The sequence below is a fragment of the Phascolarctos cinereus genome, unplaced genomic scaffold, assembly GCF_003287225.1.
Source record: "Phascolarctos cinereus isolate Bilbo 61053 unplaced genomic scaffold, phaCin_HiC Scaffold_2;HRSCAF=192, whole genome shotgun sequence".
In the NCBI taxonomy this organism is placed as follows: Eukaryota; Metazoa; Chordata; class Mammalia; order Diprotodontia; family Phascolarctidae; genus Phascolarctos; species Phascolarctos cinereus.
Genome location: NW_027555625.1, coordinates 52,142,464 through 52,286,642, shown reverse-complemented (window position 1 = coordinate 52,286,642; position 144,179 = coordinate 52,142,464). Strand labels below are relative to the sequence as shown.

Here is a 144,179-nt window from a genome sequence, read left to right as displayed (position 1 = left end):
GGTCCATAAGGGAGTTCACTAGGACCAGGGTCCGGTAAGGCATCCATAGGACAGCAAAGAGGACCACCACAACAACCAGCATCTTGGTGACCTGTGAGGAGAACAGTGTAGCCAATAACTCATCTGCTGGAAATGCCAAGTTCAACCATACCCAAATGGCATTACAATGAAGTGCCTGGATACTTTACCTCCCATTTGGTATGATCAATAATAATAAATTATTAAAAATTAATATAATTATGATTTCTTATTGATAATAAAAGATGGCATTTATATAGCACTTAATGGTTACAAAGGACTTTACCAGAACTTTAGACTCCATGACCTGGGGCTTTTGGCTCTGATACATAAACTTTCAGCCTTATTTTGCTTGTATCCAGGCCTCCAGGCCACTTTTTGGCAATGTCCAGAATGTGCTGCCTCTGTCTTTGTACATTATTCCCATCTCATCCCCACCCCCACCCCCATGGAAACCTTGGATTCTGCCTGTTGGACACCACAAGGAATCAGGCTTCCAGGCTATTTCTCTGACATCTCTCGCCCATGCTATTCCCTTTTCCAGCCCCTTTCCTACTCTTATTATCTTCTACTAAAATATAAGCTCTTTGAGGGCTAGCACTGTCTTGCTTTGCTAGTATTTTTGTAGCCCCAGCATTTAACACAAATGACTGGCACTTGGTGTTTAATAAATACTTTATCTCTAATCTGTCTACATACATATAGACATACAATATCTCACTGAATATTCACAAAATCCTATGGTATTGTGTTAAGAAAGTTTCTAGCTCAACTTTATCTGCATGGGTGGGGAACCTGAAATCTTAAGGCCACAGGTTCCCCACCCCTAATTCAAGGGCCTGCAAAATCAAGCTAAGATATCAAACTACAGTCTTAGTGTTAACGAGTTAGTTTGCAAATTCCAGCTTGAGATATCAGCTAGCTTTATGCTTATTGGCTAGTTTCCTGTTTCACCTGATGCAGAGGTTCTCTTTCTGATGTCTGTTCTTTGATTTATAATCATTACCTTATCTTTGTGCCTTCTGTAAAATTCCATTGTACCAGTCCTGTCTTTGTAACCAAAACCTGTATAATGTAGCTTAAAACTGCTACTCGGGGCTCACTGATTTTTGTACACAGTGAGTCTACGCTCTCAGCATAATAAACCAGCTTTCCTAATAGCTCTGCATCATTGGTGATATAGTTGACAGCTGTACCTATCAACAGATCCTTATACAATTTTTGTCTTAATACGTGTAATGTAATTTTTAATCATCTCCATTTTAAAAACAAGGAAATTGAGGCTCAGAAAGGTGACATGTTTTGCCTACTGTCATCTAGCTAATAAATATCACCCTCAGGTCATCAGAGAGCTTTCTTCTATGACGCACCACCGCTCTTCTCCCCAATCTACACCTCCCTTCCACCCCGACCAACTCTGGAGATTTGGAGGTAGAGCCCGCACATAGGGCAGGGAAACTGACAGGGGAATCGGTAGTCAGTCAACAGCCAACAAACATTTATTAAACACTTACTGAGTGCCAGATACTGATAAATGTGGTGATGCAAAGATAGGAAAAAAGACAATCTTTGCTCACAAGGAGCTTATATTCTAAGAGGGAGACAACCCACAAACAACTGTGTAAGATAAATACAGTGTAGATGGAGGGTAAGCTCATAAGGATTAGTGTAGGAACAAGGAAGGGGTGCCTGAAAGGGCAGAAGGTGAATTTGAGCTGAATCTTGAAATAAGCCAAAGAAGCCTGAAGGCAGGTAAGAGGAGGGGAGAGCGTTCTAGGTATGGGGAAGGGCAGCCAATGGAAAGGTATAGAGTTCTAAGTGGAGTGACTTGTGTTAGAGAAGCAGTGAGAAGGTCATTGGTGCTGAGTGTATTAGGGTGTGTTGGGTTGTAAAATGTGTAAGAAGACTGGAAAGGTAGGAGAGGGCTAGGTTATGAAGGGTTTTAAAAACCAAACAGAGTTTTGTACTTGCTCCTGAGGGTAACAGGGAATCACTGGGTTTTATTGAACAGTGTCAGACCTGGGCTTCAGGAAGATCCTTTTGACAGCTGAGTGAAGGATGGATCGGAGTGGGGAGAGACAAGAGCTAGGCAGATCCACTAGCAGACTATCTCAATAGTGAAATGAAATGATGAGAATCTGCCCAGGGTAGTGGAGATGTCAGAGGAGAGAAGGCACCACATGCGAGAGATGCTATAAAGGTATAGCCCACAAGCCTTGGCAGCAGATCAGACATGGGAACAGGTGAGTAAGAAGGTATTGTCACACTCACTTCAAGGAATTCCTGAAAACCATGGGGGGCATGAAGAATAAGAAAAGCAAGTGGGAATATGGCTACTTGGAGATCTACCAGGTGAAACTCTGAGAAAATTAACTCACAGGGGGAAAGCTAGGTTATTAGCTTTAGGAAAATAAGCCCTTCCCCTATGTCCAGAATCTCAAAGAAATCGGCTTAGGGAGCTATAGAAAGTGGGAATGCTTTCTTCCTCTTCCTCCTTTTGTTCTTTGGCCTAAATTGGAATCATCATTTTAGGACAGCCTAAGTGCCAAAAGGGAAGGGAATGAGGAGGAAGGATTAGAAAAAAAAAAGAGGACTTAAGGTTAGAAGGGAAATGCAAAAGAAGGGGAAGACATTGAAGACAAACCTGTCTGGTCTCCCAGTTTTTCCAAGAGCTGGTCCTTCTTCGACACCATTTATCTTTACCCACACCCATATCCTTGGCTCCCCTCCCTTTCATTCTTGGGCTGAAGTGAGTCATGAGATAAAGAAAAACAATCTTAGTAGAGGGGAGGGGGTGTTGGGGGAGAGGAAAGCTGCAAATTTCTACCTCCTATTGGCAGAAATTTGGCTGCTATGCTTTGCATTCTCTCTAGATAATTTCTTGCCAGCTGCTCTGAAGTAATCTGATAGTCGTCTTCTCTTTCTCCTCTGGTCAGGAGTTCTATTGGTGCAAAGGAGATCTAGCATGGTAGTGAGGAAGAAGGCAAGAGGGCCAAGCTATCTCTCTCAGCAGTGCTTGTCTCAAGAGGACCCAAGCCACGTAAGAGCAAACGGAAGACCTTTTTGTCTAGCCCCATTTGGAGTAGGGCCAGAGAGCCTGCCTGGTCCACCTAGGGAGTTATGTGCATAAAATGGAATGGAAACAGCCCTGAGGTTGTCAGTTAGTCAATCCTGACAGATTCAGGGCCATCCCTAATAATGCACGTTATCACAGCATAACAGATATAAAGCTAGTAGCAGTCTAGAGATCTTCTGCTCCAAGAGTTCTTAATCTTTTTTATGTACTGGATTCTTTTGGTGGCCTGGTGAAACCTATGGCCACCTTCTCAGAATATTTTTAAATGCATAAAATATACAAAATGCTGGATTTCAGTAAGAGGTTAATGAAAATAAAGATGTCATTTTTTTCCATTCAAGTTTATGGCCTCCCTGAAATTTATCTGTGGCTCTTTTCTGAATCCATGAACTCCAGGTTAAGAATCCCTGATCTAGTTAGAGGGAGATAGATATTGGGAAGAGGGAGTGGCAGGGTAAATAGAGTACAGGACTTGGACTTGAGAGACTTGAATTTGAATTTTGCCTCTTACACTGATTAGCTATGTGAGTCTGGGTAAGTCTCTTAACCTCTCTGTGCCTTAGTTCTCTCATCTGTAAAATGGGGGTTATTGTGAGGCTCAATTGATTTAATATACATAAAGTGATTTGCAAACCTTAAAGCCCTAACTGTTGTTATGGGAATTTTTATTTCCTTTCCTAAAGTTTTATTATTTGGGTATCAAGGCCATCCCTCCTACAATTTTTGGTTAACTAAAAGCCTGTCTTCTATTAATATTAACCACATCTGACCAACACTTGAGTTCATGGAATAATGATATGAAGGGAAGGCCAGGACATGAGATGTAAAATTTTACTTAAGGCTTTAAACATTCCTTAGGTCAGAGGAAGAATCTCAACTGTCCTTGACTCCTTGATAACACATAAATATCCTTCTTTAATCAGCCTATTTGTGATCCCTCTAAATGTAGTTTAATCTGTAAACTGACTTAGTTTACCTATAGAGTCTCTTTAACTAGGCTTGCTTATGTATGAGATTATGACACTGTTTAACAAAGTTTGTTCAACTTTTATAACATTGAAGGAAGCATGGGATTTTGAATCTATCTTTTCTAATTGTTATTTCCTAAGAGGAATGTACAAGACTGCAATAGGTAAAAGAAGAAAGCTCTGTCACTCTGACATAATTTTGTCTATAAGAGGCCTTGTTAGAATCCTAATTGGGATTCAAATTTCTTTTTTTGTCTGAGATCTGAACCTATGCTTAAACATAATAAAACTTAGGTTTTTCTCACCTCTATAATTTCTGCATTGTGGTGGATCTATATCAGCAGCAGTTACCTACCACATGAATTTATAAAGGAGATATTTCTCCTATAATGCCATTATAATTATTAGAACAATTGGGTCATTTTACAGATAAAGAAACAGATTTTCACTGGCTATCTCCCATGCCTGGAATTATTTCCTGCCTCTTCTCTTGCCTCCTGGCTTCCCTGACTTCATTCAAATCCAGCTAAAATCCCACCTTCTCAGAGAAGCTTTTCCCAAACCCCCCTAAATCTAGTGTCTTCCCTCTATTGATTTTTTCCGATTTATCCTGTCTATAGCTTATTTGGACATAGTTGTTTGCGTATTATGGCTCTCACAAGATTGTGAAATGCTTGAGAGAAGCAGGGACTATTTTGCCTTTATTTGTAAGTATGGTATTTAATAAATGTTTATTGATTGACTGATTGTGGTAAAGCAACTCACCCAGGTCACATGGACAGTCAATGGTAAAGCGTAGATTTGATATATCCTAATCATAGGTCTTTTACCTCTCTATCTAGTGACCTCGCTATCAAACTGTGCTGCCTTTCCTTCCTCAGAATAGCTGATCAGAAAAATAGAGCAAATCCAGAGTGGAGGCTGCTAGGAGGGAAAGGGTGAGTGTTTAAAATCTTACTTTTAATTGTATTATGAGATCATCTTAACCATTTAGGCTGGGCCATTATATGCCTAAATCCCTTTCCAGTCACTGGGCTTGTAGGTGTTAATAACACCCCCTCATATTACAGATAGGGAAAACTCAAATCGTCACTGAGAGGCAATATGAGTATGGTGGGAGTAGAATACAATTCCAGATGAATGAAAAAGCATTAATTAAGTACTTACTAGTTATTAAAAAATCTAAGAATGCTGGAAAACCTCTTGGGGACTCTTGGATGGAGCAAAAGTGGGTGAATGGGAGAGGTGGAGAAGAGAACCTAAATACTGACCTTTCTTGACACACAAAACATACATGAAAGCATCTAACTAGGCATCTCCTGCTTCCCCAAGCTCTGGGGAGCTTTAGAGCTTCCTGGAGGAAAGCAGTCTAGGTCTGTGTCTGAAAGTACCTGGAAAACACTGCCCCCTACCCATGCCCCAGTGGACCAGTTGTCTGGAACCTAAACTAGTTACTGTGTTCTCTATGTTTTTTTCTCTCTGTATCTATCTCTAGTTCTCTGTCTCTCTGTCTCTCTGTCTCTCTGTCTCTCTGTCTCTCTCTCTCTCTCTCTCTCTCTCTCTCTCTCTCTCTCTCTCACTCCCTCCCATACATACACACACACACACACACACACACACACACTCCAATATCCTCTTTGTCATAAAGAATTGAAATATTGCTACTACTAGCTTGAGATAACAAATCACATAACTAGCTGGAGCTTGCAGACTTTAGCAGAGACATCTACCTTTAGCTCTGGTGATTAACTGGTTAGCGATAGGAGAATTTCCAGCTTGGCTTTATTACCTGTAGTTACTTAACATGAGCATGTTAAATAACTAGGTAGAACTCTGTTGTTAATGGTTAGTCTGCAGATTCCAGGTTAATCCCCAGTACTTACTGGCTAATTTATAATTTTTACCTAAGGCAAATCATCCCCTTCTATTCTCTAATATCTGAAGTGTAAATCTTTACCTTTTACTTTTGCCCTGTGTAAAGTTCCATTATATCTGTCCTGCAGATGTAACTAAAACCTATATAAAGTCACTGACAATGGCTGCTGAGTCCCAATGACTTTTGTGTACCATGAGTTTATGCTCAGCACATAATAAACTGGTTATTAAAATGACTGTATGTTGACAAGTACGACTGGCAGCAGTACCTATCAATGAATCTGTGAACAGTTTTTATGTTCCCTTCCTGATGAGGAGCTAGCTGGGGGAGGGGAGGTTCCCAGTGGGTTTCCCCTGAGCTTCTTCCAGGGAGAGCAAACCCTATATTTCCTTTATTTAAAGTACAGCAAAGATATGAACATTAAATTGGACCAATTTGATGCTGTGACAATTATTAGCTGGAAAATCACATATTCTTTTCTCCTCCTCCATTCAGCTTTGTTCTGTTAGCATTCTCTTCCTTGGAATCCTGTAAGAGTTATTGTATATGTGGTACCCAAGCTTGCATTCTGTCCCCTGAATTTCTTTTTCTCTGCCTCTCTGCCCGCCTCCCTCTCTGCCCTTTCTCTCTCCTAAAAGCCCTTTGCTCTGTCTCTGCCTACCTTGGTTGCTGTTCATTGTCTGTGTATATCTTTCCATCACTGTCTCTTTTTCTCTGTGTATGTGTATTTATCTGTTGCTATCTCCCCCCCCTTTTTTTTCCATATCTCACTGCCTTTGTCATTAGAATGTGAGCTCCTTGAGGGCAGGGAACAGTGATTTTTTTTTACCTTTTTTTTTTTTGGTCTTTTCACTTCTTAGCACAGAACTTCACTCATGATTTTTATTTTGTTGTTCAGTAGTGTCCAACTCTTTGTCCATCTCCCACTTGGGATTTTCTTGGCAGACATACTGGAGTGGTTTGCCATTTCCTTCTCCATCTCATTTTACAGATGAAGAAACTGAGGCAAACAGGTTAAGTGACTAGCCCAGGGTCAGTCACACTGCTAGCAACTGTCTGAGGTTGTATTTGTTTGTTTGTTTGTTTGTTTGGTCTTAGGCAGTTGGGGTTAAGTGACTTGCCCAGGGTCACACAGCTAGTAAGTGTCAAGTGTTTGGTCTGAGGCCGGATTTGAACTCAGGTACTCCTGACTTCAGGGCTGGTGCTCTATCCACTGCTCCACCTAGCTGCCCTCTGAGGTTGTATTTGAACTCAGGTCTTCCTGACTTCATATCCAGTGCTCTGTCCACTGCATCATCCAGCTCACACATAGTAAGCTCTTCTGCCTTTCTCCTGCTGCATGCTGTCTCTCTGCTTGCCTCTTCCTCTCTTTTTCTCCTCCTTTATCCCACTTCCACCTCAAACCTTTCTATCTCTCTCTCCCTTCACTCCCAACACTCCACAGTGCCCTTCACTCCAAACAAGAAAGGAGGCCCATCTTACCTGCTTCCTGGAAGACAGGGCCCCTTTGGTTCGAGAGTGACCACCAGCCTTGCCCTGTTCTGCCTTGGTGCCTTGTCCCCTCTCTGGGGCACTCCCCTCGGGGTAGCCCTCTGTGCCTGCACAACTGGTCATATGGCAGAGAGAGCTCAGGAAGAGTATCCTCCCGATTAGCCCATAGAGGACAGTGGCCACCACCAAGGGGGTGACAAAGAAAATGGCAAAGTCCAGCAGGTAGATGGGCAAGTAGAGGTTCCTGGAAACCTTGTAACCACATTCCAGACTCTGGCTCTTGGTGACATTGATGTCAACCAGGAAGAACCAAAGCATGCAGTAGGTGGACGTGACCACCCAGACTCCAGCGATGATACGCTTGGCCCGGGATACTGTGCACACTGTCTGGGCCCTTATGGGATGACAGATAGCTATATACCTAGAAAAGGGAAAGAACAGAGCATAGACTAACTAGATGATGAACATATCAAGGTGAGAGCCATATCTTCAGGGGTGTGCTGGTAAAAGTTTAACAACCAGCTCCTTTAAAAAAGCTCTGCACACTCCTTTTAAGTTTAATTTGCATTAGGAGCATTTTCTCCACCACTTTCTTAGGTCTAGACAATCAATAAAACAGTAGATCAAGCCCTAATCTATAACAAATGCTCCCGCTCAAAGGAACCCCAAGACTCTCAGGAGCCTGTCGGGGTGGTTCTAGCTCACCCCTGCTTGTCTCAGACATTTCTCAATCCCTTCCAGTTCCTAGCATGGGGCTGGAGATGCAACAGGTACTAATTATAATGCTTGTTATTGCCGATGAGGCCAGCAAAAAAGAGGATCCTAAGTCACATGGTGGGGAGGGAGGATGACAGCACAGGTATGGAGATGATTCTTAGAATTGCATCTACAGCCTGGCTCGATCACTGCCTCAGGAAAGCCCTTCACTTCGTCAGAGGCTCATCCATGAAATAGTAATAACACTTCAAATCTGAAAAATTACACATTGGAAAACTAGAAGGCACCACGAGACCATCTAGTTAGAAGTAGAATGTTGAACTTGGAGGTGTGAGTCTGAATCCTGCTTGGACACTTTTTAGCTGTGTGTCCCTAGGTAAGTCTCTTGACCTCTCTGAACCTTTGGTTTCCTCATCTGCAAAAGGATAAGGATGTTGACGTGACTTATCTCACAGGGTAGTGTAGATTGTAAACCATAAGAGCTATATAAATGTGGTCTACTGTTATCTTAACCTGGTTCAGTTCCCTCGTTTTGTGGAGCAGGGGTTCTTAATCTAAGCTGCTTTATAAAAACATTCTGATAACTATTTCCAAATAATTGATTTCTTTTATAATCCTATAGATTTTAATTTATTCATTTAAAAACATTATTCTGAAAAAAGCGTCCCTAGACTTCACCAGACTGCCAAAGGGGTCCATAACATGCATAAAAGTGGAGAACCCCTGCAAGAGGGGCCCAGGGTGGTGCAGAGGAAGGTAAATGCCCAAGGCAAAATAACAGGTTAGGGACTGAGGCAAGGAAACTAGGTCTCAGCTGGTTAAGTGACTCAGCTGTGGTCATACAGCTAAGGAGCGTCAGAGCTGGGAAGCATTACTGGATGTCATTCGATCTTGGGTGCTGTTGTCATCCCCAGTTTACAGATAAGGAAATGTGGTCTCCTCCACCAGAATGTGAGGTGGTCTTTGTATCCCCAGTGTTTAGGTCTTCTATCTCCTAATCCAGGGATCTTTTTATTCTAAAATGTTACCTGTCTGGCAATGGGTTGTAACTCCCTCCCAGACTTTGCTAGAGTTTCCCAAAGTGACTGGCTTCTGGTAAGACTGAACTTTATGATTTACATAGAAGCCTTGAGATATGAGCAAGGCAATGTAAGTAAAAGAAATATTCCTACCTCTCCACAGTGAATGCCATGATGGAACAAGAAGAGACGTTGATTCCAAGATACTGAAAATAGGTGATGCAAAGGCAGCCAGCATGCCCGTAGATCCACTGCCCCGCCAGGCTGTCTGAGACATTGGGCAGTCCAGCTGCCAGGAGTACCATGAGGTCGGCCAAGGCCAGGCTGACCAGGTAGCAGTTGGTGGGTGTCCGCATGTCCCGAGTGGTCAGCACAACTAGTACGACCATCATGTTGCCGATGATGCCCACCCCACAGATCAGCAGCACCAAAAAGACAGAGACAGTCTTGTACTCGATCAGGCCCAGGACAGTGTCACTGCCCACCAGGGACACATTGGTGGGGCTGTCAACTTTGCTGTGGTTCTCCATGATGAAGCGGGAGAGGGAAAGTGGGTGTGTGTGAGAGAGAGACAGAGACAGAGACAGAGACAGAGAGGAGAGGAAGAGAGAGAGACGACAGAAAGAGAAAGAGAGAGAGAGAAGAGCTAGGATTGATGGTTGAATTTCATTTCCTAGAGAGCCTGAAGGGCTTTGGACCACATAAAACACCAAGATCTCAAGGAGAAAACCCGCATCTTTAGCTTCTGCAAAAGCAACACACAGACAGAGTTATTCATGTTTGTCCTTCATTAGATATAGGAGAGGATCATAGCACTTGGGGCTGGAAGGGACCTTAACTATCATCTAATCAAACCATTTGAGTTTACAAATGAGGAAACTGAGGCCCAGAGGTGTTAAGTGACTTGCCCACAGTCACCGAGGCAGTAGACAGTAGAGCCAAGATTTGTACTCAGGATTTCTCACTCCTTATTCATATTTTTGCAGCACTTTAAAGCTCACACAGTGTTTTCTCAACCTGTGAAGTAAGTGGGATATTTCACACCCATTTTACAGATGAACAAACTGTGGCACTGAGTATCTCTTTGCATCAGAATTTTAGTGTTGGAAAGAGCCTCATAAATCATCTACTCCAACCACTGGCCTAAGGAATGAATCCCCTTTAGATGAATGCCTCTATGTGATGGGGGCCTTCCTCTAGGTTGGCTCTTCTCCCTCATCCAGTGACTCTGGCCTCCTGGCTGTTCATCTTGCAAAACAATCCATCTCAGGATTCCAGGAATTTTTCCCAGCTGTCCCCCATGCCTGGGATGCTCTCCCTGGTCATCTCTGTCTTCCAGGCTTCTCTGGCTTCCTTAAGTCCCAGCTAAAATCCCATCATCTACAGGAAGCCCTTCCTGATCCCCCTTAATGCTACTGCCTTCCATCCATTGGTTATCTCTGATTCTTCCTGCCTACATCACTTTTGTACATAGTCATTTTCATGTTGTCTCCCCTGTTAGACTGTGAGCTCCTTGAGGGCAGGGTCTGTCTTTTGCCTTTCTTTGTATCCCTAGTCTTTAACACAGTGCCTGGCTTAGTAAATACATGCTTATTGACTGATTGATCAGCCAAGTTAAGTACAGAGAGGCTGTTAAGATATCAAAAGATTAGCTACTTGGTGACATTTTGGGGGGTATAGCTAACATTTATATAATGCCTACTATGTGCCAGGCACTGTGCTAAATGCTTTACAAATATGATCTCATTTGATCTTCATAACCCTGCAAGGTAGATGCTATTGGTGTCCCCATTTTACAGTTGAGGAAACTGTAGAGGTTAAGCAATTTGCCCAGAGACAAGTAGCTAGTGTCTGAGGTAAAATTTGAACTCAGGTCTTCCTGACTCCAGGATGAGTGCTCTATCCACTGCAGCTGTAGGAGGTAGGTGGCATTATTCACATTTTACAGATGAGGAAAAGTATCCTCCCTTAGAAAGTGAGCTCCTCCTCGAGGGCAGAGACTGTTTTTGCCTTTCTTTGCAGCCCTTTGCTTAGCACAGCTCCTGGAGCACAGTAAGCACTTGATAAAGGCTTCAGACCAACCAAAGACTGAATGACCGACTGATTGACTGGGGATTCAAAGGCAAAGCGAAAACTGATTCTGCCCACAGGAGCTTACATTTTACTAAGGAAAATATCAGGCATATATAGAGGCATAAACAAAACATAAACTATATTTTCATGAAAGTTGTGCTCCTCTTGGAAATAGTTTGACTCTGAGATTGTAATCACAAATTTTAGAGCTGGAAGGGAGCTCAATAAATCACCTTGTCCTGATGCCTGTTTTGAGACTGGCACTAAGTCATTCTCACTTTGCAGATAAGGCAACTGAGGACCATAAAGTCCATTTAACTTGGTCCAGATGGATTCTGGAATCCCAAATTTATAACTTACATGGAAACTTGTTGCTTGGGTGACTCCAGATCCCACTCAAACTTCCCACTATGTGTCACAAAGTTGTTTACACATTGTATCCCCCATTAGAATGTAAGTTTCTTGAGGACAAGGATTCTATTTTTGCCCTTCTTTGTATACTTAGTGTTCTGCACAGTTTCTGGCATAAGGTAAGCGCTTAATAGATAAATGCATTTACTTACGAAAGACACTGCTATAGGGTTCAAAAAGTAAGATAAGAACCTGGAGGGATAGATACCTTGGGTATTCAGGGAATAACATCGAAGGTGTTGCTTGAAGGAAGGTAGGAACTTCAAGAAACAAAAAAAGTATAGGCAATTCTAGCTAAGCCCAAGTGAACTTAACATTAAAAAGTATGGAGGTGTGAGAGAAGGAAGGACAGAAGGAGGAGAGTTGGTACAACAACTGGAATACAGTCCATGAAGAGAAACAAGAAGACGTTGGGTTGGAAAGGTTGGAAAGTAGAGGCATATGGGAGAGGGCTTTGAATACCAGAATTAAAAGGCAGATACACACACACACACACACACGTGTATACATAACACACATATATACACATGTATTATATATACACACATATTACACATAACCACACACATCATATACAATCACACAGTATACACATATACACACATGTGTATGTATACATATGTGTATATGTTATACATGTGCATATATGTGCACATATGCACGTGCATGTATATACCTTTATATATTCTCTATTTATATTTATGTAATATTATATATTTATACATATATATTTCTACTAGGCAACGGGAAATCACTGAAGGTTTTAGAGTAGAGAAGTGACATTTTGTCCCTTGTTATGGTATCACTCTTCCCTTTTCATACATGATACACACAGCTGTCAGTAACTTTGTAACTCTATCTAGCAGCTGCTGAGTCAATGCTAAAGTGCAAGAAATTAGAAATAATTTAAGTGCTCTAAGCCCTGTTCTGACTCTACTCCATCTATTACCTTCCTCATTCAGCCTTCTTATATAACAGCCCTTTCCTCCCCACATTTTTTTTTAAATAAAAGATTAGGGATTGATTGCTGAGGTCTCTGAGTTTACATCACAATTACAGACATTGTTTCACTATCTCAGGAATTCCCCCTCAAGATTCTTAGGCCATGACAAAACTTTCCAGAGAGTAGTCTTTGATAGGAGGAAGGAAGGGAAAGAGAATGGGAGTCCCGTTTCTACTACCTGTTACCTATGCAGCTTTTGGCAGGTCACTCCCCTTCTCTGTGCCTCAGTTTCCTCCTCTCTAAAATAAGTATTGGACTGGTTGATTTCTGAGGTCCCTTCTAGTTCTAGTTCTTACAATCATGTGTTGGAGATGGGGGTATGTATGGTTAGAGTGCTCTGAGTCAGTTGGCTAACAAGTAATTATTAAGCACTTACCCTGTGCCAGGAGCTGTGCGAAGAATAGCAAAAATATAGTCCCTGCTCTCAAGGTGCCTCCATCTTGAGGAGGGATACAACTATGTACAAACAAGCTAGTATGTAGGATAAATTGGAAGAAATCTCTGAGGAGGGGAAGGGAACATCCTTGCCCAGGAAGGTCAGGGGAATGAAAAACCAACCAGAGCATCTTAAGCACCCTACTTCAGGAGCTGCCAAAGGGTCAATTGGTTCAAGGTTCCTTGGCAAAAGGCATCTAGAGTCTATTGAGCAGGAAGACAGGACTCCTTGGGCTCCCAGTTCTGAGTGCCTCCCCACCCCCATCTCTTAGATGGTCCTTCTCCTTGAACCTTGAAGTTTACGGTCAGATGTGTCAACAGCTCTGAGCAATCCAGAGAAATGTTCTAGGAAAATAGGAGATGGGCATTGGTACCCTAGGCATACAAATGGCAGCCGCATAGACAATTTAAAAAATCTTCATGACTGATCTTCTCCCGTGGGGAAAATGCCAGTTTGGAACTAGACACTTGTTTGGGGTGTTTTATTTAAACTTTCCCCCTATACTGAGACCAAAATGATTTAGTTCTCTAGTTTTGGGGTCAGCAAATTTAAACAATTGCTTGCAACAAAGCTTCCTTGGGGAACTTGGTGAAATAGGATGAAAATAAAACCCAATTAAGGCACAGAATCTTCTACCCTTGTTTGTATAATAATAATAGTTTGCATAAAAATAAGAGCAGCGTCTCACTCAATTAGGTTTGGGTCCTGGGACTTATTTCTACTGAGAAGGGGAGAGAAAAGCCCATAGACATACACCCCATGGACAGGCAGAAGACTAATGCAGCTTCAGACAGACAAATATGGCAAAGCCAGGCAGACAAAGGTGGATAAGAAGACCCATGATGATTCAGGGAGACAGAAATGACACCTGTACAGATGCAGATAGACAGATAATGGGCATACAAATACCCATGGACAGACCAACAGACACTTAGCTAGGACACACAGACAGCTGTCTACATACCTGCTTTCGTCCAGACAAGCAAATGAAAACACAGTAACCCAAATGTTCAACTCCTTTACTCAGAAGATTACAATGGTCCCTGAATGACTACTTTGCCCTGAAACATACATGTAAAATGCAATTTCAACCAAGTGATTGGGAGGCTGATCTGCATGAGTCACCCTTATATCCCCCCCCCCCAAGCAGTGGGCTAAGCTGCAGCATCCCCTCCTCATTCCAAGGAAGGAAACTCAGCCTGCCTGGCAACAGCATACCACTACTAGGTCCTCTGAAACGCCAGGAGCAAGAGGGTAAGAAGTTCCTAGGTACCTGGGAGGGGGAGGGAAACAGCTGCCTCTCCTGTCTGCCACGCACCCTCCCACTCCCCACCATCCTCAGTACCCTCCCTCCTTTAGCTAAACATTTTGTTTTGTTTGAAAAGATGACCAATGCCTGGATGAGGACTTGATGCCTGCAACACACTCCCACAGTCCAGGGCTTTATCCTTGGGAAAACCACATATTTTGGAAGGATTTTTTTTCCCTTTAGCCAGTTTGAAAGAATCAACCCAGAGCAGCCCCTTTCTCCCATTTGAGAGATTTCCAGGGGTTGGAGTACTTGTTCAGATGTAGAACATCTGCAGGATCATGGAAGCTCACCCTGTCACAATCTATACACTATCTCCTGATGCTAAACAGCTTGGGTGGGCTGAAAAGAATTAGCCTCCCCTCTCCCACGTAAATTTGGGTGGTTCTCCCAACGTAGGCTGTGACCTCCCCAACCCCCACTCCTACCAATGGCATGCTAACTCCCATTTTGACCCCCAGATGGACAACTTTGTTGCACCTCTGCCCTGCCGTGCAGTCCCCATCACCCAGGGGCCCCACTGAAACTTCCTGGAAGAACTTACCTAGAAATGCTCCATTTCAGGCTTGTTTCATTCATTTAGGAAGGAGGGTGAGTCAAGCCGATTCCTTGGACTCCCAGATTTAACTAAGTGAAGAGCTTCCCTTCACTACAGGTGAAAAAAAAAGTAAACTAAATGGGTGCAGAAGCACACACACACACACACACACACACACACACGCACCCTCTGCTGTGATTTCTGCTTTTCCTCTCAGTATGTGAGTATGCACACAGGCGCCCCTCACTCTCCCTCTTCTGCAGGACTACGGCTGCCTGCTGCCTGATATAAAGCCAGCTCTTCATCAGCTGATGCCTCTTCCCTCTCAGAGAAACCTATGACAAAAGAAACTAGCTCTCTCTGCCTCAGGAAAGCCAATCACTACCAAGCATGCAGCTCTCTGAGTAAGGAGCTCCATCAACAGTTTCCTCCATGGGGGCTACCTCTTCTCATACTTGCTAGCTCAAATGAGAAACAGCTAGGCTCTGTTCCACGTATTCCTCTGGGGAAGAGGCTCAACTTGTCACCTCAACTGTCCTGGAGATAAGGGACCCAGGAGCTCCCCCACCCCAGCATGGCTAGTCAACAAATTTCTATAGCACCTACACTGAGCGAGGCACAGTGCTAGGCACTATGAAGGAACTTAGGTGTGGTCTCTTCCCTCTAGAGCTTATGGTCTCAGAGGGAAGATAGACAAGATAAAGTGTATATAAAACAAAGTGTAAGAAAAGCTGTTACAAAGTATTATGACAGTCTGCAAGGAAGAGAGTTCCCTTCTAGCCTTTTTTTTTTAATTTTCTGAAAGGGGAGTAGAGTCAGGGGAGGCTTTATAGAAGAGGCAGTATTTGAGTTGGACCCTGTCTCTACTCTGAACAGGTGGAGACAGGGTGTCAATGCAGGGGGTATTCTAGGCCTGAGGAATGAGCATGCATGGTAAACATAGCACCATGCTGGATACAGGAGCTCTGAAGGCTGTGGCCAGGACCACAGAGACCCAAATGACCGTTTCTTTTTTTTCTTTTTTTTAATTTTAATTTAATTTAATTTAATTTTTTTGGTGAAGGCAATTGGGGTTAAGTGATTTGCCCAGGATCGCACAGCTAGTGAGTGTTATGTGTCTTAGGCCACATTTGAACTCAGGTCCTCCTGACTCCAGGGCCAGTGCTCTAACCACTGCACCACTTAGCTGCCCCAAATGCCCATTTCTATTACTGATTTCTTTGCCTCATTTATGATTCCGTATCTGCCACTGATAGGATTAAAAAAAAAAAGAATATTAGGATTTCAGGCACAGACTTCAAATTGAGCAGAGGTTTCCTGACTGTGCAGCTACCCACAGTTCTCCAACCAAATAAGGGGGTTGGATTAGATGGCTTCTGAAGCTACTTCCAACCCTAGCTCTAGCCTTCTATGATCTCCAATCCTTCCTCAATGACCGCAAAGTCCTTTTAGAACAATTGCCTTGGTTAGGAGTGAGATTTGACAGTACAGGGCTTATGCTTCCTATTTACAATCTGTAGAATGTAAGCTCCATGTGGGCAAGGTCTGTTATCTTTTTATTTATTTCCTGTTTGTATCCTCCATGTTTGGCATAGTGCTTTATGCATAGGTACTGGGACTGGACCTGTTATTTCATTGGCATGGGGAGCTTCCAGGTGAAACAATTCCCTTTGTCAATGCAGATCAGAACCCTCTTTGCAACATACCTAGGTAGGGATTCTTAAGCTGGAGTCTGTGAATTTTTTAAAAAATTATTTTGGGGGGCAGCTAGGTGGTGCAGTGGATAGAGCACCGGCCCTGGAGTCAAACCCAGCCTCAGACACATAACACTTACTAGCTGTGTGACCCTGGGCAAGTCACTTAACCCCATTGCCTAGCTAAAAAAAAAAAAGACAAAAAATTATTTTGGTAATTTTTTCAATTTGACTGCTTTCCCTTGTAATCCCAAGTATTTCATTGTAATACAATTTAAAATATTGTTCTGATAGGGGTACTAGAGGTTTCATCAGCCTGCTAATGGAGTCCATGACACCAAAAAGGTTAAGAATCCCTGCCTGAGGAGGTTGCTTAGAGGACTGAGAGGTTAAGTAACTTGCACAAGGTCACGCAATTAGTATGTGTCAGTGGCAGGATTTGAATCCATGGCTTCCTGGTTTTAGGACTGACCTGTCCTCTGTCTGTGATGCCTCTCACTGTGACTATTTTGTTCATAGTAAGTACTTAACAAATATTTATTGAATGTAAGTGAACCCAGATCAATGCAACTTCCTGGCTATCGGCTCTGTGCAGGGGAGAGATGTACAAAGATAAGAGCATTTGATTTCTCTTCAACACAACAGGAAAAGAAGCAGTTAAGAGTTCAGGGAAAGACTTGCCAAAAGACCAGACTTTCTCCATAATTTCCCTGCTGGATTGTAAGCCTTTCAAAGTCAGGGAACCATGTTTTAGAATTAAAGAACAACAGCACTGCCAGAATGTAGAATGTTAGAAAATAAAATCAACAGAGAACATAAAAGAAGAACACAACCTTAGAATACAGGTTGTTGGAGCTAGGAAGCCCATTAGAACACAGATGGCTAAAACTGTAAGAGTTCCTAGAACATAGAATATTTACTGCAATACATGCCAAAGCTAGTACTTCCTTGGGACATAGAATGTCGGAGTTGAATTCCTCCAAGAGCCTCCATTTTGAGGGAGGGCATAGACCAGCCATACTTCACCAACTAGACTTTGCCACCTTATTCTGGAACATGCACCTACCCTCTCTGCCTTTTCATTGTGTGTGTGTGTGTGTGTGTGTGTGTGTGTGTGTGTGTGTGTGTATCTTCCACCATTAGAATATAAGCTCCTTGAGGACAGGGACTGCCTTTTTGTTTGTATCCCCAGCACTTAGCACAATACCTGGCACATAGTAAGACTTTAATATACCATAGGGAGCTAGGTACACTGGATAGCGCCCTGGACCTGGAGTCAGGAAGACCTGGATTCAAATCCTACCTCAGATACTAACTGTATGACCTAGACAAGGCACTTAACCTCCTTGCACCTGTTTTGTCATTTGTCACATTGAGATAATTAATGGCACCTTCCTCCCAGAGTTATCATGAGAATAAAATGAGATAATATTTGTAGAGAACTTTCTAAATTTTAAAGCATTATATACATTTTAGCTATTATTGTTGTTATTATTCATAAGTACTTCTTGACTTGTCAGAGCCTTTAGAACACAAAAAGTTATTAAAACATAGAATTTCACACTCTATATTCTAGGAGGGGCCTTAAAGATTTTCTGAGCTGTCCAAAGTGGAGTGGGCTGTCTCAGATGGTCCATTGCTGGTGGTTTTCAAGTGGAAGTTGGATAAACATTTTTTAGAGGAGATGCTGTGGAAGAAACTCCTGTTCAAATACAACTGGACTTCTGAGGTCATTTACAATTCTGAAATGCTCCAAAATGCCCATCACAGAACCAGGTGCATAGTAAGTACTCATCTATAACTAGGAAAGTGATTTCAGTCAGACATTGCTGACAACTGCTCTTTTAGCAAATGAGAGTCTCCAGTGATTGTAAATAAATTATTTTTTTCCAAAAATCTTGGAAAACATTTCCAGATCAAATGGAACTAGTGCTCCTTATATGAAAACTTCCTGTCAGCTTCTGGCAAGATGTCTGCAAACACAGTCACCACAGATAGAATTCTATCCCTCCATGCACTGTTTCCTTCATCTTACAGATTCTGACTTAGTGGGAATTGACAAATATTCTCACTTGGCCTCCTTCCCCTTTCTCCACGCTCCTCTCTTCACCAACCCCAACTCATGATTTTCGCCAGAGTCCTGCACATAACATCTGTGTTTCCCAAAATTTTACAGGTTTTACGGACAGTTCCCTGGCTGCTGCTGTCCTCTAGTGATAGTGCTGAAGCAGAGCACTTGCTGATCTTAATAAACGGTTTAAGGAGAGATTATCAGATTACAGAATGTTCACATGTCAGTTGTGGAAGGGACTTTAGAAATAATTTAATTTCAGATTAGGAAACTGAGGAACTCAGATCAAGTAATTTACCTTCTGCAAGTACCCTTTTTTAATTTTAGTGCCTTCCATCTGAGATTATCTCCAATATATCCTGTCTAGAGCTTATTTGTACATAACTGTTTGAATGCTATCTCTCTATTAGACTAAAAACTCCTTGAGACCAGGGATTTTTTAAAAATGTTTTTGTATCCCCAGTGCTTACTTACCACAGTGGCTGGCACATAGTAAATGCTTAATAAATACTTACTGACTTGACTTGTAAGTTCGGGAGCTAGTATTAAATCTCATTGGCCTTTTGATAGGTCTAGCTTGACTTGTAAGTTCGGGAGCTAGTATTAAATCTCATTGGCCTTTTGATAGGTCTAGCTTGCTTTTCACAGAAGAGATGATGATCATGGTGATGAAAAAATGAAACATCTTCACAAACATTATCTCTATACAGATAGATGAATGGTTCTCAAATCATTTCATGACATCACCTTGATGTATATACCATTACCACCCTCTCTGCTTACAACATCTCCCCTTCCCATCTCCACCTGGCACAATTTCCATGTACGCTTACTTTTGAGAAGGGCCATACTGTAGTAATACCTTCCTTTGTTTTTCCCCAGAGGGAAGAAAATGGGGATGGGGTGAGAAGAAAATGGTGATGGGGTGAGAAGAAGGAGGTGGCTATTCCATATTAATTCATTATTTTGGAGAAGTAGTGGGCCACAGTGGAGCCTCTTAAAATTTCAGCATTTAGCTCCTAATCACTGTGGTCTTTAAAGGGAAATAAATGTTTTTTTTCCCTAAGGAGATAGAAAGATTTTTAAAGAATTCAGTTGCACACAGCTTTTTTACTGGGGGTTTTCCTGTTCCCTTGAGGGAAAGGGGTTTGATGGTGATAGCTTGAGAAATACTAAGACTTAGATAGGTATGGAAAAAACTGTTGTGATGTATGAGTATTAGGAAATAACTGCGCATGTATATATGAACAATTCAGGGAAGAGGTAAGCACATGTGTATAATAAGCAAATGGGGTTGTATGCAAAGTACATGTAAAGAACAAAGGCTATATATATATGTGTGTGTATGTATATGTGTGTGTGTGTGTGTATGTGTATGTATGCATATAGTCTATGCATACAGAATTGGGCAGTGGAAAGACCTAGACTCTCCCTGCTCTACTACTAGCTAGTTGAATTGGTCATAGGATCATAGATTTAGGACTGGAAAGAACACCAGAGATGATCTAGTCTAAACCTTTGCTTTTTTTCACATCGCATCTCCTCTCTGAGCCTCAGTTTCCACATCTATAAAATGAGGACATTGGGCTAGATCACCTCTAAGCTCCCTCCCAGCCTGGACATTCTATATTCCTATAACTCAGCCTGAGGAGATGTCCAGAGATAACTATGAATGTGTTGCTTGGGGTTGAAGACCTGTAAGCAGGTCTATGTAGATACAAAAGTGTGGTTACACTTGAGATCTCGATCCAGATGTGAAACTCTATGAAGTAGTGTGTGCGTGATTATGACTATAGTTCTAAAAGCGGAAAGAAAATGAAGCCTTCAGACAAACCTAGAAGAGACATGAGACCAAAGGAATTTTTGTTTATTGTTATTTATTTTCCTTATTCATTCATTCATTTAGCTTTAGCTTACCTAATCACCTCATAACATTTTTCTCCTTATTTTGGATTCTTATTTGTTTGTATAGTAGTTATTAAGCTTATTTAAAAATTAGTAAGTGGCGTGTGAAGAGGAAGACAGGTGTGATCAATATATGTGTGTTTATATACATTTATATGCATACCCCCAAAATAATAGTAAACATGTTAATATCATTTTAAGATTTGAAAAAGTTCTTTACATGTATTCCCTCATTTTATCCTCACAACAACCCTCTGAGGTAGGTACTATAATTATCCCCATTTTATAGATGAGAAAACTGAGGCTGAAAGAGGTTAAGTGACCTGCTAAGGGCCACAAAGCTGTTTAAGGATCTGAGTCAGGATTAAAACTGATGTTTTTCCTGACCTTCCAGTCCTCTATCTACCGTGATGCTTAACTGCCATTTACAAATTATACAGAATTGATCGAATACATAGTCTGACATTATGAATGCATGACCTGCCTAAATGAGTGATTTCTAAATTCAAAATAAAGTTTTAAAAATACATTTATTTATTCATTTTAAATGTTGATAGGGCTACAAGAGGAACTGTGATGTACCTTACTGTGGCATGGCTTTATTGCACCTTCTTTGCTTCTATCTACTAACAAGGAAAGAGGGGAAGCTGACAATGTTTCTTTTTTAAATTTAAAATTTTAAATTTATTCACAGAATGAAACAAGCATTTCCATAACGTAGTTCAATAAAAAAGATGATTGCACATGAAACCACCAAATGCTGCTTTTTCAAGACACTTCCAGATCATTTTAATAGGCTAGGAAAGAAGAAAAATGCTAGAGTATTACAAATTGCAGGGTCTGACTCACCCAAAACTCCAGTCTCCTAAAAGACTGCTCTTCCCCAACACGTTCTGTCCTCCATTTGACAAATGTTCCCTGCTCCCCCACAGAAGGAAGAGAGAAAACAATCCATTCCTGGAGCAGGCTATGAAATAATGTTGGATTGGGTTTGAGCACTTCGTTGTGGCAAATGTGAGAATAACACACCAAACTGTATAGCCTCTTGAGATACAAAATCCAGTAGAGACAATACAGGGAATCTCAGAGTTGGAAGTCAAAGGGAAGCTAGTCTTCCTCCTACCTGAAGGGGGAGCCCTTTACATAGCATCTGTTATGAATGGTCCTTCAATCTTCGTTTTGGAGACCTCCAGCAACAGGGAAATGTCACTTCCCCAATCCTAAACAGAAATTAGGGCAACTGTTTGTCCTAAGAAACTGTTCTTTCCATATAAATCTTTCTATACAAAATCTGCTTCTGTGACATGCTGGAACCAAGTAAAACACGTCTGATCTGCCTTCCACGTGAGAGCTCTTCAAGTATCTGTAGACAATTCTCTTTCATTCTCCTCCCTCCTGTCTCCACTAGCCTCTCCTCTATGTATAACAATCCTAGCTCCTCTGAACAGTCTATATGTCATGCTTTCATGTTCCTTCACCATCTTGATCTCTTCCTTCTGGCCATATTCAAGTTCATTAATGCCCTTCCTAAAATACAGGATCAAGATAGAACATAACACTCTTGATATTGGCTGACAAAAGGCATAGGACAGCAGGACTATGCCCCCCCTCCCCACTCAGAACATGATATTTCCATTAATGCAGCCTAGGATTGAATTAGCTCTTTGGCTGCCATGACCCACTGTTCATACATACTGACCTTGTCATCCTCAGGTCTCTTATAAATGAGCACTCTAATTCAATTCATTCAATTCAACAAACAGTTATTCAACCTAATGAGCAGAGAAATATTGAATCTTAGCAGGGACCAGAGAGATCATCAACTTAGATGGTTCCACTTAATGAGCAGAGAACAAGAATGGAAGACAGGGAGCTGCAAAGGGGATTTATACTTGTTCTCATTAGTGAAAATAACTACATATATTAAAGACTATCACCTCATGACAGATTTCCTGTAATAGCCTCTTAACTTTGCCTTGCTTTGTATCCTCAGAGCTTAGCACAGTGCTTGGCACATAGCAACTACTTAATAAATGTTTATTGATTGACTGACTCATTCTATACCTCCAGCCCTTCCTTACAGCCATGCCACAGTAAGGTACATCACAGTTCCTCTTGTAGCCCTATCAACATTTAAAATGAATAGATAAATGTATTTTTAAAGCTTTATTTTGAATTTGGAAATCACTCATTTAGGCAGGTCATGCATTCATACTGTCAGACTATGTATCTGATCCAGCCTTCGTAATCGACTCAGACTCGTCTTCCTATAACATTTTCATGAAGTTACCCTTTTGTTTGTGTATACATATTTACATGTATTCCCTTTATACTTGTATAGGTATATATCCTTCTTGTCACCCTCATTAGAATGTGAGTGAATGCAAGAATTCTTTCATTCACTGCATTTACATCCCCATTCCTTAATACAAGGCCAGACACATATCAAGTATTTAAATATTTGCTGACTGATTCTTCAAAGAAAACCTGGATGACCATGTGTAGGGTATGTTGGGAATCGAATGAGATTATTCACATACACACACACACACACACACACACACACATATAAAGTGCTCTGCAAATCTTAAAGCGATATATAATTATATTAATTATTATGATCATTACAAGGGGGTTCTTTTTAGGTTAAAGTTAAATTAGATAGACTCTGAGGTCACTTTCAACTCAGATTCTGTAATTTCTCTCTCCTTTTCTCCTTCTCTGTCTCTGTCTCTCTCTGTCTCTCTGTCTCTCTCTGTCTCTCTCTCTCTCTGTCTCTCTCTCTCTCTCTGTCTCTCTCTGTCTCTCTCTCTCTCTCTCTCTCTCTCTGTCTCTCTCTCTCTCTCTCTCTCTCTCTCTCTCTCTCTCTCTCTCTCTCTCTCTCTCTCTCTCTCTCTCTCTCTCTGTCTCTCTCTCTCCTTTTTGACCGTACAACACTATGTCTTAATCATCTACTATATGGATCTCTCAGCTCCCCAGTTCACTCTGTAAGCTCCTCCCGTGTGTTATAGTCTCACCAGAGCCTAGCACAGGGCAGAGTGAAGACAAGGGTTTCCCTCAGTAAGTACACGATGAAAGCATTTCTTGATCTGGGTTGATTAGTTAAGAGGCAGCAGAGAATAGCAAAAAGAATCAGAAAACTTGAGTTCTTATTCTATTTCTCTCATATTTCATACAAGTTAGATTTCATTTATTATTTGGGGATTTTTAAAAATTGTTGTTGCTCAGTTGTTTCAGTCATGTCTAACTCTTTGTGATGCCCACTGGGGTTTTCTTGGCAGAGGTACTGGAGTGGTTTGCCATTTCCTTCTCTGTCTCATTTTACAGATAAGGAAATGGAGGCAAACAGGGTGAAGTGACTTGCCCAGGGTCACACAGACTAGTATGTGTTTGAGGACAGATTTGACTCAGGTCTTGGATGCTCCATCAACTGCATTGCCTAACTGCCCTTTGAAATTTTCCATAGAACCATATTTTCTACATGCTCTTATTCCTTTTTTCTTTCTGCTTGAAGATGTGACATGGTTTTTACTTCTTATGACTCCTTTTGTGTGCTGACTATGCTTTGTTGTTGTTGTTTACTGGTGGAATTGGAGCTCAAGAGGGAGATGAGGGCTGGATACATTGATCTGGAAGTCATCTGCATAGATATGATAATTAATTTCACCAATTGCCTATTGGACATTTCAAATTAGATGAACATAGTCATTTGAAATTTAACATGATCCAAAATAGTATTAATTATCTTCCCCCAAAAAACTGTCCCTCTTCTAGATTTCCCTAATACTGTCAAGAACATCATCACTCTTCTGGACATCCCAATTCTCAACCTTAGTATTATTTTCAACTCCTCTCTCTTACTCATCTTGTATATCCAAGAATTCACCAAATCTTATTGTTTCTACCTCTGCTCCATCTTTCTTTTTTTGTTTGTTTGGTTTTTTTGGCTAGGCAATGGGGTTAAGTGACTTGCCCAGGGTCACACAGCTAAGTAAGTGTTATGTGTCTGAGGCCAAATTTGAACTCAGGTTCTTCTGAATCCAGGGCTGGTGCTCTATCCACTGCGCCATCTAACTGTCCCTCCACTCCATCTTTCACATCCATCTCCTTTCCACAGCTAATTCGTACCTCTCCCCAATCACTAGTCAAACCTATTCTCTATCTCTCACTGCCCACTCCATTATTTCCATCTCCCTCAACCAAGCCCCCCACCCCATGTCCCACTTTAAAGCTATCTACTCTTTCCAATGCTCTCTCTGGAATACCTTTTCCATAGGTAACAAATTTACTATCATCTTAAATCTTTGTTCATTCTTCTGGCTCTCACTGAGGCATGACTAACTCCTGATTACATACCCTCCCTGGCTAACACAGACACACATATATACATACATACATACATATGTATGTTTATGTAGGTATATATGTGTATACCTTCCATATATATGTATATATAAAAAGTCTACGTATATGTACATGCTTGTCTTTCATTTTCAAAGAAGACCAGTGACATTGTGGGTAATAACTTGAACTGATCATGAATTGGATTTAAATGAGGCAGAGCTACACAAAGGTATCAGCCTCATTCTCTCCTCCAGTAGCAAGACAAAAGTCAGGACAACTGGCAATGGCCCAGGATGCAGTGGATGACCTTGGCATCTTCAATGTCTGACCAAAGTCTAAGGGCCTACTGCATCCATGGCTGTTTGAACAAATTGTTCTCATCCACCCATTCTACTGGGGGAGTCTTCACATGATTGGGATGGATACCCCCCCCCCCCACCAATTCATTGATGGGTTTTAGACTCATTGGTTACCGTCAACCTAGTTTAGCCTGTCTGCTGAGGTAGTTTACTGGAGTGTGGCCCCTGTACATGCTACAGATTCTTGGAGCCACAGGTGAGAGTAAGTGCCAAGTAGACACCAAAGGTGGATGAGCAGCCCTCAAAAGGGCTCAGCAAGACCTCACATTGGAGGTGCTAGTCCTCCCTGAGCACCCCACACCCAGTCTCTGTCTCTGTCTCTGTCTGTCTCTTCTCCTCTTCCTTCTCCTTCTTCTCCTCCCCTCCTCTCTCTCCTCCCTTCCCTCCTTCTCCTGCTCCCCTTCCTCCTCCTCCTCCTCCTCCTTTCTTCTTCTTCTTCTTCTTCTTCTTCTTCTTCTTCTTCTTCTTCTTCTTCTTCTCTTCTTCTCTCTGTCTCTCTCTCTCTCTCTCTGTCTCTGTGTGTGTATGTCTTTCTCTCTGTCTCTATCTCTCTCTCTCCTTTCTATATACAGGTCCCCCCACTTCTCTCTGATTCACTGGTCCAGGTGGGGGAGTAGGGATATGCTTTTTCTCATTACCACTTCCAAAATCTCCCTCTACCCCATCACTCAGTAACCTTTCCTCCTTTGATGTTCACTTCATCCACATCTACCCAATCAAAGTCCTGGTACCTACTGTCTACCAACCTCTAGGATGCTCCTCTTCCTTCCTCAATGAGTTCAGTGCCTGGCTCAGTCTTTCTCTCCTCCCCAATTCCTGCCCTCGTGCTAGGGAACTTCAACACATGTACTGATACTCCCTCAAACACCCTAACCTCCCAATTTCTCATTTCCTAGGAATGACTCTTCTGCTCCATCTCAGCTCCACACAGAGATGTCACACCCTTGATCCTGTCATCACCCCAAGCATTCTACTTCTACTTCCAAGTTCATGAACTTTGAAATTCCCTTATCTGATCATAATCTGTTGTCATGCCACTTCTCACTTTGCCTTGAAACCCCAAATTCTGATCTTTATCTGTAACGTCTTAACCAATTCCTCTACCCTCTCAGTTTTGTCTCAGACCATAACTCCTACACCGATTACATTCTCTTCATTTTCCCACCTTGACACCTTGGTGAATCTGTTCAACACTATTCAGTCCTTTTCTCTTGAATCCCTAGCCCCTTTAAACTATCATTGATCTTACCCTGCTGAGCCTCAGCTTTGGATTACTCCCACCATCCACTGCCTTGACTCCTACTCAAAATGCTGCTGAGCAGAACTGGAGAAAATCACAAAACAGGTGCACAATAAATTTATGTTACATAATCTTGACTGGTCCCTCACCCTCACTGTGGCAAGGCAATCCTTTTTCACATTCCTAAGTGACTCATTAACTCACCACAGTCTTTTCAAACCTTTTCCTCTCTCTTCAGGCCTCCTATAGTTCCCCTTTCCCCTACTCTCTCAGTGGAAAACTTTGACTCATCTTTCACACACAAAAAAAGAGGCCATTTGCCAAGAGCTCCCTTTTCTGCCTTCCTCCTGATCTCACATTATTCAGATGCCATCTGCAAATATCTTCTCCTTCACCCTGTCTCACACGAGGAAGTGGCCCTTCTCTTTGCCAAGACAAACTCCTCCACATGTAAAATGACCCCATTCCATTCCATTTTTTCCAGCAGATTGTTCCATCACATTCTCACTAATCTTCAATCTCTTCCTGGCTATTTCCGCACTGCCTACCTACAAACATGCCCGTGTCTTCTCCAAGCTCCAGAAAACCCTCACTTGTTCCGTCCATCCCCACTAGCTGTAATCAAATATTTCTCCTCCTTTTTGTTGCTAAACTCCTTGAGAAGGCTGTCTATAACAGGTGCCTCCACTTCCTTTGTTCTCACTGTCTTAATTCTCTACAACCTGGCTTTCATCTTCATTAATTATCCAATGGCCTTTTCTAAACGCTCTTTCATCTTGACCTCTCTGCAGCCTTGGGACACTGTCAACAACCTTCTTCTCTTGATACTCTCTCCTCTCTGGGTTTTTTGGACACTCCTCTGTCCTGGTTCTCCTACTTATATGAACACTAATCAGTCTCTTTTTCTAGATCTTCATTCAAGATACACCTGCTAATGGTGGCTATCCTCCAGGAGCTCTGTCCTGGTCCTCATATCTTCTCCCTCTATATTATTACACTTGATGATCTTTTCAGCTCCCATAGATTCAATTATCATCTCTATTCTGCTGATTTTTAAATCTAATTATTCAGTCCTAATATCCAGACTCACATCTCCAACTACCTATTGGACATCTTAAACTAGATGTCTGATAGATATCTTAAACTCAACATACACAAAACAAAACATTATCTCTTCCACAAACCCTCCCCTCTTCTGAATTTTCCTTTTACTTTCAAGGGCACCATCATCCTCCCAGTCATCCAGGCTTGAAATCTAAGTGTCATTCTTGCCTCCTCACTATCTCTCACTCCCCATATCCAATCAGTTGTTGATTTTATCTTTATAATATCTCTCCTATATATCCCCTTCTTTCCTCTGACACAACCACCACCCTGCTACACCTGCATCTCCTCACACCTAGACTGTAGCAATAGTCTGCTGATTGGTCTCCTGCCTCAGGTCCATCATCTACTCAGCTATCAAAGTGATCTTCCTAAAACACAAGTCTGACTATACTTCTACCCAATTTATTAAACTACTGTGGCTCCCAGTTACCTCCAGGATCAAATATAAAGTTCACAACCACCCCCGCCCACACACACCCCTTTCCAGTCTTCTTGCACCTCATTCACCCTCATCTATTCTGTGACCCAATTTTACTGATCTAGCTATTCCTTGAAGAAGGCAATCCATTTCCTGACTCTAGACCTTCTCACTAGCTGTCTCCCATGTTTGCAATTCTCTCCTTCTCTCCACTTTGACTCCTGGCTTCCCTGGCTTCTTCCAAGTCCCACCTAAAATCTCACCAGAATTCAACATGAACCATTTCTGACCACCCCCCCACTTTAATGCTAGAACCTTTCCTCTGCTGATTATTTCCAATTTATCTTGTATCTATCTTGTCTGTACATAGTTATTTGCATGTTGTCTCCCCCATGAGACCATAGGCACCTTGAGGACTGCTCCTGCAACCAGCATGTCTTCTGCCTTTCTTAATATCCCCAGCACTTAGCAGAGTACCTGACGTATAGTAGGCTTGTTCACTGACTGATTACTAGCCTCATAATTGGTTTCAATGCTTCAAGTCGCAGACCACTCCAATCCACCACAAATGTTCCAAAGTGATTTTCCTAAAGCACAATTCTGACCATGCTGCACGCATAGCCAGTAAACTATAGTGGCTCCTTTTCTAGGAGCAAATATAAACTCTTCTGTTTGGGATTTAAAGCCCTGTACAACATGATCCCAATTTACCTTTCCAGTCTATCACTCCCCTTCATGTTCCTCGCTGTTCAGCCTGTTCAACTAAACTAGCCTTCTTACCATTTTTCATATACAATACTTCCTTCCCCATCTCTGTGACTTGTACAGATTCTCTCTCATGCCAGGAAGACATCCCCTCCTCACTATCATTCCTTAAGATTCCTAGTTTCCTTTAAGATTCTGCTTAAGGGGCAACTAGGTGGCACAGTGGATAGAGCACTGGCCCTGGAATCAGGGGAACCTGAGTTCAAATATGGCCTCAGATACTTACTAGCTGTGTGACCTTGGACAAGTCACTTAAGCCTGATTATTGCCTCATGAAATTTACCAGAGAAAGCCAAATGACCACCCTTTTATTAATTATTCGCTAGTCATAATTAATAAAATTATTAATTACCCAGAAAAAAATACTCTACTCAAATACCACCTTCTATAGGAAAGCTGTCCTGATTCTCCCACCTCCTAGGGCCCTCCCCACCAAAATCACCTTGTGTCTATTCTGTATGTATATGTATCTATATGTCTCTTGTTGCCCTGATAGAGTACTTATTGAACAAGCTTATTGAAGCAGGTACAGTTTCATTTTTGTCTTTGTAGCCCTACAGTGCCTGGTACATAGTAGGTGCTTAAGAAATGCTTGTTGATTAGTTGATCGATTGAAAGTACTTTGTGGGGAAAAAAAGTGCTTTGTAAATTTTAAAGTACTGTATAACCATGACCTCTTATTATTAATACTTTAGTTATTGAGGTAGACTTCCAATAGTTCACAAAGCTGGACCTTCTTACCCTGGTCTCACAACACTGTCTTAGAAGAATGGATTGAACTGTGGGAACTCAGGAGTCCTGGAGTTTCCTTCACTGCATGGTCCAGGGGGAGCTTTTCAAATGTTTCTTCCTCCTCAGGTAGATGAAATTCCTGGGTGCTGCAGGATGCAGTAAGACTTGCTCCCCATTACATTTGGCTGAATGTACTATAAATTGAGTACCGATGCTGACGTCTCTCCCGGGATCTGTAGCTGTGTTACTTTATCAGCAGAACTGAGTCTCAATTCTGTTCTTAATTAGGTTTGGGGTAAGTCAGTAAACCTCTCTAGGCTTGTTTCCTCTCTATAAAAAAAGGAACAGGGAGCCCCAAAACTAGTACTCTCTTGACTAAACCAAAACATCTGGTTCTTTTGCACTAGCAAGTCCCCATGAAAGGTGTCACACAGTACTGAGCAAGGTGGTCAACCACAGCTCCTGTGACACATGAGGCTTTTTAAAAGGTGTTTTGTAACCCTTGAAAGAAGTGAGAAGAAAAAAAATGCCAATGTAAATTATATTAATACTACATTTTTAAAACAACATTGTTTCTTTTAAAAAATTTAAAATCCCATTTTAATTGAGTATTATCTAACCAACCAGCTGCAGAAAAAGAAAAACAAAACACAAGGCACTGTTCTGGGTCTTGTCCTTGCCAAGATTTTAATTATAGTTTCAAATGAAGGAATAGACAACATAATTATAAGATTTTTGAATGATCTGAGGAGTGGGGCTCTTTTAGTTTTTGGATAGCATAAATGAGACCCAGAAAGAAGTTTATGGGAGAAAACAAAGGCCTAGATCTAATATGAAACTTAATAAAGATATATTTGGAATAAAAAAAAAACCTGTGTAAGTTCAGGGTTGAGGACACCCAGCTAGACAGGAGTTCATATGACTGGAAGGTTTTTGTGGTTCACAAGCTCAAAATGAGTCACAAGTGTGATGCGGCAGCCAGAACCAAGCTAATGAAATCTTGTTGTTCAGTTGTATCCAACTCTTCTTGACCTTGTGGACCATACCATGCCAATAATATGGGGTTTTTTTGGCAAACGTACTGGAGTGGTTCATCATTTCCTTCTCCAGTGCATTAAGGCAAGCAGAGGTTAAGTCACTTGTTTAGAATTACATAGCTAGTATGTGTCTGAGGTCAGATTTGAACTCAGGTCTTCCTGACTCAGGTCCCAACGCTGCATCCACTGAGCCATCTGCCACCTTAGGTTCCTTTAATTGACTATATAGGGCCAATAACAAGAGAGGAAACACCTTACTGTGCTCTGCTCTGGTCCAACCACATCAGGAGTATTGTGCTTGGCTCTGGGTGACTTTGTAGTGCCTAGTACATAGTAGGCATTTAATTAGTTTTGTTTTGTTTTTTAATCAAAGGGCATTGACAAACTGGAATGTGTCTAGAGGAGAGATAGGGAGAGGAAGAAGACATGAGATTTTGCGAAAGGAACTTAATTGGAGATGTTTGGTTTAGACTAGAGAAGACTGTGGTGGAGGCTGGGGACACATCATCACTGCCTTTAAATATCTGAAGAATTGCCATGCAGGGTGACTGGACCTATTCTGCTTGGCCCAGAGGGAAGAATTAAGATTAATAATGAGAGCTACAGGGAAGAAATTTTCAGCTTTCAATTAAATTCAATAAATATTTATCAACACAGTTAGTGGAGCTATGAATTCTAAGTGGGTCCACTACTGGATACTCACTGCTGCTCAGCAATCCCACTATGCCTCCCTTTATCAACTCACTCTCCCACTTCCAACAGTGGCTTGTCCAAACCTTTTTCTTCCTTCCTCAAACCTCCCAGGGCTTTTACTACCCCAATTCTCTCAGCTGAAAGAAAGTTTCATATTTTACAAAAACCAATTGAGGGAGTTCTTCTCAGAATGCTCCTTACGCCAATGGAGTCGCAGGATTCCTCCAAAGAGAAAGGTCATCCTTTAAGGATCAAGGATCAGGAAGCAGTTCTGGTGATCCTCAACAGAAAACAAACCATTTTCTTTCCTTTGTATTTTTTTCCAAGTTACTTTCAGGGGAGAGGGGCCACTCCCACAAAACGAGCCAAACGTAAGTTCCTGAAAATGCTAACTAATGTTCTGTGGAACTTCTTTTCTGAACTTTTCAGTTCTGGACAGATCCTCGCTCAAGGTCGGTCTCTGGAAGAGATGAGGAGAAACTTTCGGTTCCTGGCAATTGACAAAAATGGTAAGGGCCCTGCAATTCTTCAAAAGCAAAAGCTGCCCTTTCGGGGTTGATATCCTTCTTCTCTCCTCTTCCTCATCTGCTATCATTCAAGTCCCTTTTTCCATTTTCTCCGCCTTCATCCTAGTGTCAAATGATGAAGTGACCTTACTCCTTACCAAGGCTAAACATTCTGCTTAGTCAAAAGATCTCATTCTATCTCATCTCCTCCAAAAGATTGGCCTCTCTGTCATTCCCACTCTTCCATTTATTTTCAATCTCTTTTGTCTATCAGCTCATCCCCTACTGCCTACAAAGATGCCTTGCCTTTCCCATCCTGAAAAAACTCCCTTGATTCTTCCATCCCCACTATTGTCCTGGATCTCTTCTGCCCTTTGTAGCCAAACTCCTGAAAAAGTCATCTATAATAGGTATCTCTGCCTTCTCCTTCCACTCTCTTACAATCCAGCTTCTAACCTTACCATTTCACTAAAACTGCTCTCTCCATAGTTACTAATGATCTTTCAGTTGTCAAATCCAATGAATGGCCTTTTCTCCATCCTCATTCTTCTTGACATTTCTGCAGCCGTTGCCACTGTTGATCACTCTGTCTCTTCCTTGATATTCTCTTCTCTCTAGGTTTTTGAGACACCACCCACTGACCAGTCTTCAGTCTTTTTTGTAGGCTTCTCATTCAGATCACACCTTCCAGCCATAGGTATCCCATGAGGCTCTGTCCTGGGCTCTCTTCTCTTCCTTTATACTACTTCACTAGGTGATATCACCAGCTCCCAGGGATTTAATTACCATCTCTATGTTGATGATTCTCTCTCTCTCTCTCTCTCTCTCTCTTTTATTTTGGTGACCCAATCAGGGTTAGGTGACTTGCCCAGGGTCACACAGCTAGTAAGTGTCAAGTGTCTGAGGTCACATTTGAACTCAGGTCCTCCTGACTCCAAGGCCGGAGCTCTATCCACTGCACCACCTAGCTGCCCCTATGGTGATGATTCTCAAATCTACTTATCCCGGCCCCAGACTCTCTGCTGACTTCCAATCTCACATCCCCAATTGCCTTTCAGACCTCTCTAACTGTATGTCCAGTAGTCATCCTAAGTGCAATATGTCCAAAACCAAATTCATTATGTTGTTGTTCAGTCATTTTTCAGTTTCATCTGACTTTTCATGGTCCCCATCTAGGTTTCCTTGGCAAAGATACTGGAGTGGCTTGCCATTTCCTTCTCTAGATGAGCAAACTGAGGCAAACTTGCCCAAGATCATACAGCTCTAATAAGTGTCTGAAGTGAGATTTGTAATCAAGAAGATGAGCCTTCCTGTCTTCAGCCACCAGCCACTCATTATCTTTCCCCCTAAACCTCCCCTCTCTACCATCCCTATTATTATTATTATTTCTTTATTTCTTTATTTTTTCTTCTTTAAAAGGTAGTCAGGGTTAAGTGACTTGCCCAGAGTCACACAGCCAGTAAGTGTCAAGTATCTGAGGCTGGATTTGAACTCAGGTCCTCCCAACTCCAAGGGTGGAGCACTATCTACTGCACCACCTAGCTGCCCCCATCCGTGTTATTTAGAGGGCAATAACATCCTCCCAGTCCCTCAGACTCACAACCTAGAAGTCATCCTGAACTCCTCATCATCTCTCACCCCTTCCCCCATAGCCAAGCTGTTGCTGAGGTCTATCAACTTTACCTTTGCACCATGTCTCTAATACACCTCCTTCTCTCCTTTAATGTTGCTACCACCCTAGTGCAGACTTTAATACCTCAAACCTGCTGGTTGGTATGCCTGCCTCATTTCACTCTACTCCAATTCACCCTCCATTCAGCCATTGAAGTGATTTTTCTGGTTTTTTTTTCTTAGTGAGTTAACCGGGGTTAAGTGACTTGCCCAGAATCACACAGCTAGTGAGTAGTATGTGTTTGAGGCTGGATTTGAACTCAGGTCCTCCTGACTCCAGGGCCAGTGCTCTATCCACCGTGCTGCCTCACTTCCCCAAAGTGATTTCTAAAGCACAAGTCTAATCATTTCACAGATGAATGGCCTGACAAAAGCGCTCTTTCTCATACACACACACACACACACACACACACACACACACCCTACTCAGTAAACTCCAGTGGCCTCCTATTGCCTCTAGGATCAAATTTAAAATGTTCAGTTTGGCATTCAAAGCTTTTTATAACTTAGCTTTTTCCTACCTTTCCAATCTTCCTACTTCCCACCCAATATTCTTTTATCCCGTGACACTGGCTTCTTGGCTGTTCCGATGAGCAAGACACTTCATCTCTCAGCTACAGGCATTTTCTCTGGCTGTCTCCCATGCGTGAAATACTTTCCTTCCTCCCCTCTGACTACTGTCCCCCCTGGCTTCTTGTAAGTCCCAACTAAAATCTCTTCTTTTGCTGGAAGCCTTGCCCATCCACTCTTAATTATAGTGCCTTCCCTCTGTTAATTATTTCCCATTTATCCTATATATAGCTTGCTTTGTATGGTTTTGTTTGCATGTTGTCCAAACACTAGATTGTAAGCTCCTTGAGAGCAGGGACTGTCTTACGCCACTTTTTTTTGATTCCTGGTACTTAGCACATAATAGGCACTTAATAAATGTTTACTGATCAATTGATTTATTGATTTGAACAAACAGAATGGGAGAGGGTAACTAGGGATGGCATTTCATCCCCAGACAACCAGACAAGTTTGTAACTGGTGGGAGTCCTCATCCCATTCATATAAACACTGAAGACCCAGATTTCTTGATTGAATCTATCAAAAGCATAAATTAGTTTAAACAAATAATTTCTTCAGTTTTTGGAGAGAGTGAAGTGCCTGTCATCTGAGCCCCAGCCTCATCACCAGAAAGTTGGTCCCAATGTGCATAATGTTTTAGGCCACACCTAAGAAGACTTTTTTACTAAGTAATGAAGGGCTTAGGTCTGAGTTGATGAAGAAGATGTCTACCATTATCAGTGAAATCCTAGATTCTCTGAAGTATTAGAATATATTCTGTTTAAATGTGCAATTTTAGTGGCAGCTAGGTGGTTCAGTGGATAGAGTGCCTGCCCTGGAATCTGGAGGACCTGAGTTCAAATTCAACTGTAGACTTTTACTAGCTATGTGACCCTAGGCAGGTCACTTAACCCTGATTGTCTCCTGAAAGAAAAATAAATGTCTGATTATGGGGGAAATGAGGGAGGAGGGATCCAGACATGATTTATTTGGTGTAAGGAACTCTGATGAGGAAATTCTCTTTATCAGTACAGATTAGTTTGAGCTGTGAAACAGGTAGTCTTAAAGCATTACCTGGGGAAGTAAACAATTAAATGACTTGGCTACAGTCATTTGTGCCAGAGGCAGCACTTGAACCCAGGTTCCTGACTCTTGTTTGTTTGCTTGTTTGTTAATCTTTTTTTTAGTTTTCATTTCCAAATTCTCTCCCCTCCTCTAGCCCCTTCCCTCCTCTAGCCTCTCCCCTCCCCATTGAGAAGGCAAATAATATGATAACCATTATACATATGAAGTCAGGCAAAACACATTTCCACATTAGCCATGTTGCAGGAGGGGAAAGCAAGAAAAATAAAGTCAAAAATTATGTTTCAGTCTTCACATAAAATTCACCCATTTTTCCTCTGGAAGTGAATGGCATTTTTCATTATGAGTGCTTTGTAATTGTCGCGCTTCCTTGATCAGAGCAGCTAAGTCTTTCACAGTTGACTCGTGACAATGCTGCAACTATTGTGTACAGTGTTCTAATTCTGCTTCCTTCACTTTGCATCAGCTTATATAAGTCTTCCCAGGTTCTTCTGAAACCATCTCCTTCATTGTTTCTAACAGTACAGTAATATTCCATCGTAATCATATACCACAATTTGTTCAGCCATTCCCAAATTGATGGGCATCCCTCAGTTTCTAATTCTTTGCCATCACAAAAAAGAGTGGCCATAAATATTTCTATACGTGATCCTTTTTCCTGGATCACTTTGGGGTACAGACCTATTAGTGGTATTGCTGGATCAAAGGGTATACATAGTTTTATATAGCCCTTTGGGCATAGTTCCAAATTGTTCTTCAGAATGGTTGAACCAGTTTGCGGCTCCACTGTCCTTACTTTTCCAACATCGCCTCTAGCATTTGTCATTTCCCTTTTCTGTCACTTTAGCTAATCCAATGGGTGTGAGGTGATATGCTGGTTGTTATGCTGTTTTGATTGTTTTGAATTGTTTTGATTTGTGTTTCTCTGATTACTAGTGATTTAGAGAATTTTGATACGACTATTGATAGCTTTAATTTTTTTTCTTCTGAAAACTGTACATATCCTTTGACAGTTTATCAATTGAGAAATGGCTCTTATTTTTATAAATTTGGCTCAGTTCTCTATATATTTGAGAAATGAGTCCTTTATCAGAGAAACTTAGCTATAAAATTTCCCCCTAGTTTCCTGCTTTACTTCTAATTTTGGTTGCAGTGCTTTTGTTTGTGCAAAACCTTTTTAATTTAATTAAAATTTAATTTAATGGATCTAGGATTTCATTGATAATGGTAGACATCCTCTTCATCAACTCAGACCTAAGCCCTTTGTTACTTAGTAAAAAGTCTTCTTAGGTGTGGCCTAAAACATGCACATTGGGACCAACTTTCTGGTGATGAGGCTGGGGCTCAGATGACAGGCACTTCACCCTCTCCAAAACCGATAAAATTACTTGTTTACATCTAATTTATACTTTTTGATGGATTCAATCAAGAAATCTGGGTCTTCAGTGTTTATATGAATGGGATGAGGACTCCCACCAGTTACAATCTTGTCTGGCTCTCTGGGGATGAAAATTATCCATTTTACCTCTTATGATTTTCTCTATTTCTTGTTTGGTCATAAACTCTTCTCTTATTCATTTGACCTGTAATCTTTTCCATGCTCCCCTAATTTGCTTATAATATCATCCTTTTTGTCTAAATCATGTACCTATTTGGAGCTTATCTTGGTATATAGTGTGAGATGTTGGTCTATGCCTAGCTTTGCTTTCCAGGTTCTTGACCCTTAAGCCAGCTCTCTTTCCACTAAGCCACATTGCCTCTCATCACTTTCCAACTTAATTGAAAATATGGATAACTTCGGGGGTGGGCAAAGGGTGTTTAGGACTTAAAGGGATAATCTTCAACTATCTGAAAAATTTACTTACATAGGAAACATCACTTAACAAAAGACACTAGACAAAGGTCTTAATATTTTAAGATTTATAGCTAGAAAGGACCTAGGGAAACAACCTTGTCCACAGCACTCTTTTCAAAGGTAAAGGAATTGACCTCAAGAAAGTGGGTGCTCCTCAGCTCTCAATCTAGAGATCACTTCACTCTTCTTCCTTCACTCTAGAGCTGATAATGGATTTTTCCATGATCTTTCTAAATCATCATTACATAATTGTCACTGATTCTCAGAAACTCTCATCAAGTAGATTCTAAGCATCTTCTTCACCTTCGGGATGACTCTGTCAGGTACCTAGGATCAGACTTGTAGCTGCAGGGGATCTTGGAAATTGAGTCCTCCTCCACCTGCCACATGAAGCTACATCTCAGGTATTACCATTATCCCCATTTTATAGATGAGCCTTGGAGAGGTTTATAGCTGGAAGGAACCTGTGAACTTTCTAGTTCACCCTTCCCCATTTTATAGATGACAGACTGACACCAAGAAAGATTAAGTGATTTACCTACTGTCATACTGCTAGTTAAGTGTCTGAGGTAGCTTTTGACCCACATCTGACTAATTCTAAGTCCTGTGCTTTACTCATCACATTTAAAGATCGTTTATTAGTCAATAATGTAAATGTAACCCTGTGATAGTCCTACACAGACTTATTTCTCCTAAAAAATTTCCCCCTGTCTATTGAGGATGTCACCATTCCTCCCCAGCCTCCCACTCAACCTACGATAGTAATCTCAGAGTTATCTTTGATATCTCTGGCTCCCTCACATGGTCATATATCCAATCAGTTTCCAGATCTTGCTATTATATCTGTACATCTCTGTCAAATCCTTCGTCTTTACCGTTCATCCACACAACTACCCTGGTTCAGGCTCTCATTACCTCTTACCTGGCCTTTTGTAACAGCCTCCCACTTAATCTGCTTCTAGATTCTCAATCTTTAGCATGGCTGCCAAAGGACTCTTCCTAAGGTCCAGACTTGGGTCTGATCATGTAACTCCTTTGCTTAGGAGACTACATCTTATTCCCTCATCATGCAGACTTTATTCCAACCAAATTGGACTATTAGCTATTCCCTGAAACCAATATTCTATTCCCTGTCTCAGTCATTATTTTTATACGTCTGGAATGCACACATTCCTTCCTCTGTTTCTGACTCTGAGACCTTCATTTCTTTCAAGGCACAGCAGAGGAACCACTTCTCTGTGAAGCCTTCTTCCTGGATTTCCCTCACTTTCCCCACCTTGTTAATTCTCCCTTCTTAAATTACCTGGTATTTACAATTTGTGCAGAGGCTTTATGCTTAGTATCCCACCCCCAAGCCCAGCAGAATGCATTAAATTCCTAGACAGTGGATTGTTTAGATTTTGGTCTTTGTATTCTCAGTCCTTTGCACATAACAGACATTTAATCTGCTGCTCCACTGTTTTAGAACCAGTTCAGTTGGAAGCTAGCAGAAGAAAACTTTTTTTTTAAAGGAATGGGATCCATGAGGTTGGGGATAGCTAAATAAATTGTAATACACGAATAGAATGGAATACTACTACACCTAAAGAAATGATGAATTGAGAGAAGCTCAGGAGAACTTAGATGAACTGATACAGAGAGAAGCAAACAGAAACAGGAAAACAATATTTAAATGAACATAGCAACACAAATGGAAAGGAGAAAAAAAGGAAATGAACACCAAGCTTGACCCTACCTCCAAGAAGAGAAGAAATGCTCATTCCTCCTTTCTTTGCACAAGTGAGGAACTATGGATGTGGGATATTGCATTTACTGTCTGGCTCAGGTTGATGTGCTGGTTACTTTTGCTGAACATTTCTCGCTGAACTATTTTCGTTTTTAATTTTGTTAGGGATGGGAGGAGAGTGGGGAAGGAATAAATTGTGAAACGAATGTGTGTGCAAAACAAATAATATCAATAAAAACAAAGGATCACACACACACACACACACACACATTTTCTAGGAAAAGTCTGTCTTTGAACTGTGGAGAGTTGTTCTAGAAGCCCCGGACCTGAACGACTGAGGCACAGTACACACTGAACTGGGAGCACAGGAACAGACACATCAGACTCCAATGCGCTGGGCTGCCAGAACACTATGTATGGGTGGGAAACCTACTTCATATTAAGGACATGTGTTCCTTTTAGCTCTGTGCACCCAGGAGATGAATATGGGCTAAGACACGGATGTGAGGGCGCTTCAAAGCTGACAGTCGGTGTGTCCGGCACTGTGTAAACATACAAAACTGAAGGAATTGCAAAGTCTTTGGAAATGGCCCACAGAGCAACTGCAGCGCTGCAACCAGGGGGCTCTAGGGTGGGTCAGGTTCAGGGGTCTTTCTCCTTCTTTGTTCTCTCTTCTCATTTGCAATTCCCTCTCTCCAGTCCTTCCTTCTCTTTCTCTTATTTTTCATTCCATTCCTTTCAACTTTCATTTTTCTCCTTTCCTACTTTCCTCCCTTCTCTCACTTTCTCTTTTCCCTCTCTCCCTCCCTCCTTTCTCAATAAAACAACCAATTCAACAAAAATTTATTAAGCTTCACACCATATGCAGGAGACTGTGCTAAAAGCTTGGGATACAAATGCAAAAATGAAAATTCAGGTCCTCAAGGACCTTCGGCTTTAGATGCTTTGTAAACCATAATCCACTATGTAAATGTAAATGTTGGCTGTTATTATTATGGTAGTCCCAGGAACATCAAAGGATAGTTCCCTAAAGGAAGCTCAATAACATATATTAGGCTGCTACTGTGTTCAGGCACTGCACTCAGTGACATTAGAGAGTCCCCATCTCATAGAGCAGTCTAGTAGAAGGAAACGCCATGCTAAGCTACACAGCTTCCCCCAGACGCAGAATAAAAGGCTAAGTGAAGTTGATAGAAGGAGGTTTTCCCAGTAGGCTCATCGATTTTAGATCTTGGAGGCCATTTATTCCAGCAGCCTCATTTTACAGGTCAGGAAACTGAGGCCCAGGGAGGATGCAACTGGCTTAAAGGGTAGTAACTAGGGTAGTGACAGGCAAGATCTGAACATGCAATTTCCCTGCCTCCTAATCCAGTGTTCTTTCTTGTATCATTCAGTCTCTTAAGTGCCAATTTCCACATGAAGCCTCTCTATCCCCTTAACATGCACAGCAGGATCCTTCTCATAACCACCTTTAATTCAGTTTGTGCATATGATGTACAGTTTTATGTATGCACATTGTCTTCTAGTGGCTAACTATGGCCTCCAAGAACAAATATAAAATGTTCTGATTGGCCTTCAAAGTCTTATGTAACCTAACCTCCTCTCACCTTTCCAGTCTTTTTAGACCTTTTCCCCAATATACACTTTTCAATCTAGCGATTTAGGCCTCCAGACTGTTGCAAGAACAAGAAATTCCACCTTTTGGCTCAAGGCATTTTGTCTGCCAGTCCTCCTATCCTGGAACACTCTCCCTCTCCTTCCTCTGCTCTAACTACTAACCTCCCTCTTTCAGACTTCTCTACTTCTGTTAAGGTACCACTATCCCTTCAGTCACTGAGGTTTTATATGCAATGTTTCCTTGTAAGAGGCAGCTCTGTGGTCCAGTAGATATAGCTGGTTCTGGAGTCAGGAAGAAATGAGTTCAAATCTGCCCTTAGACAGTAATTACTGTTGGGATTTAGAGGGTTGGGAGTGCTGGGACTGCAAAAATCACCACACTCAGGTTCTGCCTGAATGAACTTGACCCAAACCCTTCTTTCAGATGAAGACAAAGTTTATTAGAACATCAATCTGGGTGGGTGAGATTTAAAGAATCCACCATATTGGCCAGACTCCTAAGGAATCTAAGCATTAATATAACTAATGCAAGTGGGCCAGATCTTTAGAATCTGAGCCAGATGGACCTTATATACTGAAAGACTGTGGGAGGGATCTAGGAGTGGCCAAGTAGTCTGTGACTGGAGGAGGAGTGGTCTAAAGAGGATCTGGATGGAGGTGGCCAGTGAGGTAACAGAGGGCAAGGGACCTGGACCAGGAGGCCAAGGGAGAATGTAGCCTAGATAGGATTAAGGGTGGGAAGTGGCTGGGGGGGGGCATAGGGAGGTAAGATAATGGAGGGTTGTGTTAGGTTAAGGGTAACAGAGAAATTGGGAGATTGGGCAAAGGTGATAAAAAAAAAAAAGCCCAGTAGACAGGATTATAGCCTCAGGCCAGAGATTTGGCCTTGTGGGAAAGTCCAGTGCTTTTCCTTCTTGGGGTCCAGATTCCAAAGACGCGGTCTTTTCCTTTTAGGGGTTATTAAAGCCCATCCCCATCATTACCCGTTCTTCCCTGTTGATGGCCTGGGCAAGTCACTTAACCTTTGTCTGTCTCGATAGCCTCCTCTGTAAAATGGGAATAATAATAGCAGGTACCTTCCAAGGTGGTTATAAAGATCAAATGAGATACTATTTGTAAAGTGCCTACCGCTGTGCCTGAAACATAGTCGGGGCTTAATAAATGGTTATTTCCTTCCTTCCTAGTCTCTTAAACAACTCCCACCCCAGTTCAGGCCCTTATCACCGGTCACCTGAATACTCTCATAATGGGTTTCCCTATCTCAAGCCTCTCAAAGCAATTTTTCCTAAGGATGCTTTTCTATGTTAGTACTGCCACTTCCAGCCATAATAAACTCCCATTCATTCACTAAACATTTTTGCTTGCTGTTTAGTACTTTTTCAATCGTGTCTCTTTGTGACCTCATTTGGATTTTTAGGGGCAAAGATACTGGAGTGGTGTGTCATTTCCTTCTCTAACCCATTTTACGTAGAAGGAAACTGAGGCAAACAGGGTTAAGTGACTTGCCCAGGGTGACACCGCTAGCCTCTGAGGCCAGATCTGAACTCAGGAAGATGTCTTCCCAATTCCTTGCCCTGCACTCTATCCACTACGCCACCTAGCTGCATTGTTATTATTGATATGCATTTATTAAGCACCAATTATGTACCAACAAATATAAACAAGCTCTTCATAGTCTGACCCCCATCATCTCTTTCCAGTCTTCTGACACATTATTTCCCTTCCCTCCCCCAAGACTCTGTGATGGCTTACGGCTGTCCTCTGCCCTGCCCCCGACCACAGATATATTCGGCACCCCATTTTCCATCTTCTCTCTTGAAATCCTCTTCAGCTCAGTTGCTGTCTTCTTCATCAGACTCAGGCTCTTCTTTTGGGACCTCCCCCCCATCCCCAAAGCTACATTGTATCTTCTTCATGTGCCTGCCTACTTGCGTGCACACGTTGGAACGTTAAGCCCTTTGAGGGCAGGAGCTGTTTCGTTTTTGTCCATGTCTCTCCAGGGTGCAGAATAATGGCTAAAACCCTGATTGACCAACATGCCTCCGTTTATCTTCCCCCATCCTGCCCTTCCCCCAATGCCTCCCCTCCCTTTTATGCAAGATATCACGCTGGAGGCAGCGCCTGTCTCTTTAAGCGCGGTACGCACGGCACGCACAGCACGCACGGCAGGGCGCGGCGCGCAGAGAGGAGGGGGCGGAGCGGCCTGGCCCGGGCCAGGGAGAAGGAGGGAGGAGGGAAGCCCGCTCTCTGGAGAGAGGCGGTCGCGGCCTGATGACGTCGCACAATGGCCGGCCCCCGCGGGTAGTGGAGCCCGTTTGTTCCGCCCGCGTCGCCCCGAAGCCGAAGCCGAAGCCGGAGCCGGAGCCGAAGCAGCCAAGGTCTGTGAGGAGCGGAAGGACCGGGAAGACGTCTCTCCGCGCCGCTGCCTCCCCTCCCCCGCCCCGTCCCCCTCCTCTCCTCCCCGACCGCCCTCGCGCTGAGGTGAGGTGAGGAGCGGGCGCCGGGGGCTGGGCGGCGGCGGCGGCGGCGGCGGCGCAGGCCCGGCCTGGGCTGGAGGCCGCGGCGGGGGCCGGCCGGGGGGCGGCGGCCTTGGAGGAGAGGCCGGGCCGCGCGCTGGGGCCTCGGAGGCGGGGAGGGGGGAGGGGCTCGAGCACTTCAGGGCTCGTGGCTCCCCCGGCGCGCGCGAGAGTGTGTGCGCGTGCGCGCGTGGGGCGTGGGGGGGAGGGGCCAGGTTCGGCGCCGGGCTCCGTGGGGGAGCGGCGCGCGCGGGGGGATGCGGCCCCAAAGCACGCACGATCCCGCTCCTTTACTGCCCCCGGAAAGCGGCGGCCCCTTGAGACCCTGGCTGTGCAAGGGGCTGAACGCCCGTGGGGGTCGCATCCTGCGCCTGCCTGGCCTTTCTGGAGCTGTCACGGATCCTGAGCCCGAGATTTACTTGGCCCCTACTGACCGACCACTAAGGCTAGCAGCCCAGGTCTACTAGGGATTCCTTACGCGGAAAGTTGTGGCGTGAGAAACTTTTGGGTGGGAAATGCTCAGAATTTGCTGTCTTTCCTTGCTGGAGCGTGCCTGTTGGCTGTGCTTCAGGACACACTTGCACCTATTAAAAGGGGAAAAAAAACACGACAGTGTAAATTCCATGTCTGTTTGATTAGGAAGATGGAAACAAACTGGGAGGGTTATTGATTGGCTCCAGGTAACTGTAGTAATGGTAGGGGAAAGTATGAAGATTTCAGCTCTTGTGCATATTTTCAGTTAGTAGCAGAGCTAACACTAAAATCTAGACTTTGCTATGTGCATTTGTCCCCTGTGTTTTGTTGTGGAGAGTGGAAGTTTATTACATAAACCTTTAAAAATATTCCTACAGCAGTTTAAGGTTTACAAAAAACTGGAAGTCTTAGTGCAAATGTTATTTCCATTTTACAGAGAAAACGGAGGCTTCTAAGAGGGTCAGATCGTCCAGTTCTCTAAACCATTGTCAGATCAAGTCGTGAATTTATTGAGTGCTTACTGTGTGTCAGGAACTGTGCAAATTTAGGAGAATTTTACATTTTTTTAAAAATAAGAGTTTCATTGTGTGACGTTTGTGAGTGCTTGTCATTTTGTGACGTATCATTGGTTTTCTTTCTGATCAGTAAGTCTTCTAAGTTCTTTTTCAGTGATTTAACTGTTTCCATGACAAGGGGATTGGGATCGCCCTACCTCCACTCCTTCTGGAAGATTGGGGTACATACTTTCATCAGAGGTTAAACCTTGACCATTGATTGAGCCAGCTTCACCAAGTCCAGGAAAACTTTTTCAGCCAGTTTCATGAGATGGGGATGTATCCCAAGCCTTTAGGTGGTAATCTGTAACCATATAGGAACAGTGTTGCTACTTCAGAAAAGGTGCAGTAAAGCCTTGCCTGTAATCAAAGTAGTTTTTGACTTTACCACATTTCAACAATCCTTGATTGTTAAAGCATGAATGACTGCACTAGGATTCATTGGTGGAGGGGAGGGAGGGCAATAGATCAATGAGTCTCATAGTTAAATTTGAGGGAAATTAGTAAAAATGCTCTGTCTCCAACCATAGATTTCCTTCTGTAAGTGTTTACCTTTTGGGTAGCTCTCCTTTGTGGTCTAGGAGTTATGGCTGTAAAGTAAGAATGCTTTACAAAATAAAATTTTAAAAATACACATGTAAGAACTCATACAGCCAAATTAATATTGACCTTCAGTGGGAAGGTATGTACTTATTCCAATAATGCTGTTATTGGGCAAAACATTTTAAGGAGTCCTTTTTGCCTTCAGAGCCTTTACAAGCTAGAGAAGAATACTAACGTGATTATTTATAGTAGCACTTTCTTTTGACTCAAAATCTTATTACCCAGTTTGATCTCTCAATTATTCATTAGACTTGACTTGAGATTGCTTTTTACTCTTTCTGAACTCAAATTGTTCCCTAAAAGGACAAAGAATTGCCACTATTGAATATATTTGAAAATACTGTCGTATACTCTGAAAGAGAAGTTTTTTAAATGAGTTTAAATAAAACTGTTACTAAGATTTTCCTTTTGTCTTATAAATGAGCTGTTGGAATAAACGTGTGGCCTTGCAGGGTGTTTACATAATTTAGGTATTAAAAACTAAGCCAAATTGTTTCTCTTGCTTTATGATGGCTTTAGGTAATATTGTATTCTTTAAGGTTGTGCCAGCAGAGCACAAAGATCTAGCAGATCCTAACAAAATTTTGAGTAAGGGACTGGCAAAGGACTTGTTTGAGGACTAGCCAAGTTCAGTGAAGTCTCATTGCTAAACTGTGACAGGGTGATGAATTTATTTGGCCTCAGTATTTCATTAACATAGTCTTATTTAGGTATGCAGTTGTTATAGACTTTCTGTGGAATTCACATTGCTGAAATCATGAATCTCAAAATTTTGCTTCTTAAAAATCAGTCTCATCCTTTCAGTAATATCTCACATGTCATAGGCAATTCCTTAAATGCCTGAACAAGGTCCTGAAGATAGGCTCCAAACCTTGATATGAATTCATGATCATAGAATAAATAGTATTAGATTATATAAGAAGACAAAATTGATCAAAATTGTTAGGATTCAGCTAAGACTTTTCTTCAGAAAATGCCTCATTTGTTAAACTAAAGTAAACCAAATTTTTCTGAACTAGGCCTTTTTGTAGTGGTGGAGTGTTAAATCTGGAAGCAGCCATAAAGATGACCTGTTTCAGACCTTTTGTAGTACAAATGAGGAAACTGAGACCCAGATATACTATGAGAGAATGTATGTGAAAACATCCACGAAAACAGTAAAGCTCTATGTAGCTATAAAGTGATGGTTATTGTCATTATTTTTTTTTTTAGCAACTTGAAGTCATACAAGTAGTTAGTGACAAATTGAAGAACCCTGGTCTTCTAACAGATAGTCCAGGACTCTGTCTAACTAAACCACATTGGTCTCAGTGGTCTGATGCTGCTGTCAGATGCCTGTGGATCGATAGATTTAATAGAACTGGAGCTAGAAGAGACTCAGGCCACATAATCCAACTCCCTCATTTTACAGATGGAGAAGCCTCCAGGACCCAGGAAGTTAAGAACGTTTACAAAGGTAGTAAGCAGCAATAATGAGTTATGAACCTAGGTTCTCCAACTCTAGAACCCAGTGCTCTTTTCTTATACTAAATGATACTTTTCTTTTACGTTATAATGGCTTTCAAATTTTTTATGTTGTGTTGAAGAAGAAAGGCTTCAGAGAGTAAAACCATTTATCCTTATAAAAGACACTTAGCTAGTGTAACACTACAGACTTAAATTTTGCTAGTCTCACAAGGGAAGGCAGAGGTGGCTGCCTGGAAAGTGAAGGCTTCCTCCTGAGAGAAGTAGATGTGCTTAGTGCTTTTATTGCTCTGGCACATTCTTATGAGCACATGAAAGCGTGTCTTCAGCCTTGAAGAGTATAGGAAATGGAATTTGGGGAGTTCTTTTAAGTAACTTCTTTTCCAACATGCTAAAGTAGAACTTAAAAATAAAATTTATAAGGGGGCAAGCCTAGCAAGTGCTTAGTTTTTTATAATTTTAAAAATATATGTATGTCTTTGTGTCTGTGTTTGCTACTGACCTTAGCCCCGTGATGTTCAGCATTTTAATAATTTTGAAGGTATGAATAGAGTGCTCATTTAATTTGAAGATAACTCAAATCTGGAAGGGATAGCTTATATGTTGAATAGGACTCAGTATCTAAAAAGAGACTGGGTGATTGTTGAAGATGTTGTAGAGGAAATTCATGTCCAAGTATAGATTGGAATAGATCCACCTGAGGTTTTATGATAAGAGATAATTTCACAAGAGTGAAAATTGAGGCAGTGTTTCCTATGGAATTGGAGGTTGATTTTAGTTGGTCACGTTCTGGATTGTTTTTATTAGACTATTCTTTTGTCCCCCACCATTTGTAATCCCAGGTTCAAATCATAGGCAAGTCTGCCATTACATAATCTAAAGCCAAGGCCACATGTTCGATCCTTTTGGCCATCACTATTCCTTGGGCTTAAAGTAAATCCTTGTATTTATTTTGGAAAAATAAGCTGTTGCATAAGGGCAGCTGCAGTAAGACATAAGTGGACACTTGATTTGTATGTCTCTTCTGATATTATGTAGCTCTTTGAGAGCAAGAGATGTTTTATGTTTTCTTGGTATCCGTGTATCCTCTTGACACATAGTAGGCACTTAATTTAGGCTTCTTGAGTTATCAACCACTATTGGAAGAATACAATTCAGAGGAAATGTCCTCCTGTTGTTAGTGTAGGCAGTTCCCAACTTAGGAAAGGGTTGTGTTCCACAAGATCATTTTTGGCTGGTTGTTTGGAACTTGAAATACGGCATTTTCCATAGAAATAGTTTTTATATATGGTGCTTAGGTTTCCAGGGTAGCCCCCCAAAATCTCTTTTAATATATAACTTGACTGAACTCTACATATTAGTAAGATTCCTTGAACTTTTTGGGTCTCTCTAAAACTTGTGTGAGTAATAGGGAGTGGGATATAGCAGCAAGAAGGTATAGGGCGTTCTAGGTTAGAGCTTTGTTGGTACTTAACAGAATAAGGGAGAAAGTTGGGTGAAGGATGAAATTCATGGAAATAAGGTGTTACTGCTCCTGGTAGCAGAAGTGGAAGCTGTCATCCAGAAGGCAGGTAGAGCTTTGATCAATAATTGTTCTTAGTGGTAAAGGTTTTTCAAAGTCTAGTGTTTGCAAATTGGGAACTACCTATAATGTTCTTTCCATATAGGAAGGACACAGCAACTTTGAAAATGAATTTTCTTCTGTTTACTTACAAGCTCTTTTCTTGGACTGGTTAAGACTAATTCAAAGTCAGAAAGGCATTCATTTCTACATTTCCTCATTTAAGGTCTTAAGTTCAATTTTACCTAAATATAAAATGCAGTTGGTTCTTTATCTGATTAGCATGCTTTATAATGAATTATCCATATATGTGAAGGTCTAGAAGTAGATTGTGATAGTGCATGGAACATAAGAGCTTTGAACAAGAGTATATGTTATATGCCATAATTAGGTCATAACTGAAGATTACACTAGATGAGTGTTAGACCAGACCATAACCTTTAAAATTCAGCGGTGATTCTGTGTTTAGCAGACATATGCAGGAAATATCTACAGCCCATCAGGTACATGGTTTTTAGCTATGGTTTCAGTTGGAACTTAATTTTGTAGATAAATTTGCTTTTGTAGGCAATCCATGAAATGTGGTATTTGTTCATTTCTTGAGAGGTAGTAGCATAGATAAGACATTCTTTTGAGGATTATCTAAATTCATCACATAGAGTACAAAAGTAACCAGTCAGTGCAAAAGTGGCTCTTAAGTATACAATATGTTAATATTATCTTGTTGCCAAGGCTTGAAAAATGAGATTTTCATCTCGTTATAGTTTAGGCTGCTGACCTTTTGGCAGCTGTTGTTAATTGATGTCAACCCCTGTTCCCACTTGATTCAGGGGGAGGAAGTGAGAAATATCAGCAGAAGGACCAGAATTCTTGTTCTCCCTGGCACAAAGGATCGATTTTTTTTCTTCTTCCACCTTTATTCACATGTTCAGACCAGCATGAAGCATGAAAGTCAAACAGGATTGCTTTGCAAAAAGAAAAAAATCCTATTTTGTCTCCTTCCCTTTCCCATTCAAGGATGCATTTCCATGATAGTGTTGAACAGTTTGTAAAATGAGATGTGGGTCACTTTCAAATGTCTGTGTACTTTTTTGTGACTTCAGATGGGTGAGATAACAAGTGCCCCATGTTTTCTGTTAATGGCTTATACATATCTATGGCTCTTAACCTTCTCTTTATTTTCTTCCTTTCATTCTGGCTGGCTGGCGGGTTTCTGTAAACAAGTCAGGGAATAGAGGACTGAAGTTGAAATCAGAAAGATTTGGGTTCAAGTACTGTTTTTGACACATAATAACAGTGTGACCATTAACCTCTTTGCTACCCAGCAACTGTTTAAGACTCTTTAAATTACAAAGTAGCCTAACTTCATTACTGGAAGGAGTTTACACTACCTAATTTGCTACACAGATAAAATCCCAGGTTCTAAACAAACACATCTTAAAGTAAATTGCCATGACATGTCCCTCACAGAGAGTTTTTTCATTTGTTAAAACAGTAAATTGTTGTCAGAGTTGTGGCTTTAGCTCTTTGGAGGAGTGAATTTCTGAGCTTTGGCTCTATTTCTCTATGCTTTTAAACATACTTTTGAAAAGAGTGAGCCCCAGAGACTTTCTGCCTAAACGGGTAAGCACTGTATGATTGATAGGCTTTAATTCAGTGTACATTTTTTGCCCAAGATTACTAAGGTAATAGTGTGCTTGTGATGTTACTATCCAGTTTCATTATTGAGATTGTGGAAGAGAGAAGGAAAAAACTAAGAGGTGGGAGAATTTGTCTGAGGCTGTGTTAGAAGGGGGTGGATTGTAGATATGCCGTGGAGGGCATAGCCTGAAATGAGTGTTCAGGCAGTGCTGTTCAGGAAAAGACTGAAGTAGAAATCTACCAGGCTATGAGGTTAGCTGTATTGTATTATATTGAAATGCATGTTGAATTTAAAGCAAAAAAGACCTGGGTTCAAATGTGACTACTAATTGGGGGTTGGTGTGTGGGGAGGGGGTGGAATTGAGAAATACCCTATCCCTGAATATACCATGTGACTTTTTGGGCAAGCCATTTTCCATCTCTGACCCTCTTGGTCTTCTCTATCATTTGAGGGGGTTGGACTAGATAATCTCTAAAGTCTCTTTCAGCTCTAAATCCTGTGATGCTGTGAATGTAGCCAGTGTGTACATCCCTGTAGATTTCAGAGGACTGCATGAAAACTGCTCAGTGTTTTTTCTGCCACCAACATGCAGAATGAAATTAGTAAATGTCAGCCATCTTGCCCTGCATTTAAAAACAGGAGAAGGAAGAACAAAGTACCCTCCTAAAGCATCTGAGTGGGATACCAGCATGTGTGCACTTTATAATTAAATCTGGAGTAGTAAAAATAGACTTGAATATCTTCTGAAATAGAGCAGAATGAGACTGTCAGCATCATGTAAGCACAGCTCTCGTAATATGGAGAATTTTCTACCAGAAGTTCTTCTCTACAGGTGAATATACCCATTGGCAGCTTGTATCAAAGTCATGAGTCACAATTTTGGTGGGAAGGAAGGAGTCCCTCACTGTAGATATGACAATGTCCACTAAATTACCTGACAACACAAAATGGTGTAAAACGTTGTACTGACTTATGGTCTCCCTTTACTGGCCTTGGAGGCCAGGCTAGCAATTCTTTAGTTCGGAGCATTCTAACCTTTTGCTTCCGTGGGCATCTTTTGTATGACAGTTGCTCTTCTACTTTTGGAGTGTAAACTGATAACAGATAAATCCATCCCTTCCAGTGGGTAGAGTTGTCCCAGGTCATCAAGTGGACCACTAGGGCCCGCTATCTATTACCCTAACTTATTTTTAATAGGTGTTCTGATCTGGGTGGATGTTAACACAGTACCTATACATGAAAAGTGACAGGCACCAACGTGGATGCTCTTTGAAATGCATGCTGAGAGTTGCTAAAGAACTGTCTACAATTGTTCTGCTTTAGGCCCCTAAGGTTAACTCTAAAGCCAAAGGTAGGTTTATAGCTTACAAGCTGGTGCCATGTATCAGTGTTACCATATGGAGGCCACCTTTAATATCAAAAGCAACATGTCACATCAAATCACATCGTTGTCTCCTACAGCAAAAGATCTTGTTGACTTTTTTTTCTTATTAACTGCTAGAATTGGGGTAGGGGAGGGGGATCCTGTGTCAAAATTGTAACATTGTAATATGCCTTAAATTGCATTTGTATTTAGGGGAAGGTAGAGTTCAGGGAGGTAGCATGCTGAGGATATGGAGGATCTTACCCATCTGGCATATTTCCCTTAAATTGTCATTGCGAAAAATCTCTTAAGTGGTTTGTAAATATCACATTAATTTATTATTCTTAATTGGATCTATATGATTTTAAAGTTAATTGCCTATTTTCTCTTGGAATGGTATACTAGTAAGAGTTCTAGATTTCATGCCAAAGGAGTTGAGTTTAAATCCTGGCTCTGCCACTTACTGCCTGCCCAAGTTTGGGCAAGTCATTTAACCTCTGGGCTGAGCTCAGTCCCTTATCTCTAAAATAGGGGGGTTCTGAGGCCCCTTTTAGCTCTAAACATATGATTCTAGGAAGCATAGCATCCAGAGTCTGGAGAGTAAGAGTCTAAATTAAAGAGAATATCTGTTCAGGATTAAAGCCAGATGAAAGAGAGACATGAACACCTCTTTTCTCCCCTTCAGGCTAGTAGAACAGGAATTGAGATTTAATTCCCAGTTTTGTGTTGAATTTGGTAAATGTATCTATTTCTCTTTCTTTTGTAGACCAGAGGATACTGATGGATGTGTGTGAGAGCCCGGATCGAGATCCTGGATCTCCAGAGGAAGAGCAGCAAGAGCTCTCAGATGACGACATTCTGAAAGAAAGTGGGTCTGACCGGGAGCTGGATGGAGAAGGGGGGAGGGGCACTGATTTGGAGGAAGAGGAGGAAGATGCATCGAGGGCATTGAGTCAGGGTGAAGAGGAGAATCATTCAGAGGAGGAGGATCGATTAAGTGAAAGCAAATCTCAGGACTCTGATAATAATGATCAGAGCAGAGAGCTTAAGAACTCCCCCTGTCCAGAGGAGGAAGAGGAGGAGGAGGAGGAGGAGGAAGATAGGACAAATGATCTTAGAGATGAAGCCTCTTCAGTAACGAGAGAACTGGATGAACATGAATTAGATTATGATGAGGAGGTTCCTGAGGAACCGACGACTACTGCTCAAGAGGATGAGGCTGAGAAGGCTGCTGGAGAAGATGAGGACGAGAAAGGAGAAGGCACTCCTGAGGAAGAAGAGAAGTCCAGTGGGAAAAATGGGGAAGAAAAAGAGCCCCTGGAATGCCTCAAGGAGAAAAAAAAGGAGGAAGATGATGGAGAAATAGACGATGGAGAGATTGATGTAAGTAATAGCCTGGAAAACTCACATAGATTTAACTGGTTTTTAGTACTCCTGCCATCTCCCAAGAAAACAAACTAGATTTTCTACTCACTTGGCATACATTTTTGATTGTACACACATGTTACTCAGCTGTCCAATGTCATTAGTTAATCATCTGAAAACATAACATTAGGCAAAAATATATGGGGAAAACAGTTCCACAGAATGTTAAAAAAGATGATTAGCTGGGTTTCATGATTTTATAGAGTTTGGTATAATATGTCATGATTACAGTGTACTAATGATGCCATTGCAAAATGATATTGGTCCAGGAAATGTTATAAAGGATGTTCCTAGACTAGGCGGTTAGCTAATCATATTAAGCATGACTTGCTGATTGTTGGATTGTATAATTGAATTGATAATAAATGACCATGGATCATTTTTGTTCATAGTCCCTTACTAAACTGCTTACTAAACCTCACTGATCATTAACACTTTTGCCACACAGTAAAGATGGGAAAGAAAATGCCTTGAAACTCAAATTTAGCTAATTTACTACATGTTGGATTTGGCCAAAGGCTAGTCAAGGGAAGAGAATAAAGTTAATTATTTAAAGTGTCAATTTTGGATTATCTATACGATTTTCTGATGATTCCTGCTTACTTCGATTTGTAGATATTAAATTAACCTTAACCTGGATAAGGAAAGTTAACTGTTCTAACGTTGTGTTCATGTCTCATGAGCCTGTAGCAATGGATTTGACTTTCCAAAGATCAGAATGCTGTTGTGTTTTTGAGAAGGGGTTTAGGAGGGGGAGAAAGAGTTTCTTTGAAACCAGGAAGCATTGTGGTGCATTGGGGAAGCACTGGCTCTAGAAGCAGAGGATCCAGCCCTCGTTTCCAGGGCCATTTCCTTCTTCTCCCAGACCCTACAACACATTAATGCAGCAGGCTCAGTCACAATGTTCTTGCTACCCACTTTCAGATTGTCCCTCTTCCATTTTTACTCAGCATCTTCTCCTCCTTTGAAGTCCACTCTGTCCAACTATGTCAGCTAATCTGGAGCCTGGTGGCAGTTATTTAATCACAGGTCATACTTTTCTTTCTCATGGAATTCCATGCCTGACTCTTGACTTTCTCAACTCCAAATTAATGCTCTTATATTAAATGACTTTAACAATACATGTTGATATTCTTTCAAACATTCTAACCTCCTAGGACCTCCAGCTCCTCAACTCTATCTACCATTCCACCTCAGCCACACAGAGATGATCACACTGTTCCTCTCACTGTCATCCAAAAGCTCTAAAATTCCTTTATCCAGACATAACCACCTATCATTCCATGTCTCAGTTTGCCTTAATCCTTTCTTAGTCTGTGACTTCTGTATTTGCTACACTTTTTCTCCCTGTTTGATCCTCTACTCTCAACTCCCTTGTTCCCTTGTCTTATCAATCCTGGATTACTCCTGCCATGCATTACCTTTGCTTCTGTTCACCAGGCATTGAAGGTAGCTGAAAGAAATCATTCAGTCGTGCTCACTGGGTCTACTATAAATCTGTGAGCTAATCTCAACTGGGCCCTCATTTTACTTCTTAACTGAATCTGCATCACACTTCTTATAGCAGGTATTTCAAAACCTCTCTTCTCTCAGGCTTTCCCTACTACCCTCTCTCCCGGTGCTTACAGTTGAGAATCTCAAAAATGGAGGCCATCATGAGCTCCTTTTCTTCTCTCTTTTCTCACAACCTCCTAACATCATTAGTGCATGTTCTTTTCTCATTTGTTCTGGTCTCTGATGAAATGTCTGTTGAATCACCAAGGCCACCTCTTTGCTCTCATCTCCTCCTATGTTTCCCAGAGATTGTCCCCATAATCATTCATTCCCTTTTTCTAATTGTAAATGTGTCCCTGTTTGGGTCTTTTTCTGCTGCCTATAAATGTGTCCCTCATCCTTAAAACATAGAAAAACAAACAAAAAATGCCCCACCATCGTTAGAGCCTGTGATTCTTTTAAACTATTGTCACATTTTCCTTCCCTTTTGCAGCTAAGCTAGAAAAAGCTTTTAGACTCGGTGCTCTAATTTCCTTTTTTTTTTTTCAGTGTCCAGCCATTTTCCACTTGGCTTTGCTGGATTGAAGTTGATCAATTACAAAATTATCAATAATTGCCTAGTCTAATGACCTTTTCTTAGTTGTTATTCTTTTTGACCTCTCCATAGCATTTTACACTGTTAACCTACTCTCCGAGATATCTTTCCTGTCTAGGGTTTCGTAGCACTGCCCTTATTTAGTTCTACTACCTCTCTTGACTAATCGGGCTCTTGCTGGATCACCATCCTTATCATGCCTCCTAATTGGGGGTGTACCCCCAAGCCTCTGTTTTTGGTGCTTTTCTTTTTGAAATCTTTCACTTAGTGACCCCATCGACTTCCATGTTTTTAATTGTCATCTCTACGCAAGTGACTCCCAGGTTCTATATACCCATCTTTAATCTCTCTTAGCTATAGTCCTACATTTCAAACTGGCTATCCTGGAGGCGTCTCAACAACTCCCCCACAACTCATTATCTTTTCCCCTACCGTAACCGAGCACTTACACGGAGATTAGAAGATGAGGTGCAGGAGCACTCTCAAGGTCTCTGAAGAACTTTAGTATCAGTTGTGAGACATGGGAGACACTGGCACAGGACTACCCAGCACGCCCACAACAAAGAAGGTGCTGTGCCTCAGTGACACAAAGGGAGCGTGAGATGGACAGATCTAGAGACATCTCCATCCCAAATGTTCAAACAGACTATTTGTTCCTGACCTATGATAGAGCATTGGACTGATCAGCCACAGTGTAACACACTGAATCTTGACCCCAACATTGTGATGTCAACCCTAACCTACTCCTTTTCTGATTTCCTTATTTCTATTCGTAGTAGAGACAGTTAGAAGTGGTACACTGGGCCTGGAGTCAGGAAAACTTGAGGTCAAATCTGGCCTCATACTTCGTCGTTGTGTGACCCTGGGCAAGTCACTTAACCTTTGTCTGCTTCAGTTTGCTTACCTCTGAAATGGGTATCATAATAGCACCAACCTGCCAGAGTTGTTGTGAGGGTAAGATGAGACAATATCTGCAAAGCACTTGGCACACAGTGCCTGGCACAGAATTGGGGTCTAATAAATGCTTATTCCCTTGTAATACCACTGTCCCTCCAATTACCCAAGTCTCCCGTCTTAGTGATGTTCTCAGCTACTCACAGTACATTCCAGTTAGTTGTCAAATCTTGTCATTTATACCTTCACGGCATCTGTTGCATTTATCTCCCCTCCACTTATGTGACCCACCAAGGTAGTTCTGGCCCTTATCACCTGTACCATTACAGTGACCCCCTACTTGTAAAGCTTCTCCCTGCCTCACGTCTCTCTCCTAACATATACCTGCCATGGTGATTTTCCTAAAATGCGGATCTGATTGTGTTAGTTCCCCTAGTCAGTAGACTCCTGTGGCTCCTTATTATATCTGTAGTCAAATACATTGGCATTAGAAGCCTCTTACCATCTAGCTCCAACTTTTCTTTTCAAACCTTATTACCTAACATATATAAGTTCCCGCTTATGTATGTTAGGCCCAACCAAACTGCCTTTCTTATTGTTTTTCATATGTGACATTCCATTGTCCATTTCCTCACGTTAGCACTGACTTCCTTCCATGTCAGGAATATGTTCTCTTCACCTTCACATCTTAGAAACCCCAGCTTGTTTTAAAGACTCAGCTCTACTGCCACCTACATCGATCCTTTCCTGATTTGCCACTGGCTGCTATGGCCTCGCCTTCATTAATTGGTATCACTTTTGATTATAGCTTGCATGCATATGTATGCATGGATCAACACATATTTATTAAGCATCTACTATGTGCCAGCCATGAGTTGTGTTCTCTCTCCCAATAGAATATAAGCATCTTTCAGTAAAGGATTGGTTGGGGGGGGGGTGCTAGGCAATGGGGTTAAGTGACTTGCCCAGAATCACACATCTAGTAAGTGATGGGTGTCTGAGGCCAGATTTGAACTCAGGTCCTCCTGACTCCAGGACCAGTGCTCTATCCACTGTGCCGCCTAGCTGCCCTGGATTGTTTTATTTTTACTTTTACCTTGGTATCTCCCAGTACCTGGCACAGAGTAGATCCTTAATAAATATTTATTGGTTGATTCAAATCTTTCCTCAGAGACACTGCCTGTGTGACTTTGGATTAGTCACTCAATGTCCTTGCACCTCAATTTTCTCAACTATAAAAGAAGATTGATCTAGGTCAGGCCTGCACAACTTGTGGCCCACAGGCCACTTACAGCCACTTGACATGCCAAAGGATTTCAGGTGGCCTGGGAAAAACGTAGAGGAAAACATCCTTTGCATGTAGAGGAAATCCTTTGGTGTGCTACAAGTCTCGGGCTGAGCGGGCTGCAATTTGTATAGGCCTGATCTAGGGGACTTCTGAGGTCCTTTCCAACTCTAAATCTATAATTCTATGATTCCTGACTGAAGGAATTCTAAGTATAGTAAAACCCCATATAAAAGGAATGTCACAAAAATGGGATGTTCTTGTCCATTAAACTTTGGTTACCGCAAGGCCTTTATATTATAACCCATGTTGGAAATCTTTCTGAAATGTAGTAGTCTTCTTTCCTGGTGTAGTAGGAAACAAATGTGAATTTTGTAAGACTAGAATGTAATCTGGAATTTAAAAATTTTTTTTTTTCTTAAGCAGCATCTTGTTGCTATTGGGTCACTTAACTTGTTAGGGCGAAGTACTAATTATGCTGTATTGTTTCCTTTCACTCCCATTTAGGATCAGTTTTCTTTAGAGAGCAAAATGAAATCCTCTTTCACAACCATAGGCCATAACCCTAGTCCTACTTAGCCAATTCACAGTGTATTCGAGGGAAATCAGATGGGATAGTGTGGATAGCTCAGTATGAGTTCTTACCATGATGAGAAAACACATCATCCTGGGATGGTGCTATATGCAGAAGCAAATATTCTTTTATTTTCTTTCTTTTTTGTGTCCTGGTCTTCAAGTCTTGTGTCACGTAGTAAATTTAACCTGTATCAATTGCTAGGGTATTGGTCCTTCTTGGTTCTATTTTCATTGATATTTATTCTTTTGTTTTCTTTTTCAAATGTGTCAGTATTGACTTTTCATTCCTCTCTAATGTCCTGTTCTGCCCACTCTACACTCTTTAATGGTTGGAATAAGTGGAAAACATCAGTCTTTAATTGTTTGACACAGGCCCCTGTACTTAAAAACTGGGAAATAATTTTGGTTTTGAATGGCATGATGACTTTATGTATTTATTACAAAAAGCAGTGAACGTTTTTACATTGTGATACAAGTCACTTGTCCAGTTTTCTAAATTAAGGGGGAAAAATCTGCTTGAGTTATTTTATAAACCATCCAGGAAAGTTGGTTTGGTTAGCAGTTATCTCATTTAAATCTTTTTGGGAATAGAATAGAATAGAATAGGGATTTTATTACCAACGGAGATCTTGACTTGTTACTTCATTGTTTTCTTCGTCTTAGCATCCTGAACAATTACAAGTGTTTATTAGCTATGTTAACTGTAGAAAGTGACTTGGTCTCTTTTTCAACTTACCAGGACTTCTCTGTTAAGGTGACATATATATATCCAGCTATTTTTTCTTTTAAATTACAGGTTATTGTGGCAAGTAAGCTGATCCTTTCCTTTCCTTCCCCCATCACTTTTATAGTCTTTGCTTTAATTTCCTTGATTATTATAGCATCAAGTCATACATTAATCCCCTTGAATGTATTATTTTACTCGGATCAACATTTTAACTTAAGCTTTGCATCACTCATGTTTTGCCGTGATAAAATTTTCTTTAGTTAGAAATGTATTTACCATCATCAGAGATGAAATTATTCTTACAAGTTTTTTAGATGATTATAGCAAATTTAGATTCTTTTGATTGCAAGGTAAAAGGACAAAGAAATCACTGATGGTTAATCCATGAATGAAACTAATTTTAGTTAAGGGTTTGAGGACCCTGATCCAGCCAGGCCAGCATTCTTTCTTTGATGGAGATGCCACTGCACATGGTCACATTCTTTGACATCAGCTCTTTTAGCATCTTCCCAGATTTCCACTGGTGCTGTCATCTTTATAGGCGAATTATCCGTGAATTTATCTAAACCTTGTAAAATGTATTCCATGTTTTCAGTTCAGGTAAAGTTTCATAAATTTGTGGTCTGCTTTGTGGTTTCGAACTTCTTATTTGTCCTAACCTTGCCCACTTATTAATAGCTAACGTTTATGTAGCACTTTAAGGTTTGTAAAATACTTTGCACATGTTGTCTCATTTGATCCTCACAACATCCCTATGACGTGAGGTACGTACTCTTATTACCCCCATTTTATGAGAAACTGAGGCAGGAAGAAGTTGTGCATTGAAGACTTTCCCAGGATTACCTGCTTGTGAGTGAGTAAGGCCAGATGTGAAATGTTTCTGAGAGGCATCATTTCATTTTAATATTCCAGGACTTCATGAACAAGCCCATTTTTACCTTCACTATTTCGTTTATGATTTTGTGACCTTCAATCACTTTTTTTTCAGTCTTTTGCTTTTCCAAAGTGAAGTCTTATTTTTTTTTAATCTCTCCTCACACACCTGTTAAAACATCCTTCTGTTCATGTTAGTTGTCTTTCTTAAGATCTTCTGACTTTCTTTGGCATTTTTGTTATCAGGTTATCTCTGTGGAATCTACTATGGTTTTGTATAAGAGCAAGAGAGTATCTTGTGTTTCTGTTATTCTTGATGATACCAACATTTTGTTCTTTTGGACACTGGTTGAGCCATTGTCTTGAGGAAATGTTCTGTATCATTCTCAAATTCTAAGTAAAAATTGCTTATGGTTGTTTTGTTTGCTGAAATGATCACTACTGTCTTTTAGTATAGATTCTGCCCCCACTACATGAGTTTGAATCTGTTCTCTTTTTCCCTGCCTTTTCGTCATACTGCTCTATGGTTCTACTGCTTGGTAGATAATTATCAGGTTATGAGAAACAGGTATCTACTTGAGAGACTGAACTTGAATAATCTACAAACTAAATGTAGATAAAGTGGCCTTTAAATAATTTAAGCATTGGCTGTTTTGATTTAGGTATCTTTTTTCCTATTGTTTTAAGTACATTGTAAGACTTATATTGGTAGAAAATGACAGTATGCTTTAATCATCTACAACTTAGAAGAATACTGAACTAATTACTTGTTTACCTGAAAACTCAACTAATTATACTGTATTTTTTAATCTCATTAGATTTTCAGGCCACTTCTTGTTGGTCTTAACAGTATTTGTCATCTAGTCATTTCTGGAAATTGTTGTCCACTATAATTTGTGTGTGTGTGTGTGTGTGTGTATGTATTTATGTGATGAGAGAGATAATGTGAGCACACATGTACTTGCCATGTGCTAGGCACTGTGCTAAGGGCTTTTACAGATATCTCATTTGATATTTGCAACAGCCCTGTGAGGTGCTATTATGACCCCCATTTTACAGTTGAGGGAACAGAGTAACTTGCCCACGGTTAACAGCTAGTAAAATTTGGGGTCACATTTGAACTCAGGTCTTTGTAACTCCAGGCCTGGCCCTTTGTCTACTGTGCCACCTAGATGTCGTAATTTTATTATCTATACTTGACCTTCCAACTAACTAACTGACTAATAGGAAGAGTCAAGTGTCTATGAACCTTTCAAAAGACATTTTTCTTCTGTGAACAAAGGACAAAAGAAATCCTCTTGAGGTTACCTTTTGTAATTTTAGTGAATTGACTGTTCCAGTTTCTTAAGGGAATATATTGAGAATTTTTCAACATATTGTTCATTCTCACTGCCTAACCATATTCAGTTAGATTGACTTTGATATTAGATGACTACATCAGGGTTTTGGTGTGATGATCACATAATTTTATGAGGGAGTCTTTTTAAAAAAAAAAAAGCTAAATGGAAAATGGGAGGAGAAAAAGGCTTTAAATTGCTGTATCAGTATGAACTTGATGCTTCCATAAAAATTAAAGAAATTAATCTAAGCAACTTCCTTAGGAAAGATTAGTCATAGAAATCTTTCATTTAAATTGTTTAAGGTTTTCATAATCTTCTCAAAACTGGTTTGTACTTAAAATTTACTTTGAGAAAATATAAAAAATTAATAAACCTGCAGCATCTTTTACCAAGTAGAAAAAATAGTTCTGTACAACAGTGATAATATAACAGATTTGTTTTATTTACTTGGCACAAGTTCTTCCATTAATGGAGTAGGGGCATGTCTTGTTTTCAGAAGAGATGAAATAGTACAGATATTTCTGTTTCAGTACTTTGACAAATGTATGCTCATCAATGTAGATACTTCCACTGATGCAAAGAGCAGCTCATCCACATTCTCTCATCCTGTGTGATTCTTCTGTCTTGTTCAGTCTTTTCATAAATCCTCCAAAGAAGATGTACCCAACCTGGGCGGGTGGAGGGGAACATTTACTAAGCACCTTCTATGTGCCAGACACTGTTCTAAGAGCTTTACAAATATTATCTCATGCTATCAACACGTAAAAGGCTTTTCTTTGAGTGTTTTATGCCTGTCTATTTAACTTTCATTCTCCATGTAATGAACTGGCTTCCATTTCTCATGCATGTCATGAATAATGGCTTTTACTCCACTTGTTATATGCAAGTCCTCGTTGGTAGTATTCTACAGCCTACTAATACTCATTATGCAGTTAAGAATCAAATTGAACTCATGATAATAATGATACTTGTACTGTCTACCTCAGAGTTGGGAGACCTTAAATGGATTAAATTGTAAAGTGCAAAAACTTGTTAGTCATTTGCCCAATGGGCCAGATTTTCTCATCTCTTACAAATTTAAATTACTATGGGAGGTGTGTGATTAGTTTGTTTTTTGGGGTTTTTTTGTTTTTTTTAAAACCTGACCTGAGATTCTCAGGTGAATACCAGGAACTCATCTACCAGTATAGATCAGCAACTTGGCTGTAACCTCAGTAGGCTTAGAGAGTAGCTTGGGTCACTGAAAGATTAAATGATTTGCCCACAGTCATGCGGCTGGTATGTGTCAGAAGCAGGTCTTCTGACTCCTGACTAGCCTGCTTTTCACGCATGGTTACTGAAGAGAAAATAGCCCAGGTTTTTGGTAAAAGCAGCTGGCTTTTACATGTCTGTAGATTTATGACAATGCCACCTTGTTGTCAGGTTGTCATCAGAATTCCTATTATTTCATCTTATTCTCTGTTTCAGGATGATGATCTGGAAGAAGGAGAAGTGAAGGATCCTAGTGATAGGAAGGTGAGGCCTCGTCCCACCTGCCGATTCTTTATGAAAGGTAATTGTATATGAAGTCAGGTGGCTTGAAATCACCATTTGTAAAGCCTGTTGCATCCCCAGGAATTTAAAGTGACTTATAGTTATTGTTGAGAGCAGGACAGTTGTTGAGTACAACTGGAACCTTATCAAAAAATGATATTCTCAGGGGTCCATGCTGTGAAACTTTTTATAATCTTATGTGTCTTGGTACCACAGCCCACTGTACCCATACCCAGTCCCCATGGGAGTTTGAATGATCATTGATAAAATAAGTGATTACATAATAACCACCATACAATTAACAATAAGGAAATGATTACAGTCCCAGGATCTTATTTGAAAATTTTTTTATTTAAGAAAAATTGCTTCTCATAAGGAAAGGTGAATAAGGCCCCTTTTACAAGGCCAGATTATGAAGGTATTATCTTTGATCATGTCCCACCTCTATAAGGTGGGTTCCCCCTTTCAACAGGATGCAACAGAAACGTTGTCGGCGTGGATTTCCAAGCGGAGCAGCCCTCAGAAAGAAACGGTGATCTTTCTTCTCTATGAAATTAACAGTGTGACTCTAGGTGGAACATCAGGTGGAAGTTTGATAAGAACTTAATCTTTCAAATCTGGACTAACACCTGTTTTCTTCTCTTTTTTTCTTTCTGTTTTTATCGTGAAACTTGCTTTAAGATACTACAGGAAGAGACTTTGGGTTTGGATTTGTGTGTGTCAGTTTTGGTTGTTTTTCATGTGGAAAGGCTTTTTGTTTGTGATTCAGAAACTTAATTGTGAATTATGAATTTGAATTGAATTTGTTTAGCAAGCTGCCTGGTATATTCTGTTCTTTTCACCATTTCATTTGCTGTGTTCTTATTCTTCCCTACCAAGGTTGTAAAGTGTTATGTTTTTTCTCTTCCACGCATTTCACCCTATTCTCTTGGCTCCCTTTTTTTTGCATTCATTAATGCCTTACACTCTTATCTCCATCCTCTGTTCTTAAGATCAAATTTATCTAATTGCAAATAGTGATTTAATCTTGATCTAATTGCTATCCCTAAATCAAATAGTCATGTCATGATTTAAACTTGATAAATCTCTTTTGCATGTGGGAAACTTGAAGTAGACTGCAATAAAGTATGTATAGCTTAAGAATTTTGAATAAGAAAATTGGTCAAAAGAAAACTTTGGAATCATTATGGAAGATAGAACTAGAAGATATCTAAATTCCTTTCCAATTCTAAAATTCTGATTCTCTGCTCCTTCCTCTGAAATGACTTCTCACTGACCAGGCTCTTTATGCAACTTTTAAGTTAAAAATAATTTAATGCAGAGGATTAATCCATAAGTTATAGCTTCGTTTCACCTTAGTCCAATATCTAATTCAGTTTAACTAGTTAGCAGCTAACTAGTTAAAAGTAATGCTGTAATCTCTTCATGTTTGGTATAGTACTACCCCTAGTCCTCTGGCTTTTATGGAAGTCTTACTTCCTGGCAGGATAGATCATGTATAATACAAATAAATAAGGAAGAATAGACTTTGAATGGGGAGTCAAGAATTGTTGAGAAATCCTTACACTTCAGGCAAGAAAATTGCATATAAGATAAGATGGTGAATGAATAGCAATTCTTTTAGGAAGAAGTGGCCCCTATGTCAGCTTTAGGAGATCAGAGAACTACACACATAAAAGCATAGAGAAATCAGGGACTACTTAGTGTAAAGACACAAAATAATCCTATGTAGCTTGGTATTTTCTAAAGATGTTCCACACAGAACAGTAATTGATATTCATAATGATGGCCTGAGTTATTGAGAAAAGTTTGAAATATTCAAAATATTCTGTTTAAGAAAGCTGGGAAGTATATGATGTATTTTGGAAAGGTAAGTGACTGAAATAAATTTATTTCTTAAAAAGGGGAAGCTTCAATCATCTGGAAACCTTCATTCCTTAAAAAATGCACATGAAGTATTACTATATTTTCAGATACAACTTTAGGCCTTCTCCAGAATCATATGGGATCATGAGCACAAAGGAACTTCAGAGATCTTCAAGTCTAGTTACCTTATTTTACTTGCTCAGTTACTCAACAAAATTCTACAATTTACAGTCAAGCTAGTTATGTAGTTCTATGAAATAAGTTACCTAGTTTTGTAAATGACCATCCTAAGTAAAAGTAAACAAAATAGCCTTAGAAAATGATTGGAAATATTTACAAAATGAAGATGAAGATCCTTAAACATACCTTCATTTCACATATACTCCATTTTCCTTGAATTTAAGCCAGTAGTGAATTGAACATTTTTTAAAACTTCCATTGTCATATTCTAGGCTTTTAATTCATACTCCTTGTAGAATGTGGACCAGTTCCATTCATTGTATTGGTTGTATAAAAGTGAAGCCATGAAATTGATTTCTTCATTGTATGCATTCCTAAAGATATAAAAATCTTTGAATATTAGAGTGTCTTCCTGTTAATTGAGACAATGGAAACAGGATGGAAAATGGTTGTTGAAAGCTTTGAATTATATACTTATTTCATTTATGTCATATTCTCTGGCTTACCATCAAAAAAGCTAAACAACAACATGTGAAAATATATTGTTTTATTTTAGCAGCTTCTATAATTGTTCTTTTGATCTTTATTACTTAATATTTTATAAAAATCAACTCTCATTCAGGCTTAATGGAGGAAAAGTGGGAAATGGGGACAAGAGTTAACATAATTAGATGTAGTTGCACAAAGGAATCAAAGAAAAACTAGTTAAAATTCTAGTTTACATCTTTAAGCAGTATACGCTTTGAAAATGTTAGATTGGTAGAGAATCATGTCATTTACTCTATCGTAGGAAGTACTGCAGTAGAAACATTTAACTCACTGTTGTAGCTGATTAAAGTACTGGTAGCATTTGGGTGGTTTTTTCTTTCTCTTTTTTTAAAAATAAGCCCCTTACATTGTTTCTGGATTTTTAAAAAGTATTATTTAAAACTAACTTCTTAGATAGGCTCTCTACCTCTTATTATTTAAGAAGTCTAAAGTGTGACCAGATCAGGGCCAATCTAGCCACTTTTTCACTATGGTCTCCATTTGTAGAGTTTGACTCTGTTTCACCAGAATGAAAGCATACCTTATGCTTCCCTGAATTTTTTTGTTTCTGACTCACTGATAAAGTAGGGTTTTTGTTTCAATGCTCCTGAGCTGGTTTCTGATATTACAAGCCACTTACACAAATCATTTTGCTTCCCTGCTTCAGGGCCATCTTTATTCTTGTTATCCTTTTTACACTTTACTGAAGCTGATGATTATAGGTTAAATATGGCACTGTGCTGAAGCAGGAGAGATGGGGTACCTTTCTTCCAAATGATTGCATATAGGTAGATCCTCATACCTTTGTCTGCCCAGTTGCCCTTTGGCAAGGGCATGTGTGTTTTATTTTTTTCCCTCTTCTCTCCATTGCTCTTAGCAGCTTAGTACAGTGACTAGTACTTCATAAATGCATGTTAACATGACTGCGCATAGCATATTATTCATATACTCAGTTTCTTATACATGTAATTCAGTCCTTATATAATAATTCTTAACCATCTATTTAATGAGTATTTTTCATCCTTCAGGCCAAATTTATGATTAAGAGCTAGTTTGTAAGAACTTAAATTATTTAAAAAAAAAACAAACAGATGTCTGAGTTAATTATATTGTTTTTCAGTTGAAGGTTCATACTAGTGTCTGTAATTCCATATAGGAAAATCAATTTGAGCTCCAACTGATATGTTTTAACTAAAAAGGAAGGCATACTTGTTGTTGTGTCTTTAGAATTTATGAAGTACTATACAGTATCTTGAATTTCTGTATCCTGTATAGATCTATTAGGTAGTAGGATTAAAAAAATTAGCCATGGACAGATCCTTACCTGATTTTATGTTTTATAGGTCATTGTACATGGGGGATGAATTGTAGGTTTATCCATCCTGGAGTGAATGACAAAGGAAACTATTCTTTGATCACAAAACCAGACCCTTTTCCACCCAATGGTGCACCACCTGTTGGACCTCATCCATTGATGCCTGCCAATCCTTGGGTATGAACTTCTCTTTTCATTAAAGCCTTGTAGACTTAGGGTGGGGGTTAAATTTCAGTCTTAAAATGTTGTTCCAATACCGACTGAATAAGAAATTCTGAAATTTGTTAGTGTCCTTGAACCTAAATCTGATGGCTTCTATAGTTGGAAGAAGGTATTTTTGCAGCCTTAGGTGATATGTTTTTCAGATGCATGTTTTCTATTTGTCAATGGTCCTAGACATCTGATTTATCAAGGTGGCAACTTGGTTACAACTTGGATGACTTGAGGCTATATTTGTCATCTCCACTTTTTAACATCTAATAAAGGTTTAATTTTTTTGGTCAATCTTTTAATAGGGTGGACCAGTTGTTGATGAAATTCTGCCTCCACCACCTCCAGAACCCCCAACAGAGAGTGCCTGGGAGAGAGGACTCCGGCATGCAAAGGAGGTAAAAGGACAGCAGAAAACCTGAAAAGAAAAATACAGTCTTCTTCATTGCCTAAAATTCATTATTAGCATTTATCTGATCCAGAGAGAATGAAATGAAACACAGTAAAGCCACTGGGAATTATTTTCACACTTCTGTGGACTCATGCTATCCGAATTTGGAGTCAGAGGACCTGGGTTCGAATCCTGCTTCTGCTGCTTACTACCTGTTTGTCACTTCCCTTCCCTCTTTAGGCCTCAGTTTACCCATCTATAAAATATGAGGTTGGACTAGATGATCTTGAAGGTTCTTCCCAGTTCTAAATACTGTACTCCTAATTGTATCTTTTATTTTATTTTATTTTTTAAAGAGAAACATAGTTTTATAGACTTCCATAGGTCATATGGCCTCATCCCCTGGGAAAGATACACTATAACCTACATAGAAGAGGAGACTAGCTCTGCTTATTATTTTAAAGGCAGTATGCTATAGTAGCAAGAGCAAAGTTTTGAAATTGAAAGATCTGAATCCTAGCTCCAACACTAGCTATGAGACTCTAGCTATAAGCAAGTCACTTCATCTATCTGTGCCTCAATTTCCTCATCTACAAAATGGAAATCATGACATAATGTCTCATGAGGTTATAAGGAAGGGATTTAAACTTTTAAGGTACTACGTAAATGAGTTATTACTGGTTTTATATTTGGTTGAAGTTAAAACCAAATTCAGTAATTGTCAGGTACATTGTGCAAGCATACTTTATTAGAAGGTTTGATCTGCTCTTAAACCAAATTTCTTACTAGGGAGAATTTCGCAAAATGTATTTGACCTAAAAGTTTGTGACTTATAGCCCTCCTTAACTTCCAACAGCTAGGAATCATCCCCTTCTTTAACTTCCATAAAATTCTTCAGTCTTTGTATAGATAAAATGTTACCCACCCCCCCATACCCTCTCCCCTGGATGTGACGTCATTTCCGGAAGAACTTGTTAATGATCAGCAAATGTAGTCACTGCCTTTTTCTAATCCTCTACATATCCTTTTTATTTATTTTTCTGTCTTATCTTACTAGACTCCCTTCTCACCTCTTCCCCTCCACACGTTTTTTTTAAAAACTTGAGTGACCTTAACAATTATGTTGACACTTAGCAATTGTTTTGAATAGTTAAGTCTTAGCCCTATTGTTATGAGCCTTTTGTCTCCTGTTCTACCTTTCTTTTCACTTCCGTGCTTTTGGCTGCTTGAATATTTTCAGTCTCTTGGCTCAATCCCAAAACTATTTGTGGGTAATGATAGGATCCTTTCCTGTTGGAATATAAGTTAAATCCATGGCTGTGTTTGGTGCACCTGGCTGAGGGCTGGATGCAGCTCCTCCAGTGGTTTAATGAAGAGCTTGATTTGCTTATTTGCTCTAAAAACCAGTAGTATTTAGGATCATGGGATCTAGATCTGGAAAGGCTTTTAAAGATCTAATCTAAACCCTCATTTTACAAATGAAGAAACTGAGTCCCAGAGATTTGTGATTTTGTTGGATACTTTTCTGTGCTTTGATTCTTTCACAAAGCTGTAGGCATCATTTTTTTTTTAAGTATCTCCACCATCATGCAGCTTCTGCCTGACTGCTGTGTTAATTTTAGCATCCTTCCCATTTAGGGTCTCTGGGAGTGCTAGATGCCAAACCAGAACACAGGTGATTGCTAATTTTCCCCTTCCCCCTTCCCCTCATCCTCAGTTATTGTGATAGTATTTTCTTTTTAAATGATTTATATGTCATTTTATTCTTGCAATGGTAGGTATTAAAAAAGGCAACCATTCGAAAAGAACAGGAGCCTGATTTCGAAGAAAAAAGGTTTACAGTGACCATTGGAGAAGATGAGCGGGAATTTGACAAAGAAAATGAATTTTTCAGAGAATGGAATTATCGGATTACTAGAGATGTCAGAGATACAGCGTAAGAAGTGGAACCGTTTTTCCTTTAATGATTTGTGGGGGGGCAATGCCAGCATATCTTTCTGTTAGTCTCAGAACTCTTTGGTAGTTATTTGGAAGAGGAATTGCTTCCTTTCCTTTTTGAGGTGTCTTTCTTATCTGAAAAACACCTGTGCAGTAGACTGGAAGTTGGTGGGTGTAAGTTCATGTATTTGCCTAGGGTGTATTAACTTTGTTCCAGTGTAATAAGTTTGGCATTCCTGAAACAACATCTGGCTATATATTAGCAATTGGCTTTTCTTTTACTCAGATTCTGTTAAGTAATTATTGGGGCTTTGTGCTATCGTAGGTGTACCCTCAACAAGCCATCTGCTGTTCCCATCAAGTCTGAGAGCATATCTTGTAATTGCTCCAGGAGTCTTGTGCTCCTTTCTTCTTCCTTCAGCCCTGCATGGGTACATCAGGAAACAGGAAATCTGTAGAGCTCAACACAAAAACACGGAAGGCACAGCGAGCCTTGACTTGGGGGTTGGGTTATAGATCCCACTGCCAACCAACACTGCTCCCTTTGTTTCTCTTCACCATGTTGCTAGAAACTTTGATTATGGGAGCATGCTTTTGGCAGCAAAAAGCTGTTTCTGTAGTCTAGTGGGGTCATAGCTTTTCTCTGTAGTTTTATTATTTGTATCACCTTTCAGGCATAAAAACACCTTAAAGCCAGGTTTCTACCAAAGAAAATCATTTTGGTTCATTATAGTTACTTGACATAAACTGAAATGCTTTTAACAGTTTAAATTGTTTTATCAGCATTTCACAGTTGTAGTTAGTCACTTTTTACCTTTGGTCATGGAAAAACTCATGATGCTATCGACATGAATTGTATTCATGAATTTAAATGAAAATAAAATGTTAGCGATGAATGGGACTGATAGATATTTGTTGAGGATCCAGTCATATAACTTTGACTGACCCTTGATTTCTTAAATATATTTTGAAATGATAATATATGCAAACATGGCCTCAGAATATCCCTTAATATTCTGTATTCAGAGAAAACTCAGTGCCAAAACTCAGTCTTATCATTGCCCTTTTAATGGCTGAGGCAAAGATGGAAATGGAACTTTTATTTATGCCTGGTACATAGTAGGTTCTTAGGTACTCTTTGTTGAATGAATAAATAAATAAAAGAAAGTGTTGCTCAGGTCTCCTTTTGCTCTCAGAAAAGAGTGGTGAACTGTTAGCTTCACCAGATAAGGTGTAATTAGAACTGCTAGAAAGGAATAAACCCACAGTCAAAGTGGCAGGGTTTTAAAGACCTGTGTAGATGAAGTATTTTGCTAATAAAAAGGCTATTATATTTGGGTCCAGTGAATTAGAACTTGAAATTTTTCTGGATCATACTTTGTCTCTTCTACAAAGAAAATATGTGCTGTAGATTGTTCATTCTTGCCTTATGGCATAGGAGGGGGAAAGATCCAAATGACTATTCACAGCTTATTTCCCAAGAAATTTAAAAACTTCAAAAAAGTTGACCATCTCTCAGGAGATACATAATGGGAGGTAGAATGTTACCAGAAGAAAAGAATGGGTCTGACATTCTCTGCTGTGAAAAAACTTGAGGGAGATATTTCTTGCAGCTGAGTGGGGATTGAGGAAGGCTTCATGGAATGACTTCTTAGTTGGGTCTTGAAGGAGGGAGAAACTTTGTTCTTATGGTCTTATCACCAGTAGATGCTGAAAAGAGATCTGGAAAGTTAGGTTGGTGCAAGCTTTTATCAGGTCCTGAAGTGTCAGAACAAGGGATTTAGTGTCATCCTGTACACACTTAGGAAACCACTAAAGTTTGTTATTGTTGTGGTGGCATATGAGTGATATGATTAAAGCCCAGGCTTCAGGTACTAGGAAGATTACTCAGGCAGTGGCTAAAAGGGCAAGATAGAGAAGTAAAAGTGCTTGGTGCCATAGTTAGGAGACTTGTATTCCAGGGTAGGGCTTGTGTTACTTACAGCGGTTGTCATGGAAGGGGAAAGAACCGGATTACATTTGCAGTATATCAGAGAGGTAGAATTAACAGTATTTGACAGAAACAATTAGATGGCACTGTTAGGGGAAAGATGAGGGGAGAGGGGGCAGCTAGGTGGCACAGTGAATAGAGCACCGGCCCTGGATTTAGGAGGACCTGAGTTCAAATCTGGCCTCAGACACGTAACACTTACCATCTATGTGACCCTGGGCAAGGAACTTAACCCTATTACCTAGCTTTAAAAAAAAAAAAAGACGAGGTGGGGAGGAGGAGGAAGAGTCAAAAGATTCTTTAAGATTTCAGGCCTAGGTTACTGAGGCAATAATGGTGCTATTCAGTATAGTGTAAAAGGCAAGAGTTCTGGAAAGATGTCAGAACAGAATACAAATTTTGGAGTCATCTAAAATGAGATAAAAATTGAAGCCACTTGAATTAATAAAAACATTAAGGAACAATTGGAGATAGATTCTCCTCTCTCTCTATCTCTCTTCCTCCAATTATAAAGGGGAAAAAAGAATTACTGCATTAGAGATCCTTTAAGATTCTAGTCAGTTAACTGAAAATCAAAAAAGAATGTTAAAAAAAATAAAAGTTTTGCATGACTTCTCGTGTATAATTTTTGCTTGCCTTAAAGGGTTGGGGGAGGGGTGGAGGGAGGGAAAGCATTTGGAACTGGAAAATTTTAAAAACGTAAATAAATGAAAGATTCTACTCCATTTATGTCCTGGCTCATTTCAAATTTCACTTATGGAAACCTTTCTTGATTACACCAGTCATGTTGATTTATCGTCTGTACTATATATTGAGCACTGTATTATAGACTTTATTATTATCTGATTGTTTTATATGTATGTTGCTTATCTTTCTGATTACATGTAGGCATTTTGTGGTTAGGGTTCATAATTTCATTTGTGTCTCCTATAACATATAGCACAATTAGGCACTGTAGGTTCTGAACAAATACTTGTTTATTCATAATATTGCATGCAGTTTTTTTCCTCCATTCTACAAGTAGAATTTACAGTCTTTTTTTTTTTTCAGACTTGAACCTTATTCAGATCCTTACTATGATTATGAAATAGAACGGTTTTGGCGTGGTGGACAGTATGAGAACTTCAGAGTGCAATACACAGAAACTGAACCATATCATAATTATCGAGTAAGTATGAGTCAGATTTCAACAGCAGAATATACATTTCTAAACTTTTTCCTTTTTTTTTGCATGTTGTGAATTTTTATTTTTCATTATAATTTCAGTCTTTTTTGGTATAAGATTTCTTTGATTTTGTTGGCAGTGTCCAAATTATCATAGCTAAAATGAACAGCCAGGATTTCTACTTAAAATTCATTCAGACCTTTCTAATCCTAAATTTGTGGTTGTTACTACAAAGTACTAAATACTGTTGATGTATTAATTGTCATTGATTCTCATCTCATTATAGTCAGTTTGTTAGATCTGAGTTGTGAGCACTTTTTTTCTTGGGGTAAGTTGGGTACTTAAAGCTTCATTTCTTATATTTTAAAAGCTGCATATTTAGACTCAACTAGTTTAGATTGGTTTTCCCTGCCAATTAGTCTATATTTGTGAATAACTAGTCCATGGCCAGGTACTTGCAGGTTGTTTATAATTCATCTGTCACCTTGTATCGTGATATGCCTAGCAGAAATCTAGCTAGAAGCAATTGTCATTATCAGGTAGATTATCCTCACCAGTGTGACTTGTAAGACATTGTTACAAAATAGTGGGCTTTCAAAACAAAAGTTGGAACACATAATAAAAGTCATTCTAATTTGGCCTGATGACCACATCAGAAAGGGATATCCTTAGTGTCAGAGAGGAACTCTGTTGCTTAGCTTTCTTCTTGCCCCAGGTATAGGGACTGGATGCTCTTCTGCAATGGGCCAAAGTCCATGTTTGAGGGGTCAGAAGGAGCCTCTTAGAACACTATCCACAGAGCTTCCTCTGATTTGTGAAAAGATAATTGGCTATGATTCTGAGACAGGATATCACCCAAGGCAATGTTAAAGCCAGTTCCTTTCAAAGATGCAGTGATTTGGAGTTCAAGGGAGCGCTTCATCATAGTTCTTGTACTATGATATACTTGAACATTCCAGAATAAGAATAGAGAAAAATGCCAAAATAGTTCTCTGGTGCTATTCCAGAGGGCTGGGTAGTATTTGTTGGACTGAATTCAGTACTCAAGCTTTATTTGTGCAACTCTGGTTTAGTGTTTAATCTATTCCTTAACATTGTGCCCAGCAACAATTTCATTGTTTCCTATCTGGGATGGAACTTTGAAATTTAGTTACCATGTAAAACTACAAACTTTGTTTCTTTCTTAATCAAGTAAGTAAATGTGTTTAAATAGTTATGTTGTACATATTTTTTTAACTCAGGAGAGGGAAAGGGAGCGAGAGAGAGAAAATAGACAGAGAGAACGGGAACGGGAACGTGAGAGAGACCGAGAAAGGGAACGGCGGCAAAGGGAGAGAGAGCGAGAAAGAGAAAGAGAACGGGACAAAGAACGCCAGCGAAGGAAAGAGGAATGGGAACGAGAACGAGCCAAGAGAGATGAAAAAGACAGGCAGCACAGAGACCGGGACAGAGAAAAAGAGCGAGAAAAAGAAAAGGAAAAACCAAAACCTAGATCCCCTCAACCACCAAGGTAAGATATTTCCCAAGTACTTTGGGTGTAGGAGCAGGTGAAGTTTGGGAGTATTTGCCAACTCCTCTGGTAGATTTGATGTTCTAGATGAGACAGTTACTCATTTCTCTTCTATTTTACCTGGGACAAACTACTGTTTTTTGGACACTAAGTGGTGCTGAAGGAGATTAAAAAACACTACCTTTACAGTTTTGTTTTTAAAGTGGGAGAGTCTTTAACTTAAGAGTAATTTAGTGTTTCATTTTTTCATCACTAAAGTACTTGTAGCTGGGAGATCTGGGGAATTGTTTTTTCCAGACCTTTTTTCTTTATGTTTGTGCCATTTGTATGATAGTATCTTCATATACAATGACCAATATAACCTGATGATTACTTCCCAGCCAGTCCTCTAGGACTTACAACATCCATTCCAGTTTGAGAGCCAGTTATCCTTTATTTGCTTACTTAAATAGGAAAATAGACTGTATGTATCGAGTAGTGGATTTTTAAAATAAGTATATTGGTGTGTTTTTTGTATTGTTTTAAAAATACTTTGAACTCTAAAGATGCTACATAAAGATACTTTTATGATAAGTTAAAACTCAAAGGTGTGATCATAAAATATCTTGTAATTACAAAGTATTGAAGGCAGTATTCATGTAACTTCTGGGGGAAAAGTTATAAGTAGGTCATAATAGGACATATTTGGGCTAATGTCTGAGGACTTAGTCCAGACCATAGATTTCCCCAACAAATAGTGAAATGTTACACTTGAAGCTTTTCCTGATTCATCTCCAAGCCAGCAGTTCTCCCTTCTCCTTTCTAAAACTGTTTTTGTTATTACCCTCTTTGCATGTCATAATAAGGCTTTGGGGGACTTAAAAATTAGTTTGTGAGGAATAGTTTGGAAACTCCTGGTCTAGATTCTAAGTGATTATCAAAGTGCTAGATTTGGAGAGGGACCTGGGTTCATACATCCCATTTTAGATACTCGCCATGGTGAGCTTGGAGCAGCTAGGTGGTGTGGTGGATAGAGCACTGGGCTTGGAATTAGGAAGATTCGTGATCATTAGTTCACATCCAGCCTCAGAGACACTTACTAGCTGTGACTTCGGGCAAGACACTTAACCTAACTTTGCCTTAGTTTCCTCATCCATCAAGTGAGCTGGAGAAGGAAATAACAAACTACTCTAGTATCTTTGCCAAGAAGACCCCAAATGGGGGTCACAAAGAGTCAGACATGACTGAAATGATTCAACAGCAACAAAAATGAGCTCGTGGTCAGAGTACTTCATCTGAATTTCCTCTTCTGCAGAGTAAGAAAAATATACTTCCTGCCTCACAAAATTGTTCAGAGGAAAGCACTGCATAAATGGTAGCTCTTTCTGAATGATAGAAGTGAGGGATAATGGGCCTAACGATTATCTTCTAAGTTTGGCTTTGCAAAATTGAGGCCTAACTTCTTTCTAAATGCTTCAATAAGGTTAATACAGGACTTGGGGCATAGAATAGAATGGAACAAGGAACTAGAAGGAACATAGAGAAGTACAGAGAAGGGGAGTAGAAGAAAGAAGGAAAAAAACCCTTTGAGTAGAGCATCCTCAAAGTTTTTAAGAGAAGAGAATTACTTAAATCTGATTGTAAAAACTACGTTTTCTTTTAAAATTCCTAGTGGGGGGGCAGCTAGGTGGTGCAGTGGATAGAGCACCAGCCCCGGATTCAGGAGGACCTGAGTTCAAATCTGACCTCAGACACATAACACTAGCTGTGTGACCCTGGGCAAGTCACTTAACCCCATTGCCTAACCAAAAAAAACCCCTAAAACAAAATTCCTAGTGTGAGAATTAGATCTTGTTCTATCAGTTTTAAATAACATGCGTAAAGGTTGAATAATCATGAATTTTTTGTAGGAATAATTACTGAATTGAGGCTTCCTGACTTATGGCACTTTAAATCAGATCTACTTTATAGAAAGATTTGTAGTGACTTTTACTTGCCATTCTAAACTTTTTTTAAAAAAAAAATCAACTACCATTTGTTAAGTACCTAATAGATATGCTAGGTACTGTTGGAGGCACTGGCATATAAAGACAGAGGTGAAACACACTGTGCCCTTGAAGAAATTAAATTATGTCATCAGTGACAACATGTACACATATAAATACATACAAAACAAATGTAAAGTGATTTTTATGGGGGAAAGATACCAGGATGAGGATAAAAAAAGGCCTAGTGTGTAGAGGGTTTATTGTTGAGCTGAGGCTTGATGGAAACCAAAGATTCTACGAGGCAAAAATGAGGAAAGAATGCCTTCTAAGCATGAGACTAGCTAGTGCAAAGGTGGAAAATAGAGTGCTATGAGGTACTGGGCCTTTGGGAGTGTGGAGGGAAGTAGTGTGTAAGAAGACAAGAAAGGTTGGCTGAGGGCAAATTGTGAAGTTGTGTTTAAATGACAAATAGAGAAGTTTATATTTGACCTGGGAATTAACAGGGGAACTGTTGGAATCTGGAAAAGGGAGTGACCTGTGCTTTAGGAAAGTCAACTAGATAGCTCTATGGAAGATAGATTGAAGTGAGAAGAAACTTGAGGCAAGAAGGTATTAGAGCTAGTTCACCCTTTGGGGGAACTAAACTAGCATGATGGCTGGCTGGTAGAGAGAGAGAATGAAAGCAAGACCTGTTGTCAAGGTGAAAGGGCAACCGTTTGGATTTTCGGAGTGAGGAGTTGAGGGTGACACTGGGATTGTCATCTGAGTGACTGGAAGAATGAGAGGTGCCTTCTGGAGAAAAAGGACAGTTGGGAAGTGGATTTGTTTTGGAGAAAGATAGTGAATTCTGTTTTGGATTCCATGAGTTTGACATGTCTTTGAGATATCCAGTTTGAAATGTCCAGTAGGCAGTTGGATATAAGGGACTGGAACTCAGAAGAATGACTGGCATAGAGCTTAGGAGATGATGAAGTAAGAGGGTGGAGAAGGAAGAGAAGGGGGCCCAAGAGGGCCTTATAGTGCACCCTCAGTAAGGGGGCACAATGTGGACCATCATCTAGCCAAGCAGATTGAGAAGGAGCAGCCAGGGAGGAGAACTAAGGAAGTAGTCACAAAAGAGACAGTATCCAGGAGCAGGAGGTAGTCAACAACATCATTGCTCTGGAGAGGTCAGGAAAGATGACAGTTGAGAAAAGGCCATCAGATGTAGCAGTTAAAAGATCATTGGTAATTCGGGAGGGAGCATTTTCATCTGTGATAAGGTTGGAAGCCAGGGTGCAAAGAACTAGAAGGGAGTGAGAGGAAGAGAGGAGTAAAGGCAGAGAATGGAGATGGCTTTTTCTAGGAGTTTGGCTGAGAAAAAGAGGGAAAGATTGGTGGCTGTAAGACAGTGATAACACTGCTTGTCATAATTTGGAGGTAATATGTTTGATGGTATTTTTTAAATTATTTTTTTCAATTAACAAATTTACTCATCTCCCTCTCGTTTTGTTGTCCTCCTCCTCCCATCCCCACTCTACCCCTGCCCCTGTGGAAGGAATCAGAAACCCTGCAACAAATATACAGGCAAGAAGAATAAATCCCCACATTGGCCATGTCCAAAAATGTACATCTTACTCTGCATATTTAGTCCATCATCTCTCAGAAGAGAGGCAGCATTCTGAATCATGGTTGCTGCTTTGGTCAGAGTTCTTAGTCTTTCAAAATGTTGCATTTTTACAATGTTGTTGTTATAGTATTATTATTCTGGTTCTACTCACTTCACTCTGCATCAGTTCAAAGTGAGGTTCAAGTAATGTCTACTTCCCCTACCCTTTCCTCATCTGTGCCCCTTGATTGCATGAGAAAACAAGTTCATCCCTCTTGTTCCTCTTCTTTCTTCCTTTTTGTATGCTTTCTCCCCTCCTACCTCCCCTTACCTGTTTGCAAGATCAGCACTACATAATACAAATTAATCCCAGAGCAACCATCTTATTGGACTCTGACTGTGATCCCAGAGGACATTTCAGATCTCAGGATGCTTTTATCATTTCTCTCCCCATTGGAATGCAAGCACTTCATCCTGATTGGTTACTTGTATTCTCCTTAGTCCTGTGTTTGTAGTTTAAAGTTTCTACTCAAATGTAGTCTTTTATCAGGAATGCTTGAAAGTCCTTTTTCATTAAAGTTCCATTTTCCCCCTGTAGGATTACACTCTGTTTTCCTGGTTAAGTTATTCTTGGTTATAAGCTTTTGCCTTTGTTTTCCGTATTCTTTACTCCTTTGTATTGATAAGTGCTAAGGCTTGTGAGAATCTGAGTGTAGTTCCTCAGCACTTGAACCCTTTTTCTCTGGCTACTTACAGTATTTTTTCTTGGACCTTGACACTGGATTTTGTCTATGATGTTCCTGCAAATTTTCATTTTCGGATTTCTTTCAGGAGTTTACTGATGGGAGGTAGTCTTTGAAGGATAGACTCCCATTGCTAAATCCCTAGTTTCTCCTTTATTTGTGACTTACCTTATCTGTCCTGTTTTAATCTTCTTTCGGTACTTTTCTGCCAAAGTGTGATCAAGCCCTTTAATTCATTGGCTCTCTTGCCAGCTGTTGAAACAGCCAGTTATAGATTCTGGGAGTCAGGTGAGGTATAGCTAGGAATCTTGACTCACTTCACCCTTGCTCTGTAGCCTTTCTCCCCAGTCTATTCAAAATTTCCTCATCACCTCCTAGTCTTAAAAATAGCTCGCCTAAGTCATTGTAAGTTGGCAGACCACCAACTGGCATTTTGCCTGAATTTGCTTAAGCGGCATGATGGCAATATGTTGGGCTCAGAGACAGAAGAGTAAACTTGATGTGTTCAAGTCTTGCTTCTATTTTTCAGGTCCAAGCAAAAAGCTAGTAAATATTCAGTCCTTGAATTATGGATGAATTCTACAGATGTTCAAGGTAGCTTCTGACATCACTATGAGTTTGAACATTATGATAGAAGTTTTCTTCAAATTGGTTGATGTTTTTCACAGTCCATGACTTAGGTTTACCACTGTCTTTACTCAATAGGCCTCTTCCATATTTAAACATGAATGTTTTAGGAGAGCTTCCTACTTAAGGGAACACCATGATGACAAAACCTTTTGTAATTTAAAAAAAATCACCTGGGGTTTGTTTTTTGTTTTGTTAACATTTTCATAAATATTAAAATCTTCCTTAATTTAGACTTCATTAATTTGTGGTAACTTAGAAGTTGGGTCAAATTTGACTTATGCATGTCCTATGAAAAAGTAATTTGAAAAGCCCAGGAGTTTAACAGCTGAGTTTCTGTTACTAGTTTGTTATTAGAAGCTTTTTTCATGATGTTCCAATATGGCTTTCCAAGTCAGAAGGGTTTTGTTTAAACTTCTGGAGTTCTGTGTATTCCATTATATTCATTTTAAATTCTTTTATTAAGAATTCTTTTTTACAGGCTTCTTGGCACCATTAATTCCTTCCTTCCCTATCAGCCTGTCATCCCTACTGCAAAGAGGCACTGGAGCTATGCACCTACAGACAACCAGCCATACAATCCCAACTTGTCAGGTTTATGTCTACAGCTAGAGAGTAGTAGCTGAGTAAATGGCCAAGGGTAACAGAAATATATCATTGCACAATATGAACCCCTTTTTATGCAAGCAAGACAGTTTGGTATAAGCACAAAAAATGAAAATGATCAAGGTTTGAGGACTTTGCCCAGTTGAAAAAACAGTGAATGGCACAATCAAGTGATGGCTTTCTTCCTAAAATTCTTCCTTTAAGAAATTGTACTAAGATAGTTTAATCACTGGATCTACATATATGCCCAGATTGTTGATCACTTTACTATTTTGAATTGTCATTCCATTAAACTAATCAAATTTTTTAAAAATTCTTTTTTATTGCTTTTGAATAGAAGAACAGAAATAGAACTATGCAAAAAAATAGAGAGAACCAACTCTATTTTTTTAATTTACCAAGAGCATGAATTTTAACATTGAATGTCCTAGTGAAGTTAGCATGATGTATGGGCAGATGGTTTAATTACAGAATCTCCTAGGAGACTCAGATCAACTTTCAGTTTTGTGTCTCTGCCCTCCTGAATTATCAGTATAGTCTTGTGGGGTTTTTATACATCAGAATTTTCAGAATTAAGAATGCAAGGTTAATAGAAATGCTCCAGACTGGAAAGTCTAGTCCTGGCTCTGCCACAAATTAGTGATCTGTGACCTTGATTAAGGTTGCTTACACTTTCTGGAACTTGTCTGCAGAATGATGAGTAGAACTCTTTGATCACTAATGCCCCTTCTGGCCTAAACCCTACAACCTGGATCCGAAGGCTGTGCTTCTGTTATCTGTTGCATTCTCTTAACATTGATTATTGATAAGATTGTTCCATATGTCTAAGCTGTATCTCATTGGTGCTAACAGGCTTACCCTCATTTAGCTGAATCCTTTATTCTTGAAGGTCTAGAGTTTCAGCTAAACCAACATTTCCAAGCATGGCCTTCCTTTGGCCATCCAGGTTTGTAACAATAATTTTGTTTTTAATCATGAACTTTTATTTGGAAATTTTTTACTGTGAACAAACATGAACATTTCCATATACAAAAGACCAGAAAAAGGATTGCATTTGAAACTTTGGGTCTGTATTACAGCAATAACTTTGTGTGGGCTATCCCATTTCTGTTGCTAACATGTCTTTTTAATCACCCTTCCAGGATAAATTAAACTTCTCAAAGTTCTCCGACATGTAGGAATTTTGATTGCTACTGTAATTAAATAATTTTTTTTCACATTCTATTCATCTACAAAGAGGAGAGTTACATCCCCCAGAAAATGTGTTAAAGTTGAAATAAATATAAAGATTTTGTCAGATACCAATTAGCATCTGTCACACCCGCTTTATCTAAGTATTTCCTGTGGTGGCATCTCAGAATATCCAAGAATCCTAACATTCACTAGTACCATCCTGAACCAACTTCTTTTTTCTAGGCATTAAAAGGATAGATAACATATTGTGGCAACATGTTAGAGAATACGCACCGGAAATATTTTCAAAACCACAATTGATTTAAGTAGATAATAATACTTATTAATATTCTTCACTACTTTTACTTCTTTCATGCAAACTTTTAACCAGTAGGAACCTTTTAAATCACAAAACTTATGTCTTTTAATCCCAAGCAGGTAAACTCCTGACATGACATGAGAGGAACACATATACATAATATAAATACATTGTATATTCCTCTGCTTTGAAACATTAGCTCCAGATATTAACTCCACTAGCATTGGAGTTAACCCTCAAGTAGAAGGCAGGTATAAAGAAAGTATGAACCTGATAATGCACTACCTTGTCTCTTGTCCGAAGATCAGCCTAAGTTAAGTTTGGAGAGACTGACTGATCACAAGATTGGCTGCAAGTAGTGAAATTTTTGACCTCAGCAGTTCTTGAAACCCACCTAAATGATTAGAAGTCTTATAATCTGAATCAGTGAAAGAGTACCCAGAATGAGATCACAAATCCTTAAGATGCGAAGATATCAGAAATATCACTAAAGAAGTCTAAGGTGGGGATAAGTGAGTAAGTTTTCCTCTAAACCAAAGGTTCTTGACCTGGGATCCCTGAACTACTTGTGTTTTTTATTCATATATATTTATTTTTATATATATATTTTGATAACTTTATTTCACTCTAATTGGTTTCCTTTTCAATCCTTTCTATTTTAGTTTATGTATTTTAAAACTTTTCTACTCATAATTTTAAAAGAAGTCCATAGGTTTTGACAGGCTACCAAAGGGGTCCATGACTCAAAAAAGCTTCACTCTAAAACATTTGCTATAATCTGACCCTCATTTTTTCCTAATTTTTGATAAATCCTCCCTACTTGGACTATTTTTTGTTGTTGTTCATTAGTTATCTGACTCTTCCTGACCCCATTTGGGGTTTTTTTGGCAAAGATATTAAAGTAGTTTGCCATTTCCTTCTTCAGCTTACTTTATATACATAAGGAAACTGAGGCAAACAGACTTACCCAGAGTATCTGAAGCCAAATCTGAACTCAGGAAGATGAGTCTTCCTGACTTAAGGTCCGGCACTCTATCTACTGTGCCACTTAAGTGCCCCACTTGGAATATTTATTTTAGGGCAATTCTCATTTTCCTCCTTCTACACTCTTCTACTAGTTCTTTTTCACTTCCCTGTTTGCTCTGCTCTAGGATATAGGTGGTAAGTTCATAGTGTTTGTACTACCACTTTGGGAATTTCTTACTGCCATTTTCTCATGTTGCCCAGTATTCTTCAGTTGTTTCATTAAAAAACAATATTTGAACATCAGTACAACCACTTGTTTACTTTTTAAATTATTGTCAACACATAAAATAGTAACTTTTAGTTTCTTTAAGGTTTTGTTTTTAGGCAGTTGGGGTTAAGTGACTTGCCCAGGGTCACACAGCTAGTAAGTGTCAAGTGTTTTGGTCTGAGGCCGGATTTGAACTCAGGTCCTCCTGACTTCAGGGCCGGTGTGCTATCCACTGCGCCGCCTAGCTGCCCCCCCCCTTTTTTATTCTTTAAGTTTCAATCAGGATACTTTGTCTAGTCTTCTTATTCTGCCTTTTTCATTTTGCAGTACTTAATAAGTCTTTATTTTTTTGTATTACTTATAATTTTTAATATTTTTTATTTGCCAAAAGGTTCCAGTCATAAAGGTCCATGTGACCTTAGTGTAATCCTCCACTCCTTACTGTCACTCAGTTCACATATCAAATAGCTAAATCTTGCTGTTTCTACCTCTATAGCATCTATCACATCTGTACTCTTCTCTCCATCCATGTAGCTATTAACCTAGTTCAAGTCCTTATAATCTGTAGCCTGAACTATTGCCGTCACCTCCTAATTGGTCTCCCTACCTCAAGCCTTTCCTCACTCTAAGCCATTCTCCACACCAGAGTGTTTTTTCCTAAAGCATAGTTGTTATCATGTCACAATAAACTCCACTGGATTCCTGTTACCTTTAGTATCAAATATAAACTCAATTCTTTGGCATTCGTTGTTCTTCACAACCTGCCTCCACTTTCCAGCCTTATCACACCTTATTCCTCTCCATCCATGTACTCAGTATTACAACCAAACTAGCCTTCTTGCTTGGCACAAAATAGCCACCTAATAAATGCTTGCTAACTTGACTTCCTGAGACAACACACTCCATCTTCCATCTCCCTTCCCTTTGTATTGACTGTCACTGGTGCCTGGAATGTACTCCCTTCTTACCCCTCCCTCTTTAGAATCCCTACTTTCCTTTAAGACTCAAGTTCCACTTTCTACATGAGGACTTTTCAGATTCCCCTGAATGTTAGTATCGTCACATACCCCCAATTATCTTATATATATTTTGCATATGTCTGTGTACATTGATGTGTAAATTAATGTGGACAAAATAAATTTATTGACATGCAAGTGAACCTCATAATTTTTTGCTTCTTTAAAAATATTTTAATATTTATTATGTTCTCCTTTTGCTTCATTCACTTGTTTCACATGATTTGGCCTTGAGCTTACAAGATTTTGACTCATTTTCTTTAATTATTCACATGGAATATTAAGCATACCTTCTACAAACAGTTCATGTTTCCAAGTCCAACAGTTAAAATCAACCAAGTTCACAGGCAGCTGAATCATCTTTCTATCTCTTGGATAAATATGTACCATAATTTAGTATTCCCTCAGCAGGGACAAGACTTCTGGGCCCACTGGAAATTTTTTTTAAAGTCCCCCAAACATGTTTTGGAGTGGATGTTTTATAGTCTGATGAAGATACCCAATCTTACCTACTCACCTGGATTTTTTCTGACAGTAGTTTTGGCATAGCCTTGAATGAAAAGGTGAGTATCATGAGTAAAATCTACCCTTTCTCAATCTTGAGTACTCTAGCTTTTATGTTGTTTTGCCTATGACAAGAATTTTTCCTTCACGGGAACAGTTAACAGCTATTTGTTTTTAAATTCTTGCTGTTTGTCCCTCCAACTTCAGGAAGCCTATACTAGACAACAGAGGAATCAGTAACAGCCCTTCCATCTACCAGGTCCCTCTGAAGGTCTTTGCCTGTTTTCAGAGAATTAATTAGGCTTTTGTGAATCAGCAGTTTCAGTTCTTGATGATGTTTTTCATTTTCAGCCTAACTTTACTTTGAGCTTCAGGGCAGCTGATACTATTTTGTTGGGAGTTTGAATGATTTTGGAAAAGCTTAACTTCCTCATACCAGCAGCTGCTACACTGTAACAGTCATCGAAGTATGCTCTTGAAAGCTACAGCTTTTGCATATGTCCTTTGAATAATATCCATTCTTAAAAACCAAACCAAAGAGGGCAATGAAATGTGTATATAGATATCACAAAATCATGAAATAATCATGAAATCAGCTAACAAAATTAACTAAAGGAAGCCAATTCACCTAATTTCTGAGAGGTTGCATAGCATGGTACAAGGGTCCTCGAACTTTCTGTTTTCAGGACCCTTTACACTCTTTTTTTTTTTTTAGTTTTTAGACAATTGGGGTTAAGTGACTTGCCCAAGGTCACACAGCTAGTAAGTGTCAAGTGTTTGGTCTGAGGCCGGATTTGAACTCAGGTCCTCCTGACTTCAGGGCCGGTGCTCTATCCACTGCGCCTCCTAGCTGCCCCTAACCCTTTACACTCTTAAAAACTATTAAGCATCCCTCCCTCCAAGAGCTTTCGTTTATATGTCTATTCATATTTACTGTATTAGAAATCAGTCAGTAAATTAAGTGCTTACTATATGTCAGGCACCATGCTAAGCTCGGAGAATACAAAGAAAGATAAAAAACAGAACTTGCTCTCAAGTTGCTCACAATCTATTTTGAGGGAGACAACATGCAAACAATTATTTATAAACAAGTTATATACAGAAAACATGGAAAATAATCAACAGGGAGAGTGCACTGGAATTATGAGAGGTGAGGAAAGGCTTCTGGTACAAGGTGAGATTTTAGCTGGTACTTTTGAAATAATCCAAAGAAGTCAGAGACAGTAGAAGGGAGAGCAGAAGATCTCCTGAAAGAGTTTTGGGGACCCCAAAGCACCCCTGTAATCACACTTTGAGAAGAGCTGTTAGAGTGGATAGAGTGCTGAATTGGAAATCAGTAAGACTTGTGTTTGCATGTACCTGAATTTAACCTAGTTATAATATAGGGATAATGGCTGAATCTTGTTACCAATCCATTTGAACTAATGTTGGCATCTTTCCTGTAAAAATGTTTTATTTCACCTTTGAATGTTTCTTTTTTTTTCTTTCCAAATCTTGACATTCTTTTTCTTTAGATTCCTTGGAAAGAGCCTCTTCCTGATTTTTTTTAAAGGTTTTGCTATATTCAGTTGTTTGTAACTTTTTGCCAGCTTATATCCTATTCCATTTATTACCCTGTATTTTACTAATGGAATTGAATGGATTTTGAATTTTGTCACTTGATTTGTGCTGGACTCCTTGAGTAGTAAATTAGCTAAAGGCTAACTAGCTAGTTGTAATCCTCATTGTAGTCATACATAAACATACCAGTTCAAGAATAAAGAAATTTATACATGACTCCATAGGTACTATAAATGCACTAAGGACTAGGCAATAAGTGGAATGTCCCTGACCTCCCACTCCATTTCTTCATTTAATTACACTCAGTTTTCTCTAATGCACCAAGTGATGAGGAATTGCTTAAAGTTAAACTTCCCCCATATCTTTGTTTTTAATAATACAATATTCAACCTTTCCTTTAAAGCAAAAGCAATCCACTAAGTATGCCATTATATGGGGAACTATAGACATACATTAGAACTGTGTTAAATCATGGTAAAAATCTGTGCTTTCTTTGATTTAAAACTTCAGGGGCTTTCCCATTTCAGAATTTTATGGCCTTTGCAAAGTACTTTTTGTGGCAGTGTTTTCCTTGAGCTCTTTGAAAGAAAGAGGTGTTACAAATCTTTTAAAATGTCTTTTTTTTTTAAAACCACTGCTTCCTGCCAGTGAAAAGTGAAAAAATTCCTGAAAGTATTTCTCTACAGGCAGGCTGTTGTGCTTTCTTTGTCAGATTTGAAAGCAACTTTCCTGGTAATTCATACAAAATGTCATCACCTCACTTGATTTGTTCTTTACAGACTTTCTTTTTGCGAACTTTATTTAAAAGTATCATCTTCTTCCTTTAAGGCCAGCATATTGAGGAACAAGATAATGGGTGCTGTTTTTCCAGTTAGACTGAAATTCTTTACATACTTATTTAGCAGCACGTGGCATTGCTATCAGTTCCTTCACTTACTAAAGGATTGACTCAAATTAGTGAGTAGCTTCACATTTCTACCTGTTCTGCTGTAATTCTCAGGGACTGATAATTATCCCTGTAAATTCATTATGCTAAACCTCGACTTGTTCCCACTGAATTCTGGAATCACCAACCCATGATTTAGCTTGGTTCCAGGTTTTATATAAATTAAGCTGAAAGGTATCTAATATTTAGTTATCCTTTCTCCGTTTTATAAATGTGAAGAACCATTTGCATTGCTCCAGTTTTCAGGAGCCTCCTTTGTACCTATTTGAATCATCAGTAGTAGCTTGGTTCAGCAGAAACTTTGACTAACCTTAGAAATACATAGAATACAAGTCAGATCTGTAGATTTGTGCACATCTATTAAGTAGTATGACACTGGTTCTTTCATCTTTTTATTCAAGTATTTGTTCAGCATTACTTATTAGGGGCATTGTAGATTAAATTCAGGCTTGAATAGGGTTTGAAGTAAATGATCTTGAGGTCCCTTACAAAGTTTTCAGACGTATCTCAAGCTCTTTAGCTCTATTCCTCAAGGAGCTAACCTACTGTGCTCCAGGTAAATTTAGTTCATGGGCTGTAAAGCTGGAAGGAGCCTCATGACGTCATACCTGGATTATTGCAGTAGTCTGCTACTGGGTCTTCCTGCCTCAGGTTTCTTCTACTCCAATCCATCTTCCATTCAGCCACTAAAGTGATTTTCCTAAATAGATTCCATCATAGATTCCCCTATACCCCTCACTCAGAAAACTCCAGTGGCTCCCTATGCTTAATGTTCTATTTGGCATTCAAAGCCTTTCATAACCTAGCCCCTCTTCTGCTTTCCCAGTCTTCTTCTACATTACTCCCTGTTACATACTAACTGGCCTTCTGGCTGTTCCACAAACAAAACACTCCATCTCTTGGCTCTGGGCATTTTTTCTGGCCATCCCCCTTGTTTGGAATGTTCTCCCTCCTCATCTCTGCTTACTGGCTTCCTTTAAGTCCCAAATAAAATCTCATCCCACTATCTTCCCTCTGTTAATTATTTCCTATTTTTCCTGTATGTAGCTTGCTTTGTATATATTCGTTTGCATGTCATCCCTCCCATTAGATTGTAAGCTCTCTGGGCAGGGACTGTCTTGCCCCTTTTTGTATCCTTGTTGCTTAGCACTGTGCCTGATATATAGTAGGCACCTAATAAATGCTGATTGATTGAGATCATCTAGTCCAATCCTCTTATTTTTACAATTTTTTTTATATGTTTGAAACAATAGAAACAAATGAGGGACCTGGGACCCAAAGTGGGGAGTAAATTGCCTGTGGTCACATTGGTACTAAAGTATAGTAGAGTCAGAATTCAAACCCAGGTCCTCTTACTAAATCCAGGGGCCTTTCAACTGCATCACACTGTAGAGAGCACAGAGATGAATACAGTTATTCCTTTCGCTCAAAGAGCTTCCGATCTTGTTCTTAGTTTACTTCTTGCTCTTCTGTCCTTTATATTACCTACTTTTTGGTTGTCAAATCAGACATCACTTTTTGGTAAACTAAGTCTCATGGGGACAGTACGGTATCTTTTTCCTGTCTAGTAGTATAGTATTTTCCCTTATCTCTTACTGATGCATTCTAAACTTTTTTGTATATCTGGGGGCTCTTAAATTTCAACATGAGTCAACTATTATTTTACAATCAAAAAAGGCTGATGCAGTCTTAGCTTGCATTGAGGGATGTCTGGCATCCAAAAAGATGACAGTCCCATGATATGCTGCCCTGATCAGACCATAATCTCAACTGGGCTTTTCTGGCTTTATGGCAGTCCTTTTATTCTTTCCTGATTGACTGTCTTTTGAAGTCTGCACATCATCTATTCCAAATGTTCTCTCTTTCCTCAAGCCACTTATAGCACACTGTTCTCAACTGTGGATTGTACATTTACTTTAAAAAAAAGTCGAGGCCATGTATACTGATTTCCGTTTTCTGTTCTACTCCACATCTTTGTCATGTTTTCTCTTTTGTCGTAGTCTCAAAAGGTCATTCTTCTTGCCAAGACAAACCCCATCTGTGCTTTTGATCCTCTCTGAGTCTTTGGAGAGCTTTAATTATTTCCTCCTTCTTTAGAATCTTTTTTTTTTACTTTTTTATTGTGAATTTAATTAACAAACGTTTTGTTATACCAAAAAGCTGCCAAATTGTACATTCTCTTTTCTCTATTGACTATTAAGCATATATACCAAGAAGATCAAGAAGAGAGGGGAAAAAAAAAACTAGTATATACAAGAACAGTTATGTGTAGAAGCATTTTTTGTAATTGCAAAGACATGGAAACAAAATAGGTGTCCATCAATTAGAGAGTGGATATAAATATAATTGAATATTACTGTTCCGTAAGAAATGATAAATATAACAGATTTAGAGAAGTAGGGAAAGGAATGTATGAACAGAGTGAACAGGACCAGGAGAGCAATTTGGACAATAAAAACAATAGTATTATAAAGAAAAATAACTCTGAAAGACCTCAGAAGTCTGATTTAAGCAATGAACAATAATGACTTACAAAGAAAAACAGTTCTGAAAGACCTCAGAACTCTTGATCAAAGCAGTAAACAATAGTAAATTAGGAAGAAAAATGACTGATCAAAGCAGTGAACAGTAGTGGCTTTAAAAGACTGATGAAACATACTTCTCTTTATTCATGGGCTCTTTCTCTACTGTCTACAAACATGCCCAAATATATACCTCCCTTAAAAAGTACATAAACAAACTTTTGGTCTTTTCTATGCCCTCAAGCTATGATCATTCTGTGTCTTTTTTCTGTTTCACTGCCAAACTCCTAGAAAAAGCTGTCTGCAGTCATTGCCTTTACTTCCTCACCTCTCACTTCTTAGACTCTTGAAGTCTGGCTTCCAACTATATTCAACTGGTACTGCTTTCTCCAGGGTTGCTAGTGAACTCCTAATTGCCAAATCCAATGGTCTTTTCTCAGCTTTCATCTTTCTTGACCAATATGTAGATCTTTTTAAAAAATAATTTTTTAGCTCTTAAACCTTCCCAAAACCTCTTGCCTTGGCTTTTTTTCAGGAATTCTGTTTAGACTTGTGCCCGGGCTACATTTTTGTTTGAGGTTTTGCTTTTAGATGTTTTGGGGACATTCTCTTCTTCTGGGTTCATACCTTGTGCTTCCCTGTCTGTAACTCTTTATGATGGGATTCTTTTTTGTTTGATCATTTTATAGCCCACTTCTTGTCTTTATGCTAGTACTGGGCTGGGCTTTTCACGCTTCTGGGAGGAATTCTGGGCTAAACTTTTGCTCTCTTGGGCAGCTAAGTGGTACAGTGGATAGAGGGCTGGGTCTAGAGTCAGGAAGACCTGAGTTCAAATGCAGCCTCACACACCTAATTAGCTGTATGACCCTGATTAAATCACCTAACCTCTGTCTTCCTCAGTTTTCTCAACTGTAAAATGTGGATAATGCACCTACCTCCCCCAGGTTGTTGTGAGGATCTAATGAGATGGTATTGGTAAAGGGCCTAGCATATATGTTTTTTCCCTTCCCCTCTTAGCGTCCTTCTGATTTCTTAGAGTATTAAGTGTAGTGCTATTTCAGGATTTCAAGGACAGTTCAGGTTGGGGACCAGTAAGCTTTCTGTATTCTAAAAGTGATGTGATCTGGGGCAAAGTCTGCTCACTGACCTCCTGGTTTGAGCTTTGCAAGTTCCTGACCCTGGTTTGGGTCTGATCAAGATGCCTGTCACCTGGTCCCTGGTTGGAATTTTCCAGTAGATTACTACTGGACTGATGATTACTGGGAAGTTCTGCAGTTTCAGAGTGAACAAACTATGGGCTTCCCTTTGGTCTGGGATTCCTGCGTTGGGTATTCATGTGCAGGGTTCAGTCCATCCAACCAATTCAGGATCTATCTGTTGACATTGTCGTCAAACCCATACCTTTCCATATTCTCCAGAATGATAGCATGAACTACTTTAGTACAAGTTTGGCTAGAATCAAGGTAAATAATCTGCATCATTCACCTCATCTATTAGTTTAGTTATCCTGTCAAAAAAAAAAAAAGGAAATTACACTAATCTGTCATGACCTGAGTTGTTGTTTATTTAAAACATTTTATTTTCAGCTAATATGAATTTTTCCAGGAATTAAAATCAAACTTAGAGGCCTAACGTTTGCAGTCCCTAACTCTATTTTCTTTCCTTTATTAAAAATTGGGAACAGCATTTGCTCTTCTCCAGTTTTGTGGTTCTTCTGTTTTCCATGATCTTTCAGATCATGGCTCAATGATCACATATCTGCCAATTCTTTTAAGAACCAAGGATGTAATTCACTTGGGCCAAGTGACTTGAAGTCATCAAATAAACTAGGTATACTCCCTTCTGATCTCTCACTTAGCTATCAGTTTGTTTTGTGATTCTAGTGTAAAGGTGGTTACTCTCTTCATATAAAACAGAAATGAAATAAGAATTAAATAGCTCCATCTTCTCTCTCTTGTCAGTTATCTTATCCATCCTAAGCAAAGATCCTATCCCTTCTTTGATCCTTCTCCTCCCAGTATAGCTAAGAAAAAACCAAAACACTTTTATTGTCCTTAGCTCACTCTTGAACTTTCACTTTTCTGATATTATTTTTGCAAAAGCAAGACACCTCCTGTTACCTGGCATTGCTTCTAGCTTCTTTACATTTCTTTTTTAAGATATCAATTGACTGATTAATTCCATGTGCATTTACACTCGTCTCACCAAACAAATCCTTTTTTTCTCCTCAATAGAATTATTTTCCTTCATGTCTTTGGAATTTTATTCTTAAGGTCATCCCATCGTTTCTAGACTGACTTCCCCTAAAGCATTTTAGGCCAAAGGATTTTAGATGAGGATTTTAGACCTTTCCTCCAGACTGTTTGAAATCTGCTTTCCAAAAATCTTGGATTCATGTCAAACCATGCCCAGGTTTCTTCTCCTTTATTACAAACTCTAGGATGGAATTGACATTTGCCACTAAGGTTTCCATCATTTCTGTCCCAGAAACCAGTTCCTTCCTGTTAGTGAGAATCAGATCCAGAATATAATTTTCCCTTGTTGATATCCTTCTTCTACCTTTTAAAGGATGAAATCATCACCAAAGCAAATCAAGATGTTATGAGCTACTCTGCCTTTGGAAGAGAGAACTTGAACAGATTTCTGGATGAGTAAAATTCTCTGTCTTTATTATGTCATAACTCTGTGTTTCCCACACTTCTTCTTATCTATTTACTTTTTCTGTCTAGGTGGTCTATATTATTCTCCAATGGCTAAATCACTTTTGGTTTTCCCTCTTTTGACTTTTGCCAAAATATCCTCAGTCATGTTTCCCAATCCATGGTTCCTGGATTTCCTCACATCTACTGATGTGATCTTAATATACAGTGCTATGCCATTCCCTCCTTTACCTGTCCTGTTTCTTTCATATTCATCATTGAGATTTCTCCCCCATGAAAGTTCTTTTCCCTTTGTCTTCCTTTCCTAGGAAGGGAAGCTCTACTCAGGGTTCATCGTAGCCAAAAGAAAAAGCAGCATGGCTGAACGTGGCTGTTCACATCACTTGGATGAGTTTAGGGTCACCAACTACAAGCCTTCCAGTGAGAAGGAGGATCTCTAGGCCTTGCTATCCGTCCTGATTCGGTGTCCTAAAATTCTCTGGTCATTACCCTCTGCCCTGCCCCAGCACCCTTAGCACTTGTGGGCCTTTCTGTCTGCTCTGCAGCAGAAGTGTTTTATGTATATTGTCTCCCCTAATTGGAGTGTGAGTTCCTTGAGCCACCCTGTCTCCTTTTTTCTATTTGTATCTCAAGTGCTTAGCATAATGTTTGGCATAAAGGAAGCACTTAATAAATGTTTTTATTTTTATTCATTTATTCAAGTTAAGCTTTAGAGTATTACGTTGGTAGTAGCTGACTCATGTGAAAGTAGATAAAAGATATGTCAAGTACATTTTTCCATAAAGTAAGATAAATGGTAGAATGAGCTTAATTTAGTAGTATCCTCATAATAAAACCCTTTAAATGTATGAAAATAATCCCAAATGTAAGAAAAGTACAAAGCAAATAGAATCTAGTATTATATTCATTTCTTTTGTGGATATATTAAGTGCCTGTTGTGGATAATACATCTAGAAGGAAATGGAATATAGCACAAAGACAAAAAAGGCATTGCCTGTCTTCATGATGTTTTTGGTCTTATAATTGTTCATTGCTTAAAAAATATGATCTGCCACCAAAATTGGTACAGTTTCCATTTGATATCTAGATCTGAGAGCATTTTTGAGGTTTTTTGGAATTATTTTTCAAAGGGCTTTCATGTTCATTGGGTAGCAGTTGGCAGGATATCCTACAGAGATGAATTCTTGAATGATTTGTTTGCTATTTTGACCTGTTTGCTATTTTCTTGAAGTTGTCAGCCCTTGAGAATAAGATACTTACTACTTCACTATCTCTGCCAATAGAAAATCCAGTACCTCTTCAGTTGCTTGTCATCAGAGTCCCAATTCTCACATTGTTGGTAAGAGTGTTTGGAGTATATCCAGAATTTCCTGCAGTGTAACTATGTGAGAAGAAGACTGTGTACAAATAGTTTCTGGGTTCCGCACTGCTACTATTGAAGCAGCCGATTCATTTGGATTTCAAATAGTTTTATCCACAGAGTAGGTGGGAAATTCTTGCTGATGTGAAAATGTTGACTCTATGAAGGATTGTAGACAACCTGGATTAACCAGTCTGTCTACAATCTAAAATAGTCTCTTTGGACTTGACTGTGATCATGGAGACAAGCCAAAGCTCTTTTTGCCTTCCCTCTTATAGCATAGAGTTTTAAATTTTAGGACCAGTCACAGGGAGAGCAAAGAGCCTCCTACCTTCTCTAATTCCCTTCTTTTTCCCACCTCCCTTTGTTATTACTATTTAGCAAGACTGAAATACTCTCTAATGATTAAGGCAAATCCTGATTATGAAACACAAACTTCCTGTTTAAATGTTTAGGCTAAGATGACAATCCCAGAAGTAAAAAGGCAAAAGAACCTTTTAAATGACCTCTCTCAGAATGTAATTATCTGGTTTTTCATTTCCTTCCTTTATTACTTTAATACAATAGGACATATGGTTATGTAGCAATGGTTTAGGGACTTCAGCTGAGATAAGAGAAATTTTAAGTATTGATTTTGGTGGTAATGTGTATTTAGGTTAATTCAGGTGTTATACCTATATCTAAAGTTTTGTGTTCCCTGAGTGTTGGCATAGTGCTAAGCACATGGCAGGAACTGAACAAATACCTGTTGTCTAATTAAGCAAATCCCATCACTGCTGTTAACAAAAGAATGCCCCAAAAGCAAAAAATGGAGCACTGATCATTTTTGTTCTGATCATTTGTCCCACTGACTATCTTCATCTGATATAACATTCTATAAATGATTATCTTAGAACTTTTTTCCTTAGGGGTCTGTAACCATTAGCTTTCCCAAATCCCAAACTGTTATTCTTAGCACTGTGGTACTACCTAGCTCTGTCAGAATATATTTATTATCCTGGGGTCTAAGTCATACTTTCTAGGCATCTGCCTTTCCTCAAACATTGTGCCTCAACCACATCTTTAATTATAAGAACTATTTTAGTCAGCTAAACCTGTTTGTCAGGATATTCAGTTGGAGAACAGTTCAGTCCCTGGGAGCTTCATACCACAACCAACAGAGTGCTCATGGTGGTCTCACAGCTGAGATTTGCTTTCATCAAATTATTTTTCATTATTGTCAGTTTGTTAAGCCATTGTCCACTAAGTTCATTATAACTTACAAGTCAGCACTGGTCACATGGATTAGTTTGTATTTAGGGCCTTGTAGAATATCTTCTCCTTATCAACTCTTACTACCCCTGAATCTTACTTCCTATGTTCATGGTTCTTTATGAAACTTTATGTTTCCTAGTTGCTTGCTTAATTTTTTTTAGGATCTCTTAGGTTTTATGGCTTAGCTAGGTTGTTTACTGATTGTTGAAGCAATAAAACTTATCTCTTTAATATAATATAATACTCTATATTTTAAATTTTGTATGGCTGGATTTTTAATTTTATAGACAAGACTTTTATTGCATTGGGTTAGAAGAGATAAGGGAATCCTGTACCACTTTGCTCAATGGAGGGAGTGAATCTCCCTTTAAAAGATAATTTTCCTCCAAGAGACAGTGTCTCTCTGCTTCTAGATAGCTTTGCCTTTTATTTACAAAGTTGGCCTCTGACCAAAAAGGTGATAAATTGAGTAGAAGATATTTGGAATATCAGTCTCACACTATAGTAGGAGAACTCTGTTCTTTATTAAAGTTGGTCTTTGTGTGTTTTCAGCCGTCAGCCTGAGCCACCAAAGAAGGAAACCACATCAGCTGGCCCACAGGTGAAAAGAGCAGATGAATGGAAGGATCCTTGGCGACGATCGAAGTCCCCTAAGAAGAAACTTGGTGTATCAGTTTCTCCGAGCCGTGCACGGAGGCGTCGAAAAACATCTGCCTCATCTGCATCCGCGTCCAATTCTTCCAGGTAAAAAGAGCACTTTTTGGGAAAGTGCAGTTTAGGATACAAGGCATTGTTATTCCTGGATTATCTTCTTTAGATATTTTGTTTGTTGTTAGTAACAGCTGCTGTGTTTTTATTTTGGACTAGGGTTTTTTTTGTGAGTAAAACATATATGAAGTTGTTTTCCAGATGCACAAAAGTTGTGAAGAACATCTGGGGTGGTTTTGTGGATTAAATGAAAGTAGTAGCCACATAGAATCTCTCTTGCAAGGCTACCAAAACCAATGGGTCCCCTGCCCCTTTAAGACCAGTGTTTGACAGCTGGTAGAAATTTAGTGTGTTGGAGAATATAATATTAAATGCTTTCTATGAAAAAGCATCTAAAATTCTGAGTCTAGATTTTTGTTTGGGCTGGGGGGTGGGGACGGTGAGATAGATGAGAGGACAGTGACAAGCTATGCTCAATGTTATGAGGAAAAAAATTTGTAAAAATGGATTTGACTGAGTTGTGCCCGTAAATCTTTAAATAGAAGATGGATTACATACTTTCTGGGGAGAACACAATGCTGTTTAAAACCAAGGTTATAACACTTACTAGCTGTGTGACCCTGGGCAAGTCACTTAGCCCCAATTGCCACAAAAACAAAAACCAAATAAACAAAAAATACAAAAACCTGAAAGTTAAGTAACCAAATAGTCTTAAGTTGATGGAATGACTTTTCCTTCCCTTCTTTTATCAGGTCATCTTCTCGTTCATCATCATACTCTGGTTCTGGCTCCTCTCGATCCCGGTCCAGGTCCTCATCCTACAGCTCCTATTCTAGTCGGTCTTCTAGACACAGCTCATTCTCAGGCAGCAGATCCAGGTATACTTTCTTTGGCCAGTGCTCTCCAGCGTTACTGCCTCCCTGCTCTTCTGGAAAAAGAGATGGAAGCGGGTCAAAGGCAATCTATGGACTTTGTGTTGAACGACTTTATTTTTATACAGTTTTCAATTGGGGCCTTGGTTACTTACAGTTTGGGGGCCTCTTCCCCCATGTGCCCTCACAACAGAGGCAGTCAACCAGGGTACTTCTTTAATAACCTAAATTCCGGTCAAGGTAGTTTGCTCTCCATGAAGGGTCTCTGTCTCCTTGTTTCAGGTAGGTAGGCTATATTCTTCTGCTAAATGTTTGATTGCTTTGAAATTATATGTGATAACTATAATATGTTGAATGCTGTGTTTTAAAAGTTATCAATATGCCGTAAGACAAAATGGAATAGAATGTAATTGTTTAAGTTTTGATAAATGAAATGGAAATAAAAACATAAGCTGTTACTCTAGAAATATCAGTATCAATATATTTTCCTAATGTATTAGAATTGAGCTTGAGCCCATCAAAAAAATAAGAGGTTATGCAATGAATGAACTGGCCTAATACCCATACAGTTTGGGGCTTCTCTAACTGCCAAGATGTAATGCATATTTACTAAATGTTGGGAAAAGTTTAAACGGTTCCATCCTTTGGAACTGTTGATTTTTGTGTTTTCAAAATTGTTAGATTCTCTTAAGAATTTTACTTAGTACTTTGTTTTCATTTGCTTGTAAGTCAGAATTGAATGAAACTTAAATGAATGACATTCACCAGATGTTTCAAGCTCTGTACCAAGGGTGGGGAACTTGCAGCCTTGAGGCTACATGTGGCCTTCTAGATCCTTAGGTGAGGCCTTTTGACTGAGTCCAGATTTTACAGAACAAATCCTTTTATTAAGGGGATTTGTTCTGTTAAGTAAGGATTCAGTCAGAGGGCCTTACTTGAGGACCTAGAGGGAAACATGTGGCCTCGAGGCCACGGATTCCCCACCTTCGCTCTATACCCCTTTAACTGCCTTTCCCCTTTGCACTCGTCCTGCTTTTTTACCTATTCCATCTGCCTCAACCTTTTGCAGATCATTGCAGTCTTAACCCCACTGCATCCTTACATGTGCACATTGAGCACCTTGTCTTTCTGCACTATCCCCCAAAGATTCTGACACTGGCTCACACTTTGCTAACATGGATTACTTATGTTTCTGTATTCAGCACAACTCTCCTTTTCATCTTTATTTATGTAACTAATCACAGTCTGTTCAGGTTTGGAGAAGATTGACTAAAGGTAGGAAGCATCTAGGATCATTGATTTAGAGTTAGAAAGTGCCTTAGAGGCCATTTAGTCCAACTCCTTCATTTACAGGTAGGGAACCTAAGGCCTGGAGAGTTTAAGTGACTTGCCCAAGGATACACAGCAGCAAGTGTCAGAGACACAAAGTGAACACTGATCTTCTGACTCTAAACCCAGCCCCTTTCCCTCTTTACTACATGGGTGAGTTGGGCTGCTCGCACAGGCAGCTTCTGTAAGACAGTTTCTCTTTTAGGTTCTGCTCTGGACTAGGAACTAGATCAGTTTCATTAGGGTTCCTTATCTAAAAAAACCTGTCAGTAATACTGTTGCCTCACCCTTATTTTTAGTAAGTACAATATTCTGCTCTCAGCCAAAGCCCATTGAGTAGCATATATAAAACAGTTTAACATTAGCTTTTGGAGGGATGATGCTTTTCACTTTCCCCATTGTTTTATTGGGAAGCTTTATCACTGGACATTGTTATTGTAATAAAGCCTTTAACCATCTCAATTTTGTTTGATATACAATTCCTATGGCAATTGCGGAATAAGAAAGTTCTAGCAGATTTCCTTACTAAAGTATTATATTATCATATATTATCATATAACTTTGCACAGAGAAATAATTTGTATAAATAAAAAGTTTAACAGAGCTGTTACACTTGTCGAACGTTTCTAGGTACTATTGGATAAGTAAGGGGGTCCAAGAATTAGAAAATATGGCCTGTGCTGTGCCCTTGTGGATCTCAAAATGAGATTTATACAACATACAACATTTGTATGTGGAAAAAGACTCAAGACTTTTCCAGGTCATCTAGTATGTTAGAATAATATGTGACATCTGTATGGTATGCTATCATTTTTATGACACTTTCACATTATTCTCATTTGATTGTCCCAAGCACCCTTTGAGGTAAACATAGCAAGTAATCATCCCTCCACTTTATAAAAGAAAAAACTCTGGTTCAAAAAAGTAGCTTGCTTTAAGGTTACCCCTCTAATAATTGACAGAGCCAGGAGAACTTAGTATACTATGAGTGTCTCTACTCACTGATAAACCTGAAACATTTACCAAAATGTCATACAAGTGAATGTAAATGATGAGTATAGACTCTGTGCATAGGACTAGTGAAATTATAATTAACTCAGGAAATACTTTAACCCAAGAAATACTTCCCCAGAAAAGTAAGTTAGAAATAATATGAAAGTCTATGTTGGAGTGATGAGGAGCTGGCTTATTGGCACATGTAAAGACAGTGATAGAAACAAGCAAGCTGTGTGCTGAGGGTGATTTGCTTGAGAAATTAAATTTAAGACCCAACAGAAGAATTGAAGGAAAGTAATACTGTTGGTGGTGATAAGTAAAGCCAAAGAAATACATTTGGAGGTAATTATGTGCAGGCAGCAATTTAGACCATAAGAAAAGAGGAGCTTCCCTTTTTCTGATGAGTTCAGCCAGAATACGTTTTGTGGGATGACAGAATTAGAAGTATGTAATTTGTTTTGTTTTGTTTTGTTTTGGCTAGGCAGTGGGGTTAAGTGACTTGCCCAGGGTCACACAGCTAGTAAGTGTTATGTGTCCGAGGCCAGATTTGAACTCAGGTCCATTCTGAATTCAGGGCTGGTGCTCTATCCACTGTGCCACCTAGCTGCCCCCAGAAGTATGCAATTTGGAAGCTTTATCCCAGCTCCTGAATCCAATTTTAATTAAACTCAAATACAACTACTCAGACCTCTGTGGCAGAACTGATTTTATTTGTAAACTTAAGTCCTATTACTTAAACATTAAATTCTTAGCAATTACACAAAATTAAGTTATGTACCTTTGAAGAAAAATGCTACTAGTTGTTTCCCAGATAATTGATGACAACCTAAAAGAGCCTGGTCCAGCCTTGACTGTCAAAGAGAAAGTGTCAAGAATAATGGGTGCTTCTTCCTTCCCTCTTCCCCTTTTCTCTCCTTAATTTGCCGTTTTTGAAAATGAGGATGATGGATTTCTCTGAAAGAGTATGTATTGCAAGCAGGCAGTTTATTATGAAGCAAGTTCTTACAGGTTTGGGAGAAAGACAAAAGTAATACTCTATATTGAACTGCAATAATATTACTGTAATGTACTTTCATTTGGGCCTTCCCACCCTGTAAGAGAAGTATTGAATCTGTACCCTAATGAATCATTTTATAAATATTTTGTTATATACTAGTGTTCAGTGAATAGAGTGTTATGGAATTGGATCATTAAGTTTCTTGAAAGCTTTTTTTTTTAAACTTTATTGGTCTATATGGATGTATGATAATAATTAGTTTATAATATTCCTTTGTTTGGCTTACAGAGTTAACAAAAAATGTTGAAGTTTTTGCATGACAGTTTTTAATAGAGAAAAAAGTAATATAAGCACATTAGACATTTGCTTCATTGATGACATAAGTATTATAAACCACTTACCTATTATGATTGTTTTGCTTTAATATCTTTAGGCTCTTTAGTACTCACTAGTTTGTGTGGCTTCCAGTCTAGGAAATGAGTGACCCTCAGATCTCCAGTATATCTTCAGCTTAACCACCCATTTCACCCTTTCTTGATTCTGACATCCCCATTTGCCTGTAGGATATTTTTAGATGAATAATCTGCTCATACCTGAAACTTATTTTATCAAAACAAAGTTTGTCATTTTCGTGGAAGTGCTAGTTTTCCAGATGTTTTGCCTGTTTCCCACTCTTTCCACATGCTAAAATCTTTTTAAAACACTGTTTTTCTCATATCCCATCCTTATCAAAAAGCCATTATGTCATGATGGGAAAGTCGTGGATTTGGAGTGATAGGACTTGCATTCAAATTCCATCTTTGCCCCTTACTGCCTTTGCGACCTCTTCTTCTCTAGGGAGACCTCAGTCTCCTCATCTGTAAAATATGAGCAGTGGAAGGGGATGAGGTTGAAGGCTCCTTTCAGCTCTGCCTATCATCCTGTTCCTTGGTTTAGACTCAGCAAATCCAAGTACTTCATCTTAACCATTGATGCTTTTTCGTAGCCCAAGCCAGATGATCTCCCACAGAAAACCAGCCTATTCTCAGTTTTGCCATGACACAAGTCATTCTTTTGGCCTGGATTGCATTTCTCCTCAGCTATTGGTATCCTTCCAAATCTGATACGAAACTCACATCCATTCGTTCATTCAACAAATGGTTATTTAGGGGCACACAAAGCACTAGAGATATAAATATGAGGACCACAGAGGTCATCTGATTCAACCCCCTCATTTACAGAGAAGGAAACTGGCCTAAAGATGGGAAGTGACCTGCTCATGGTCACACAAGGGGTAAGTGGCAATGGTAGGATTTGAACTCGAGCCTTTGAACTTTAAAACCAGTGTTTTTTTCCCACTGTACCACACATTACTTTCTCTACCTTGGGGGGAAATCACATACACAAATGGAGTTGGAGATGAGTGTGAAGGAGAGATCCTTTTGTTCCAGAGGTGGCCAGTCAGGGGAGCCTTCAATGAAAAGGTAGGAGCTAGACTTGAGCCTTGAAAAAAGAGGAGGGGCAAGGAGAGTTTGGGAGGAATCAGGCAGTGTGAGGCTATGGCAGAAAGCACTGGATTTGGAATCTGATGACCTGAGTTCAAATCCCTCCTCTGTCATTTGAGACCTTTGTGACTTTGGGCAAATTACTTCTCCCTGTGGGCTTCCATTACCTTATCTGTGCAATGAGAGCCTTGGACTAGATGAGCTTAAAGCTCAAGCTCTAAACTAATTAAAGCCAGGACTCAGGTTGATTCTGTATTCAGTAAGCAGTATGTTCCCATTAGATCTTTTTGAGTGATATGATCAGAATAATACATTAAGATTTCTCAGGTTGGTGTTGTGAGAAATGGAATGAAGGAGAGCTGAATTGGAGGTATCAAAGACCATTTAGAATATTATTCCAATAAGTTAGGCTAGAAGAGACAAGGGCCCAAACAAAGGCATTGGTAGTGGGTAGTCAAAGGAAGGGAAGAATTCAGGAAATATTTAAACTCGGTATGAAAGAGCGATCAAATAATGACTCTGCCATAGACTCTTCCATTTTTAAATACCTAACTCTCTGCTCTGTATCTCTTCACTCCTTCCATATTCATCTGTCTTCATTGCACTACTGATAGTAAATGTTTTTAGGTGTTTGTATTATTTCTACCTTCCTTCCCCATGTTACCAATAGATTTTTAAACTCCATAAACACAGGGTCCTCATCTTTGATAACTATTTCTGTAACTACTACCATAAAGCTCAGCATTTGCATTCCATTATATATCATTAACTGATTTTTATCTTTGATATATTCTTTGCAGTTCTTCCACTATCATTTTAGGGGACATTAAAGAAAAAAGCTGAAAACAAAAGTAAATTACATTGTGGGAGGAGATTCTAACTACTGTTAATAATTAGTATACTTCCATGAGTCTAGCCTAAGTGCTTCAGCAAAATGTTAACCCCTCACATGATCTTACATTCTGCAAGGGGCATAGTATGGTAACTATTTTAACAATTGTGCTTTTGAATTGTATATATTTATGCCATGTTTGTCCCTGACAGCCACTCCATATTGTTTATTTCCCAGGTCTCGGTCTTTTTCATCTTCTCCTTCTCCATCGCCGACACCATCCCCACACAAACCTTCTATAAAAACTAAAGGAGAGCCTGTCCCACCTACTGGAAAAGGGTGAGTTTGGAGGAATTTAAATGTGTCCTTACTCAACTACTTTGTTCTTTTTTCATGTGTTTGAGATTATGGAAGGAAATTCATAAAGAATGAAAATCTTATAAAATGGAGCTCTGGTAAGTATTTATGACTGATGGCAGAACATCAGGTGACAAGATAAGCAAGAAAGTAAGTGTAAAGTGACCAATTTCTATAATAAAATGCCTTGTTTGAGCAGATACCTGTGTTCTAAGAGGTGAAAATAGGAAAGTAAATCTTTTATGTTTATGCAACAGTTTATATTATTTAGTACACCCGAAGTTGGCAAATAAGTTTTCTCTAACAGAGAATTTTCCTCCAGCTTAGATTCCTCCTAAAGATGAGTTAGTAATGAGTAACCTGCCCTTATGGGGTTGTTGTCAAGTACTTTGTCTATTCTAAAGTGCCATAGAAATATTAGTTGCTGTTGCTGCTATAGAAAGGCAAAGGCAGTATTGAAGAGACTCTCACTTTTTTCAATTTCTCCTAAATGAAATAAAATCTTTGGGCATCTTATTTCTTGTAGAAGTGTAGGTTTCTGTATTTAAGATGAAGATACTCAGTATTGAAAGCCAACTAACAGGGTTTTTGTTTTGTTTTTCTTATTGTGCCTCATGTTTTTCAGTTTTGCTGCAAGTGTCAAGAGGCAGGTTTGGTTATCCAAGGAAGGCATCCTTGCCTATAAATTAACATGTCTAGGACCATAACTTTTCCATGTTTTATTTTGTACCAGGTTTAAATTGCTTTCAATATAACTCAATCTTGGGAGTTCCCAGATATGTTTTATTTACTCTGGGCAAATTACTTGAAGAAACTAAGACGTAGAGAAATGACCTGTGAAACAAAAATGATCAAACTGACCTATCAAATATGAATTAGAGTTAATTATGAACAGTTTGAGAGGATGTGTGGTTTTGTGGATAGAGAGCTCTTCTTGAAGCCAGGAAGGCTAGGCTCAAGTGGCGCCTCCTGATACACACTGTCTGCATGGTCTTGGCCGAGTTATTTAGCCTCTCAGTATTCTAAGCAACTCTTTAAGCCCGAGATTCTTAGCCTTCACTGATCTCAATCAGTGAAATTTTTTTAAATATGTCAATAACTGTGTTTAGATGGAATTTGTTTCCTTTGTGAACCTCCATATTTTAAAACATCATGAGAAGTGAGTCAACAGATTTCACCAGATAGCCAGAAAGACTATGACACAAAAAGAGGTTAAGAACCAACCCCTGCTTCATGCCTGCAACCCTCACCAGAGATGGCCACACTGCCTGCCTCCATTTTCCCATACAAGTGGACACATACTGTGCAGCTTGTAGGCTTAGAACAAAGGTCTCAACCCTTTTTGTGTGTCATGGACCCCTCTGGCTACCTGGTGATATATGTGGACCCCTTCTCAGAATAATGTTTTTAAATGCTTAAAGTAACATACATAGGATTACTAAGGAAACCAAAACTGTATATAATTAAGAAAATTTGCTGTAGAATGAGTCATCTGCCTTCAGTGCTTCCATTTCCACAGTTCCTTGCAATCTGATTTTAGCCCCAAACACTGTACTAAAACTGTTCTCCCTTTGTTGCCACAATTCTTATAATTTGTTTTTCCTTTTTGATACCTTGCAACTTCTCACAAACACCCCCCCCCCTTCTCTGACACTGCTATCACCCTGATGCAGGCACTCATCACCTTACACATTGATTATTGCAATAGGTTGCTGATGGGTCTGCCTGCCTCAAGTCTCTTCCCCACCCCAGTCTATCCTCCATTCAACCACTCAGGTGATTTTCCCGAATCTCAGGTCTAACCATGTCACTCCTCCTCACTGGATTCTAGTGGCTTCTTATCACTTTTAGAATCAAATACAAAATGTTCTGTTTAGCATTCATAGCCCTTCATAATCTGTTCCCCTTCTGCCTTCTTCTTACACCTTACCCTCTGAGACATACTCTTCTATCCAGTGTCACTGACCTCCGTGCTGTTCCTCAAACAAGACATTCCATCTCCTGACTCTGGGTATTTCCTCTGGGTATTCTCTCACTCCTCATCTCCTATACCTACTGACTTCTTCTGGCTTCCTTTAAGTACCAACTAAAATCCCACCTTCTGCAAGGACCCTTTCCCAATCCCTCTTAATTCTAGTGCCTTCTTTCTTTTAGGTATTCCCTTTTTATCCTGTTTGTAGCTTTTTTGGTACCTAGTTGTTTGCTTGTTTTCTCCTCTATTAGACAATGAGCTTCTCAAGTGGCAGGACTCTCTTTTACCTCTTTTTGTATCCCCAGTGCTTAGCACATTGCCTGGCACATAAGTAATGGCACTTAATAAATGTTTATTGACTGGGTGACTGACTTGCCTTTGGTTTCTGCGATACTATTCTTTATGATTCTCCTACCTCTCAGTATTTATTTGTGACTCCTTTGTTGGCTCCTCATTCACACTGATGACCTCTTTGTGCAAATGACTTCCAAGTCTGTGGTTTCATCCCCAGTTACACACTTTTCTATCTGTCCCTTCTTTCCCACTTCTACATCAAGCACTCTGTTACAGTCCTTCATTTGTTTCTATTTTAACAGCCTTCTAAATGGTTTTCATGCCCCTAGTCTATCCTTTTTCTAATGCATTCTTCATACTAGAGTAATCTTTCTAATTTAGCACTCAGATGCATTATTCTTGCTTAGATGGTATTAGTAACTCTCCATTGCCCCCTGGGGAAAAAAAAGTAAACTGCTGAGCTAAGCATTTAAGGCCTTTGACAGTCTGACTACAACCTACTTTTCTAGCCTTATCTCTTAATATTCCTCTATGTTCCAGTTAAAGCACCAAACTACTCTTTCTCCATTATTGTCTCCCTTGTGAAGCCTTTCTCTCCAGTAGTGCTTTTACCTTCATACTTTTCACATTGGTCCTAGACAGGGTATTAGAATACCCATGTTCCCCCTTACCACAAACAGACCCTTCCTCCACCATTATCATTCAATAACCTCTCTTCAAATTAAGTTCATCATATCTAAATATATCACCCAATCCAGATCCTGGTGACCCACAGTCGTTATCCCCTCTTTCTCAAGAAGTCTAGTACCTGGTTCACAGTATTCTCCATCCCATCTCCATCCTTTCCTCATGAGAGGGAACTTCCTTCACATTCTTTGGCCTCTCTGTTCCTTAATCTCCTAAGCTCTTATAATTTATTTAACCCCAAATTATTAATCATGATGACAGGATCAGAGGTGTAGTCATACCTTTGATCTTTCCATCATGATCAATAATTCTAAAATTACTTTATCTCATCATAACCTACAGTTCCACCTCTACCTGTCACATGTTCCTCCTAAATCAGTTCTTTGTCCTTATGAACTCTAGTCTCCACCTTCTCCATTCAATTCTTTCCCAGACCATTGTCCCTTCTCTGCTCTAACTTTTCACCCTTCACAGTCTTCCTCCTATAGTTAATCAGTTCTATATTACACTGTCTTCTCTTGAGTTCCTTATTACCCTTGTCCTGTATATGTCCATACCTTGCCATACACCAGCCTTTGATTACTCCTATGTTGTGCTACCTCTGTTTCTCTTCACCTGCTGCTGAATAGAGCAAAAGGAAGTTTTTCAACTGGACTAACAAGGTCCATTACAATTTTGTTATCTAATCTCAACAGTCTTTACTGTACCAAAGCAATCTTTTTTACTCCTCCATAGCCTCTTCTCTCCTCAGGCTTCCAACATCAACTATTCTCTGCTTCCACATGACTCTAACCTCATACTTTATTGAGAAAATAGAGGTCATTTGCCATGAGCTCCCCCTTCCTCCCTTCTCTGCATCTCAGAGCCTTTTGATATCATCCCCCTTTCTCTCCTCCTTTATTCCTGTCTCTGAAGAATTGACCCTTCTTACTCTGTCATGGTGCCTTCACAGTCATCCCCTTGTCCTAGTTACTGATTTCTTCCCTGCTACCTACAAATATATGCAGATCTCTGCTAGACTTAAAAATTATTCACTTGACCTTATCCTCTCAAGCTGTCATCCTTTATTTCTCTTTCTTTTTCCTGTCAGTCTCCTAGAAAAAGTTATTCTCATTGCCTTCCCTTCCTTGCTTCTCATTCACTTCTCAGGACTTTGCAGTCTGGATTTCAGACTCATCACGCCACTGATAACTCTTCTCTCCAGAGTTACCAGTAATCTCTTAATTTCCCAATCTGGTGACCTTTTCTCAATTCATTCTTTTTTGACATTACTGCCCACATTTTCCTTCTTTTACTCTTGGTTCCCTTTCAGCCTTTCTGATCACTTGTATCATCATCTAAATTGTGTCCCCTAACTGTGAGTGTGCCCAAAGCTCTGTCCTGGACCTTGTCTTTCAAACTCTATTTCTTGGTGACCTCCATTAACTCTTGTGCAGATTGACATAAGATATCATGACTCATGACTTCATCCTAAGCACATAACTTCTGGATGTCTATATTAAGCCCTAGTCTCTCTCTGAGCTCTAGTCCTGTGTTACCACCTACCTGTTGGACTTTGCAAACTAGGTGTCCAATAGACATCGCAAAACAATTCGTTCCTATATCCTACCTTCCCCCATCTCCCCAGTCACCTCTCTTCCAGCTTTCCCTTCACATTTTGGTTACTACCATCCTTCCAGGCATCCAGATTTACAACCTAGAATCATCCTTAGTTCTTCACTCTCCTTCACCACACATATCTAGTCAGTAAACAAGTCTTGTCATTGTTTACCTCTACCACAGCTCTCACATCTATTCCCTTATCTGTATTTAATCAGCCACTACCCTAACTAGTTCAAGTCTTCATCATCTTTCATCTTGCATTTTAATTGATCTGCCTTCCTCAAGGCTTTCCTCTTTCCAGTCCATCTTGCACACGGCTACCAAAATTATATTCTTAAAGCACAGCTCTGACCATGTCACTCACCTATTCTGTGAGCTCCATTGATTCCTCATAGACTCTAGGTGCAAACAAACACTGCTCGGCATCTAAAACTTTTACACCCTGCCTCTGATCTACTTTTCCAGCCTTATTACACATGACTTCCCTTCACACAATGTTTAGTCCAGCCACACTGGCTTGCTACTATTTCTCACATGTAACACTGTGTTTCTACTCTTTGTGCCTAAATGCAGCCTAGCCTCAATACTGAAATGCTCTCCATCTTCACCTGCACTCCTTAGAATTCCTAGTTTGGGGAGTCCTGCCAGGGTACACACAGGAACTGTATAAACCCAGTTACAAAGGACTCTTTCTACAAATAAAGACAGATCTAAATAATTGAAGTAATATTAATTGCTCATGGGAGTCTGAGCCAATATAATAAAAATTACAATACTACCTAAATTAAATTTTTAATTCAGTGCCATATCCATCAAAATACTAAAAGATTACTTTACAGGGTTAGACAAAACAGTAACAAAATTCATTTGGAGGAACCAGTGGTCAGGAATGCCAACAGAATCAGTGTAAAAAAAAATGGAAAAGGAAGAAGGCTTCGAATTTCAGATCTCAGGGACAGCTAGGTGGCACAGTGGATAGAGCACAGGCCCTGAAGTCAGGAGGACCGGGGTTCAAATCTGGCCTCAGACCAAACACTTGACACTTACCAGCTGTGTGACCCTGGGCAAGTCACTTAACCCCAACTGCCCAAAAAAAAAAATTTAGATCTCAGACTATACCACAAAGCTGTAAGCATCAAAACAATTGGCTCCTGGGTAAGAAATAAAGATTGATCAGATTAGGTACACAGAATACAGAGCAAACAAGCACAGTAACCTAATGTTTGATAAACTCAGATCTCTGCTTTGGGGGCAAGAACTCACTCTTTGACAAAAAACTATTGGGAAAACTGGACAATGTTTTGGCAGAAACTAGGTACAGACCAACATCTCACACTGAATACCAAGATAAGCACCGAATGCATACATTATTTAGACATAAAATGTGGCATCACAAGCAAATTAGAGGAACATCGAACAAACAAATGACCTGTCAGACCTGTGGATAAGGGAAGAGTTCATAACCAAATGTGAGCTAGAGAGGCTCATAGAAGGTGAGATAGACAGTTTTGGTTATATAAAATTAAAGAGTGTGCACCCCTTCGCCTGTCAAAAAATGAAGCTAAAATTAAAAGAAGTAGGAAATGGGAGGCAGGGGGGAATCTTTGCAGCAAATTGCTCTGATAAAGGCCTCCTTTCTAAATGAACTGAGTCAAATCAGAGCCATTCCCCAATTGATAAATGGTTTTCAAAGGATATAGTTTGGCAGTTTTCAGAGGAAGAAATCTAAGCTATCAATAGCCATATGAAAGAAATGCTAGAAATTCAAACTAAAGCAAATCTAAGGTAGCTGTTCACACTCATGTGACAAAAAGAGAAAATGAAAAATGTCAGAGTGGTTATTGGTGGAGTTGTGAACTGGTCCAGCCATTATAGAAAGAAATTTGGAACTATGTCCCAAAAGCTATTAAATTGTGCATACCCTTTGACTCAGCAGTACCAGTACTACATTTTTCCCCCAAAGAGATATTTTAAAAAGAGGGAAAGGACTCATGTGCATGTTATAATATCTTTTTTCCTGGTTGCAAAGAATTGGAAACTGAGAGGATTCCCATCCACTGGGGAATGGCTGAGCAAGTTATGGTACATGAATATGATAGAATATGTTGTAAGACATGATAAAGGAGATGATTTCAGTCAAACCTGGGAAGATTTATATGAACTGATGCAGAGTGAAGTGAGCAGAACCAAGAGAATAGTTAATAGCAATAATATTATATTATAAAAACAAACAATTTTGAAAGACTTTGGAACTCTGATCAGTTTAGTGGCTGACCACAATTCCAGAAGTCTCTTGATGAAACACCTTCAGATAGAGGTGGTGGACTCAGGATGCAGATTAAAGCATATCACTGGGGAGTTAACCGTGACTAATGCTGGAATTTGTTTTGCTTGACTATACGTATTTGTCATGGATTTCTCACTTTCTCAACGGCTGGAAGAGGGGGAGGGAGAAAATGAGCAACTGACAGTGAAATAAAATTGAATTTTAAAAATCTTAGCTCAAGTGCCATCTTTTATGTGGGACCTTTCTCGATTGCTGCCTTCCCTTCGCTACAACTACTGGTGACTTCTGCTCCAAAATTACCTTTTGTACAGACGTCGTAGATGTGTGTACATGCATACACATAAGTAGGTAATTGTAAACAGGATGTCTATGCAAACAGAAGTGCTCTCCAAGCAGCAGGGGCAGCTTGGTATCTGTCTTTATATCCCCATTGCCTGATGCAGCATCCTAGTAGACCCTGAAACAACACTTGGCTGATGGATCGGTTTCTTTAACCATCCCCACCTCCAGCTGAAGGGGAGCTCGTTTTCCACATTGTTGATGGCATTTTGTCTGTACGTGGTTGGTAAAATAAAGGTATTTTTTGAACAATGTGGCAGTACTGTTTAAACTCTCCTCAGAGCAATCCAGTTCATAGGCACACATCTCCAGGAGGTCACAGAGAAACTAAAGTTTCAATATATACCAGACTAGTTTGAGTACCACTCTCCAAATAGAAATGGTACATCCAGAGTTCTCAGGAGTGTGGCGCAGGTAGTTTTATGGATGCCTTTTGTTTCTACGTTGCATTTAGTTATATTAGAGTCATTGGGTATATTGTTCTTCTGATTCTTCTTACTACATTCTCCATTCATACAAATAATTTCCATGTTTCTCTGAATTGCTTAGATCCATCGTTTCTTTTTTGGACTTAATCTGTGATTACATGGAATTAGGGACCTTCTAGTGAGGAGACTCCCTTCCCCAACTCAAGTCAGCCACTGCTCTTCTATTTAGTCTTAGGATCATAAATTGAGAGTTGGATGGACCCCCAGAGTCCAATCCCCTCATTTTACAGATGAGCTACTGAAGCCTAAAGAGTCACGTCCCACAGCTAGTAAGTAGCAGAAGTCCTTTGACTCCAAAAGCAGAACACTTTACGCTGTATTACACTGCCTGTCCTAGGTAGTTACATGGGATACTATTGACAGCGGGTATGACTCACTTGGTCCTAGAGCTCCTATGAACCCAGGTCTTCCTGGCGCTGATGCTAGCTCTGTCCATTAGACTACACTGCCTCATCATAAGTGGTGCTGAGGCTATTATAGTATATATTGAAACTTTGTTTCTATTTTTGATCTCCTGGGGATTTATACTCAAAAGTGAGATTGCTTTTTCAGTTTAAGACAGCTTGATCACTTTTTTCATATAATTCTTTTATTTTTTTTCAAAATGGTTGAAATTCATAGTTCTGCCCACCATGTATAAGCACTACCTTGATTTTTGAGAAGCAGCATGGTAGAGTAGAAAAAGCTCTGGTCCAAGAGTCAGAATTGAATTCTAGTACGAACTCTGATACTAAGAGCTTTCTTTATGGCCTTCAGCAAGCCAGGGAACTCCTTTGTGTACCTAGAGTCAGCTCTAGAATGAAGTGAAGGTTAGGTGAACTCTAACCTCCTTTCCAGGCCTAGCATTCTCAGATCCTAGTCTGCTGCCAGCATGTTCTTGTCAAGTTATTTAAACTATTTTAACAAACCCTTCTCATTGGAGTTTTCAGGAAACAATCGGTGTTAATCACTTGACTTTTTAATCACAGGGAGAATTACAGCCTAGTCTTCCTAAAATAGTTTTGTTCTTCCCTCCTCAAATAAAGGGGTGATGGATGGAATATTTTCAAAGTGATAGGAAAATTCAGTAACACATTGTGTCACTAGTATGTAATGCTGAATTTAAATGAAGCAATGGAACTTTTGAATTGTGTTTTTTGTCCTACCTAACTCTGGTGTAACTACATTTGGAAATTTTGTTGAGAGAGTAAAATAAAATCTCTTTGGTGCTGACAATACCCATATTTGAATTCTTATCTCTTAGAGAGAAGTCTCTGAAAAAGCCAGCCCCACCTCCAGTCCCCCCACAGTCCACCAAAACTATTACACCTGCACCAGAGCCAACCAAACCAGGAGATACCAGAGAAGCAAGAAGGAAGGACCGCCAAACAAGAACCCCACCCAGAAGGTGAGAACATTCTGGTCACTACAGTTTCTGAATGTTAAACATGAACAGTCCCAAAGTGAATTCTGACATAAACCAGGAGATAATAAACTCAAGAATCCAGAAGCAGGGTGACAGAGAGGAGATTAAAATTAGAGTTCCTGAACAAGTATGTCTAGTCTTCCCATGAACAAAAGTAATTTGATAAATTGGCAGTCCTGTCTAATAGAATGACCCACTGGATTTGGAAGCAAGAGGCCTGGGTTATAGTTCCTGCTTCACCAGGGACTAGCTTTGTGACCTTGGTCAAGTCCTTAACTTCTTGAACCTCAGTGTCTTCCTATAAAACGATAATAACTACTTTTCCTATATTACAGGGTGGTTGTGGAGATTAAATGCAATGATCTGTATAAAAGTACTTTAAAAAACTAAAATTTAAAAGGATACACACTTTATCACCATTATTATTGTTGCCATTTATCATCATTATTATTACCTAGAGCGTGGTGCTAATGCTGCCAAGGTTGAAGGTTTAGTCTCTAGACGGGCCATGTCATCTTGCTTTTTACTACTAAAAATAGTGTTCTATGTTCACAGGTTCAACATGTGGAATTGAACATATAGCAAAGTAGGGACCAGTAGGGTCTCTTTCCATCTAATAACTTCTGTCTCATTCCATGGAAACAAGTTTAATGTGGTGATAGACCATGTGAGAATGGTCAGTATCTCTTCAGCATTGGCATGAGCTGTCATGAGGTTTTCTTTTTTTTTCCATAAAGAAAATGGAGTTATAATGGGCCCTCAACTTAATATGTAAAAAGAAGTTGATTTGTCTGAGCCCAGGGTTGGAGCTGTTTGTTTCTGATAAGTTAGTAGCCCCATCACAGTGGAGGGACATTGGCCTCGTCCTCAGCCGCTGACATTGGTTCTAACAGGATGTCCGATTGTGTTGCAGGCGGACCATCAGCGGCAGCATCAGCGGCAGCGCCAGTAGCTATAGCGGATCTAGTTCCCGATCCAGGTCATTGTCAAGATCTCTCTCTAGGTCCCATTCCCGATCAACTTCTGCCTCTATTTCTCCCTCCCCATCAGGGTCCAGGAAGTCCCGGTAAGAAGTTAAGCCAAGTGTTAGCATCCTTCCCCCTGAGGTATTCTGGGACCAATTACTAGTAAATCCTGTAAGTTTGAAAGTTATCGTAGGGGGGAGTTGAAAGGCTGCTACACTGTTAGAGAATAGCTCTGAAATTCAGTCTTGATTTTTAAAAAGAAAATTCACAGACATAATTAGTTCCACTCATTCTGGAGATGAGTAATATTCTAAGTGAATATATGTCTAGTACAGGAAGGAAGTACTTTTGTATTTATGAAGTAAAACTAGGAACGTTAGACTGATAGTTGATGTCCTATACTTCTCCCTGAAACACTTGGGTTAAATTGCCAGATCTGATCTCATGCCCTCCAGTATAGGAGGGAAGCAGGAGAGTTAGTATCTTCTCTGTATCCAGCAAAGGCCAGTAGAAAGATGGGTGGAGGCAGGCCATCTGAAACTACACTATTGAGTTCCAGAAAGTTTCTTATTTAAGTCTCCCCAGGCGGAAAGTTGGTAGCTTGCAATGTGAAACCTTGAGAATTAGTCAGAACCTTTAAGGAAACCCTTCATTGAAAATTGAAAAGAGACACTTGAAAGAGAAGAAAGATAATAGAAAGAAGCTCTATGGAGCATTTCAATACCTTTTGTAAGACTCACTGGGAGGAAGAACTCAAACCACAATGGGTTTGAGTGATTTGACCATCAGTAAAATAAAAATACTTCCCAGTGTGCAGGCAGTGGGGTGGCTTATGCTTTCTTTTCTGTATTGGCCTAGGCATATGGCCTTTTTTTTTTTCTTTCTTCAAATATGGTTCTTTCCCTTTCCCCATACCCATTTACTGACGAAGTCTTAGGAAATCCAGGTAGGTATTTTCTCTGGAAAGATATAAAACATGATATTTAACACCACCACTACCACTTTTGAAAACTTCTGTGTCTGTTGGAATAGTTTAATATTTCTTTTAAATACTCTTTTGTGCCTTTCAATTCCATGTTTATCAGGTTTGATTCTCATCTCATGAAATTTTAGAGCTGAAAGGGACTTTAAATATTATCTAGTCCAGCTCATTTCACAGATGAGGAAAGTGGGGACCAGAGCAAGGGTAGTAACTTGACCTGTGAACTATTCTTATACTAAGGAATTTTATACTAAGAAGCTAAGGACTGTCCAAGGTAAACTTTCCCAGAGTTGACAGGAGTTCAGTTCTGACTTCAGATTGACTTGTGTTTTGGAATGAAATGTCCCTAATCCAGCTTTTCATTTTGCTGTAGGTTAAGCATCTTTCCTTGTTTTCCATATTTCAGTTTACCAGAGCAGGGCCTCTTTTGTTCAAGATTGGTAGGAAGTGCATGCAAACACACCAGGTTTTGGTCATTTCCTTCTGTTAACTGGACAGGGAATTCTTTTAGTCAAGTGACAGAAGGTTCTGTTATCTCTGAATCCTACAGTTCTGAGCACACATATCCCTTAGAAAATAACAGTGAGAAATAGGAGTATTGTTGAGTAGTCATTTGACTAGTAGGCACTTAATAAACATTTACAGTTTTTAGTGAGTAAACGTTTATTAAGGCCAGCTATGTTTCAGGCATGGTGCTAAACGCTGGGGATACAAAAACAGGTAAAAGAAGCAGCTCACAATCTAGTGAAAGCGACACCATGTAAACAACGATGTACAAATGAGATAAATTGGAAATAATCAACAAAGGGAAGACACTAGAAATAAGGGGGATTGGGAAAGGCTTCCTGTAGAAGGAGAATTTGGGACTGGGACTTTTGAAGGAAGCCAGGGTGGTTAGGAAGAGAGGATGAAAAGAGAGAGACAGCTAGTGAAAACGCCCAGAGTCCTGGAGATGGAGGGTTTTGTTCAAGGAGAATTATATATTTGAATGGTAGAGGTAATAGGGAGTCACCGGAGTTTATTGAGTGGGGGGTGGACTTGGTAAGACATGCACTTTAAGATCACTTTGATGCTAAGTGCAGGATGGATTGGAGTGGGGAGAGACTTGAGGCAGAGAGAGCAACCATCAGGCTTTTGCAGTAGTCCAACATGAGGTGATAAGGGCCTGCTCCAAGATGGTGGCAGTGTCAGAAGAGAAAAGAGGTATTTCAAAGGTAAAATAGACAGGCCTTGGCAACAGGATTGGATTGGGAGTGGGAGGTGGGGAGTGAGAGTGAGGAGTTAACACTTAGAACCTCTGTGACTGGGAAGATGGTGATACCCTCAGTCATAATAGGGAAGCTGAGGTTTGGGGGAAAGCTGATAAGTCCAGTTTTGAACATGTTAAGCTTAAGAGGTCTGCAGTTTGAAATGTCAAATAGGTAGATATTGGCAGAAAGGTGAGGGCTAGATAAGTAGATTAGGTGATAATTAAATCCATGGGAACTGATAAGATTACCAGGTCAGAAGGTGAGAAGAAGAGATCCAGAACAGAGCCCCGTGGCACACTTGTGAGTAGAGAGGGTAATCTGAAGGAGGATTCAGCAAAAGAGATTGAGGAGGGGTCAGTCAGAGGTAGGAGAACCAAGAGAAAGTGGTGTCCTGAAAACCTAGAGAGAAGAAAGTATCGAGGAGAGTGATCAACAGTGTCAAAAGCTGCAGAGAGGTTGAGGAGAACAAGGCTTGGGGAAAGACCATTGGATTCATAACCAAGAGATTGCTAGTAACTTTGGAGAGAGCAGTTCTGGTGTAATAAAGAAGTCAGAAGCCTGATTGCAGAGAGTGAAGGGAGAAGGGAGTGGAGACCCTGTTGTAGATGGCCTCTCAAGGAAGAGAAGTATGGCACAGCAGCTAGTGGGGGGAGTGAGCCAAGGGAGTTCAAGAATGTGGAGACCTGGGCATGTTGGTCAGCAGTAGGGAAGCAGCCTCTCTCCACCTGTACGCCCTTCTCCTTGCTTTCCCCACCACCTCACTGTCCTGCAATCCAGTGTCCCTTTGGTGGTGCATGGATTTCTGTGTATGTTTCAGGTCTCTGAGTGTGAGCAGCGTCTCCTCTGTCTCCAGCGCCACCTCGAGTAGCAGTTCTGTTCGAAGCGCTGATTCAGAAGACATGTATGCTGATCTGGCTAGTCCTGTTTCCTCAGCCAGTTCCCGGTCTCCCACCCCTGCCCAGACAAAGAAAGAGAAAGGTAAAGCATCTGGTTCTTTTGTGCCGATTTATCTTATGAGAGGATTGGACATCCCCAGAGAGTGTGCCTCACTACTTTCAAGGTGGCCAGGAAAATGCGTGTGACTCGGGCTCAGTCAGGAATACAGGGTTGAGGAAGGGGTATAGTGGGACATAATTGTAACACAGAAACAAGTAGCTTTAGTAAAACTGAAAGAAAGGGGGGGGGCGGGGGGAGAGAGAGAGAAACAGTGCATTTAGAACAATATAGTAGTGACGAGGGCTCGTTAAAAGTTTAAGACTGCAGCAGTATATGCCTAAAAGGTTTCCCCCAAAACAAACAAACCAAAACAAACAAAAAACCCCAAAAAACAGTTTATCTTTGCACAGTGTACATCTCTCTTTGGCTGTGAAAAGGAAAGACCATAGGGCCATTTCATCAGAGCCTTAAGTGTGTCTCTCCTTTCCCAATCTTTAAGCATTGTTTAATTCACTCACATAAGGTAGGTTATACCGAATGACTTTGAGACCTAAATGTCATTCATTCTCAATGGTAGAAAGGAAAACCTTCATGATAAATCTTGCCATATAATAAAATGTATCACTTTTCTTACCAGTTTTTCAGCCATTTCAATCAGTCTGGAATAGAAAACACTACAGAATATCTCTTGCCTGTTTTTGATAACTATAAACTTATATTGGGGGAGGGGGCAGTGAAGGAAAGACAGTCTTCTTTTGGTCAGAATGGAATCTTCTGTCTGTAAAATCATAGTGCTATGTATGTATCGCACGTAGACTTTCACACACTATGCATGAGATGTATTTCTCTGTGGTCTATTTGTCACCTACCTCATGACTAGATAGGAAGCCCCTTGAGGATGAGAACCTGCCTCTCCCAGAATAGCTCACTGCACTGGCTGTCAGGTTTTTTGGACCGGACCTGTGATTTCAGAGATGTAGGGAACTCCTAATGAGGAAACCTCTGTCCCAGCGCACATTGAGCCTGCTTGGAGCTTAGGGGCTCAAAGGAGTCATTAAGTGACTCGTCTGAGGTCACACCACTAGTATGGGTCAGAGGCTGGACTTGAGGCTCTATATCTGTCGTGCCGAGTTGCCCCTCAGTTATAACCACACGTTCATCTTTGTAGTCTAACCACCACCCCCTTGCCCCCACCTCCCCCCAGTTCTAGTGCCTAGGCCAGAGTCTGCCCTTGGTAGACATTCTGTAGTCAAGGTATATTTACTACTTCCACTACCATCCAGAAACCATTCAGCATATAATGAAAGATTGTTATCTGCATATCCACACTGATAATCTGCATATATCATATATATTGTTTATGCTTCCTACCATTAACTACATTACCCCAAAAATAACCCAAAAGAAGAGATTACTGCAGGTGATTGACTGAGAATTTGTCATTTAACAGGAAAATCTAAAAAAGAAGACAGTGTTAAAGAAGAGAAGCGGAAGAGGGAGGCACCCACACAGCCCCCCAAATCCACAAAACCTGCAGCCAGTAGTAAATCATCCCAGCAGCCACCACCTCCCCAACAAGTGCTCCCCCCACAACCTCAGCAAGGAGGGTTCAGCGCTCACAAAGAGATCAAACTGACATTATTAAATAAGGTAAGAGCTATAGAGCAAGGACATTAAGTCAGCTAATTCAGCTACTGATGATCTGCTAGTGGGAGGAAAAAGGAAGAAGAGGATTGTCAGCAAAGGAAGCTTCACAAGTCAGCCCAACTGAGTTAGAGCCATAGTCTTGCTTGGTAGGAGGGAGAATGGATACCCATCAAGGTGGCAAGAAATGGCTTCCAGTCCCTGGAATTTGGGCTCTTAGGACTCATGCAGGTGATTGAGAGTTAGTGGTGGTTTTAGTACTGCCACTTGCCAAGACAAAGTGCAGTTTCATTTCCTGACGTTTTCAAAAGTTGTAGAATGTACCAAGAGGATGACTTTATGTTGGTAATGAGACTTGGAAATTTCCAGGGAGTTCCTTGTAGAGTTGGCCAGTGACTCCACAGCTAAGTGTACTGACTGCAGGGGAAAAGTGAGAAATTGAATGAATAAATAAATGCTCTATGAAAACAGCTGTGAATTATCCTTGTAGCTTGTAGAAATACCACCACATTGACTATTAGAAAGACTCAAGCTCCCTAAAAGTAATTGAAATATATAGTAAGGAAACTTAACCTCTCCTCAAGGATAACCTCTTCTAGGAAAACCTCCGAATGCCCCTGGAGCTCCTCCTGCCACTCCTGGGCTCCACCACTTATGTCTGGTATCTGGCTTTGAAAAGAACTGGATCCAAGTTCTACTTTTGACCTAGAGCTTAGTGACTCTGGGCAACTCTCTCAGATGGCGGTGGGGTGCAAATTACTTGGGACTGCGAATGATTTTGCTGTGTTTTCATTTTGTGAAAGCAGAGGTGATACATGTGTACTGCTCTGACAAAATGTCTTCCCTGGACCAGATGAAGCTGATTTTCTCCACTTTTATTTAGTTCTCTGTACTGGGTCCTACATGTCATGCCATATACACATTTCATTGCTCTCTTGGGTTGTTTTTAATTCTGTGATTTTAAAGAATAGAAATGTGCAAAAGTTGTAGCTTTTAATAAAAGCACATACTTCAGTGACTGTTAAGAGACAGTATGATAGCTGTTAATTGTTGAAGAAGTCAGACTTTTCATTGATCTTCAAACCCACAGTGAAACAGTATCAGTCACCCTGAAGCTCAAAGCACAGTGAGGCTGAAAATGGAAAACACCATCAGGAACTGAAACTGCTGATGCACAGAAGCCTAATTAATCCCCTGAAAACAGGCAAAGACCTTCAGAGGGACCTGGCAGATGGAAGAGTTGTCTAGCATAGGCTTCCTGAAGTTAGATGGACAGATAGCAAGAATAATTTAAAAAGAAATAGCTGCTAACTTTTCCTGTGAAGAAATATCTCTTGTCATGGGTAAAACAGCATAAAAACTGGAGTACTCAGGATTGAGAAAAGGTAGATTTTACTGATGAAACTTGCTTTTTCATTTAAGGCTGGGCCAAACTATTGTCAAAAAAAAGTCCAGGGGCAGCTAGGTGGAGCAGTGGATAGAACACCGGCCCTGGATTCAGGAGGACCTAAGTTCAAATCCGGCCTCAGACACATAACACTTACTAACTGTGTGACCCTGGGCAAGTCACTTAATCCCAACTGCCTCACCAAAAAAAAAAAAAGTTCAGGTGAGTAGTTGAGATTGGGACATCTCATCAGACTATAAAACATCTACTCCAAAACATGTTTGGGGGACTTTGTTTTTGGAAGTCTTGTCCCCATTGAGGGAATGATGGTGTCTGAAAAGCAGAATTTTTTCAGAATTACAGAAATCTCCAAATGTAGATGGAATATGTCAAACATGACCTCGCACTGTGCCCCACTTCACAAAGGGTTAATACAGATATTCAAGAAAAAGATAAATATGCTTCAGTGCCCCAGAAACTCACCTTATTTAAACCCTATTGAAAACTTGTGGCTTATAATCAAAGCTAGACTTGTAAAAAGGAACTGTTTATCAAAAGTATGCTTGATATCCAGTGTGATAAAAGCGTAAGTTTTTTTGGTGGAGAATTAAAGCATGTACATCAAAATCTTGTGAATTCAATGCCATCTCACTTAAAACAAGGAATTGCTGCAAAAGGAGGACATAATACATATTTTTAAAGATGTAAAAATTTGTAGGCTTTTATTGTATGTCAAATTTTAATTAATTTGTACATCTTGCATAAACTGCTAAGCAGTTGCTAAATCTGGTTTGGTAGATTCAGTTTCTTAATTTTGAGCTTCCATCGTCAGTGAAATCACAGGGTCCAGTCCAAAGCCAGAAGCACTATACTACATTTTGAAAGCCATTCGTGTCTGTAATTTATATACTAATTAGATCCAGTGAATAACTTTGTGTTCCAGCACCAAAAGAATAATTCCTTTGTAATACTCTCTTGAAATGGGGAATATTTTGTGATTCTTTCCTATGTGTTTAAAGATAGGGGAACAAAGACCCATAGAGACTTGGTAATTGAGTGAGTCCATTGGAGATGGGCAGTGGCCATTCTGGGTAGCATTGCCCTGAATGGAAAGCAGCTCTGTGACTTGATACTGCTGTCTTTCTTTTTCTTTTTTTAAATGTAGTGTTACCCTGAGTTTCTCTGCAGCCTTTGGCTTTATTTTCTTTCTCATTTTAGGCAGCTGATAAAGGAAGCAGGAAGAGATATGAACCATCAGACAAGGATAGACAAACTTCTCCTCCAGCTAAACGAGCTAACCTGTCTCCTGAAAGAGGTAAGAAAGCATCCCATTGTCATGTTAGTGTGGAAGGGAAAATTTCTGAGACCAGCTGTCTAGTCTTGGCACAACCTGGACTTTTGGCTATCACTCTACAAAAATGTGAGAGCCAAGCTTACAACAAAGTTCAAAAATATGCTGGCTCCCAGTCCTGCAGGTGAGTTATTTATGGACAGAACAGCTGGAACAGCTGTGCATTGTTACACATGTCCGCTTCCATTCTCAGAGACTTCTTGTAATTTCTCTTCTTTTAGTCTTGACTGTTTAAGGAAACATATGAGGTCTCTTCCCTTCCATCTACCAAAAGTGGGCAACAGATTGCCTAAGCAGGCTGCGGGGATAGCTGGCCAGAATGAGGCTAGTGAACACGGAATTGCAGTTAGAGACTAATTTAACAACAAGTCTTTGTTTATACTGCTCCCTCCACTGTCCCCTTGCTATGAGGCTACCAGTAGTGCTTGTCCTTTGGGCCGCCCTCACCACTGGGTGCACAGACAAAAGACCTAAGGAAGAAATGGTCCCTGCTCTAGAGGAGGTGGGGGGCGAGCAGTAGGCATGGCGAAGAAACAGCCCTAGACATGATTCTAGAGCATTGAAGTGGAGAATCAAGAAAGGCTTCCTGAAGGAGGGAGCGCAGGAGCCTGGGAGCCTAAGAGGGATTCTAAGCATACCAGGAACATCTGGGCAAAGACATGAATTTGGGAAACTGTAGCGTTATCCTCTCTATTCAGATAATCACCAAGCATTTGTGTGGGCTTTGTGCTAGGCACTGGGCATGCAGATGAAAAAGTGAGATGGTCCCTGCCCTCAGGAAAAGGATGTTTGCTTACTAATTCTTTGCGAAGGGCAGCTAGGTGGCACAGTAGAGAGTGCCAGGCATGGAGTCAGGAAGACTCATCTTTCTGACTTCAAATCTGGCCTCAGATACTTACTAGCAGTGTGACCCTGGGTGAGTCACTTAAACCCTATTTACCTCAGTTTTGTTCATCTGTAAAATGAGCTAGACAAGGAAATAGCAAACTTCTGCACTATCTTTGCCAAGAAAACCCCAAATGGGGGCATGAAGAGTCGGACATGACTGAAAAACAACTAAACAATAACAAAAACCTCCTTCCCTCTTTCATCTCTCACCTTCATCTACCTCAGGCGAATTGTAAACCTCCTGTCTTCCCCTTCTGTGGTAGCCTCTGGCACCTCCATTCTGTCATTAACAAGTGTTGTTTCATCTTAGGCACTCTTTTTTTTAAAAAATTATTTATTTTTAGTTTTCAGCATTCACTTCCGTAAGATTTTGAGTTCTTGTACTTGGGCAAATCTGGCACCCCCAGAAGACTCTACACCCCTGGCCACCCTCTTCAATACTCGGTGGACCCTCTCTCATGTTCCTTAACACACTGGACCAGCCAGAAGAATAGAGATATTCTTTGCTCCTCACTGCCCCCGTCTAAACCTTCCCTTAGATGCTTGTCAGTGACCTTTTCTCCTTTGAGGTCCACTCCATCTGGGTGTATTGTCCTATCTAGATCTGCTTGGCATAATGGATAAAACAGTGGGCCTGGAGTCAGGAATACCTGAGTTCAAATCTAGCCTCATAGCTGTGTGACCTTTGACAAGTCATTTAACCTCTGCTTTGGTCTTTTATTTGTAAAGTTCTTAGCATAGTTGTCTAGAACAACTTAATAAATGCTTGTTCCCTCTTCCTCCTCCTATCCCTCTTAGGCATTCTCAAATCATTTGCCCCCTTGCCTATTGCCATTCACACCTTACCAAATTCCAACCATTACTTCCACCATTTATTTGTCTCTTCAGTCTTAGCCATGTACTCCCAAGCACCACTGGAAAGTCACACAACTTTGCCGGCCTGGGTCTACTACAAATTTGTTACATAATCTCAGGTGGGCCCTCACTGCTGTCACCTTTTTGTTCTCCTGTGGTTGATTCACTGTCTTGTACTCCCTGTCATGGCTATTGCAGATCTCATCTTTTCTCCTTAAGCTACCACTTCCTTCCTGTCCTCCGCCATAGAGAACGTCACCTGCTTTTCTGGGGAAGCCGAGATTGTCCATTGTGAGAATCCTCTTCTCATCTCATACTTTAAAAGCTCCTTTTGCTTTTGTTCCCATCTCTGAGAAAGAAGTTACTTCTTTCCAGTGCTGATCTCTTTACTTGCGCCCTTGATTCCTTCTTCTGCCCTCTCCTGTCTTCTCTAAGAGCTTGTTGCTTCAATCACATCAGCCCTTGATCTGATAGATCATAGATTCATAGAAAAAATGAGATTGCCAAGAGAGAATGTATCAAGAGAATCCAAGAGTAGGGCCTTGGCAGACATCTATGTTTAGGTGTCAGGGATGGAAAATCTCGTAAACTAGACTAAGGAATGTTCAGAAAGATAGAAAAACTAGTAGTGTCACAGAATAAGAGTATCCAGCAAGAAAGGGGTGGTTGACTGCATCAGGAATTTCAGAGAGCTGATATAAGATACAGACTGAGTAGAGGTAATGGCAGCTAAAAGATAATTGGTAATCTTGGACAGAGAAGTTTTAGTTGAGTGGTGGTGTCAGAAGCTTGAGTGGGAGACAAGCAAACAAAATTGAGCACAAATAACTTTTCCTAAGACATTGACTATTAAAGCAATAAGATCATAGATTTAGAGCAGCAAGAGACCTTAGAGTTCATCTAGTTCAGTTCCCTTATTTAATAGAAAATTAAACTGAAGCCCAGATATGGACAGTGATGAAGGTGATTTCCCTGAAACCAATGTAGTGTTCTTTCCACTGCAGTGCCCTGTAGAAGAGAAGAATAACTTGAGGTGGCAGGGTCAAGTGATGGGGTTTTTGTTTGTAAGAATGGGGGAGAACCGGGTGTGTTTGTAGGCAGCAGGAATGAAGAGGCTGAAGATGAACAAGGACGTTCAGAAAGGGCGAGTGTCAGACAGTGGCAGATCAGATGAAGAGCACAAGTAGAGGGATTAGCTTTGACATCTTCCTCAGAGACGAGAGCAGGGGAAGAGTCTAAAGGAGGAGGCTGATGAATTTTGAGAAGGGCGAGAAGAGGAAACTCACCACAGAGATCCCAGGGTCCTCTCCTGAGAGAAAAGAAACAAGAATAGTGAAGGAATAGCTTAGAGGGTGTTGACAAAAGAAAGTTTATGTCAAGCACTGTGTTTAGCAGTGGAGATACAAAGACAAAAGTGAAACAGTTTCTACCTTCAGGGAGCTTACATTCTAACAAGGAAGTATACGTAGAATGCGGGACCATCTCTAGTCCTGAGCTATATCTAGCCAGTGGACTCAGATGGCTCTAGAGGACAGAGTGAGGCTGGTGACTTTGCACAGCCCTCCCTCACTTAAATCCAATTCACTTGCAAGTCAAGACATCACCTTCCTGATATCATTGGTCCTCTTGGAAAACCAAGGAAAACAACAACATGTAGAATACATACAAAACCATGACAAGGTAGTTTTGGAAGACAGGTCCCTAGTGGCACAGGGATCACGAGAGGCCTCTTTTAGAAGACTTCATTTAAGCTGCATTTCAAAGGAAAACAGGGACTCTAAGAGATGGTGATGGGGAGCGCCTTCCAGACGTGGAGGACAGCCAGTACAAAAGTTTATAAATGGGGGTGAAGCAAGCATGTATGTGCAAGGAGCAGCAGGCAGGGTGGTACGACTAGAGCATAGTCTCACACCAGAGTCTGCACCTAGCTGCCCCAGGAGCTGTTTTTCTTAAGGAAAGTAAAATGGTCTGGGATATAATTAAGACTTCCTTAGAAGTAAGCTCAGCTTCACATGCCGTTGACGTAACACCAAATTAACTCCTTTTCACTTTGTATTTCAGGTTCTCGTGATAGGAAACCAGGTGGGAGAATCTCTTCTCCCAAACAGGAACGCCAGAGAGGACAGAACCCCAAACCACCTCTGACTCAACCAGATAGGTGAGTGTCCCCTTCTGTCTTCCTCAGCAGATTTATATGGTGGCTCCATTACTGTAAGGGAAGCCAGAACTTTACCTGTTGTGGATTCATAAAAGAGCAAAGGAGCCTTGGCTAAGCAGTAAGGATTCCTGGCTTAAGAATGCTTCAGTCCCTCGGGGATGCTTCTCCTGCTGGCATAGATGATAACCTCTTTGTGCCTTAACAGATCCCCCAGACAATCTACAGCCAGAGAGCTTACTTCTCTTTGACCAATGTGGAGATAACATCTCTGAGCTGAGCTTTCATCCTCTGTCAGAAGCCAGTCCATCACTAGGTCCGTGCCCAAAGCCTTGCCAACCTGAGCTTGTGCTCCCTTGCATAAACCCAACAGGGAGTTCCTTATTATCTGTATATTAAAAGGCAAGGGGGAGAGTATGAATAATATCCACTGATAATCTAAAAATCTTATTTAAGTTAAATTTAAGTTAATTTAGTTAAATTTTTGCTTAACTAAATATGTCCTCAGTCCTGTTAATAAAGAGACTAACTGACTTCAGTTTTGCCTCCTCTCCTGGTAAAGTTGCTGATAAATAGCCAAAGGCCCGGTGGCAATGAGTCAATAAACATTTATTGAGAGCCTGCCATGTGCCAAACTGTGCACAAACACTGAAAGAAACAAGACAAAAAGGAAACAGCGAAAGGGAACCTAAAGAAGGGACAGCTCTGAAGAATCTGCAGGTTCTCCACCTGTAAAATGGAGCTCTGAATACTTCAGTTCAATGTCAGTCTTTCCATGCTACTTCCATTATGGAAAGGGAGGCAGGCAGGTCAACAGTAGGCTCAGCTGACTTCCTTTCAGAAAGTAGCTATTAGGCTCTAGTACTTTAGTTACCTTGTCACCTGTCTGAAAAATGTACTTGTTTTTCAAACTGTCAAACATACGTGGAAGGAAAGACCTAGAGAGAAACAAAGGGAGCTAGACAGACACAGAGAGCCCTCTGTCTTCCCTGTTAACTTCCATCAGAAGAGCTTCCTGACCCTACCCTAGCTGACCTGGAGAAGCTGGAACCTGTGACTGCCTGAATGGGGGGGAGGGTCCCAACTTAGTTTTCAGTGGAAATAATGACATTTAACATTTTAGAATCATGTCTTTTCAGGACAGAAGGTAATGAATGGAAAGTTCAGATTAGACCTCAACAGAGACTGCCAGCTCTGATTGAATGGTGTTTGTGGCACTCACCTGCAGTGCCTTATATTGCTGCAGTCCTGTCAAGACTCATAGCGGAGTTCACTCCTTTCCTAGCCTTGCCAATCCAGCTGTGGCCTAAAGGATGGGGCTGGTGAGGAGTTGGTTGATTCAGTCCATTGGGTGCCATGAAGCTAGTCCAGAAGCTAGTCTCCAAATGCAAGGTTGCCATGAGAGCATGAGAATCCTGCCCTGACACCCAGCACATTAGCATCAAAGGCACTTCTGACCCTTTAGTTTTTCAGACATTATTTCATGCATTTCCCCAAGGTGGCTCCTCCCATTTAACTCTTACCTTTTACACCCTTTCATAGGAATCAGGGTAGGGAGGAGAACTGCCCAAGCTGGGCTAGTGGGTTGTGTCCACTCTTCAGCCCCTTTCTCTCTCTTCCTTCCCAGGAAACGCCAGCTATCCCCACAGTCCAAGAGTTCAAGCAAAGTCACCAGTGTTCCTGGCAAAGCCTCTGATGGGGGCCCAGCCACAGCTGGTGCCAAGTCCGGGAAGTCAAGCACACTCTCAAGACGGGAAGAGCTCTTGAAGCAGCTGAAGGCCGTGGAAGATGCCATTGCTCGGAAGCGGGCCAAAATCCCTGGGAAAGTATAGCTCCTGGCCTGGCCTGCATAGACTCTTACATGTTTTTATAAATAGTGTAAGCGCAGCCATTTTGGATTGTGCAGTTAATGTCTTATTTTGGCTGCGGTTCTTTTTTAAAATTAATAAAAGAAAAAAGAAAAAAAAAGTTTCTCAGCTGGAAAAGAAGCCGCCCATATAATGAAGATGACTCTGATTCCCAGCTGCTTCCCAGCAAAATTGAGGATCAGTCCCTTTCTTTCCAGAGCAGAATCCTCAGAGGCAGACCAAGCCAGCACCGAGGCAGAGACACATGCAGCAACATTTTCAATGTAAATTATAAATCCTGGACTCCTAATTCCAGCCCCACTGGGTACTTTGTCTCTCCTCCCCATACCCTCTTTTTCTTTTTTTCTTCCTCCTTTCTCCTCCTCTTCCTCCACCTACCCTCTTTGCTAGCCACGAGTTGTATTCTAGTTAGCCTTGCTGTGTGTTGTGTCTTCAGCAATGCAGTTCTACTCCCTGTGTAATAAGAAAACTGAATACTTCTGTGAACTACTGGCAACATCTTCCCCTCCCTTGCCCCCATCCCCAGGATCAAAAATATATATATAGATATATATATATTCTTGACTAAAGTCTGATTGGGAAATATTTCCTGTCTTTTATTTTAAGCATCAGATTGTTTTAGTTGATTAAAAAAGAAAAAAAGCAAGGGTATCGTTGGGGCGTCTGTCTAATGAGGAGGGTCTTTTTTTGAGGGGGTCTCCTAAAATAAAATATTTTGATAAGCAGTTCTCCCTGCCATTTTAGTCATGTCTGCATGTGTTGGAGTTATTCTCCCATTTTCTACTCTTGCTTTTGGATTTCCTCACCCACGCAACCAGCAAATTGACGATTTAAGGAATAGAAGTTATAGACTCCATTTGTCCTAGTTTAACAGTGGCATGAGCTTACAGAACACTTCTCTTCTAGGTCTGTCCTCTTGATGAAAATACAGATGAGGTATGGTCAGATGGGAGCTATACATCAAAGCCTCACTGTATAGATTCTAAACTAAAAGCAGGGTCACCGGACTCCTGGGTAACACAGTCCAATCTCCCGCCTCTGCAGGTTCCCTTGAGAGCAGTGTCTCTTACCGTATTCCCTGACTTGGCATACTTGTGACTCTTGGTAAAGTCGAAATTGACTGAATTCTGCAGAGGGAGCCTTCACATGGCATTTTTCTGTTGGCCTGTAAAGAGAGAGCCGAGGAGGTCTGATCTGGAGAATCACTGGCATGTGGCAAACTGTTGGTGCCCCTTCAGGGCCAGTTACACTGTACTTCGCTACAGATTCCTGGTTGTAGGTCAGGAGAGAAGACTTCTGTTTCCACATGCCACGTGTGAGTAACCTAGGGGCCATGGAAGGAAATTAATCTGCTGAAGCTATGCTGGCATCGACATGGAAGTGCCTTAAACCAAGAACTAAATGCACTCTCTTGGCTCTGTTGAGTGACCTCAGTTTGCTCAAGGTCAACTTTTATCCAAGCTCTCCTTCAAAATAAAAGGATACTGAGCATAGAACAGTTACTTGCCAGGCTCTAAGGGAAAGATGTGTAGTATTAAGACACCAATGAAACTGTAGTATTTGGCTAATTTGCCCAATAAGCACTGTTCCCCAGAAGATGTGTCATCAAAGGGACACAGCCTAATGGCTTATTTTCTTACTCCAGTTTCTCCCTTTCTGAGTTCTCTTGCACAGCCCTGAGGCAGTGCGCCCTGAGATCATTAGAACATTAAACATGAAAGTTGGGAATTGGTTTGCTTTTCCTATGTTTGTATTGGTGTGTATCAAGTTGATTATATTTTCTAATTTTTGTCCTTATTATCCAGTCAGATAACTCAAATTTTATATAGTCCTTTAAGGCTTGCATAACCCTACAAGAACCTATGAGGTAGGTAATAATACAAGTAGTATTTTCATAATTTAACAGATAAGGAAATAAGCTCTGAGATGTTAAATTACTTGCTTATGGTCACACACCTAATAAGTGTCAGAGCTGCGATTTGAACCCAGATTTCCTAACTTAAAGTCCAGAACTTGTTCTGCCATAGTATACCACCTAGGATGATGAGGATAAGATTAATTAGTACAATCCAAAGAAGATTTTGTAAGTAGCCGAATCCTAACTGTGTTTGGATACTTGAAGGTTTATTCAGCTTACTGCCAGACCACCGCTGGACTTGTGTTTGGAAGAGGAGAAACATTTTTCGCCAGATGAAATGTGAGTTCACAAGAATCAAACTACAGCTTCTATCATCTTGGGTAGTTTGTGAATGTTCTTTAGTTCCACAGGATTAAATCCTAATATCCTGCTTTGTCAGCAAAGGAAGGGACCCTGGAGACCATCTGCTTAAACTAGTACTGCTTTTCTTGTGAGGAAATTCAGTCTTAGAATGAGGAAGCCACACTGTGAGATGATGGAAGGGCCAAATCTGTCCCTAGATTCCCAGGTCAAGGCTCTTTCCATTGCACAATTAAATAAATGTTTGGATGATGGCAGAAGAAAAGAAGGAATTATTGCTGATTTCCTAAGGAATGTGATATGAATGGAATGTCTTAAAAAGTTTGGTCCATTAGACCAACCTGTGTTCCTACTGTCATGGGATCCTTTCCGAGAACCAGAAATATATTGATGAAACCACTTTGCAATACTTGGGAATATGTCTCCCGCATGATGCCTCCTTGAATTCTCCCTCCACTAGAAAGAACACCTGCTCCAGAGCACAAGTTATTGATTTCAACTTAGAATGCTCCCTTTCACTCTACCTAATGAGAATAGCTTGGCTTACCTCATTTTAAATGGCTTGTGCTTTGGATACTACCTAAATAGGTCATCTAGCAGCTGTAGAGCTTAAGTATTAATAATTTTTTTCTCTTCTGGTGAGTTAGAAATATAATCAATCCAGTGTGGGGAGAAACGAACTGTCTAAAATACTAGTGGCTCCTTTCTGTTCACTTTGTTGGTAAACCGAGTCACTTCAGAGTCCTTTGTGTGGACACAGCTCTTAAGGCAGGCACTGAGTTCTCTTCAACTAGACATTATTTTGCTTATTCTGTGAATAAGCTTTTGGGGTGGAAGTTGCAAAGAGAGAAATTTAGGTTTAGGAGAAGGGAAAACTTCAAAAAAATTAGAACTGTCCAAAAATAGAATGGTTAACTTGTCCGAAGGTAGGTTCTTTGTCACCAAAGGTCTTCAAACAAGTTAAGTAAGTAGTAGAAGAAACTTTCAGGTATAGGTCAAGCCAGATGACCTCTGAAATTATGTGTGACATTTCCACATATTTGGTAGTGTGGAACTACCAAAGGAGTTTTGGATAGGACATTAAATAAGAATTAGCATTTTCGTTTCTGATCTCGTTTGATCTAGCAACTCTGTGAGGTGGATAATGCAAGTATATTTACTCTCTTATTGATGGAGGAATTCTATCTATAATCACTGGGACTTGAGCCCAGGTCTTCTCTTTTGAAAACCCAAGTGTCTTTCTACTACAATAATAGCCCTCTTTACTTTGAGAAAAGAAATATGTCCTGATTGTTTAATAGTAGAGAGCCACAGAGAATAGTTGCTTGCTTTTGGCAAAATGAGGGCAGAAAGACTTACAAAATAGAATCCTAGCGTCTTAGAACCAAAACAAACCTTCCTCATCATCTGGACATGGAATCAGATACTTAGAATGCCAGAGCTCAGAACCTTAGAACTCAGTCGGCCCAACACCCTCATCATACAGATGAGGGGAATTTACTTTCCAAGCAGCTACAGAGAGGTAGTGGTAGAGCTGAGGCTAGCACCCATGCTGCCTGGTTCCCAACACAGGCTCCACCTCAATCCCATCACCCCTCACAGTACTGTTGACCATGAGTCACCAGAGGCTAGCTATCCAAGTTCTGCGTGTTGTGGAGGATTGTGAACTGATTTAGAGTTGCAAAGTACCTCAAAGCTCACCTAATCCAACCCCCTTCATTTTTTACAGATGAATGATAGCTCTTTGAAGTCACTCAAAAGAAATGTTTTCAACAGAAAGCACCAGCCCTAGCCTTTTGAGGATTGCCTATAATCCTTGCCACAAAGTATGTGGTTGCACTTGCTCCAATAATAGACCCCTTTCACAATCTGTAAGCAGTCCTTGCTATTTTGCAGTCCAAAACAAAATGTACAGTGGCAAGAAAACTGACCTTAAGGTCAGAAAGATCCAAGTTCTGGTCCTGCCTCTGATCTGACCCTGGTCAAAACAACTTCTCTGAGCTATATTTGGTTTCTTCATTGTAAAATGGGGATGATCATGATACCCAAAACTGCCTACCTCACAGGGATGTATTAAGGCAACTGATGTATTAAAAAGTTATTTTTAAACACTAAATCACATAAATGTAAGTTATTAATGTGGAAGGGCATGCAAAGAATATAGAATAAGAGCATTGAGCATGTTCCTAAGTAAATAATTAAAAATATATTATCTGTTTTTAACAAGGGGATGACATTCCACCTCTCCTTATCTTAACCCAGGAATGCTTTGTGAGAGATAGGATTTCAGGAGCTGCTTTGTACCCTGGGTTAGAAAGGAGAATCACAACAGCGAATAGAGTTGTAAGAAACCCCAGAGTTCATCTGGTGAGATTCCCCCTTGTTTTATAGATGAGGATCCTGAAGGCCAATGATTCACCCGAGGTCACACATCACTGTGGTTAAGTGGCGGAGCTGGAACTCGAACTCTGGTTTAGGGTGCTAGCAGCAGTCTGGAGGGATTAAACCCATCAGGGAAGAAGAGAAGGCTTAATGAGGAAGAATCTCAGAGACCACAGTGAAAGGAGCACAGGATCTGAATTGTGGAACCCAGGCTTAAATCCTGGCCCTGCTGACTCACTATTTGTGTGACTGAGCAAGTCGCCTGATTTCTCCAGACCCCAGTTGTCTCTTCTGTAAAATACAGTTGGGGAGGAGGATTGGACTAGATAGCTAAGGTCAGTCAGTAAGCATTTATTAAGGACCTGCTGTGTGCCAGGCACTGTGCTAAGTTCTGGAGTAAGGTCCCCGGTTCTAAATATATGACCCTATTATTTGGATTTGCTCAGACCAAAGAAAAAAAGGGAAAAAAGCTGCCCTAGGACCTACTAGAACTTACAAGGAGACAGGAAAAGAGCCAGGTGTGAAAGTCTTTGAAAACCTGAAAGCATTAAATAAATATCGGGCTTATTTATTTATCTTATTTAGCTGCTCACAAATTCAGTTTCCTCATCTGTCAAATAATAATAGATATTTGCCCATTAATGAGATAATGTATATGAACGTGTAACCATGAAGAACTCTACAAACATAAGCTACAATTGTTTACGTGGGTGAATGTGTTAAGGGAGTATTCTAGAAGATAGCACAGGCAGCAGATTTGAAGGACCGAATAAAAGGTAGAAATGGATCAAAGGTTTCTCTGAGGTCTCTTCTTGTTGCCCACTAAAAGAGAATATTGGATGCAGGTGTTGGAATGTGGTGACAGGGAACAGAGATTGAGCAGCTTCAAATGATTTTGTAGACCATGGTATGGAGCCTTGGGGACCCAAAGGTAGCTCTGTGAGCACCATCTGTGGACATGATAACTGCACCCAAAGCAATGAATGGCCCTCATCCTGTTGGCTCCTTTCTTACAGTTCTTTTATACTGCTATACAGTTGTGCGTGTTGTGTCTCTTCTTCCCCCAACTAAATTGTAAGCTCTCTGAGGACAATGAATATCTTAATCATATCTTCTCCAGAATCAAGCACAAAGCTTTGCAAGGCAGTTAATAAATGGTTGTTCAAGGAATAAATGGTGACCCTAAAGGGTCACTCAGTTATCTCAAGGTATATTATGAAATTATCAAGAAATTCTCAGCAAATTCCATTTTAATCTCTCCCCCTTTTTTTTGAGGAATGCATACATTTCCATAAGACCTAAGACAGAAAGAGAAGGAACATTGTAGAAACAGTGTTGATGCCTCCAAAACTCTTCGAAATCATTGACCTAGGGCTTTAGTGTAGAGACAGCATCTTAGGATGCTTAGGTAAGGTGATTCAGCAATTACTGGGCGGTAGCTTGGCATGAAATTTTTGAAGATGCATTAAGGATGGTGACAGTAGAAGGAGATAAACCTTTCAAGGGCTGCCCAGGGGAGAACAGGATTGAGAAATACTGTGTTCTCATTGAAAAAGCCCCAGGCTTTCCTTGGATTCCAGTCAAAGGTGAGGAATTTGGACCTGATCTATCAAAGATGGAATGCCATGGAGAAGTAAGATAGTGGGGAGGTAGCAGTGAAGATCAACAGAGGACCATCATCATTGCCCTCCACAATCAAAATGTGAATATTTAGTATTTCATTTGAACCGAAGAGTCCATAGGGATTCAGCTTACTGAGCAGAGCTTTAGTTGTATGATTAGAGAAAAGACAAGTGAGAAATGTCATGGAGATCAAGATTGGCCACTGCATGGATCTGGTTTTAGTATTTTCCTAAATGACTGTGGTGGTGTAAATTGTTCTCTGAAGTCTATTTTACTCCATCCCATATCAGTTCATAGAAGTTTTGTCCAGATTTCCCAGATTCTTTATCTTAATCATTTCTTTTGAACCAATACTATTCTGTTACATTAGCTACAGTGTGTTCAGCCATTTCCCAATCAGTGAGCACCTACTGTTTCCCATTTGTTGTTACAAGCGCTGTTACAAATATCTGTACATATGAGACTTTTCCTTTTGATGTTACATCTTTCATAATGTGCTGTAACCTGCTCATTTGGGGGTACTTGCAGTTGTGATTTTTCAGAAATGTTTTTCTGCCATGTCACTGGGAGAGTATTAGTGCTAAATCTTTAAATTTTTCATTTAATCCTCATAGTTTCCAAGTGAGGTAGGCAAAGCTAATATCTGACCTCACAATCTAGCTCCCACTTACATTTCTAGACGTTTCATATTATTCCCCTTCCACACTAAACCTGAGCCTCAGTTTCCTCATCCGTAAAGGAGAGATAACAATAAATACCAACTTTCTAGGCTGTTGTAACGTGGGTAAAGTGTTATGTGTCGTACTAGGGTCACATATTATTTCTTCTTTCTACCTGTCTTTCCTTCCCCTGTGTCTCTCCCCTCTCTTCGCCTCTGTCCTTCCACCGTATCTCTCCCTTTCCCTTTGCGTCTCTCCTTCCTCCCTATCTCTTCCTGTGTCTCTTTCCTCTGTCTCCTTTTGTCTCTGCCTCTCTACCTCTCTCGGTGTCTCCCCACCTATATATCTCTCCACCCTCCTGGTGACAATCCCGGAACAGGAGCACAGGAGCGGTCGCTGCGCCTCACGCTGGAGGGGCCCGCCGTGCGCGCGCTAGGCGGGGCCGCTGGCTCCGTGCCCTTGTTATCTAGGGCGTCAGAGGAAGTAACTTCGGTTTTCCGAGGGCAGGGGCTGCACTCATTTCCCGCCCTTCGGGCTGCAAGGCTCAAGTCTTTGCTCTCAAGCTCTTTCCACTCTTGCCCAACCTGGGACTTCTGCCGTTTGCCCCAGCCCTGGGGCCGCCCCTCAGTGGCTTCCTCCCAGCCCTAAGGTCACATGTCCCCTGGTCTCCCCTCTCCGCACCCAACTTACGTGACATCTCCACCCACCCCCACCCACAGGGTGCTCAATTTAGAGTACCTACACCTGAATTCCAGACCTCATCAAGGCTTCCTCTCTTCAAACTTCAGTTTCCCCGTCTGTAAAAATAAAGCTAATATTTGTCCTACTTGCCCCACGGGGTGGTTGTTGCAAGGCAAACCCTTTCTAAAACTTAAAGCATTCTAAAAATTGCAATTGTAATTACTCCCCACCCTCTGCCATTAGCCCTTAAATTTTCTTCCCCTCTTCTTTCTCCTTCCCTTCCCTGCCTGCTCCCCTTAACCCCCAAAGAGGAGTCTCATTTTCCCAAGACAGCAATGCAGAGAACTGGGAGCTGACTTTTCCCCTGCCCCCTTCTGCCGCGCAGGTCGCAGACTCCAAGGAATCCAGGCTAACCAGGGACCTTTCCTCTTCCCAACTGCTCACAGTTTTCTTGGGTCTGGCTCTTGGGGCCCAGACCTACTTGGGCAGGTGGCAATGGCCTTGTTTTTGAAAGGACCAGGGTCAGAAAAAGATCACTGATGCCTAATTGCTGCAGAAATGAACTTGGGGGCAACTACATCCCTCAGCTCACCAGTTCCAAGGAAGTGTTTGCCCCACCTAGTTGGCCAGTTTCCCCACACTTGGAAAAATGAGGACTCAGAGGGGAGGTCTCCTCTCAGTGAGGGTAACAAGCTGTTCATTTTGGACAGTGACCTCAAATCAGCCTCCTAGATGCTTTTGTGCAGTGAGTCAGAAAGAATGTTATTGTTTCCATTTTATAGACTAGCAACGGCAAATGGAGAGGTTAATGACTTGTCTGGTGGGTTAGTGTCAAGCAAGAACCCGTGGTTCCTTTCTCTCTATCAGAGCCATTCCTGAGACAAGTGGGGGCCATCCCTCTGACCTTGTATTTTGCCAGCAGGAGGACAAAGATGTTATGGAGCAGGGAAGAGAATATGGAATTTGGAATCAGAGTATCTGGGCTCGAGGCCAGACTCAGTCACTTCCTAGACGGATAACATTGGACAAGGCCTTTAAGTCCCTTCCCTTCTGGATTTCAATTTCCTCGTTTATAAAATGAAGGAAATAGATCTCTAAGAGCTAATCCAGCTCTAACTTTTTATGATTCTGACTTGTTGTCACAGCCTGTTAATGACTCAGAGAGCCCTTGTGTGAGAATCTTCAGGAAGAACAACAAAAACAAACAAACAAAAAAAAGACATCTCAAGCCAAAACCTCCTCTGCCACATCATCAGGGCAAAGTGATGGAAATATTTTTCTCCAGTTTCCACATACATACACCCTTCATGTGGCCCTGAGCTGATTTTACCAGGGTACAAGTGCCAGGGGGAAAGGAAGGAAAGGAAGCCCAGACTTTTGACCCACTAAGCATTCTCCTGGTCGTGTAACAGCTCTAGGGACAGCCCCTCCTAGGAATCCAATGGTGTTCCCAACACTAGTGTTGCTAAATTAGTGCCACAGTCTCAGACACACCCCATTGTGGTTCAATCATTGTTTCAGTCGTGTCCGACTCTTCATGGCACCGTTTGGGATTTTCTTGACAAAGGTACTGCAGTGGTTTGCCATTTCCTTGTCCAGCTCATTTTACAGATAGGAAACTGAGGCAAACAGGATTGAGTGACTTGCCCAGGATTACATACCTCATTGACTTTCTTTAATTAAATCTCTTGCAGTATGATGATTTTAAGAGAGTTTGGGAAAGGACTAATTTATTGTGTCATATCTATTTCGTGCTGCTTATGTGGCCCCATTCTGATTCATGTATAAAAGGAGAGGGATGGGTCCCTAAGAACATCTGCTGTGCTAACATCCTATATTCTAACATACCATGTTCAAGGTCCCTTCCAACATGAACATTTCATATCCAACAGGCAGGAAAAGCACAATAGCTGGGTTTGAACCCTGGTCCTGCTGTTTTCTCTTCCTCTCTCAGCCTCAGTTTCCTCATCTATAAAATAGGAGAGCAGAAGTAGACTAAGTCACCTAAGAGTCTAAACTTGATGATCTTAGTCAAAACTTTTGCCTATGAGACACTTAAATCTTGGCCTCTTTACTCTGCCCCTATCTATAAATGGCAGGTCCCTCCTGAATCCAATAGCAAAGTTAATAATAACTAGTAGCCTTGTTCTGCTGGGGAAACTAGGGCTGAGTGGAGTCCAAATCTGTGCACCAGGAGTTCAGAAGACCGAGATTGGCTTAAAAGAGGGAAAGAGATCCGGTTGGGATGGGTCTAGCTGCTCTGAAGCTCTAAGTGCACTGACCATCTCCCAGGTTTCACTGCAAAGATGTAATCTAAGAGGAAACGATTAAGCAGGAAGAGAAAGGAGAAGTGACTTGTCCTACAAATCCTGGAATCACCAGGCATTCCATTTCCCCTTATAGCTTGAAATCATCAGAACCTCAGAGCTGGAGGGGATCTGAGAGGCCATCCGTCTAGTTCAGCCTGTATGTGACCAGCTATGCTACAACATCCTCTGGTGATGGCAAGCCCATCACTCCCTCCGGAGGCAGTCTGTCTGAGCACAGCTCTGAGTCAGAAGCCTTACACCCAGCCTAAATCTGCCTCCATGCCACTTCCCAAAGTGAATTCTTCTGCCCCAGGACGGCCCTGCGAAATATTTGAAGCTGAGTTACCATGTTCCCCCTCCGTCTTCTCTTTAAGCTAAACATCCCCAATTCCTTTGGCGGATCCTCAGATAGCATTATTTCAAGATCTGGCACCATCCTGACTACCCTCCTCTGGACTCTCCAAAACAAAAGATTCAAGATCTGGTCTGATCAGGGGAGGGGATCACATTTCTTTATTCAGGACACTGCTTCTCTTAAAGCAGCCTAAGTTCACACCTCTTTCTGCTGTCTTCTTGCATTGCCAATGAATATAGAGGTTGCTCCAAAAGCCCCCAATCGTTCTCACACAAACCGTTGTCTTAACTATGTTCTCCAATTTTGTACCTGTAAAGTTACTTTTGGAGCCCAAGTGTTAAGATTTCACATTAAGTTTCATCTTAGATCTGACCCAAAATTCTATCGTGTAGAAATGAAGAGCTTGTACACTACCCCATGAGTTATAAACTTGTGGAACTTGTTATAAACTGAAACTATTAATAGCTCATAGAGTTGCAGAGCTTTAAGGAACCATAGAAATCAACTAGTCCAAAATTTTTCCAGTGTAATCAACGATGAGGCAGGTAGATGGCACAGTGGATAGAGCATTGGGCCTGGAGTCTGGAGGACCTGAGTTCAAATCTGAGCTCAGACATTTCCTATCTATGTGAACTTGGGCAAGTCACTTAATGTCTGTCTGCCTCAGTTTCCTTGTTTGTAAAATGGAGATAATAAGCACCTATCTCTCAGGGTTAATGTAAGGATCAAATGAGATACTGCTTGTAAAATGCTTTGCAAATCTTAAAACACTATGTAAAGGTTAGCTATTAGTCCAATCTGGTTAAAACAACAACTACAGCAGACCGTAGAAAGTTTAGATAAATTAATGGCATAGGCAACACATGGGAAATAGGTGGATAAAATTTAAAATATATGAACATAATGGAATATTATTACACTCTAAGAAATGACAACTATGAAGAATACAAAGAAATGTGGAAATATTTATATGAAAGGATGCAGCACAAGGAAGGAAGAATCAAAGCAGCCATTTGGGGCCAACAATTCTGGAAAGCAAGATGGAAAAAAGTGACTAAGACAACTGTACCCTTTGCCCCAAGATAACTATGTAAAAAAAAAAATTTAAACCCCCCACCCCCAATAAAATACACAGAAGAAAAAGAGCTCTGAAAAGGAGCTTGTAACAAACAAGTTTTTTCTTGTCTTTATTTTGTTAAAGTTAAAATTCACTTTAAAAAATCAAAAGTAGTTTGGAGTTGATGGTTTATTATATGATTTTTAAGCATTTTTGTTACTTCATTTTATTATTTCTTTCATGGCTGGTTATCATTTGTAATGCTCCAATCACCATGATTGAATGAATTCATTAATGGCAGTTGTAAGAAACAAAAGTAGATCATAATTTCAGAGTTGTACTTTCTGGTGGCAATCTGTCCCCAGACAGTTACTGTCCATGGCAAGGCCAGAACCCTGGGCTGGAGGGAGGTTGAATCTGACCAAAGGAAGCCAATTCTGATATTTTATGCTCCTTTTACTCTATCCTAAGAGAACTTGAAAATCATAAAGATACAGGAAAGACATAAATAAATAAATAAATAAGAATAATCTCTTACAGTTGTATACTTTACCATCTATAAAATGCTTTCATTTTGATGTTTTTTTTTTATCCTAACAAGACACCTGTGATGTAGCAGGGCAGAAATGAGTATTCCCATTTGACAGATGAGGACACTGAGGCACAGAGATGAGTTCTTTGAAGCACCACAGGGCTGAAATAGCTTTGGGAAGGAGAAATATACTTAATGCTTGTCTTCTCATCTTTTTCTCTCCTTTATTTTTTCTCCTTTTTTCTTCCATTTTCTCCTTTATTCTTTCCCTATACTCCTATCACTCTCTTCATGATCTTAAGCCTCAGGATACTAGCTCTCCTTCATTTTACAGATGAGTCCCAGGCAAACTGAGTTCCAGAAAGATTACTTGAGTTTGTTTTATTTTGAATTTTTTTTGGGGGGTGAGGCAATTGGGGTTAAGTGACTTGGCCACACACAACTGGTGTCAAGGGTCTGTTCTGATATTGGATTTGAACTCAGGTCCTCCTGATTGCAGGGCCAGTGCTCTATCCACTGTGCCACCTAGCTGTCCCTATTTTGAATTTTTTATTGACATCTTTTCTTACCTCACCTCTTCTAAAAACAGCCCTCTCTGTTCCCCTACCTTCTTGTAATAAGAATTTTTTTTAAAACAGCAGTTCAACAAAACCAAACAGCAAACTGAGTTGCAATAGTCAATGCCCATTGTGTCCCCACCTTTGAAAGAAAGGAGAAAAGCTCTTCTCCAGGGCCAGCCTTCTTGGTCATTACAATTATCTCACATTCAAGTTTGCTTTTTTGTTCTTTCCATTTGTGTAATTGGAGTCATGTATAGATTGTGTTTACAATTCTGTTTAATGTATTCCTCTTTGATTCACTTACACTAGTACTTGTCTCTTATGTCTGTTGTTTGAGTGTTTCAGTTGTGTTCAACTCTTTGTCACTCTATTTGGGGTTTTCTTGGCAAAGATGCTGGAGTGGTTTTGCCATTTCCTTCTCCAAAAAATTAAGGCAAATAGAGGTTAAGTGACTTGCCCAGGGTCGCACAGTGAGTGTCTGAGACTGGATTTGAACTTAGGTCTTCCTGACTCCAGACCCAGCACTTTATCCACTGCACCACCTAGCTGCCCCTGTTGCTTTTTAAAGCACAACGACACCCCATTATGTTCACGTAGCACGATGTATTAAGCCATTCCCTAATCAATGGACATCCATTTTGTTTCCCGTTCTTAGCTAATACAAAAAGCACTGCTCTGAATATTTTGTTGCATGTGGCACTTTCTGTCTTTGATTTCCTTGGATTAAATGCCCAGAAGTGAGATCTCTGGGTCAAAGGTTGTAGCATCTTGTCACTTTTTAAAAGACAATATTATTGGGGCAGCTAGGTGGTGCAGTGGGTAGAGCTCTGAGTCAGGAGGACCTGAGTTCAAATCCGGCCTCAGACACTTGACACTTACTAGCTGTGTGACCCTGGGCAAGTCACTTAACCCTGATTGCCTCGCCAAAAATAAAAAATTAATAAAATGTAAAAATGCATTATTATTCCATAATGGTTGGCTCAATTCCCAGTGCCACCAACAGTATGATCAGTAGACCTGTCTTTCTGCAGCACTTTCAACATTAAATAGTTCCCCGGTTTGTCATCCTTTGCAATTTTCTGAGTGTGAAGTAAGACCTCAGAGTTGTTCTGATGGGCATCTCTCTTATTAGTATTTCAGAATGAGCTTTAATATGACTTCGTTTGCAATTCTCCTTTTGAGAACTATTTGTTCATAGCTTTTAAGTCCAAGCTCATTTTAACAATGGATAATTAATGGCTGGAGAGCATGGGAAGGGGAGTGTTTAGTTACCAGAAATGGCCCAAATTGCTTCTATGATTCTTTTGGGGCAACCAATGTCCTTGCTTCCAGGCACCAAAAGGACTGAATGTGTTTTGGGAGGAATAGAGACAAGTCTCTTGTATGCTCGCTTTCCTTTCCCCCTCGTGTTTTCTCTGCTTCTTCTGTCTTTCCCTACTTGCCCCTTTACTGCCTTCCTGATCTCAATTCTTCCTTTACCACTCTGCCTTCATTTTTATTGTTGTTGTTCAGTGACCCCATTTGGGGTTTTCTTGGCAAAGATTCCAGAGTGGTTTGTCTTTTCCTTCTCCAGCTCATTTTACAGATGAGGAAACTGAGGCCAATAGGGTGAAGTAAGTGTCTGAGGCTGGATTTGAATTCAGGTCTTCCTGACTTCACTCCTGGCACCATGTCTACTTTGCCACCTTTATTTTACAGGTAAACAAACCAAGACCCAGTAAAATTATTAATCTATGACTTTCCCCAGAGCATACTGGTTGTAAATTATAAAACTAGATTTGAACTCAGATCCTCTGAGTCCAAATCCATTGTTCTTCCCCTAATACTGTTCTTCTGTGCTCTGAAATCCCTTGATGCTATGAGCCTGATGATGGATTGGTTTTCAGCTTAACCCATTTGCCTTTTTAAAGAGGGCGAGCAGAGCTGGCAGTACCTTAATCCAGGCCTGGGTGCAGGGGGAAAAGTATATTTGGGGAGGGAAGGTCTTCCCTGTGCCTTTTAAATCACTAGATGTCCACCCATTACACCATTCTTCATTTTTTTCCCCATCGTGATGGGACCATTTCCCTTCCTTCCCACTTTCAGGATCTGGGTTCTGCCTCACCTCTTGCCTGTATCAAATGCTGCCCTGGGAGCTTTCATTTCACATGAAGGTTCAAACAGGGTTTAACAGCTCACTCCCGAGGGGAAGGGGGTGGAATGGAAAATCGACCAAGGATGACTGGAAAGGGCTGAAGGAAGAGTTGAAGCCAGGGAAGTCCAGGGCCAGAGTGAGGAGGGAAAGAATTGTTTCAGGCATGGAACCACCTGGGACAGTTGGATTGTTGAATTCAGAGAGCAGCAAAGAGGCTGTGGTCGCTGGATGAAAGACTGGGAGGGCGTGGGGCATAAGAAGACTGGAGAGCTAGGAAGGGGACCAGGCTGTGCTGAAAATCTAAACAGGATTTTTTCCCTACACCTGATTTTAGTTTTTAATAGACCAAGAAGCTATTCAAACAGGTTTTTATGTTTGCTTCTGAATGTAAGATACTGACAACCAGTAATATGATAGAATTTTAATGGTAGAATTAATGAATCAATTGGGGGAAAAGATTGGGGAGGAGGGAACTGGGGGAGGAGTGGGTTCCTAACCTGCCTCCTCCAAGGCATCAAGTTGCCTTTTCAGTTCAATTCAACACTGGCCTGCGAGTCAGGAGGCCTGGCTCTTGGGCTGGTCTCACGACAGCTCTGTGGTAACTTGGGACCACCCTCTTGTCTTATCTAACACTACTTGATTCCTTTACCTTGTGACCAAATCAACAACTGACTGTACCCAGCCTTTATTGTCTCCAAACCCTTGGTTATGACATTCCCTATGCCAGGAATGAAATGACTGAACCACAACAACAAAATAATAATAATAGTATTCATGTAGCATTTTAGAGTATGTAAAGCACTTGACACATATTACCTCATTTAATCCTCATGATAACCTTGGGAAGTAGATACTATTTTATCCTCATTTTACAGGTGGAAGAAACTGAGGTAGAGGTTGTGACTAGCCTAGGGGTCACACAGCTAATAAAATCCAGGCTGAGGCTGCATTTAAACTCAGGTCTTCCTGACTCCAGGTCTAACATTCTGTCCACTGCACCATCTAGCTGCTTTTCCACACCTAGCCGTTCATTAAAGCCCAACTCAAAGCCAGCTACCTCCATAAACCCTTCCCTGGCTTTTCCTAGCAATACCCTCTTCCCCTCCTTCTGCTCCCCCTCACATAATACTTTATCTGCACCTCTCTAATGCACCTACTGTGTACTATTTTGTATGATAGTTTTATGTGGCTGGGTAAGTGTCATAATACCCTACAAGACTATAAGCTCTATGATGGCAACATTTTCTTAGCAACATTTTCTATCCCTCCCAGAATGCAACATAGTGTTCTGAACATTACAGGCACTTTCTAGATGGTATACTTAATTGAACTCTGGGACCAGTTTTCTTCTTTGTGAAATGAAGGGACTGCATTAGATGATCCTTTCCAGCACTTAATATATTGTGACTATGAAGATTACTGAGACCTGTCATTGTGCTCAGCCTCAGGTTCTGCAGGGGATCCAAAATGATCCCTGCCTTCAAAGAGCTTACAGTCTTGTTGAAGTCAAGGTTGGGATGTGAAGTAATGGGAAAAGCAGTACATGCACCTCATTCTTCATGCAGCCTTTGCACCATGAATTCCCCTCCTCTTCAAAAGAGAGTCAGAGGAAGAAGGAAAGGTGGTATGAAGGGAGGGAGCAGGAGTCATTGATTGCATTTTGCAGGTAGGAAAACAGGGCTCAAGGAATCAGAAGGTGAACACTGAATTCCTGTTTTTCCTGCCCAATGCTACTGTTCCTCATGGATCCTTAGAGCCTGCCTGTAGAAGGGAAGGTAGGAGTTAAAAATATCCCTGGTCCTGTCAGTAAGTCATTTACCTTCTATGTGGGAAATGGATGAGTATGGGGGAGGGAATGGGAGGCACGGGTTTGGGGAAGGGGGAAAGAGGATATGGCTAGTGAAGGATATGAGGGGAAAGAGGTGAGGTTGAGAAAAAGAATTCGTGGAGGGTGTGGTTGGGGGGAAATGGTTTTGGGGTTAGGGGCATGGGTAAATGTGTTTCTAGGTAATAGAGTCAGGGAAATGGGTTTTTAAAAACGGTAGTTGGTAGGAGATAAGTTTGGGACTTGGAGAATGGGACATTAGGCTGAGGATCAGGGCTGGTGGCTTTGTAGACAGTAGCTACAGGGAGATGGGTTTGGGGTGGAGGGGGACATCTGATGAACTGGGGAAGGGGGAATGAGGGATCAACTGGAGACTAGGGAAGACAGGATCATGGAGAGGGTGGGAATGAAACAAATTTGGGGAGGGGGAAAGTAGGTAGCAGATCAGGCCTGTGGAATGACCTCAAGAAGAAAACTGGATGGAGCCCTTCAAAAGGCTTCTGGGTTAAAGTGACACTTGAAACTTGATCCCTCTGGGAAGGCCCCCGATCATTGCTGGGAGGAGAAAACGCTGGGCCACGGGCACTTCCTTACCAAGGAGGAAGAGCGGGCCATTAAGAGAGGAATGTTTTCCCCTGGAGTTTCCACAGGTGGGTTCCGCCCTCTCTGCCAGAATATAAGGAGGCTAGCTGAGTCAAAGGTGAAATCAGAACCGTCCAAATAGACCCCTTGACAGGTGCCTGCTGCGGGACCAGAGAGAGCCAACAAGAAGTCTCCATTTCTTCCTCCTAGGCCAGTGGAGTTCCCTGTCATGGTAAGAGCATCAGTGCCTAGTGTGGGTGGCACCTTGGCTGCTTCCCAGCTGCAGATGTGTTACTGGCTGAGCCAGCCCTCACTAATGGGAGGGGAGGGATGGAGGTGGGGACTATAGAAGCTGGACCTCCCAGGAGTGGCAATGTGGTTTGGAGGAAGAAAGAACCCCGAGTCTGCAGAGAAGATTCCTCTCTCCTCTCTTCCCTTTCCTCTGCCCTCCCACTTCTGCAGTGGATTGGGTTCTGTTCATGGATTTGGGCGCCCCAGCTCTGCCCTAAATAAAATTGGAAGAATAACTTCCAACTCATCTTGGTGACTAGGATGTGTTTGGGGAGAGGCGAAATTGAGAGAATTTGTACCTGTGAAGGGGAGTTGGGGGGATTGGTATAGGGAAAGAGTTTATGGAAGGGGATAAGGAGATAGACTTTTGTTTATTTCTTTGGCTGAGTTTACCAGAAAAACTTCAGAGGAGGGATTCTTTATTTTATTTTATTTTGTTTTATTTTATTTTGTTTGTTTGTTTGTTTATTTATTTATTTATTTATTTTTGGTGAGGCATTTGGGGTTAAGTGACTTGCACAGAGTTATGCGACTAGGGAGCGTTATGTGTGTGAGGCCGAACTTGAACTCAGGGCAGGGTGACTCCAGGACCGGTGCTCTATCCACTGCGCCACCTAGCTGCCCTCAGAGCAGGCATTCTTAACCTGGGATCTATGGACCCCTTTGGATATAATCCAATGGATCTGAGAATTTAGATGGGAAAAATACAGAATACATTTCAATATAATTGGTTTCCTTTTTGATCCTGTGCATTTTATTTTATGCATTTAAAAACCTCATTCTACGAAGACAATGGGCTCCACCAGACTGCCGAATGAGTCCACGACACAAAAGAGGTTAAGAAGCCCTGGGCTGGAGGGTCATGGTGACTTTGAGACTAGGGAGCCCCTCGAGTCCTAGGAGAAAGTGGAAAATGAACCTCTCCCTTGGTGAATGAAGGTGTCCTGGCTCTCAAAGGCTCAAACATGCCTGCTAGCTAAGTTGGCAGACTTTCCCAGGGCCCTCCAGAAGGTCAAGTAAGTTCCCCCCGCACAAAGAGTCCCCCACTTATCTTCCCCTTCTCCCAAATCTGTCTCCCTCAGATCGCTGCCTGGATTCTCCTCTTTTTCTTTCCGGCCTGCTTCTCCCGCCACTTACACCGGCTGTCTTCAGAAACTTCGAATCTTCCCCCACGCTGCTACCCTCCCGAGGAGCTGTCCCACGACCAGCTTCCCCTTCACCTGATAAGCGTGGGCGCCAGGTCTGCCCGCTCCCTGCCTGCTGCACTGGTGTCCAGCCTGGAAGCTGGGAGCCTAGCAAGAGCAAGGAGACATCAACGCCACCACGAGTCCCGATGCTCAACTCTCCAGCTTGAAAACGTGTATGAAGCAGAGGTCCGTCAGCGATCCCTGTCACCGTGGAAGTACCGGTAAGCCCCACAGGCAGGAAACAGCTTGCAGGTCTGTAGGCTAGGGGTCAAACGAGGCTGCCCCTAGCTCCACACATTTGCATAGGTGAAATCAGGCTCACAGAACTGTAAAAAGTGACCTTTGAGCTGGAAGTGTGGGAGCTGAAGGAACCTTAACACAATTGTTAGCACGTTGAGCATGTTGGAAGGGACATTAGAGGTCCCGTGAGCTACTCCTCCCATTTTACTGTGACCTAGAGGGGGAAAGGGATTTGCTACCTCATTGACAACAGAGCTAGCACTAAAATCCAGGTGTCTGGACATCCAGCCTAGGGCTCTTTTCACAAAATTGCGCGCTGTCTGCAAGATTAAAATGGACATCAAAAGCAGCCTTACATGGGGAAAGAATTCTCCCACAGGGGGAGACTTAGGAGGTGTGGAATGAGGGCGGGGCAGTCCCACTCCCCTTTTGCCTCGTCATGGGAGTGGAGAGTGTGTTAGTTGAATGGAGTTTCCTTTTTAGTACCTGTTAGAATCACCTGCTTCTCTCCTGCCTGTCCAGCATGGGAGGCAGTGCCCAATCCCCTCAATAGCCAATAATTTGATTTTAATTGTGATAGAGACGAAGAAGAGTTCAAAATTGTTGCCTACAACAGGTTTTGGCATATTCTGTGTGCATTTGTCCCATCAGCAGAGAGAGAAACAGATATTGGAACTTCAGGCAAAGTTGTGAAATAGATGAAATTTAAATAGTCTCTTTTGGGATCCTTCCACCTCCCTTTCTTCCTGTCTTTGTGCTCTCAGCCTATCCTTTATCACCTTAGTTGTCCCCCTGCCTGGGCAATTGAGGTTAGGGTCACACAGCTAGTAAGGAAGTCGCTGAGATCAAATTCGAACTCAGGTCCTCTGACTCCATAGCTGGTGCTCTATCCACTGTACCACCTAGTCGCCCCTCATCTTAGTTGTTAATGGCACACATGGACTTAGGAATGTCCCCCCTCCCCAGGGATATTTGCCTTGTGATCATCATTTATATTTCTATGAGCACCTTCTTCACAAGAGCTTTGTGAGGCTGTTGCTTAGATTGTGAGCTCTTTGAAGGCAGAGACAGTCTTTTGCCTCTTTTTTGTATCCTCAGCAGTTAACACAGCACCTGGCACATCGTAGTCATTCAATAAATGCTTATGCACTTCTTTGTCTTACAGAATTGACATGGATGAGAACCGGTACCCCCAAAAGCTGGCCTTTGCAGAGTGTCTGTGCAAAGGCTGTATTGACATGAAATCAGGTCGAGAGACATCTTCATTCAACTCAATCCTGCTGCATCAGAGAGTGTTGGTACTCCGCCGCAAGCCCTGTGCTCTGAAGGGAGGTGCTGAAGTGACTCCAGGGGCCTTCACCTTCGAGACAGAATACATCAATGTCCCTGTTGGCTGCACCTGTGCCCTGCCCCGGTCCAGCTAAGGAGTGAGCGGTGGGAGCTGGCAGGCTCACTGAACTCAGTCCTGTTGGTTCAATCACTACCGCTTCTGCTTAATACACCCTTCAATTCTACATCACTTGGCCAGCTCCGTGATGTGGTTTAGCCTATGAAGTGGGCTAGAATGGTGGAAGGAGCCCTATGTTTGGAATCAATAGACCTGAGTTTGAATCTTGGCTCACTACTACTTGTGTGACCTTGAGCAAGTCAGCTAATTTCTTTGGGTCTCAGTTTCCTTAGCTGTAAAATCAAAGGATTGAATTAGATGACCTCAAGGGTCCATTCTAGCTCTGAGCCCTGTGAGACTCTGAACCCAGATAAAGGACAATGCCCAAGGGAGCCCTTACCCCAGCCAAGACAAGAAACCTCCTTCTTCCCTGTGGATTTCTTCTAAGACGGACAGATGGATATGCTTGGCCCACAATGGTTTATTATTGGTGGCACTATTCTCTTTGGGTTCTGATTGCTAACCCCTTGCTGACCTTCTCTTGGCCTTTGAATTTAAGGTTCTCCAAGACTCCTGTTGCCGGGGTTGGCCCTTCCAAAGGCCAAGTGGAGAACGAAGGTTTGTTCATAGCTACTGGTTCCCTTTCTACGACGTCCTTCATTCTCATGACTGGTGAGATGGACATTGGGTGTAGGGGTGGGGACGTTATATTTCTAATGATGTAGTCATGGAGTTAAATGAAACCTGGGTTTTTAATCCAGATTTGGTTGTTAGTACCCCCTAGAAAAGTCCCTTAAATTCTCTGATTCTCAGTTTTCCCGTCGGTGAA

The 144,179-nt window shown here is 40.6% G+C and overlaps 3 protein-coding genes across 10 annotated transcripts in view; 2 read left to right on the top strand and 1 right to left on the bottom strand.

The window, feature by feature from the left end:
- Positions 1–15,223, bottom strand: part of LOC110210313 (thyrotropin-releasing hormone receptor-like) — a 16,250-nt gene extending 1,027 nt beyond the window's left edge. Inside the window, exons 1-6 of one of the 2 annotated variants that reach the window (XM_020989181.1) lie at positions 15,122–15,223; positions 14,942–15,046; positions 14,053–14,149; positions 9,319–9,910; positions 7,421–7,850; positions 1–91 (exon numbers count right to left, since the gene is read on the bottom strand). The exon at positions 1–91 is cut by the window's left edge and continues 1,027 nt beyond it. In XM_020989181.1, the coding sequence (XP_020844840.1) occupies positions 1–91; positions 7,421–7,850; positions 9,319–9,695 (898 nt within the window). In that variant the 5' untranslated portion in view covers positions 9,696–9,910; positions 14,053–14,149; positions 14,942–15,046; positions 15,122–15,223. Of the gene's footprint in view, positions 92–7,420; positions 7,851–9,318; positions 9,911–14,052; positions 14,150–14,941 lie in introns of both variants that reach the window. The other variant, XM_020989179.1, reaches the window with a different exon arrangement.
- Positions 15,224–42,534: 27,311 nt separating this feature from the next.
- On the top strand, positions 42,535–124,053 carry ZC3H18 (zinc finger CCCH-type containing 18). Of its 7 annotated transcripts, none has more exons than XM_020989171.2 (19): positions 42,535–42,685; positions 51,251–51,867; positions 61,161–61,245; positions 61,678–61,758; positions 65,144–65,292; positions 65,631–65,723; positions 67,495–67,652; positions 70,695–70,812; positions 72,051–72,319; positions 92,951–93,142; positions 93,859–93,984; positions 99,854–99,955; positions 108,886–109,029; positions 109,961–110,113; positions 113,062–113,222; positions 114,631–114,830; positions 117,430–117,526; positions 121,367–121,463; positions 123,088–124,053. In XM_020989171.2, the coding sequence occupies exons 2-19, from the start codon at positions 51,265–51,267 to the stop codon at positions 123,290–123,292; spliced, it is 3,033 nt and encodes a 1,010-aa protein (XP_020844830.1). In that variant the 5' UTR covers positions 42,535–42,685; positions 51,251–51,264; the 3' UTR covers positions 123,293–124,053. The 7 variants fall into 7 exon arrangements, with proteins under 7 accessions (XP_020844830.1, XP_020844833.1, XP_020844832.1 ...); XM_020989174.2 differs by having other exon boundaries at positions 42,535–42,788; XM_020989173.2 differs by having other exon boundaries at positions 42,535–42,793.
- A 5,346-nt stretch (positions 124,054–129,399) lies between these two features.
- IL17C (interleukin 17C) lies at positions 129,400–143,387 on the top strand. The gene is made up of 4 exons (XM_078149127.1): positions 129,400–129,514; positions 130,590–130,693; positions 141,574–141,944; positions 143,129–143,387. The coding sequence occupies exons 1-4, from the start codon at positions 129,400–129,402 to the stop codon at positions 143,385–143,387; spliced, it is 849 nt and encodes a 282-aa protein (XP_078005253.1).
- The last annotated feature ends 792 nt before the right edge of the window (positions 143,388–144,179 follow it).

Coding starts and splice junctions, on each gene's coding strand:
- ZC3H18 (XM_020989171.2), top strand. CDS start 51,265: ATGGATGTGTGTGAGAGCCCGGATCGAGATCCTGGATCTCCAGAGGAA. Junction 110,114..113,061: donor TCAGGGTCCAGGAAGTCCCG/GTAAGAAGTTAA, acceptor TGTATGTTTCAG/GTCTCTGAGTGTGAGCAGCG. Junction 113,223..114,630: donor CCAGACAAAGAAAGAGAAAG/GTAAAGCATCTG, acceptor GTCATTTAACAG/GAAAATCTAAAAAAGAAGAC.
- IL17C (XM_078149127.1), top strand. CDS start 129,400: ATGGTGACAGTAGAAGGAGATAAACCTTTCAAGGGCTGCCCAGGGGAG. Junction 129,515..130,589: donor TCCTTGGATTCCAGTCAAAG/GTGAGGAATTTG, acceptor ATCCCGGAACAG/GAGCACAGGAGCGGTCGCTG. Junction 141,945..143,128: donor CTGTCACCGTGGAAGTACCG/GTAAGCCCCACA, acceptor TTTGTCTTACAG/AATTGACATGGATGAGAACC.